Source organism: Daphnia magna, linkage group LG6, assembly GCF_020631705.1.
Source record: "Daphnia magna isolate NIES linkage group LG6, ASM2063170v1.1, whole genome shotgun sequence".
Classification (NCBI taxonomy): Eukaryota; Metazoa; Arthropoda; class Branchiopoda; order Diplostraca; family Daphniidae; genus Daphnia; species Daphnia magna.
The window spans coordinates 5,022,926-5,163,496 of record NC_059187.1 but is presented as its reverse complement, the minus strand read 5'-3'; the positions used below and the strand labels follow the sequence as shown (position 1 = coordinate 5,163,496).

At 39.8% G+C, this 140,571-nt stretch overlaps 10 protein-coding genes, 3 long non-coding RNA genes and 2 pseudogenes across 26 annotated transcripts; 5 read left to right on the top strand and 10 right to left on the bottom strand.

The window, feature by feature from the left end:
• The first annotated feature begins 4,045 nt into the window (after positions 1 to 4,045).
• On the top strand, positions 4,046 to 4,819 carry LOC116924622. The gene is made up of 3 exons (XM_032931143.2): positions 4,046 to 4,167; positions 4,233 to 4,330; positions 4,398 to 4,819. The coding sequence occupies exons 1-3, from the start codon at positions 4,059 to 4,061 to the stop codon at positions 4,719 to 4,721; spliced, it is 531 nt and encodes a 176-aa protein (XP_032787034.2). The 5' UTR covers positions 4,046 to 4,058; the 3' UTR covers positions 4,722 to 4,819.
• A 5,009-nt stretch (positions 4,820 to 9,828) lies between these two features.
• LOC116924451 lies at positions 9,829 to 12,459 on the bottom strand. The gene is made up of 2 exons (XM_032930981.2): positions 11,083 to 12,459; positions 9,829 to 11,001 (listed from the first exon to the last, which is right to left on the bottom strand). Exons 1-2 carry the CDS (start codon positions 11,726 to 11,728, stop codon positions 10,820 to 10,822), a joined length of 828 nt encoding a protein of 275 aa, XP_032786872.2. The 5' UTR covers positions 11,729 to 12,459; the 3' UTR covers positions 9,829 to 10,819.
• Positions 10,012 to 10,611, bottom strand: LOC123473772. The gene has a single exon (XM_045175090.1). It carries the CDS (start codon positions 10,609 to 10,611, stop codon positions 10,012 to 10,014), a length of 600 nt encoding a protein of 199 aa, XP_045031025.1.
• Positions 12,460 to 26,506: 14,047 nt separating the features above from the next.
• Positions 26,507 to 28,777, bottom strand: LOC116924957. 3 transcript variants are annotated; one of them, XR_006647933.1, is made up of 7 exons: positions 27,901 to 28,777; positions 27,720 to 27,836; positions 27,549 to 27,658; positions 27,154 to 27,483; positions 26,886 to 27,086; positions 26,707 to 26,826; positions 26,507 to 26,634 (listed from the first exon to the last, which is right to left on the bottom strand). It is a non-coding gene; the product is annotated as an uncharacterized LOC116924957 (long non-coding RNA). The 3 variants fall into 3 exon arrangements; XR_006647931.1 differs by having other exon boundaries at positions 27,549 to 27,642; positions 27,901 to 28,772; XR_006647932.1 differs by having other exon boundaries at positions 26,707 to 26,817; positions 27,549 to 27,642; positions 27,901 to 28,772.
• An 11,620-nt stretch (positions 28,778 to 40,397) lies between these two features.
• Positions 40,398 to 45,742, top strand: LOC116924449. Its single transcript, XM_045175088.1, has 5 exons — positions 40,398 to 40,716; positions 43,448 to 43,657; positions 43,723 to 44,527; positions 45,371 to 45,383; positions 45,456 to 45,742. The coding sequence occupies exons 1-5, from the start codon at positions 40,640 to 40,642 to the stop codon at positions 45,740 to 45,742; spliced, it is 1,392 nt and encodes a 463-aa protein (XP_045031023.1). The 5' UTR covers positions 40,398 to 40,639.
• A 626-nt stretch (positions 45,743 to 46,368) lies between these two features.
• On the top strand, positions 46,369 to 47,623 carry LOC123473848. The gene is made up of 4 exons (XR_006648169.1): positions 46,369 to 46,453; positions 46,520 to 46,647; positions 46,708 to 46,815; positions 46,902 to 47,623. It is a non-coding gene; the product is annotated as an uncharacterized LOC123473848 (long non-coding RNA).
• A 293-nt stretch (positions 47,624 to 47,916) lies between these two features.
• LOC116924993 lies at positions 47,917 to 49,919 on the bottom strand. The gene is made up of 4 exons (XM_045175387.1): positions 49,463 to 49,919; positions 48,928 to 49,388; positions 48,506 to 48,848; positions 47,917 to 48,434 (listed from the first exon to the last, which is right to left on the bottom strand). The coding sequence occupies exons 2-4, from the start codon at positions 48,980 to 48,982 to the stop codon at positions 47,987 to 47,989; spliced, it is 846 nt and encodes a 281-aa protein (XP_045031322.1). The 5' UTR covers positions 48,983 to 49,388; positions 49,463 to 49,919; the 3' UTR covers positions 47,917 to 47,986.
• Positions 49,920 to 54,432: 4,513 nt separating this feature from the next.
• Positions 54,433 to 59,444, bottom strand: LOC116925948 (anillin). The gene is made up of 16 exons (XM_032932714.2): positions 59,263 to 59,444; positions 59,119 to 59,179; positions 58,828 to 58,993; positions 58,304 to 58,731; positions 57,569 to 58,199; positions 57,056 to 57,476; positions 56,820 to 56,988; positions 56,501 to 56,674; positions 56,260 to 56,397; positions 56,080 to 56,200; positions 55,853 to 56,014; positions 55,704 to 55,792; positions 55,464 to 55,646; positions 55,060 to 55,392; positions 54,874 to 55,002; positions 54,433 to 54,797 (listed from the first exon to the last, which is right to left on the bottom strand). Exons 1-16 carry the CDS (start codon positions 59,427 to 59,429, stop codon positions 54,657 to 54,659), a joined length of 3,513 nt encoding a protein of 1,170 aa, XP_032788605.2. The 5' UTR covers positions 59,430 to 59,444; the 3' UTR covers positions 54,433 to 54,656.
• Positions 59,445 to 60,385: 941 nt separating this feature from the next.
• On the bottom strand, positions 60,386 to 80,494 carry LOC116925088 (cAMP-dependent protein kinase catalytic subunit 1). 4 transcript variants are annotated; one of them, XM_045175384.1, is made up of 14 exons: positions 80,348 to 80,494; positions 80,193 to 80,271; positions 70,420 to 70,787; positions 69,795 to 69,930; positions 65,541 to 65,602; positions 64,900 to 65,028; positions 63,677 to 63,775; positions 63,419 to 63,501; positions 63,189 to 63,315; positions 63,028 to 63,123; positions 62,823 to 62,945; positions 62,509 to 62,673; positions 62,055 to 62,187; positions 60,386 to 61,682 (listed from the first exon to the last, which is right to left on the bottom strand). In XM_045175384.1, exons 2-13 carry the CDS (start codon positions 80,236 to 80,238, stop codon positions 62,056 to 62,058), a joined length of 1,566 nt encoding a protein of 521 aa, XP_045031319.1. In that variant the 5' UTR covers positions 80,239 to 80,271; positions 80,348 to 80,494; the 3' UTR covers positions 60,386 to 61,682; position 62,055. The 4 variants fall into 4 exon arrangements, with proteins under 4 accessions (XP_045031319.1, XP_045031320.1, XP_032787603.1 ...); XM_045175385.1 differs by lacking the exon at positions 62,055 to 62,187 and having other exon boundaries at positions 80,348 to 80,491; XM_045175386.1 differs by lacking the exon at positions 60,386 to 61,682 and having other exon boundaries at positions 62,099 to 62,346; positions 80,348 to 80,493.
• Positions 70,868 to 77,959, bottom strand: LOC123473847. The gene is made up of 2 exons (XR_006648168.1): positions 74,566 to 77,959; positions 70,868 to 74,129 (listed from the first exon to the last, which is right to left on the bottom strand). It is a non-coding gene; the product is annotated as an uncharacterized LOC123473847 (long non-coding RNA).
• Positions 80,495 to 80,953: 459 nt separating the features above from the next.
• On the bottom strand, positions 80,954 to 93,942 carry LOC116925087 (myosin-VIIa). 3 transcript variants are annotated; one of them, XM_032931708.2, is made up of 37 exons: positions 93,842 to 93,942; positions 92,903 to 93,009; positions 92,779 to 92,841; positions 92,460 to 92,715; positions 92,252 to 92,390; positions 91,973 to 92,024; positions 91,698 to 91,916; positions 91,465 to 91,638; positions 91,025 to 91,397; positions 90,901 to 90,963; positions 90,660 to 90,838; positions 90,442 to 90,581; positions 90,236 to 90,321; positions 89,998 to 90,170; positions 89,429 to 89,824; positions 88,752 to 89,080; positions 88,458 to 88,674; positions 88,056 to 88,199; positions 87,862 to 87,956; positions 87,614 to 87,760; positions 87,356 to 87,462; positions 87,201 to 87,247; positions 86,949 to 87,122; positions 86,600 to 86,696; positions 86,397 to 86,482; positions 86,230 to 86,332; positions 85,852 to 86,124; positions 85,631 to 85,777; positions 85,056 to 85,150; positions 84,089 to 84,988; positions 83,911 to 84,022; positions 83,658 to 83,847; positions 83,278 to 83,449; positions 82,995 to 83,177; positions 82,850 to 82,909; positions 82,477 to 82,680; positions 80,954 to 82,422 (listed from the first exon to the last, which is right to left on the bottom strand). In XM_032931708.2, exons 1-37 carry the CDS (start codon positions 93,864 to 93,866, stop codon positions 82,333 to 82,335), a joined length of 6,417 nt encoding a protein of 2,138 aa, XP_032787599.2. In that variant the 5' UTR covers positions 93,867 to 93,942; the 3' UTR covers positions 80,954 to 82,332. The 3 variants fall into 3 exon arrangements, with proteins under 3 accessions (XP_032787599.2, XP_032787598.2, XP_032787600.2); XM_032931707.2 differs by lacking the exon at positions 93,842 to 93,942 and adding an exon at positions 93,429 to 93,763; XM_032931709.2 differs by lacking the exon at positions 93,842 to 93,942 and adding an exon at positions 93,219 to 93,360.
• An 889-nt stretch (positions 93,943 to 94,831) lies between these two features.
• Positions 94,832 to 98,535, top strand: LOC116925086 (nucleolar protein dao-5). 4 transcript variants are annotated; one of them, XM_032931704.2, is made up of 11 exons: positions 94,832 to 95,043; positions 95,238 to 95,293; positions 95,371 to 95,456; positions 95,560 to 95,810; positions 95,865 to 96,113; positions 96,168 to 97,025; positions 97,084 to 97,122; positions 97,206 to 97,280; positions 97,338 to 97,418; positions 97,619 to 98,206; positions 98,275 to 98,462. In XM_032931704.2, the coding sequence occupies exons 1-10, from the start codon at positions 94,939 to 94,941 to the stop codon at positions 98,189 to 98,191; spliced, it is 2,373 nt and encodes a 790-aa protein (XP_032787595.2). In that variant the 5' UTR covers positions 94,832 to 94,938; the 3' UTR covers positions 98,192 to 98,206; positions 98,275 to 98,462. The 4 variants fall into 4 exon arrangements, with proteins under 4 accessions (XP_032787595.2, XP_032787597.2, XP_045031317.1 ...); XM_032931706.2 differs by lacking the exon at positions 97,619 to 98,206 and having other exon boundaries at positions 94,833 to 95,043; positions 98,275 to 98,535; XM_045175382.1 differs by lacking the exon at positions 97,338 to 97,418 and having other exon boundaries at positions 94,833 to 95,043.
• Positions 98,536 to 100,147: 1,612 nt separating this feature from the next.
• LOC116925907 (protein PRRC2C) lies at positions 100,148 to 103,768 on the bottom strand. Of its 4 annotated transcripts, none has more exons than XM_045175379.1 (8): positions 103,609 to 103,768; positions 103,365 to 103,537; positions 103,064 to 103,306; positions 102,833 to 102,971; positions 101,053 to 102,768; positions 100,606 to 100,987; positions 100,428 to 100,528; positions 100,148 to 100,337 (listed from the first exon to the last, which is right to left on the bottom strand). In XM_045175379.1, exons 2-8 carry the CDS (start codon positions 103,525 to 103,527, stop codon positions 100,214 to 100,216), a joined length of 2,868 nt encoding a protein of 955 aa, XP_045031314.1. In that variant the 5' UTR covers positions 103,528 to 103,537; positions 103,609 to 103,768; the 3' UTR covers positions 100,148 to 100,213. The 4 variants fall into 4 exon arrangements, with proteins under 4 accessions (XP_045031314.1, XP_032788555.2, XP_045031316.1 ...); XM_032932664.2 differs by having other exon boundaries at positions 103,365 to 103,546; positions 103,609 to 103,763; XM_045175381.1 differs by having other exon boundaries at positions 103,606 to 103,741.
• Positions 103,769 to 109,896: 6,128 nt separating this feature from the next.
• Positions 109,897 to 111,966, bottom strand: LOC116924423 (annotated as a pseudogene).
• Positions 111,967 to 134,386: 22,420 nt separating this feature from the next.
• LOC123473771 lies at positions 134,387 to 137,690 on the top strand (annotated as a pseudogene).
• Positions 137,691 to 140,571: the final 2,881 nt, after the last annotated feature.

The following is a 140,571-nucleotide window of genomic DNA, read 5'->3' as shown; positions in this document are numbered from 1 at the left end:
TTGCCCAAAGGGGTATCTATAATGTTGTTAGCTCCTTGGCGGATCAGCGTGATGTCTTCTAGTGCACAGTTGATCACACTGGGTGAAGCGGTAGAGAACCAGGCGCCGCCAGTAGGTGGATCTGTGTTGAGGGTCCATTTCCCATCGACAAAGTGCATTTGTCTGTCGTCGCATTTTTTAAATTTTCATGCAATCTTCGAAAGAGGTATAGGGCTATAGTTTCGGTTACGATAATTTTTTTGTCGAAAAAATCGGTCGTGATTTGGTTGATTTTAGTCCATCTTCCACAGATGGTTCCTTGGAACTTGATGTCGATCCGTCTGTTGGTCCAAATTGTATACTCCACATTTGTCTGTGCCGGTTCCAAGATGGCGGGGCAGTCGTCGTCTTGAAGTCACAAACGCTCGGTTTTGATCGGGTTTTTGCAATTACACACGAAGGTTTGGAATGCTGACGTGCATGAAAACAGCAGTGATAGGGTGACGTATAGAATCATTTCTAAGGGTAAAATTAGTATACGAATGAAATAATTTCTTCAGTTTTTGTTGATAATGCATAACTTGAAACTACTGCCCCTAGTGAAAGCAAGGGAAAATTTTGTGAGAGCCATGGGGAGAAAAAAAAAACGTGGGATAAAAAGGTAGGGTATTTCTCTTTTTATTTTTGAAATCCCGTTACGTCGTCATCCGTCTTTTGCGTAACCAGTTGAAGCGTTAAATCTGTCAAGTTGATGCCTTCGCAGGTGCTGAAACGTGGAAGAGAGTACGAGTTGGGGCAAGATGGTTGGTCGCCGCAGGGCAAGGACCCACCAAATGGTTCGAACTTTTTCTTTTTCTTTCCAAATCTTCGTCGAATTCGGCTTTTCGTTTGCGGAAAGTGCGAATGGAGAGGCTTGGATGCTTCCGGTAATATTCTTCTTCAACGTAGGGGTTTTCTGGTGTTATTTCGGCCTTGATTTCTTCGTCCGTTGGCGTCTTTGGTTTCGGTTCTTACGCAGCCGGGGCACCCTTGGATGTGTAGAACTCCTCCCATCCCCGGTCGAGGTCGTCTTTAGGCGGCGTGATGTATAGTTTGGAGAATTCTTCCGAGATTTCATCCTCAGAGAAATCACAAAATCCTTTTCCCCACACCTGTTCGAAACTCAGTAGCTCTTCTTTCGAAAAGAGATTAAGGTTGAATGGGTTTCCGTCGTGTCCTTCTGCCATTTTTTGTTGGTGGTTTGGAGATGACTGTCGATTTTCTTCATTTTCTTCGTGTTTAAAAACTGCATAGGCTTGTCTTAGATTTTTTCTATTAATCTTCTTCTTTGTTTGTTTTATTGCTCTTTTTGTGGCTGATGGGGGTTGGTCAATCGGCTGGTTGTCCAATGGTTTACTTGGTTCATGCTGGCAGTGATTTGTTTCCTTTGTTGACTTATATGCTTGGTCGATGGTAGATATTTCTGTTTGCTGATGGGTCACGACATTTTCTTCGGTTAGATTGACTGCTTGGCTTGAGTTACAGTTTCCGCTGTGGCTGCCGTCGATGTCGTAAGGTTCTTCTTCTTTGTTTTCGGGCCGGTGGTTACTTTTTGGACTGGGGGATCTGGTAGCTGGCTGAAAGGTTGGGCAGGTTTCATCTTTCCATATCATTGCTTCGAAAAGTGGGCGAAGCCGGTTGAAATGGACTCGTTTTGAGACGAGAGAGTTGTCAGCGATGTCCACGATTTTATTTTCGTAGACTTTTGTTATCCGATATAGTCCTTGAAATTTGGAAACGAATTTTTTGCTTTCGGCGTGAGGAAAAAGTTTGATGCGTAGCAGCACTTTATCACCCACTTTGTAGTCTTGGATGACGGCTCTCTTGTTGTATTGCTCTCGTTGGCGTTCTCTTGCTTTTTTATTTTCTTTTCGAGCTCGTTGCAAGCTCATTTGTAGACGTTCAAAAAGGGAGCCTACATTGTAGGATGGTGAAGCCATAGGTGCTGTCATTGCTTCCAGAAAATTATTAATGGGTAGATTTGCGTCCCTTCCATACAGCATAAAAAATGGGCTCTGAGGTGTCGACGAATGTATGGAGGTCCGATATGCGAAGCATACTTCTCCTAATATATTTTCCCAGTTATCGTGGCATCCATCTTCTAGTTCTTTTCTTAGCATGGTGGTTATTGTTCGGTTAAATGTCTCCGTGTGACCGTTGCCGGCTGGTTGGCATGCTGTGGTGAGTCGCTGGTCAATATTCAGGAACTTGCATAAGTTACGAAAAATGGTGGAGGTGAAATTTGATCCTCTGTCTGAGACTATTGCTTTTGGCAGACCATGTCTTTGAACGATGAGGTTTAGAAAAGCGTCTGCTGTGGTTAATGCCGTTAGGTCAGGGAGTGCGATGACCTCTGGCCACTTTGTAAGATAATTCGTTATTACCATGATGTGTTTATTGTTTCTTGTAGACGGGGGGTTAAAAGGGACCATAAAATCCATTCCCACGACGTCGAAGGGGACCTTTGCGAGCTCGTGGGGGTGCAAAAAAGTCCTATATGCTGTTTTTGTGTTGGCAAGGCAAGTCTTGCAGACCCTGCAATATTCTTTGATGTCTTCCCTCATTGAAGGCCAATAACAGTGGTTTTTTTATCTTAAGGTAGGTCTTTTGGTAGGTTTAATGTTCGGCAGTCGGGTCATCGTGCAGGTGCCTGAGTACCGTATGTCGTAGGTACAGGGGCAGGACTACTTGGTAGTTGACATCCTGTCGTTTATGGTTTTTGATAGGGTGCTCTATTCTGTACAAGACACCGTTGAGAATTTGACAAAAGTCAATTTCTTTGACCCAGATTGGAAATTTTTCTTTATGTTCGGCTGTTAATTCACCATTGTATAAATAATTCCTTATATAGATGCACAGAGGATCACTGGCTTGTTTGATGCATATTTCTCTTTCGTTTTCTCCGTCTTGTATGCTTGCAACTTTTATCCTTGAAAGGCAGTCGGCATTTTGATGTACCCTGCCTGGTTTGTATTTTATCTGGTATTTGGTGACTGCTAGTTCAATAGCCGATCGCTTCAATCGTCCGGTATTTTCTTTCAAATTTTCGAGCCATTGCAGAGGTTTGTGGTCACTAATAACCAAGAAAGGCTCATCTTGTAGGTAGTGTCGGAAGGTCCTGATGGCAAAAATCACTGCCAAAGCTTCTTTCTCTATATTTGAATGGCAAGTATTCGTGCTGCAGCTACAATGAATCGTAAAATAGATAAAAAAAGTTTCATTCTGCCAAACTTCTTTGGAATGGCAGTTGATGGAAACATGAAAATGAGTAGGCGCCTGAACCATCTTGACTTCCAGGCCATTACGCGGGTTCTTGCTCTAGCAATTTCCGAACACACGATTGCACCAACTAAGGATTGTTTAAATTGGGTAGTTTCAAAACTATTTGATACATATGGAAAAGCTATTATGGCCGATCCGAACAATGAAGACGTCTCCGTGGTAACAAGGAGTAGGTTTACTTTTGTAATTCTTTGTAATTTGTATTTCTTTTTTTTTTTATGTTCCACTAGAGAATTCAACTAACCTCTCTCCAGCTCCGTTTCAGACGGGAGCGACAAAAGGCTGGAGTGAAACTTTCAGGAAAGGGAGGTCGTCCTAGAAAACAATTGACACACATTTATAATCCTGGGGTCTTTGGCCAAGAAGAAGAGGGTATGTTAAGGCCAAAAGTTTTTGTCTTTGCACTGTTTTATTTTTTTATTACTATTAATTTTTTAGTTGACATGGTTTCGTACTTGGCAAATGTACAAGTTTTGATAGAACAACACAAAACTAGCGGAAATGCCATAGCATTGAAAACTTTGACCGATCTAACTTTCTCAGGTAGATGCCGTGAGATCATTACCGGCATGTTTACAAACGTTATGGATATTGTTAAGATGCGTTGTCCAGTCCTCAATCAAGCGTCCCACGAGTGTATATTAAAAAATTTCAATGTGTTTACGAGAACACCGACTAAAAATTTCGAATTTTAGCTGTGCGATGAAATCGACCGCATTTTAGGTGTAAACTATTGTATGCGGATTCGCGAAAGTTGGATGGCTATTGTTCCTAAGATTATCACATTGGCTAAGAGTAGTTCTTCTGCTTCAGTAATAAAAGTTTTACGATACTACGCGTCACTCAAGAATTTTGAGACATGTTTCGGTAAGTTAATATTAAATATCAATCTTATTTTTGTATACCAATGTTTACTGCTGTTTTTTGTTTAGATAAAAAATGTTGTGCAGCGCTCGAATTGTTGTGTTTGTTAACTACCGTAAGCAAAAGATCGGCAGAAAGTAGAAGATGTATTATAGACATACAGGAGGTATATTTTATTTCCAAAACTTGTGTTATGAAAAAGTAAGTTGCTATTCATCTTGAACTAATTCCAGGATTGTGCCGATATGAGGTCGTATATTAGAAAACTACCCGCTTCAAGATTGACTCCATTTTTACTTAAGATCAGTGAATGTTACACCATAGTTGTTGATAAAGAAGCCTTGACACAATCGTCTAACTCGTGCATGGAAGCAATTGTTCTCCTTCTTTCTGTGTATTATGTGTTCCATATAGGTTGGTGCAAAGCCACCATATTGACTCTTTTATTCATGCAAACCGAAATGTTAAAACTGTCGTTAGATGATGAAGACATTCATTATGGTTCCGTTTCTATTTTTACGAATGCTCTGGATGCCATTCACGAAGAGCAAGAATAATTTGTTTCAAATTATCCTTTACATTTTAGTAATATCCCTGTTTTAAACCAAGACGATTTACGCATTGTCCTACCATTTAATTTTTTTTTGTTTTCGCAAAAAAATTTTTTTCTTATGTTTCATCGTTTGTTCTATTATTACATAAATACAATGGTTTTTTTTGTAAAAATCTGTGTGTTCAATAAATTCAGCGTATGGTTGTATGCTAGATTCTACAGGTACCTAATGAATTTTCCATTATTTAAAATTTTCAAATTTCGTTTAATACAACGGTTTTTGGGCGAAAAAACTAACGATTATCGAAAGATACAATCAGACGAGTTTTCGTTTTCGCAAACGAATAGTCGGTTTTCGTACGTAAAACCGTACGTCCCTTGTCCACCGATTTCAGACCATTTTTGCGTACGATAACCGCAAACAAAATCTATCAGTGCTGTCGTTGCATAATTCCTTTCGGCTTTCTTTAATTGTCGGCTAGCGTAGGCAATCACGATTTCACGTCTTTTTTGAATTTGTGATAAAATTGCTCTTTTGCCATAGTTGCAAGCGTCTGTGAATAATAAAAATTGTTGAGAAAAATCGGGGTAGGCTAATATAGATTCACTAGTGAGGCACGTGCGTAGGGTTGTAAATGCCACTTCCACGGCCCATTGAAAATATTCTTTTATGGCGTTTTTATGAGTTTTCTTAGTGAGTGTTTGTCCTATGGCCCCGAATTCTTTCATAAATCGTCTGTAGTATCCTGCTAGTCTAAGGAACGATCTCACATCATCCACAGATTCTGACACTGGATAATTCACCATCTTGCCGATTTTTCGATTTTAAGAATTGCTTTCCTTATTAAACTAAATACTTCGCGAATGTCCTACAAGTGTTTATCGAATGAGTCGGAAAAAATAATGACATCGTCTAAGTAGACAAGGGTTTTTTCCTAGTACATCTCTTAGTATATAGTTCACTGTCCTCTGAAACGTTGCTGGTGCGTTGCACAGTCCGAATGGCATCCGTCTGAACTGGTATAAATTGTCTTCGACGATGAATGCTGTCTTTTCTTTGGATGTTTTATCGAGTTCGATTTGCCAGTACCCTGAGGCTGAATCGAGAGGGGTAAAGAAACTTTCACCATGCAGTTTGTCAAGAGTGCTATCGATCCTTGGTAAAGGAAAGGAGTCCTTAGCTGTGATGCTATTTAATTTTGTTGAGTCCCGTCTTTTTTTTCGACAAGGACGACTGGTGCTGCCCATGCTGAGGTAGATAGTTCCACTATGTCTTCATCCAACATTTTGAAATTGATGATCCATTTCTTCTTTTTGACGCCTTGCCGTTCGATAGGGTCGCAGTCTGATAGGGCCTTTTCCTTGGGTGTCGATAGTATGCTTGATTATACCTGTACTTCCCAGCGGATGAGGCATATCGGATGATAGTCGAGGGTAGTTACGAAAAAAAACCCAAAACCTCGGACAAAATGTAACATGAATTTTTTTTAATGAGCTTTATTATTTTAGTGTTCAAGATGTTACATAAAAAACCCTCCGTGAAAATATTAAATATTTCTGAAAAAAAAAACGAAGTTTAAATTCAAATTCTTTTATTTTCGTCTAAATATGGTACTTCTAATTAGAAATAAATTGTTTTAAATATCCCCACGTGTTCTACGTCTTTTACTGTATAACTTACCAAATTTTTATAAAAATCAAGTGTAAAATAGGTTATTTATGAAATAAATAGTGACAGACGGTCAATTAATTTTCAGCCGCGCGGCAGCCGCGGTTTACATCGTGCATTATGGCAAAGCGGCCTTGACAAAAGTAAGTTTTTCTAATAAACTACAAAACTTAAAAATTAGAGGCTTTCGCCATAAAATAAACAAGATTATGCCCGATTGATTGTAAAAAGGCCAATTAAAAGCAATGTATAGCTTTCTAATTATTGGTTGGCAAAAAAAGTCCTTTTTGGACTTTCCGATTTCTGGCGGCGTCGAGTTCCTGTACTAATGCTATTTTTGAGAAATCAGAAAGTGCCATCTTCGGTGTGGGATTCCTTAGAAGGGTAATCGGTTGTTGTATCTGCAGTGGTGATTTTTCCAATGATCTGGCAAGACATTCCTATTGTGCCACGTGATTTGTCTCTTGGTAGCTTTATTGCCTTAGTAGATGTATTTTTCACGATTAGTAGATATTCCCCAGTACTACTTGTCTCTTCTAAATAGTGATCGATTGTAATAATTTTTAACATTTCTTTGTCCGTTGTAAAAATGAATGGAAATCCTGGAAGTAAATTGTAGTGAGATCCACATATTTTTGCCTTGATAACCGTACAAGTTAAAGGAAGCGTCATCACCCGTTTGACAGAGGTAATCAAGTTGTTGCTATTGTAGGTGTGCACTCTTTCAGGTTGATCTCATGATAAAAAATATTGTTTTGGTTCGTCCGCACAGTACGAATTCTTGGTTGAATGCGGCGTCGACTCCTAAGATACATGCCTCTGAGATTCCGCTTGTAATGATTTGTAATTGTAATGATGAATTTTTGCTGTAGGCTGTAAGTTCCATATTACATTTGTATTGAAAATTTACCTAGTGTTTCATATTTGTTGGTTTCCGCCACTAGGGTTGCGAATGTAGTGTATGGCTTGTACGTAATCTATTCTAGTGGTGTCATCTGAAGTTTAATTTTCACTTTTGGTTCATCCTTTCTCAAAGAAGGTTTAGAGGCGGAAAGCGGTAGAATGGATTCACCAGGTTGTCTTTCACTCCCTTAAAATTTTGTTTGGAAGAAATCCGTTGTTTCGTTTCTTTGGAAACGTTGCAGGATTACTGCTTTTATCTCTTCGTAGTCTTGTGTATTGCTATCCAATATGTTTTGCATGATTTCATTTGCTGTATCACTGATTTTGGGGATGAGCATGTTGATTTTTTCATCTTCGTTCCAGTTTGACATTTCTACGACATTTTCGAAAAGTTTAATCCATCGATCGAATCTTGTTGCCAATTAGGTAATTGAAGTAGCATTGGGAGAGCGCATTGCCCTTCTTGAAAATCTTGTAGATCTCCTATCGGTGTACAGTTGTTGATGTTCGCTTGATGAATATTGCTCATGTTGGCTGGTGTGACTGTTGGTTTGCTGATTGGCTTGGGTTTTGTAGATGACTTGTTGCAACACCAACCTGGAGACGATGTAATGCCTAAGCGAGTGCACTAGTTCCTCTCTTGTGAGTACGGTTGGCGATTGTTTTGGCTGTCCACCGATAGATGGCGCTGCTGGTCCGATTGGCTTCTTTCTGCTTCGGCTGCTGTTTGTTGTTGTCCTTGCTATCGGGATATGACTTGGAGCTTCTGTCGGTTGATACTGGCTTTTTGGTATCGATGTTGACGTTGGAGAGTATGGATTCCTCTTCTCCACTATATTCTTCAGTCGTTGAATTGACGGTTGAGTTTTCGCTAAAACTGTCCTCGGTAAATTGTTCGCTTCCTCCAATGGAGCTAGCAGATAAATAGATAATTACTTTATCTCTTCTAGTAGGCCAGTTACAGTTTCCAGATGATACAGAAAGGTCACCTGTTGAGAGAAAATGTCTGTTAAGTTGTTTCCCTGATATATACATTTTGTTAGTTCCACATACAGCCCCAAGAGAGTGCTGTGAAGGGTCTCCTCCAGTGACGGTTTGTGGCACGTGTTTATGAAGTGGCTTTCCGGTGTACGGGTTGTGATTAACGCATTGCAATGATTGACTGCTGCCAGAAAAGAGAGGGTCACTATTAAGTCTTTCAAAATTATCTCTGTGTGAGCAAATAAAGGACTGATCAGGTCTTGGTTCCGTTGGCGGGAAAGCGACGTCAAATAGCGTGGATTGTATAATAGCAGCTGAAGTAGGAAGTTCTACTTTTTTAACAGGTAGAATCGGAGAAAAGCCTAGGGTAGGGACGTCACTTGTTTCAGTAACGGGGAAACAATAATTAACTCCGCTTGGCACTTCAAAGATTCTTGTTTGAGGGGTAGAGCTGCGTGCCGTTCCTGACTTATAAGCAAACTGATCCGTAGTTCTTGGAGGGCTTGATGTAATATCTCGGCCGGTGGTGGCTTACGTTTCCATTGTTGGGTAAATTGTGGCTCCACACGTTGAATGTTCGATAGAAACAGCACTTCGATTGCCGCCTGTAGCACCTCCGAAGACGGAGGTGCTACTTTATACTGTTTCCTTAAAATTTTGCCAGCAGGATGATTTCCGCTTGCTTTTTAAAGCAAGGTTTGTCTCCACAAGGTCAAAAAGTTTGAGTAATTTATAGCTAACGGTGAAACAGGTAGGTCTCTTGTTGCGAACTTTAGAAAGGCCCAGGGAAAACGCAAAGGAATTAGCAGTAAGTAAAGATGTTTGTAAAAGAGGGATATCACTTTCACTATGGGCAGTATTCTTTGGCACATTACTGTAAGACTTATTTTTAGCACCCGTATACGTCGACATAATGGTTGTGTTCAATAACCACTGCCACCATATGTATTTAACTGGCGCAAGAAATAAGACAAATACAGGAAACTGGGAATTAAACTAAAAGGACATCCCGAATATAGTTGTAGACTGCCGGCGCGGCGAGACGGTCGAAGGCTGTAAGAGAGGTCAGGGTTCCAGTCAGGAACTTAACTGAACTTTTCTTTTTCGGATACGCCTGTCCTTATTATTATATATCCTTATATATTATAGTCGAGGCTGTGAACTACTTTTATCATCAACACGGTGAAATGTCGGGCCGTGTAAAAGCCACACCGAGTTGAGTTGACAGGAACTGTCAACTCGTTTAAATCGTATGGAAAGTGGGTAAAATCGGGGTCAACGTTCGGCTGATTTATGGGTCACAAGGGAAATATACGAGGGGCAGGTGGCTGGGTAGCCTTGTGTAGAGGCTACTAGCGTTGCAAATTTAGTTTTTTTTTTAACTCAATAAAACAAAATTAAGTAATTGGGTTTTTAAAAAAACGGAATAAAACTAAATCAATATTGAATTTTTTTCTGAAAAATAGATAATTAACTAGATAATATTTGGTTATTTATTGGGTTTTATTTGGTATTTAAACTAAATAATAATTAAATAATAAACTCGATAAATTTTTTTCACTTCTTTGTCTTTTATTTATGGAAAAAAACCTTTTAGCAACAGTTCTTAGTTATTAATTCTCAATATTTTGAGTATTTTAAGTTAATCTAATAGTACAATTGAAAAAAAAAACCAAAAAAAATAATTCAAACTTAAAAACAGTAAAATGATTGGTATTGATAACTGAAAAGTTGATTCGACTTACAAGTCCTTAAATAGTTCCCTGTAGTTATATTTGGCGCAAGCCTCAGATTCGAGTAATTTTGGACCTATGTTTCCTCGATTTCCATCGGTACTCAGCTCAGCCCCAGAAAAAAGCCGTTCAGTTGAGGCCGATGTGGCCGGAATGGCTAAAAAGTCGAATGCAGTTTTGCTTAAGTATGGAAATCGCAATGAATTTTGAACCCAGAAGTGTGATGGATCTTCCTGGCTCAGAGTCAGATCAGTTGCATTCAAATTTTTATCCAAATACGAAAAGTATTCTTCCAGTTCTTTTTCGATTTCTTCTTTGAGTAACTGCTGTTGAGATTTGGAAGAAGAATCAGTCATAACAATGCGTCTTTTTTTACAAAGGTCCTGTTGAGCAGCGATTTTCTGTTCTTCCTTTTTATTTGAAGTATGCAATCCATCAGAAACAGAAGTTTTGCCTTCTGTGGATGTAACTGTAGATGTAGACGAACTGAGGGTCTCTCTGATTGAAGTTATAGATGCAGATGGCGACAACAAATGCATCTTCAAACGTTGTTTACCAGTACTAAACAGCTCGTCGTCCAATTTTGTTGTTTTGAGTGGGCTAAGCATAGTGCATATCAAGAAGGTGGAGTCGAAATTTCTTGAATAAGGATCCATAATCAGACTGAAGCGACTTTTCAATTCTCCAAGAAGATTTTCACGAGTCTTGTAGATGTTCAGATATTGTTAAAAGAAATGGTACAACAGATGGACTTGTAGAGTATTTGTGCCCCTTAAGAAAGGTTGTAGCAATTGCCATTGGACGCAAGAAATCGCGTTACAGTTCCACGTCGTTCCACAAAAAATCTATCTCCCATCCCCTCTCAAGGCAAACTTTGATGACAGCTTCTTTTAGTTTTGACAAGCGATTGCATACATAGAAAAAAGAGTTCCACCTTGTTGGCACCACCTTCAATAATTTCTTCACAGCTAGGTATTTCAGCTTTTCTACAGCAACACCTAACAGTGAAAAGAGAAGTTTGAATTTTCATTAAGATACAACGAACATTAAGATACACAGAAATACATTTTGTAACCCACCTGATTTTGAAAAGCGATTGATTAATGGAAGGACTCTGCATTTTAATTTAGAAATAGGTGATGTTGTTTTGTCCAGTACTCGATGGCACATTGTGTTGAGTTCATGATCAATGCAAGTGAGTCGTTTAGGAAATTCCTCTTCCACCCAATCCATATTATCCTCATTGTCGTCTTCAATTTGTGATTCCTCTTCTTCCGAGGCTTCCGAATCCAGATCTAAAATTTCGGTTATTTGTTCAGATTCGTCGCCGTCTAGCTCCTCGCTTTCTTCCATGAAAAAGTCAACAGGAAACTCGTCGTCAAAATCTGAGAGGTATTGTGAGGGAACAGCCATGAGAATTTTGTATGGTTTGAGTGCGCAAATGACGTTAGCACCCTTGTCGGTAACGTAACGAAACACGTTTGAGGAATCTCTAAAACCATTTTTCTCCAAACAATCGTCCAAAGCATATTTAATGGCTTTTCTATTATGTGGCTGCTCCAGAGAATGGCAAGCCAGTGCTACGGAATCGTATTTGTTTGATTGCTTGTTAAAATAATGAACGGTTAACCCAAGGTAAGAATGACTGAGTCCTCGTTGGGACCAAATGTCGATGCAAACGTTAAATTTCTCTACAGCTCTTAAGTTTTCCGATACAAGTTGCATTAATTTACTTGAAAAATCAATGACCCATGAGGTGAGGGTAGGCCGAGATGGAATGCAAGCTGCTGCGTTGGGGTCGCATTCTTCAATGTACCGCTTAAATTCCAGAGACTGGAAGGCGTTTTGAGAAATTGTAGTACACGCTGCAATAATCGTTAATTTGTGTTTAAGATTACGGTATTTTTCAGAAGATTTGCTGTATGCTCTTCCCAGCGATTTCTTTCCTGACAGAAATTTGTCTATTGATCCTTTCTCATCTGTTTTTCTTTTGAGGGACTTACATTTTGAATTATCTGATTCCTTTCTTATTTCTTCTGCAGATACCAATTCTTGGGCTTCTTTCTTGTGCTTTTATGTCAGGTGGTTTTTAACATTAGTAACGATAACTCCTTTAGTCTTGTAATTGCAATTAGAAATGCAAAAGAAAACTCCATACTTTCCCTTCAACCATTTCTTGTTTAAAATGGGCCAATACAGGGTGAGATTTCTGCGGGCCACGAGAACCACTGACTGACTTTGATGAGCCTGTTGACATAGATGATGTTGGTCGTGATGAATTAAGGTCTGCATTTTCATCAATGTCCTCTTCAATGTCTTCATCATTATCTTGAATAGTTCTATTAAAATCATCATCCATTTCGGACATAGTTAGTCACTATGTCCGAGATGAGAAATACCTGTCAGGCTGCCACCTTTAACAATTTAAAAATATACATTTTCAAAATGTTATCTAAAATTAGTTTACAATTTCCTAAAAAAATTACCTTCGACAACACAAAATGTCAATCTTAAAGCTCCTAGTGAGTGATTTGATTTAAAGACTCTTAGTTCTTAACTTCCAATTCTGACTTTTGAGTTTTAATCGTTAAATTATAGTCTGCAATTGCAATCCCGATCGTTGGGCATTGCATGTTGCCAAATTGTGAAAAATGTGACAAAGTTTCGTCTAAAAATTTCCCTTTTATTATCGAGTTTTCAATCGAGTTTCTCATAAAAAAGTGAATACTCGATAAAAATAATCGGGTAAAAAAAACAAAATTAAATAAAACTAAATAAAACTAAATAAACCAAATAAAACCAAATAACAAGATAAAACCAGATATCGGCAAAACTAGATTTGCAACGCTAGAGGCTACCCCTAAACTAGTTAATTAATTTTAAAAACAGAAGTTAAAAAAAGTTAAACGAGAATCCAGTTGTCCTTCGGGCGGAACGCCATGTCATTTATGGGGCTTGAACCATGGGTGGGGGTGTACCGCTGGGTACCGCGACTGAGATTACCCCCGCTCTTTGGCCTGTTGCTAAGCCCATGATTTTTGAGTTACACTAACTGTACTAACTAAAGAACCGATAACTTATAACGTGATACTAAAAACATGATTTATGGAAAAAAGTTGTGTTGTTATTCCAATTGATTCGAGTTGAAATAGGCGGCGACCACCACGATAGAACTAAACTAACTGCTTGACACGGCTGTACGTGTTTAAAACAAGCTCAAAACCACTCGAATATAACAATCAAATAGATTGATGCGTGAAAATTGACACGACCGTATTAAACGACATGAAGAGACTATATTAACTACATGAATAGACTATTTTTAGACAATGCGCAAGTTAAAACGAATTAAGGGAGAGAGGAAAAAAGACTCAAAATGAACGAGAATGAATCAATGAAAGATGATAGCCAAATAAAATGTAAATCGAATGAGCCATAAGAAATATGTTTTACGGAAACTGTGTGATTATTAATATGAAAAAATATGAATTGAATTACGACGAAACCAAAAAAAAAATAATCGAATAGCTGCTTGTAAGATTTTAACCTATTAGAGTGATAAATTAAAAACGGCTGAAGTTCTAATTCTAAATATTCTCTATTTGGATCCTTGCTTAGTGTAAAAAAGAGATTAAACTGAATCTGAAACTGCTACACTGTAGTAAAGGTAAAAGAGACAAAAGAAATAGTTCTATGCTACTGAGAGTTTCGTAAATAGATACGAGAGAACAAGAGAGACAAAAAAAAGGAAGAAGAAAAAATATTTAAAAAAAAAACTGAAATTTGTTTAACATTGTACAAATTTGGGGTGGCTAAAAAATGCATGAAATGGAAAACGGCTTATAACATGAATCAGAAGGGGAAAAAATTAGAATAGGGAGACAAATAAAAGTTTGGGGAACGACCTGCATTTTCACCACTTGTGACGAAGGAACAACACTGAATTCGAAGGAAACTACGTTTTGTAATGAACACCGTCACGATATAAGTTCCAGAATGAACTGTAAGAGAAAGGGCACCGAACCGATCGGGTACTTCCTTATTTAAGGGAAAGAACTTCTAGGGTGATGCGGGAGATGAGGTACCCAAATGGTAAAGTAGATAACATCTACATGTACTTTAGAGGGTAAACGGTTAAAAGAGAAACTAGTCACGCTTGCACATGTGTCTACGGATGGTAAAGTAAATAATTCTACTTGACCTTATCAGGGTGAAAGGGGAAGGTTTGGCGGGAGAAGATTCACGATGATGCTGTTTACACGTGGATGTCCTTCCAATCCTCATGACAATATCTTCCTTGTTAGAATACTCTTCATTTTTCAACTCTTTTTGTAACATCGAAATCAATGTACGATTAAATATCTCTGTTTCTCAATTGTTAGCTGGGTTCTATGCTATTGTCAAACTTTCGTCAATATTTAATTTCTTACAAAAGTAACGGAACAATTTCGACGTGAAATTGTTTCCTTGATCAGACAAAATAGCTTTAGGCATTCCATGCCTTACAATAATTGTTTTGTAAACACATTCCGGTGTCGTGTGGACAGTTAGTTTTTTAAAGCAACTGCTTCCACCCAGAGTCTAATATAATCAGTAATTACTAAAATATAGCTGCTTCCGTTTGGGGAAACCGGAGTAATCGGACCTAAAAAATCCATGCCAATTACTTGAAAAGGGGCTTTGGCAATGTCATGAGGGTGAAAAAGTGCTCGATATATTGATGAATAGTGGCAGGTGCCCAATTTGATTTTCTAAATCCATAGGAGTTCTTTTATGGTAAACTGGCTTGAGATTTAGGCAAATATAAAAATTGAGGCATCTACGCGCGATGTAGCAGACCCTTCTAGTGCCCAAAAATGGAATCTAAGCTAACTTACATGAATAATTTCTATGGATTTAGAAAATCAAAATTGGGCTCCTACAACGCATTTTTTAAGAGGGCAAATACGAATTTAAAATTTTCAAAATTATACTAATAAAAAGCTTAAAATAGAAGGATTCTATTTATCAACTACGCCGAACGTACCGTGCTTCTTGTCCATAGCGTCACTTCCACTTTCCGTTACTCCTATGTCCTTAGCGTTACTCCCTTTCCCATGATTAATAATAAAAAGTGCAACAACAGGTAACTTTGCATAATCATGAAACATAATAATAGAAAATTCTTTCACAACAACAACAATGACGACACCACCGCGCTGAAATTTTCAACATGCCCGCCAACATTCAATACATTCGTGATTAGCTCACTGATTATGAGAACGAATTGGCTAAACTAATTCAAAATTTACAATGTGATTCCCGAAAAGCAAAACACAAAAGAACAATATTGTCCGCTTAATATAATACATGGTTGCAAACTCCAAGCCTTTGGTAAAACTGCTGTTGTTATACAATGCAAAGCCTTAAATGCCACATTTGAGACTGTGGTAACCTCTTGCGGACCATAACCAACATTCAATAACTTTACGATTAACCTTGATGGATGTGAACTTGTAAAATATTCGCTTTGTTATTGGACTAATGGATTTGTCAATGTTAATGACAAGCCACATGCATTCCGTAATAAAACCTGGGACCCAATTGAAGCTAATATTGTATTACCTGAGCAGTCCCTCACCGATTCCTTTGGTTACGAATATGTCAAATTATATATGAATTATACATAATACCATGCTTAACCAAATGAATATCATGGCCAATATTACGGCAGTGATGAACGAACACTCTCAAGGTGCATCTTTAACACACGAAACACCCAGTGCGACTAAAAAAAAATCTTGCGGAAAAATGGCATGGGAAAAAAGTCGGTGTTCCGATATTTGTGTCTAGTTTGCCGACTAATTTCCCTTATTAGGAAAAAATAGAAATAATTACAAAAAATATTTCATTCATCCCTTAATGAGTTTAAATATTTTGGTAGGCCTATAAGAAATATTACCTTTCAATTTATCTATTCACGCCAGACACCCTAACGCCATAAGATCCCGTGTTTACTAGCCCTAAAAACTAGACGTATTCCGATATTTTCGGCACCTACTGTATATCGAAGAAGTCAGCAAAGTCATCAATTTTTCTTACAGTGACCTTAAAACAAATATAATGTTGGCTAAGTAAAAATCCCTGGTGTCACAATATTGTCACGGGTAGAATTCAAATATGGCAATAAACCCTTGTTGATGCTTACAGCCCAAAGCCAAAGTTACATAAATGTTGGCCTCACGACACAAGGCGCTAACATATAGGTCCCTTTCACCATTGGACTACTGTAAAACTCGCTAAACTACTTCCAATGGTGCCCTAATGGACTAAAACACAGATAGTTTAACCGAAACGCTAATAAACACAAACCGAGAAGCATGAGTTGTTTACCAGACAACGTACAGACGCGAACTAACTAGCTCTAGATTAATAAGACCACGCTAGAAAAAGCCATCTAGCGGTCATTTATAAAAACAACTAGACAATACTACATAAAAAGACATACGTCAAAATATTAATGTTTACCTTTCAACCGGAAAATTGCTGTGATTTACGTAATCAGTGAAACAAAACTCACAATGTTCATTACTTGTTATTTGTTACCTTTACACGACAGGAGATTCATCCTTGCTAATACTTAACGATGCCCTCTTTTTGTTGATTGATATTGTCGCGGTTATTGAGACTATGGACTCGGTTTTCATGTCCTGCGATCTTTTATCGAAGATTTCCCACAATCCTATCTGAGATGTCCGGCAATTTTGTCGGTAGAGATTTCCCACGGTAGCTGCTGTTCCCCTAAAGTATAAATACTCGTACGTCTCCCTTGCTGTACTCCAGGCTAGTTATACCTGTTGTAGTGCTGTATGTGCGTTTACAGTGAATAAACGTGTCTTAGTCACTACCCGGGTCTTCAGGTTAACTCCCTGCGTTACAATATTCATGTTTAACCTTCATTCCGAAAATGGCTATTCTTTTAGTTATCAATAAAATGAAATGCAAAACGTTCAAAACCTGATATTTATTTTCAATTGAATAGTACGCCCTTAGTTTAAGGTCTCGACATTCAATCAAATGAGCCTTCAAAAGATACCATTACCCCAAACAGCACACTGACGTCTTTTAAAGGATATTTATTCATCCTAACGGCACTACTAGGATTTCTTTATTCTGTCCTAAAATCCTACAATGACGACTTAAAGACGATTTTAGCAGGTGTGATGACCGGCAAAAACTGCTCTAACACACGTATTTTTATGGTCACCAAAGCTCTCATTTTGGCGTTCACTGGGACGACTTTTTGCTCCATAAAAAAAAAACTAAAAAAGTAGTTTTCAACTAATGGATTCGAACACGAATCTCCCGCATGACAGTCGAGTAGTCTACTATATACGCAACTTTCATTCATATTTAGTTATTAATAGACTAAGCCATGATACATTGAAATAGTTTTGGCTTCCATCATTAAGAAATGAATTTTTGAATAAAATTTAGTATTTAATAAATCTACACCTTGCGCTCTTTGACCAAAATACGACTTTGACTTTGACCAAAATACCAGAAGAGAAACATAACTGTTTTCGCATCGTAGACTGAGATTCTTCTTGGTAACCAATCACTACATATTGAAAAAGAAATTCTGGATTATTATTTGATGTGGTGTACGTAATTCTTACAAAATTGAACCCCAACGCTGCACTGTTATTGTTGTATTGATCAAAATAAGACGTCTTCACAGGGACCTGATTTATTTTTTAAAAAGACCGTGGCTTTAGCGTGTCCTTATAACGTCCTTAAGCGGTCCAGTGCTGCACGTCCAGATTTAGGATGAGTTCCTGCATTAAATTGTTATGTAGGACACGACAGGTGCCATCCTTTCTAATACTGCAAACGGCAACCTGTTTTTTGTAGATTTATATTTATATTTACTTTTCAAATGGAAAATGGCTGTTATTTAAGTAATGAGTGGAAAAAACACAATGTTCAATACTTGTTATTTGTTCAGAATTTATAATCCCATATTGAATTTTTGGAGCAATAATCAAGCGATAAAATCAACCGATTATCTATGGTGATTTGAGAAGGATTACTTGCCGATATATCTACTAATTTTTTCATAAGTCATCTATGATTCATTGCCTTTATATCTAATTTAAAACTTAATAAGTAACTAGCAATAGTTTATTCGACTACTTATTTATTATCGATTTTGAATAAAATTCCCAGATTCTATGGTTTATTTTATGCATGGTAATATAAGTGATTATTGAATCACGTTATAAAAGGAAAGGTACCCGATCGTCCTATCTCCAGAGCGGCGGGGGTTTAATAAGGGGTTAAGAGATTCCCCACCAGATTTGCTAGTGAGTTAGGCTGATCGCCTCTCAGGGAGATAGCAAAAAACCCGGATTTCTGTTTTTAGTATTTTTAATTTTTAGTAAATGTGTTATGAAAGTGAATGAATTGAAGTGTCAATTCATTCCCAATTTTTAGGGACCAAAAGATTCAAGATAAGGCCAACTGGAAATTTTTAATTAATTTTAGAAAATCAGACATTTTTTTATTGGGTCTTTTTCAAAAAACCATATTTTTTCAAAAAACTATATATTTTTTTTTAATAAAAAAAATCACAGTTTAACCTAACTCAATTGTTTTGAAATTAAATTTATGGGAAACAATGGGAGAAAAATAGGGGAAAATGGAAATGGAACACGGTTTTGAAAACAGTATTTTTTTTCGACAGAGTTCTAGACTCGGAAGCCGATGTAAATGAGCAGTAAAAAATGCATCCCGAAAAATGAAAGAACCGCACCCAAATTCGAAACGACCGAAAAAATCGGCCAAAAAGCTACCCGATTGACGCGTGTACGAGCCCTACCCTCAGTATACAGTACCCTCCGTTTAGTGGGTACTGTAATTTTAATGAACAGAATAATGATTAGGTACATCCCCGTTTTTTAAGTGCATTCTTATGGCACTGTGGGTCTTAGAAAAATTTAAATATCTTTTTACTGGTACGGAAATTTTTTTTTTCTTTTTTCCTCTATCAGAAGAGAAAGTGCTCTAAAAGTTATCTTTACGTAAAAAATTGTAGGAGTTACACCCAGGGCGCTAAAGTATCGTTCATATGATTAGGTACACCATCTTTCACCTAATAAACGCCATGTTAATACCGGCGTTTCCAAAAATATAAATAAAATATTTCAAAACATCCTTAAATTAATATTTTTATGCCTAACGATGCGTTTTTCTTTACTCTATTAGAATAAAGTGCATGTTTTTGAATTTTTTAAACTGAAAAATGCTTCCCTTTACCCCAAAGCTGGTACACTCAAATGTATTACAGAGTAATGGAAGTAATTTTAATTTAAGGTTTTGTAGTGTTATAAAAAAGCTAGCACTTTAAACAACAGCATACAAACTCTACAAAACCTTAAATTAAAATTACTTCCATTACACTTACGGTAAAAAATTTGAATTAGAAGTTTTTCCTGACGATATCTACAAAACGTTAAATTAAAATTACTTCAAAAACACTTACGGTAAAACATTTGTATTCTAAATTTAACCTGAATAATCTAGTTTATTATCTTGGGTCTAGTTATTTTCTATCACTAACCACTTTAGAAATAATTCCACTATAAATAATAATCCCATAAGAGGCTTTGTTAAAAAAGGGTGTGGTTTTCCTAAGAGTCCGGATACAAACGTTGCCGGACTACAGCAATCCTGCTATCCGCATTCTGCAAGAGGTCTATAGATCCATTCGTAGACATGATGAAATGAATACTAATATTACGTAAAAAACACAACCCAATTTATAATAGATAAGTATATTAATGTATTACTTAACTAAGCGTTTCTCAAACAATATATTAAAATAGAATACTTAACTAAACTTTACTTTTTAAAATAAAATATTATGTTGAACAGTAAGGTAAAAAGTAACATTACTTTATAAATACGTAACTTAAATACATAACCTAAAAATATCTAACCGTCACTAGATTTGAACCATAAAACTCATGAAAAGCATCCCAGTGCTGTACCACTGAGCTATCCCATGCTACACTTCAATAAAATTTTACTTTAGTCAAATCAAATAGACTATATCCTTGAGAGATTTAGTTTACTAAATTACCGAAGGTTTAGGGGCTCTTAACGCAGCACAAGTTACAGTAGTCTGCTGAGAGAGGCACCCCGAAAGTCTTTATTGGTAATTTTCTCGACCAATCAGAATCGAGGAAATCCGAAAAACATGATTTAGGGCATTTTTAAGGTAAAGTTTTTAACTATAAGGCATGACAAAGTTAGGTATAGAGCTTATTAGACACTGCATAACCTAAAAAAAGAAATTATGTGATTCTTTTAACCTTTTCGATGCATTTAAACAGTGAAGTAGCGGCTATTGACTTTTTGATAGCTGTTGTTTTCTGAGATAGTTCATAATTTGACAGCAGATGGCGTTACATTAGGTTAATGGGTAAATGTAAACAAACGAAAATAGAATGACAGTTGCACACTTGTGTGAAAAGCAATCTATGGTGAGACATGGTGAGAAAACTAAGTCATAGTCTAAAGTGGAGAATTAGAAAATGTTATATGTTTCTTTTTTATTTGGAATCCCTGTCTTTTACAAATTTCAACATCTTATTTTTCATCAAATAAACTTATATGACATTGGGAAAAAACCACTACCAGCATAGTCAAATTCACAACGTAGAAAAATCATGAAGACACACATGGGGACAATGAAAGTACTTCAAACACAATACGTTGAATACTGAAGAAGAAAGATAAAGTGGATGGTAAGGGCCTACATTTGATTTCAGAGAGTGAGGGGGCGGAGTAGTGTGAGTCACGAATACTCCCCTCCCTACTCCGTCAACCAACCTTCTGCGTCTTTTTAAAAAAGTAAGCTAGTCATAACAATTTCCATACAAAAACGGATGTGTAATCTTCAGTTTCGCTTAACAGATATGGAAGAAGCAGTGACACATGATGGAGGCAATACATCCCAGGATACTTTTCTCGAAATTGCAATAGAGAAAGAACCGTTCAACGAATTCGAAAACAACGGAACACTTTTTTACGCATCTTTCCCACACTTATTTCTCCTCGGAAAAGGATTGTTATAGCAAAGCAGCATCCCAAAGCAAGCAATGCGACACATGCTACTGCAGTACGACTGCAGAGCAAGTAAATGTCTTCGTCTGATCTTCTTGCTTTTCGACCAAATGAAAAGACACGCGGCCGCAAGAACGGTAGCAGCTAGAGTCAAAACAAACCCGGATTCTTTCGCAAAGTTTGCTAGCTGGATCGCCGATAAAACATTCTTCGCAAAATTGAAATTAGCTCGTCAGAATCCTGAAACCGATAGCTCCAAAGAACTTTTAGCATTGATTACGAAGCACATTGCTTTTTTCGAAAGCCAAATTCCATTCACCGCTGCGCAACGTCATGCGTCCATGAGCCACCTGCTAGGAATGATTTACTACTTAGGTTTCCCCAGTGACTTCTTTACGTTTGCCGTTGACGACATCTACGGATTACTGAATATCAGAATGAGCTTACTGCAATTCAACAACACATCGTTTCCGTCAACATACAGCGGTTTGACCGAAGCTCTTAAACAAGGCGCACAGACCTTCAGGCACATTCCGACTACAACACCGGCTTTACGCAAACTACTAGCCGAAAACCCAGTGGCAGCCGCTGAAATATTCCGAATCCTCGTCAACTCCGTGTACACCAACGCCATCGGCATGCCACCATCACAGCACGCCAAGAAAAGTGTGCCACTCCCCGATCGTGCAAAAGGATTCGCAGGTGTATGTACCCGAGCATATGGAGCAATGGAAGATCAGAAAAGAGAGTCACTTCACATGCACAGCGTGTTATTCGGCTCCTTACCTTCTACACTTCTGCAGTATGCAGCTGGAATACCATTCATGCAACCGTGTATCTCAAAAGCGCTTGAAAACAAAATTGGAACCTCTTTAGATCCAGCTACACACTTGCGCCATTTGCTAAACGAAATTAAGGGCGCCCCAATCGAACGACCTTCCCTATTCCCGAGAACAGAACCGGAAGATTTCCTAAAAGACGTCGAACGAACAGTAGACTGTTGCAATGTACACCGTCACACGAAATCATGTTTCAACAAAAATCATTTTCAATGCCGATACGCACGCCCCCAAAGTACTACTTGGTTCACCTACTGGATTCAGCTTCAGGGAACAAAAAAAAACAGCACTGCATCCCAGCTTATACGACATCCTTCCAGACATTTCTGCTCCTGAATCAGCCACGACCAACCAACGAGACTTCTTTCTTTACCCTATTGCTAAATCTGACGACCGCATCATCATTTACGAGCTCAAACGACCAATCATTTCACCTCCTTATTGCTCATGCTGCCTACTAGCACAGCAACACTATACGAACGCAGTCTCTATAGCCCAAACCAAAAACATCATGATTTCCTGCCAAAAGGATTCCGAATTCAAGTACTTACAACTACCCCCCGACTTGCAAACTGAATTCGAGCAATTAAGTCCCGATATGCACAAACGCATCCACAGCCATTTGTCGAGCCGCAACGGACTGGTAGTAGAGTACAATCCGGGCATATCAGCCATACTTGGATGCAACACGAATTTCAGTTTTCTAGGCAGCGAATCAGCAGCTAGATGCGCGTCTTGTTACGTTTTGAAATACATTACGAAGAACCCAGCCGAACTCGCCAGCACCATTGCTCTAGTTTACAAAGCCCGTGTTGCCGTTCAAGATTACCCATCCAAGGCGGAGGACAGCGGCACCCAAGTTCGCACAGCCACTCACTTTCTCAACACCATTCTCAATCGAATAAATGGATTGGAAGAGGTTTCAGCACAAATGGCTTCAGCAGCTTCCAGTTAACGTTTGTCACAGCGGCGATGGCCTACTCTAAACGAGTTTACGATGACAATCCCCCGAAATCAAAAATCTTCCCTTGAAAGAAAAATTCGGAATTCCGAACGACGACGCCGACATTTTACAAGAAACGAATGACTCAGACAATGAGGATCCGAACAACAGCAGCAGTACCTTTTGTAATCCGGATGCCGTTTTTGAACCTTTTGAAAACAAACACCAAAAAGAAGGGGAAACATGGGGACAACACGAAGGCTACTGTTCCTCACCCATTTACACAGGATTGACAGGCAAAATCGCATGTCCTCAACATATCCACTACGCAAATAGAGGTGAAAGCTTTTTCGAGAACAGTCTATTCGAATACGCAGGTCTCGTCAAAGTAGTGGCAAAGTCACATTCTCAATTAGCGAAACCAACACTGCAGTGCGACGCCGAAACACTACAATCTCCACATTCGGTAGACTATGACCTTACGATGCATGAAGAAAAAATTAGACATCAAGGCCGCAAATCTAACGGAACATTCCCCTTCGACGCTCGCCACCCTCTATTTGACTCCCATGACCAACAGATTCGTTCGAAACATGTAATTCCTATTGCGATTGGTGTTCCTCCATGCCCACCTGGAAAACGAAATAACACTATGACCGACGCTTGGATTCATCAAGCCCGTAAATTTGCAGAATACATTCTCACTCTATTTCGTCCGTGGAAAGACGACAATGGACGTTTGCCTGGACAACTCACCTGGAAAGCACTCTACGAATTCCTCGACCAACTCCGCAACAATCTCCACGGCAAAGAACAATCAATGTTAAGTCGCATCCGTATGGCATGGATTGGAAACGTATCCCGCGGTTTACGAATGAACTCCATCAAAAGAGTAGCTGCAACCCACTACAGAATGAGAAACGCAACAGTGCTGGGCAAACCAGACGGAACATCTGCTATCGTTCAAACCACCACTCAAGACGCACAAGGATGCAATTTCGAAGTCGACACCGCCGTAATGGACGGAGACTACAGTAAAGACCGACGATTCCAACAAAACTATGCACGCACAGCAATAGATATTCTACGCATGGAAGCAGCAGGAGACGATTTAATTCAACGGAAAAATCAAAAAGAGCTTGATTTCCACCAAGCGACGCTGAACCAATTACGTTTGATTATGGGACGTGACGCAGCAGTAACCATTCAATCCCCATTATCAGAAACCACAGTGCGACGTCTGCTCTACACAACAGCACCGGAAAACACTTCTTTCGAAAAAATCATCACCCAACTGTCTTCACCGATGCCATCTGTACAGCAAATCGATAATGCACACACCAGTTCCCAGCAGAACGGTGCAACAACCGACAGCCAGCACAAACCAAAAGACGATCCAAAAGACGCAACTATCGATTCCATGAACGACGGGCAAAAAAAAGTTTATCGAACAATCGATGACTACTTGCACGCAGAAGCTGCTAGCCGAAAAGCCAATAGTTGCAAACCAGAACCTCCTCGTCTGTTCATCGACGGCGGACCGGGAACAGGGAAAACATATCTAATCAATTGTATCAAACAGAACGCTGAAAAATTGGGTCTGTCTGTCATGACATGTGCCTACACTGGCAGTGCGGTGGATAATCTTCCCAAAGGCGCACGATCAATTCACAGCATGTTCGGTTTCAGAGTTGCAGATCCGCACGCGGCCACAGATTACAAAATGGGACCAACGCAAAAAAAAACTTATCGATCTTCGCAAAAACGTAAACCTTGAAACAGTTTGCATGTACCTACGTCAGTTCAAAATATTTAGGACGAATAGAAAAAAGACTTCGAGAAATCATGGCCGAAAAAAACCTCCCGTTTGGAGGATTAGCGGTGCTCATTGTGGGAGACATGTTCCAATTTCCACCAGTGGACGGAACAGCACTCTACACCTCGACGGCAGATTTGTACCTTCGCAACAGAAAGCTTGATCCCGCAACAACTGCTGGCGTCCAATATTTCGTTACTTTCCGCAGAATAATACTTCAGCAGCAAATGAGATTCACCAACGACGCCAAACACATGACTTTAATAAATAAGCTGCGTCAAGAAAATCCACCCATGTCAGAGATTTTAGTTGAGATAGAAAATGACTACCAGGTCCTGTCAAGAGAGCTGGCTCAATCAGATCCGTTGTTCGCTTTAAGCCCCATCGTCGTTACCAGCAACAACGAAGGCACGAGCATCAACAAATCTCAATCGAGTACTTTCGCTCTCAAAAACAACACGCGTCGTTTCTCTTGGCAAGAAACTGTATTCGGATAAAACATCTCGGAAACAGAAGTAAAGCAAAGTGAAATCAATTCGCTCTACCTGCACGACGACAGCCTGACTAGGTATTTCGTTGAAAACGCTCCTAGGTTCATCACGGAAAACATCAAACCGGAAAGAGGTCTCGTCAACAGCACAGCAGTTACCTACCACTTACTCGTTCTAAACGACGACGAAGATCGTGAACGCATCGCAGAACAGCTCATGTGCTCAGCTTCCAAGGAGGACATTGCATTACAGTACCCTCCAAAATACATCAACGTTTGCGTAGACAACGCAAACAAAGATGATTTCGTTGACATGACCGTCGTCCCCGATCAAGTGATTATCCCCATCACTGTTTTAGACAAAGGAACGCCTCATAAAGGCTACGTTTCCTCAAAACCACAAATGATAACCTTTTCTTCCCGCAGTCACAACGTAGATTTACAATTCTGTAAAACTTTTCATTAAGTGCAAGGGAAAACTTGTCAAAGAGTAACGGTGGACCTGAACGAGCGGCGATTCCGGCCAAACGTCTCCTACAGCGGACTACTAGTATCGCTGTCAAGAGTGAAACATCACCTCCACTGGTGCAGAATGCCAAATCAACCAGGCACAACAGGACTGAGCTACCTTAAAAACATCAAACCGCATACAGATTTAATTAAATGGCTTCATTCATATGATTGTTACGGTAACTGGACTAAAGAATTGTGCCTCTTCCCTTCTGTTCAGCAGCTACCTCAATCAATTATCGAAACCAAAAGAAAACGAAAGTCACAAAAGTATTCGCTAAATGAACCTTCTTCCCTCATCAAAAAAAGATGTTTATAACAAAAGCACACCATCGGTAATAAGAACTAACTTGATTTAAAACTTCACACGTTAATCAAATCTTTTTTATTTTACACCAGGGAAAAGAGAACGTACGAAAGCGACTGCAAAACGAGAAAACCACCTACTTAGAAAAAATAGAAAGCGATTAGCTAATTTTCATAACGTACAATATTCCCTGTAATTGAACTTGATTGAAGATTTTAAACCGATTACACCCTACTATAACTAACTTACACAACATCATCACATTACTTTTAACCCACACAACTTAATACTTACTACGATACTCTAAACTGTAATCCACCAACTTCAAAACCGATCACAGCTATTCAATCAACCACTACATTTCTTTCGGAATTAGACCATGGGATTAAAATTACCTTCAACAACTCCAAATGGAAAGAAACAAAACAGGGAATCCCATTCATCTGAAATAAGCAAGCAACCATTGGAAATGAACACAATCAATCTTTATTCAGTTGAAATAGCACAGTCCAACAAACACAAACATTTCTATATTCCTTAACACATGTTGAACATGCGTTACACCGTCTTTTTCATTGAAACATTAATTTTCAAATTCCGTACATGAGCTCACACAACTGTAATGAAAATAATCATTACTAAACCATGTCAGCTTTGCTTTAAAAGAAGTATATCTGCGCAATCATTACCTCATTTTGGAACATCCATTTTCTTTCCAGAAACTGGACATAAAACGCGATCCTCTGAACTACTTTCGTTTCTGTCGACAACAGAAAGAGACACCACTCCACAACTACCACCTAAAATAACTTGAAAGGAAAATTTTAATATATACAGCCGCTGAAAACGCTGCCAACATTTAACACACCTTGTTTATCCTTATCGCCATCCTTCACACAGACTTCATCGGCTCCTTCAACAACCTACAAAACTAATGGCAACTCTTTCTCACCACTACCTTCCTCCACTTTAGACGTTACTTACCAGCATTACACTCACCAACTTGCTCACTACTATCACCTTCCTTCATCATCCAAATAGCATGAGCTTCCGGTAACAACTCTTTCACCTACAACACCCCCAGCCCAAAAAGGTAATAAATACAACAATTCCATGTGATATCAATGAAAACAAACCACAAATGAGGAATCATCAAAAAGAGGACCAATCCAATCTTGGGTTCCTTCCACTCGCCTTTCAATCTTCACCCCTTTGATAGCCACAATTGAATCTTCCTGAATTCCAGATCGCCCAAAACAATGTCCACGACGGAAACCCATGCCTGAAATAAGCAACTAATCAAACATATCATAAAGATAAACAATCACAAATGAAACATTATAAGACGAATATTCGGGTTTCATTGGTACAGCCAATAGTCATTTTCACCAACATGTTATCACAAAACGATTCATGAACAACGCTGGTAGTCATGCCACCAATATCACAAACATATCCAAATGTATCTGAAAATCAAAATCTTTCTATAACAACCATACAATTTTGAAAACATTCTCTATTTATACAATACCTATTACTTGACCATCATTGATTGATGCAATGCTTTCCAACGGCACAAACTTATACACCATGTCAGGTACACCTCCTTTGGAATTCAAAGTGATCTAGAAAAAATTCAAACTAATAATACAAATTAAACGTAAAATCAAACACCATCAGAAATGAAAAATTAATAAATTACACTTGAATGAGCATCAGTTTTCAAATAAAATTGATTTTCAATCATCCACGAATAACTTGACTCACGACCACCTTTCCTAACAACCACACCATTTTTCAACATGTAGCTTTTCCCAATCTAAATAGAAATAACGGTCATTACAACAACAGAAAAATAATACTATGTCTTAAATAAACTGTACCTCTAACAAACCGAAATACTCTTCCCCTTTGCTCCCCATGGCCGTCAACTTGAAAAAAGAACATGATACGTCCATACAACAAACAATAAGAATTCTGTACCTCCCGTCAGGAGAATCTTTCAACAGAGTGTCACAACACAAAAACAAAATGTCCCACTCTTTCATCGACTCTGTTATCTGACTAAAATTTACTTCTTTAAATTCCGAAACAGGCGTATCTCTACTGTGCTTTTTCTTCTGGGCCCACGAAGATGAGCAAGCAGCAGGACGTTTACTTGATCGGTCCATGACTAACAACAGATCAGAGCACACTTAGTCATTTACAAAAACAGACCACCCAAGATACAAAACTTTTCTTTAAAAACGTAACACCAACGAAAACAAACGTAGTCCGATCGAACGTTAAATTTAGTGGTCTACGAGATTTTGCAATTTTTATATTATTATTTAATTCTAAATTACAAAATAATTTATTTAACTGATATTTATTCTTCAATTAACAATCACGATTTTGTTTTTGATCGTCTAGGCGGTCTAGCGTCTACGCCCTCTAAATTAAGCTAAATTAAAAATGCGTTTTGAAATTTCTCGGCCTTGTATGAAAAAGAAACCACCTACCGGGAATAATACTACTCTAAAAGGCAATTCACACTTATATCAATTGCCACAACGACAGCCAAAATAAATAACATCAGCATTATATTATGAAAATAATTTATTTTAATTCTTCATACAACCAACAAAAATTAAACCGCTTCAATCCCTTTACTTTACTTCACACCAATCAGATCGACCAGATACGTTTTAAACTGTCAGTTTCCCAAGTTCCACATTTAAAAGCCAGAGGGCACACAACAAAACAAGAACAAAAAATTTTGAACAAACTTCAACCTAGTAGCAACTAACTAAACAAAACCTAAATCCCGAAGGCGCCCAAGGGGCTTTATCAAAAAAAGTAAAGTATAGTATAAAATAGTTCAACGAAGTATAGTTTAGCATTGTTGCAATGTGTTCGGCCGGCGAGCGGATTCGGCCAAGCACTTGAACTTAATAAATAAATAAATAATAAAAAGAGGAAACACAATAGATAGGGTACTCACATATATTAAACACTACACGGAAGTGGCCAGGCAAACGCCGCAACCCTTTCTTAAACGACTCAAACGAACGTAAGAGTCTTACAGTGTGTTACACACACACACATACGTACGCCTCCGACAGGAGACAGGACAAGTGACGACAAGAGAGACAAGTGACGACTAACGCCCCTTTTCGTTCGCTGGCCAGCTTACGAGACCGTCACGACCTCACTCGGCAACACAACACAGGCCCTCAGGGCCATTAATTACACACATACAGATACACAGATGGGGTGAGGAGACGGAAATCACAAAGGGTACTGAGACGGGCGGACCGTCTGCAACATTCGGCCCTTCCTGACTCGATTTGCCACACACCAACAACCCAAAAAAAGTAAACAACAACAAAAACTATATACACATGACAAGCGGAACTCTGAAACTTGTCAAATCGAAATAACATTGACCAAAAAATAAATAAATAAATAAATAAATAAATAAAAAAAAAAAAAAAAACGAGAATGAACTTAAACTTATCCTTTCTTTTCCCTGACTCCACCCCACCCCAAAAAAATTAAGGCGGGACGAGATGAAAAGTGAATAGAGAAAACTGGACAAAACACACACACACACACACAAAAACAAAAAAAAAAGAAAAAAAAAAGAAAAGGAAAAAAAAAAAACGAAAAATAGTCGTTGGTAAGGGGGATATACAGAAATCATGCAACGAAATTCTTCATCCAGCTCGGACGAACTACTTTTCTTCCGGCTCTCGTTGTTGTCGGCTGGGGTGGGGTTTCGATTACTTCCGGCGGGTTGATTTGGATAGGAGTGGGTTGAAAGGACACTGGATGTGCAACTGGTGCTTCTTTTCCAGCCGGTTGGCCTGATGACGGCTGGATTGTACTCGATTCTTCTGGTTCATCTGGCCAATCGTCCCACTCAGCGTCATCTCTCGGGTGAAATTTACGGATTTGCACAACATGCGCGTTGAAACGGCGAAATCTCTTTTTCTTTCGCTGGGCCGGCAAATCTTCCACCAGATAAGTTGTTGGGCACACTTTCTTGACAACTTGAAACGGACCAACGTATTTTGGAAGAAGTTTTTTCGTTTTTCCTTTCTTCTTTAGTTTACGTCGGACGAGCACTAATTCACCAGGGTCTTTCACGACACGACGCCTGAGATCCACTATGCGTTTCACTTTTTCTTGTTTCCCAATGATGTTCAACCGGGCAGCTTTTCTCAGTTCTTCAACTCGAGACAGGAACACGTTGACAGGTTCTGGTCGTTCTTTCGGCCACGGGAATTCATTTTCAAGCGTGGTGAACGGTAGACGGCCATAAACCAACTGGAACGGTGAGATCTCGGTCGTACTCTGCCTTGCAGTGTTGATAGCAAAGACGGCTGCTGGTAGATGACGATCCCAGTCGTCATGCTCAACGTTCACGTAGGCTGCCAACGCCAGAGTCATCGTCCTATTAACACGCTCAACAAGTCCAGACGTCTGGGGATGCTCTGCCGTCGCGAATACATGGTCGGTTCGCCACTCGTGGACTTTTTCTTCCATTAGATGAGATGAGAACGCCGTACCTTGATCACTGATGATTCTAGTCGTACCACCATGACGAAAGTTGATGTGATCTTTGACGAATTCAGCTACTAATGCGGTTGAAGTGTCTGTCACCGCCACTGCTTCGACATACTTTGTCAAGTAATCAATCGCCATCAGAATGTGCTTTTTCCCATCGGACGTTGCTTTGAATGGGCCAAGATGATCCATACCAATGGTGTGAAACGGACGATCAGGGGGTGGAATTGGTTGGAGTTGCCCAGCGGGGAAACCAGGGATACATTTGTGAAATTGACAATAATTACAAGAAGATACATATTTTCGAACACTGGCCCGAAATTTTGGCCACCAATAACGTTCAGAGACCCGTGCAACCGTTTTATCTATTCCCATATGACTGGAGGAGGGATCATCGTGACAAAACTCAATTATTTTTCTTCTTAAAATTGATGGGACACATAAAAAAAATTTACGACCCTGGGAGGGATTCCTTCTATACAAAACTTTCCCATGAATTTTAAATTGCTCAGAAAATTTTTCTGGTATTTTTGAATTCAAGGAGGTAATAATAGGTCGCAATTGGCTATCCAACTGTTGTTGAAATGCCAATTCAGCGTTACTCATGCCTACTGGCCTTCTACTGTCAAAAAACAAACTACATGACCGATCGCGGAGCCACTGGTTCCAATACAGGATTCATCAGGGTTACGCGATAGGGCATCAGCCACACAATTATCTACACCTTTAACGTGGCGAATTTCAAAATCAAACTCTTGAAGAGACAAAATCCACCTGGCGAATTTGCCAGTTACTTCTTTCTTTGACCATAGCCACCGAACAGCAGAACTGTCGGTACAAATTGAAAAACGTCGACCATACACATAATGTCGTAACTTTTTTACGGCCCACACGATCACTAAACACTCTAACTCATTTGCATGGTACTTACTCTCCGCTTCAGTTAATCTTCGGCTGATGTATGCAACTGGACGACGTCCCTCACCGGAATCTTGAGTTAAAACGGCCCCAAGGCCTACTAGGCTAGCATCTGTTTGTAGACATACATCAATATTTTCATCAAAATGTGCCAGCACCGGAGCCGACACCAAGCGGTTGACAAGTTCGGTTTTGGCTAACTCTTGATTTTCCTTCCAACTCCATACGGAATTCTTTTTCAATAACACGTGCAATGGATGAGCTATTGCGGCAAAATCTGGGACGAAACGACGATAGAAAGAAGCAAGGCCAAGGAAGCCTCTCAGAGACTTTACATTTTTAATCCTAAAGTTCAAAAGGGCGCTGATCTTTTCTGGGTCTGGCCGGATTCCATTCTCATCAATGATGTGAACTAGGTGAAAGATTCTACTGGTCGCAAAAATACATTTAGATACATTAAGCGTTAGACTGGCTTTTTCCAAGGCAATCAACACACATTCAAGTCTCTTCTGATGCTCTTCGAATGTCTTTCCAAAAACTAGCACGTCATCCAGATAAACTAGACACATTTGCCATTTGAGACGGGCAAGAACTCTATCCATAAGTCTTTGAAACGTAGACGGGGCGTTATTTAAACCGAATGGCAATCTAAGAAACTCATACAAACCGTCGGGCGTGATAAAAGCTGTTTTGTTTCTATCAGCTTCAGCAACGGATACTTGCCAGTATCCACTCATTAAATCCAGGCTGGAAAAGAATTTTGCGCCAGCAAGCCGATCGAATACATCATCCATACGGGGCAACGGATAAACATCTCGTTTCGTTACGGCGTTAAGGCGCCTGTAATCAATGCAAAAATGATAATCACCAGATTTTTTCTTAACTAATACTACCGGCGAAGCCCAAGGGCTAAATGACGGACGTATGATGCCTTACCGCAACATTTCAGTGACTTTCTCCATGATAATTCTTCTTTCGGGAGCAGATACTCGATATGGGACACAGCTGATTGGATGTGCGTTTTCAGTATCGAGGACATGTTCTGCTATATTAGTGTATCCCAAATTGCCGTCTGCTGACGGAAAACATCGTAGACGTCTTGTTAACAGGGCCAGTACTGCGCTCCTTTCTTCTGTCGATAACTTTTCACCAATACGAGCGTCTTTTAACGCGTTCCAGCTCGGTTGTTCAATGTCACTGATGAGCGGACAGGCTGGATTAACTGGCTGGTCTTCTTGACCAACGACGACCACGCTGGGATCAAAATCAGGTTCTACAAGAGCTAATAAATCTTTACGTCGTAAATTAAGCACGGATTTCTTCATATTCAAAACCGGAATTTTTAGTCTTCCTGTCGTCACCTTAACTATACATGATGGAATAATCCACTCTAAACCCGGATGGGAACACATATTTTATCTCACCACCACATTACCAAAGAAATTCTTAGACATTTGAGCTTTAACAAAACACAGAGATTCGGCAGGAATAATGGCTAACTCTATTACCTTTACTTCAATACCATGAGTATGATTGCGTCTCTTTGTTCCATCTTTCTCGAGTGCCTCAATCAATTCGTCTTTCACCATAAGAGGGCACTCCTCACACAACTTACTAACAATTTCATCATCAATACCGGCAAAACGGACTTTTTTCACTTTTTTTTTGCTCGGTTCTTTTGATTTTGCAACAATTTTATCGTCCTCAACAATCAAATTTGTTTTACTTTTTACAATCCAATCCGCTCCCAGAATCAACGCAAATGGACACGATTTCACTACGGCTACTTTTTCCAAATCTACAATTTGATTTTCCCACTTAACGTTTAATAGACAAAAAGAATCTACTATCACTTTTTTACCATCTACACCAGTTAGTTTTAACAAAGATTTTACACGATTAGGATTGAGAATATTTCTTACGACACTAAGTCTTATGGCGGACATACTTGCACCTGTATCAACAAGTCCGACCACTTCACCTACATTTTCTATAAATACCTTAACAAAGGGCATCGGGGGACGGCAACGGAGGTAGGCATAACCGGTGAGCATAGGCCTTGCTCCTAACTTCCGGTTGAACCTTTTCCCGTTCTTGATGGACAATGACGAGAGATGTGTCCAACTACTCCACAGCTGTAACATTTTCTTGCACTTGGTTCAACCCATCCACCTCCGCCTCTTCCATTGCGTCCCATACCACGTTCATGTCCAGCTCCACCACTGGCGTCGCTGCTACTCCCGCCACGTCCAGCACCACGACTTCCGATCGATAATTTGTTGAATTGTGCTGTGATTTGGTTTACGAGCTTGTCACTGAAGGTGGACAGGGCAGCAGCAAAATCTTGTGTTGGTGGAGTGGCAGGTATAACCGGTGGGCCCGCTGGACCAGTGGGTGGTGGAAAAGTGTCTGCTCTTGAAGCCACACCCAATGTTTCTAATGTTCGAATACGCTGGATGAACTCCGTGACGTCTCCTGGAATGTCAGCTGTCATGGCTGCTACATGTTGCCACTTCGCCAGGCCGTCAATTAAAAAAGAAACCCTCTGCTCATTATTAAGGGGGATAGGGGAAACACGTAATAACTTATGCTTATCTAAGGCGTACTCAATACCAGATTCTCCAATTTTCTGTCGTCTCTCTTCGACTAGACGGTGCCATTCACTAAAATTTAAACGTGGTGAAAAATTTGCGATGAAAGCATTAGACCAATCACCCCAATTAGCAAACGCATGTCCTGCGTGAATATGCCAATCCAATGCAGTCTTTAGGAGTCTTCTAGCTGCTACTTGAATTCGCTGCGCATCTGTCCAATTCTCTGCAACGGCCACTCTCTCTACCATTTCCACAAAATCTTGCGGAAAATCTTTCAATCCCCCTTCAAAACGTGGGATCGACTCGACTGCGGTGGCTGAAATACGAGGCATTACGCCTGCAGCTAGACCTCCTGCACCAGCCGCTGGTGCTGCTGCTGGAAATGCGTTCAATGCCGTGACGAGTGCTGCTGTCTGCTGCGTTTGTTGGTCCATAGCTGTCACGAGTTGGGCTGCTTGATTCTGTGCCGCTTGTCTGTCATTTGCCATCGCATTTGCTAGACGCACTAGAGCGTCAACTAGATCGACCGCCATCTCCGTTTCTTCGTCTCTTACTCTTGCGAAAGCTGTTGCACCCTCGGGAAAGTGAAAGGTGATTCTACTGGAACCACGTGTCGATAAAAGTGGAGAAGGTGTTGCTATTCGAGCTTCTGGATCAGTCAGTCCGTTATGTCTTTCTCCTGTTACAGGCGTGACTAAGCTTTTCGCAGCAGAACGCGTTGTTATCTGAAACGGGACGGTAGTTTCTCCTCTACGCCGCATATAACACCGCTGAATACTGAAAAAAACTCGAAAAACACCTACGTACTAATAATTAACCGCAAAGCCCCCAAAAAAAAACAACCACAAAAAAGTAACAGTAAGTGTTACATAAGCCACCACGTTGCTGAGAAGAAAAAAAAAATTCCAACTCTCCGCCGTTAGCAACAACCCCCCCCCCCAAAAAAAAAAAGAAAGAAAGAAGTGGGCGTTTTCAGCGCGTTTTTGAGAATAAAGGTAGGTGGGGAGGGGGATGGAGGAGAAAAAAAAATTAAAAAATAAATTCACGTGGGAATAAATAAAGAGGGGAGCAGAAAAGGGGGGGAAAAAATGGCGACGTGACGAGAAAAGAACAAATACAAAACGTCACCACAAAAAAAAATGTCGTCTCGAGAAAAATAACTTACAAATTACGACTTACTAACAAGTTCCTCGGACAATTCTAAAAAAAAAAGAATGATACACAAACGAGAATTATTCAATGGCCCGATCCTACTCCTGACACCAAATGTTGCAATGTGTTCGGCCGGCGAGCGGATTCGGCCAAGCACTTGAACTTAATAAATAAATAAATAATAAAAAGAGGAAACACAATAGATAGGGTACTCACATATATTAAACACTACGTGGAAGTGGCCAGGCAAACGCCGCAACCCTTCCTTAGACGACACAAACGAACGTAAGAGTCTTACAGTGTGTTACACACACACACATACGTACGCCTCCGACAGGAGACAGGACAAGTGACGACAAGAGAGACAAGTGACGACTGACGCCCCTTTTCGTTCGCTGGCAAGCTTACGAGACCGTCACGACCTCACTCGGCAACACAACACAGGCCCTCAGGGTACACACATACAGATACACAGATGGGGTGAGGAGACGGAAATCACAAAGGGTACTGGGACGGGCGGACCGTCTGCAACAGCATATTACAGTATAGTATAGTATAGTGCAGAACAGTACAGTGAAGTATAGCATAGTAAAGTATATCATAGTACAACAAAGCATAACATCTAGAAGTAAACAATAATAAATTAAAGTCAAATATAGTAAAGTATACAAAATATTAACATATCTAAATGCTCAAATTTTAACTTAAGAAGTTTAGTATAGTATTACTAAATTAAGGCAACTGGGTGTCCGCCTTCGAGATTTTGTTGGGCATACGTCAATGGCTGAACTGGGCTGAATGGTGAAGTGGCACGCTATTGCGCAATTATTCAATAAAAAAAACAGCAATGGGAAAGCCTAGTTTAAAACCAAGTACCGGTTAGGTTGATCAATAATAAAATAATAATATAAAAATAATAAAAGGCCCGCGATGGCTAAAATAAGTAAAATAGTTGTAGTGCCAAAACGCTACGGCGGGTTAGGTTAGGTTAGGATCGCACATTTCCGTCGTTGCCTTTGCCAGTAGATGGCACCACACGAAAGACTGATTGTACAAGCAGTTTTCACGGCTGACTTCCTTGTTCTTAAAATGCTAATTTAAAAAATGACAAATGACAGCCGCCCTCGCCATTTCTAAACAAACACAAATTTAAAATGAACAAACCCACCTTTCATCATGAAAAATACCTTAAACAATACAATTTTACATGGAGAATCGAACTGTAGGAAAATTTCACTCAAAAAACGAAAACTCGCGACACAGGAGGGTCCCTAAATTCCCCAACCAATGACAGCCCGACTTATAAGACCGAAAATTTGAATTTCGATCAAACAAAAAAATATATAAAATTGACAAAGAAACCTACAGTTTTGGAAACAAACCTAGGGCACGAAGTTTTAGACGGCGAATAACGTAAAAAAAAATAAAAACCCCTGGGGAAACAATAAACAGTTTGGGGCCCATAATAACCACGGCATAGCTTTCGAGCTTTACCAAGGTAAATCTCTCAGGGATTAACTATTCCTCGGAAAACAATAGAAATACAATACTTAACTAAACTTTACTTTTTACAATATTTATTGCTAAATAGTAAGTTGAATAGTAAATTTACTTTATTCAACTTAATTATTAACTTAACAAACAAAATTCGACTACATAAACATATACAGTTAAACCAGAGCTAGATTTGAACCATAAGCGTTATTCTTAGCAATTCAGTGCTATACCACTGAGCTAACCAATAATACAATCATATAATTCTTTACACATTGTAAAAGCTGGTCTGAAGATGTCATTTAATAACGACTAATAATAAAAGTGTCACAAGGATTGGAAGGGCATTCACATGTTAACGACAACCTCGTGAAACGTCCTCCGCCGAACCTTCTCTCCCGCTTTCACCCTGTTAAGGTCAAGTAGAATTATCTACTTGACCATCTGTAGATTCACGTGGCTAGTTTCATGAGCGTGGCTAGTTTCTCTGTCACCCCTTTACCCTCTAAAGTACACGTGGAAGTTTTCTACGTGACCATCTTGGTACCTCACTTCCCGCGTCACCCAAGACGTTCTTTCTCTTAAATAGGGAAGTACTTGATCGATTCGGGGCCATTTTTCCTACACTTGACTCTGGAACGTGTGTCGTGATGGTTTTGACGGACAAATTCAGTGTTGTTCCTTCGTCACAATAGATCCATTCGTAGAAATAATCAAATCAACTAGTATTACGTTAAATACACAAACCCATAAAACCAAAATAATTTTTGTGAAGTTTTACTTAACTACATGTTTGTCAGACTAGAAATCGAAATACTACAGTTTACTAAACTTTAGTTTTTAAAGTATAATAATTGTTGAACAGTAAGGTAAAAAGTAACTTAACTTTACATAAACGTAATTTATTAACTAAAAAAGTCTCACTTTCGCTAGATTCGAACCATACCATTGCAGTGCTATACCACTAATCTATCCAACACTGTATTCGTGTAAAATATTGCAGATTATATAAGCCATTTAATACATAATACCATTTAATGACGGCAACATGCCCTACTACGTTTGGCAACATTGTGATTCTAAAATAACTATTATTCTGTCAATCAGTAGAGTACAGAACAGTTTAGTATATTTGTGTTGTTAAGTAGTTGAGTTAAGTAATAACAAAGTTACTTTGGTCGGGTAAAATAGATTTTATCCAATTTTTTATATGCGTCAGTATAAAAACGAAGGGTTTCAATTAAAATTATCTTGAATTCTTGAATCTCCTTTTTAGAAATATTGTTGTTTTTTTCCTTGTTAACAGTTTTACCTTTGAAACCATTTTATATCACTGCTCTTATCAATTTTGTAATTCTTACTTTCAAAAATTTGACAAGACTGAATGAATTACAACTGGAATTTCTTCATTTCTAGATCTGAGCAGGCTTTTCAATTGATTTGTTTGATACTTGTAGTACCAGAGTTCTTCATCCTTATTTTTGGAAAAATAGTTTGTCAGCTGACGAACTATATTCTATCTAAAATATTCTTTTATTTAGAATTTAGAATAGAATAAATTTTGTTTTACAACGATAACTGTTGTGATTCTAATACGTGACCGAATACCGGCAGTTGTTCTGTAAACAGAAAATATGCTTTGAATCAGGATTTTAAAAACTAATGAATATAAAAAATTTACTTCACTTTCATCCATGTTCACTACTAAGCTAGAAGCGGAAATCTTAGTGGGCTTCTTGTTACTCTTATTGGGCTTTGATTTCTTAGTAATAGAAGAGCTGACCTGCAATAAATATAAACTATTTTTACTTTGCTTATAGAAATATAATTATATACAAACATATACGTCACAATCACTTTGGTTATTTTCACCAGTGAGTAAGGTCTTACCACTCTTAGAGAGCTTTGATTTCTTAGTAATAGACGAGGTCTCCTGCAACAAATTGAAGCTATTATCACATTGCTAATAGTAATAAAAGAATATTAAAACACTAACATCAGTATTAAACTAGTGGTTTAGTACATAGCTTTTTGAAAGGATTTAGTGGTCGATGCTACTACTTTGTCAGGGCTGAATGTCAAATATTCAGGGTACTTCTTCCTGTAAGTTTCAATTAACATTTCTGCATGTATATCTACCTTTTCGGGGGCTTAATGTAATAAAAACCGTGTGAACATAGGAAAAAATTTAAAATATATGGATTTTACGAAATAATTTATGAACAACCCCTGGAAAGCTTTTCCAAAAGTCTGGATCAATTTTGAAAACATGAAATTTAACGTCTTTAAATATCTGGTCGTTGTACAACATATTGATGTTTGAAATGTGGTTTATACTAACTTTACTTCATCTTATGGGACGTTACTTCCAGAATACCAACGCATACTTCGGATTGCTTTTGGCCATAATGAGACATCACACTCCATGTCAATGAATATGCAGAGTAATCTGGTGCATATTGTAGGACATATTTTCTAGATCATTTAGACATTTAAAGTTTCTTACAAATTTGTCAATTTTTTGTCTAGCTATGTAAACATCAGAATGAGTTATTTCAGTTCCAGAAAAATATAAATTAATTCGCTCAGCAGCATGAAATGTCAATAATATTTAGTGGGAAGTAAACGTTTCAAAAACGTTCGTTAAAAACGTTCAAATAAAAGGACCATAAAACAGCAACATATTTCTCCATTTTGAGGACTTCATATTGAGACCTTGATGAAATTCAACAGCTTTTCGTCAACAGTTAACTTCGATGGTGAAACCATGATATTAAATTTAGCATTCAATCTTTGGACATCAAGATCAACGCTCGAGTCACATTCGAATTTTTAGAATCCAACCACAAATCAGCGAGTGTTTTTTTTTAATTTTCCAAATCTACAACGATCATATATGAATCCCATCGCAATATCAGAATTTGGTAGCTCGCTTAAGATTGAAAACCCTTTGAGACCCATTACAGGATAATGGTTCTTTACTGCTGGAGAAGCATTACTTGATACAGTTTCTGAAGTTCTTAGAGGGAAAGAACCGTACTCATAGACATGAGTATTGTTCTAATGAGTTCCACGATTTTCGCACCAAACACATCCAAAATAACCATTAAATTGAAAAAATTTTGAATTGGAGCTCTTGTGACTAGGGCTCAACCCCGCGACGATCGGGCACGATTTTGGCCAAACCGCGCGGTTTCTTTAAACAAAAGGCCAAACCGGTGCGGTTCAGTTTATTAATTTTTGGGAACGGATTGCACCATGGTTTGATGGTTTGTACCCTTGGTTTAAACCGCGGTTTTTTACGGGTCACACCGCGGATTTTAAACAGTTTACACAACAGTATAAGTCGGAAATTATGTAAAAAACCAGTTGTAATTTTTGCCCACATCATTACAACAATTTTCTAAATCATCATTCGTCAATGTTTTCAATATCTACACTGTTTAAAAAACGTACTTTTTCCGGTGGTTAACCCCCACTAAAATCGGCAGTTTTACCTAAAAACGGTGGTTTTACAACAACAGATGTGGGTTTACAATAAACAATGTGGGTTTTACACACCAGATAACGGGGTTGTCGCATCAGACAATGGGGTTCGCGAACTAATAAATGGTGCTGCTACCCCGAAAAGTGGCGCTGTTAATTGTTTATATTTAAATGAGCTAAGCGTTAGACATTGTAAAAATCGTTCGTGTGTTTTGTGTTCTGACTTTAAACTCGTGAGTTCCAGATTTGCTGCATCATGGATTTTCAAGTTGAGAATATTGGTATACCATATTAATACGCGAATTCAAATGTGTAGTACTGTTTGCCTCTGATTAGTATTGCAGTATGTATATTTGTTTCTCTTCGCATATTAGGAATCCAATGTGAAGTCGTGAATTGCAATGCACGTACACGGACAAGAATAGAAATGCTGTCCCATTATAGGACAGTTCATCGAGGCCATCGTACATTTGATGTACCTTGTTTGGCTGGTTGTGACAGAAGATATTGTAAGGACGGGGAATGGTTTTCTTCCTTTTCCTTACTTTTAATATTGAATGTGGGGAATAGTTTTGTGATGATGATTAGTTTATTGTTGCACAACGTTTTTGCCAAAGACCGAGATAACAGTTAACAAGACTATTCCGATTTTAAAGAGACTTACTGGTGAAGACTGCAAAGAGACTCAAAGATGAATGAAAAGCGACTGGAACATGACTGACACAAGACTGACTGCTGATGAAGACTGCAGAAGACTGCAAAAGAGACTGACTGACAATCTGGAAAGGAGCAACATTTATACGAAGGAGCAAGGTCACTTAGGGTTAGGTGTTGCAAAGGGAATTAATATTTTGTGTGTAAATGTAACACCTATGTGGAGAATTCACACATTTGAAGGCCAGGTGGAAGGGAGATTGAAGGCCGGAGCCATCGGTAGATGACCTATCGGCGGAAGAGGGGTAAAGGGTTGTAAGCGTGGGAAAGGAGAAAGGGATGTAAGGAACGCGGCTGACCGTTCCTTACATAACATCCCGTGCCGAAAGATTGCGTCCCGCAATCTATAAAAGAAATAAGGTCAAATCTGAATCGGGAAAACAAAGGTGCGACATTTTTATTTTTTATTTTTGAAGAGGGGACGTGTTTTTTGCAGCGGCGAGAATACAGAGGTCCAAGAATGCGGAGATCCACCCGGTATCTGTAATGCCAGAAACGTCTGTAACATAGGCAGGTCCAGGGCTGAAATGTCCGTAGATGCATGAGCGTTGAACTTGACGTGGTCTCTTCGGATTCAGACGTCTTCTTCAGTTCGTTAGCTCTTGTGGCTGAGAGGGGGTGTCTAAACCTAGTACACCTTGACTGTCAGAAAGGGGAGAATGGCGACTGGGACAATGTCTATTTCTTAGCACATCATCGCGGCAGTCGAAGGATAATGAGGGATGCGCTCCGTCTGGCGGAGGATAATTGTATATAATTTTTGTTGATTTTTTTGTGTGCACCGATGAAAACCAATTTGATATTCGACCTTTGAAGTTAGTTTTGAGGCTAAGGTTGTTGTGAAAAATAAAATAGTCAAAGGAATTAGAAAAAGAATGGTGTTTTCAGCGAAGTCATTTGAAACAGTAAATGCATTGATCGATAGTCCGTGGGTGAATCTCCTTTCCGTGATGGGTCAAATATCCGTGGATAAATCTTCTTTCCTTGATGGCTGTTGAATCACTTGTGCTGATGAACATGTTGGTGATAGTAAATTGTGTTTGGAAGTACGATGAGAACAGCGAAAACTTGGTCAAGAATCGGCTGTTGGAGATGGTTGGTGACGTCGTCTTAATTTTCAATTTGGAATAAGCATAGAGGTATGGTGGAGATAAGTGGTATTTTTCATCTTTACATTGGGCCTTGGGTGGTTTAATGGATCGCTGAATCGCTGAATACAGTAGTGACCTTTTAAAGCTGTAAGGTTCTTTTCAAATTTCTTGAATTGCTCCCAATATTTTGGTAGAATTGACTTAATAGGGGTGTTGGAAAGGAGGTTGTTGAACTTCTTTTTGATGCATGATGGTCTGAAGTTAACAGCAGATGAAGCGGTTGTTCTAGTAATACAAAGAGCCGAACACTTTAAAGTAGTATTTGTTGGTGAATAGGTAGTATCTTTGATATTGCTCGGTTCTCGATGGCAATGTGTATGAATTTCTTCAGTTGACGAAAAAAGGCTATTTATCTTGATATTCTTCTGGAAGACTTAATCCTCGTTTTCCTAGTAAGAGATGGCTGTTAAATCTTCTTGAACAACCGTTAAGGTAGCGCATTTTGTTAAAGATTCGTTTTCCTACAATTTTGTCGAAGCTTCCTTTGGGGATTGATATCCTATCGTTGTTGGAAGTTCAATGGGGATGGAAAAAGCTTCGCTGGTGCCTATGCTTGTGTTTTCTGGCGTTTGTTTGGCACTGATGATTATAGCTGGTTCTTGTGTAGAAACTTGAGTTTCAAACTTACGTGTAGAAATGTCTCTAAAATTTTTTCCAGATTTCTTCAATTGACGTGTAATTTTTTCGCTCCATACTGTCTTAATCATCGTCGTATTTATCTTGATAGTTTTTTGCATTTTGAATTAATTTTTCAGTAACGGATAGATGGCGCTAAAATGTTGCTTTAGGTTAACGGTGGCACTGGTTAAAATCTTTTCGGGGGTTCGGGGTACGAAGTTCACTGTCACCAAATGTAAGGACGGGGAATGTTTTTCTTCCTTTTCCTTACTTTTAATATTGAATATGGGGAATAGTTGTGTGTGATGATGATGAGTTTATTGTTGCACAACGTTTTTGCCAAAGACCGAGATAACAGTTAACAAGACGATTCCGATTTTAAAGAGACTTACTGGTGAAGACTGCAAAGAGACTCAAAGATGAATGAAAAGCGACTGGAACATGACTGACACAAGACTGACTGCTGATGAAGACTGCAGAAGACTGCAAAAGAGACTGACTGACAATCTGGAAAACGGCAACATTTATACGAAGGAGCAAGGTCACTTAGGGTTATGTGTTGCAAAGGGAATTAATATTTTGTGTGTAAATGTAACACCTATGTGGAGAATTCACACGTTTGAAGGCCAGGTGGAAGGGAGATTGAAGGCCGGAGCCATCGGTAGATGACCTATCGGAGGAAGAGGGGAAAAGGGTTTTAAGCGTGGGAAAGGAGAAAGGGATGTAGGGAACGCGGCTGACCGTTCCTTACAATATCGAACAGAAGATGGACTAAGAAAACATTTGCAGTCTCACCACCCAAGATTCTTTGAACAAAATATTGAAGCAGAAGGTGTAGCACCTAGTGATTCAGAAGAACTAGATGTAATGTTACAAGAAGAAATACAGCGTATAAATTCACACCTGGATGCAGCATCTATATCTTCAACAGACGAACAAGTGCTTCAGAAGCCACACAACTAGTACGTATCATTAATTTAATCTTTCATATGCATGAACTTTAAAAAATATTTAATTTTCTTTACAGTGACTCAGCATTATATCTCGTTTGTCTGTCTGATAAAAGAAAATTTAATCAAGTAGATCTACAGACTGTGATTGATGCAACAACAGCTTTTGTGAACAAGGAAATCATTTCTGTGCTGTCAAAAACAATCTCGTCACTGAGGGAGGAAAACTGCACACACTTCAAGAGTATCCAACAAATGGAACAACTATATAGATCCCCCTTTGCACCTGATCCATTTGAAGGTCTACGCACCCAGTACAGGCAACGACAATTTTATTCCAAATATTTTGGAATGATCAATTCATCCAAAATAAGACTGCCAGCACTACTAAGCGATTATGGGAGGCATCGAACAAGGCAGCCACAAACGTTCAAGAAACAGGAATATGTGGTGGTGTCGTTGATTTCTCAAATTCAATGTCTGTTGCAGAAAGATGATGTATACCATCAAGTATTCTCTGATAAAATTCCCTTACCGGGATTTCTTTCTCGTTTTGAAGACGGCACGTCATTTTTAGAAAATCCTCTGTTCAAACAGCATCCACATGCTCTTCAAATCCACCTTTACTTGGACGAAGTTCAGCTCTGCGACGCTCTTGGGAGCAAAGTTTTTAATAACAAGTTAGTATTTGTTTATTTTACCATTGGCAATCTTGAAATGCGATACAGATCAGCATTCAGTCAAATTCAATTACTGTCAATTTTCTATAACTGCCAAGTAGAAAGATATGGCATGAATGTACTTTTAAAGCCAATTGTAGACGAATTGAAGAAACTGGAACAAGGGGTAGAACTTTTTATTAAAGGGGTAACCCACAATATTGTCACACTTGACTTGAAAACGTTTGTATTTTCTTAACACAGAAAAAGGGAATACAATGATTACACGAATAATGAATTGAATCCTTACTTTTACTAAGCGTCTAGTTAGGGGAAAAGAGAGCGACTAATAATAGAAAAACAGTGGGTTTTATACTAGCTTTGAAATTACGCCCTCTCCCTAAGGTTAATAGATTTTGCTGCACATCCTAAAGCTATTCTGTAACTTCTACTTATTTAGGGAGTAATGTCTGATAACATAACAGAAAGTAGAACATTCTTAACTATAGCGTTTGAGTTTGGCGCTTCTAGGAACAGATAGGGACCTCTGCTGTTGTTCCCCCGCGACAGGTCCCCCTTCTTTAAGACAGGTGACCCGACTGTACTACAAAATAGCATTGAATGCGAAACAATGTGGAAAAAAGTGGAAAAAACAGAAGAATCGGAAGAGTTTTCTAAAGTGAATCATCTTCATAGCCAAAGAGAGGTAATAGTGCGTGATGAAACAAGGTCATGACGAAGGTCGTAACCAAACATTGATAAGACATTATCAAAAAATAAGAAGTGGATAACAGTATAACATAAGATGACAATTCCAGAATACTTGTATAGTGTTTTTTCAGCCTCCGTAGAAAAATGTTTAGCTACTCTGACGTTGTGGAAAGTCTTCGCGTTTTCGAGTGCGCTCTTGTGCGTTTTGTCGACTCAACGTTCGACAATCATCGTAGTTGTTACAGCCGCTTACTTCTAAGTGATCGTGTGTTTTTCTTCACCATTCTTGCGGAAGTTCAACGGACTGGTGCTCGATTGAGCTTTTCGCCATCCGTAAGCACTGTCTGGTTTGCAGATTATTATTTCAGGTAACAAGTAATTTTTTAATTTCCTTGCTTTCTTTTTAACAAATGCATCTCTTTCTTCTATTACTTATGCAGGCTACGCCAAGTATCGCGAGTTGTTTTGTATGACTCATGCACGCCTTCTCTGGTGGATTGAATCTGATGAGGACATTTTCCATCCAACTCCGCACCGTTCTGATTTCTACACTGAAGTAACACAGGCTGAAATGGACAATCGTCTGGCCGCGCGTCAGACGTGGAACGATGTTTTGGAATCGTTAAACATGGAGACTCCCAGTCCAAACGATTTCCATTTGCTACGGGAGTTTTCCCGTAGCTTAACTTCTCTACTGGATTACACTGAAGATCAATTAAATGAATAGCGATGTAAATTTTTCTATGGATTTTCAATACTTTTTTTTTCTACTGGAAATGTCTTTTTTCTTTCTTCAGTATGACAAAATGGTTACGCTTCTTGCATCTCTAGCTCCTCCCTCCCGCGGTCTCCAGGGGGAGGGTTTTCGTATCGCTCATGTACGGCCAAGCGTACACTGATTGTATACAATTTGTATGCTAGGGCAATTAACCCTAAGGCAATAAGTGAGATTGCAGACACCAATTCGTAAGGGTAGCGTATAGAAGATGTTTCTTTCTGTTTTTTCGTTTCAGTGATGAGATTGTGAATTTGCTCTCCGGTCATTTCCGTTGAAAGGCTGGCTTGAGCATTACGATGAAGCAGTTGACTAATGATGTCTATTGAAGAGGTGTTTTCTCGCGGAAGTTCCACGAAGGTATGTTTCTTGTTTGTAGTAATGTTGACATCTTGAGAAAAAATTTCAACTGTTGGTAGGACAACTGCTTGCAATTTTGGTGCCATTATGTTACCTTCCATACTAGCCGGGAATACCCACTCTTCTGTACGAGCAGTGCATCCCAAAGATATTTCAAACATTCCTACAGGCGGTAATGTTGTTGTTCTTAGTGTTGGCTGCTCACCACCAGATGGACACGAAAATACAATTTCGTGTTGCTTTGTTGCTGAATAAAACCATTGGTTGGATCCCATGTAAACGACTTCAGGACCGCACCATTCCGTAAATTTCTTTCTGCATTGTGTGTTAATTCTTGGTGTATCATTCATGAACACAGCTATTGCACAGGATTTTCGAGCAGTTCTTTTGCTGACACCGGTATGGAATTTGCATAGCGGGCGTCCTATCTTGCTACAGTCTTTAATGTCGTCTTTGGAAAGTTCCAAAAATGTTTCGAGATCTCCTGACACAGCAAGGTAATCTGGTTAATTTCCAAACAAGACGCCATGTGTTCCATTATCTGTTGATCCTGGTAGGTTGATAATCTGTAAAAGCTTGTACTGCTGAGCGTGGTCAAAAATAGGAACATGTATGAAGAGGCGAAAGGAATTTTCCATGGCTGCAACCGAGACAGTAGACTCTCGGTAAGCGACACAAAGTTCGTCATTTGGAATAGACCATCCTCTTGGTAATTGACCAATGATTGTTTTAACAACTTTATTGAATTTAGCTGGAGAGATTATTTGAGGGGCCAAATGCCCGTTGGCTAGAAGACTAAAGCCGACGTCGAGACTATCAGCAAATTGTTGTAGCCACAGCAAGATTTGATTCATTGCTTCAAACGTTTCATCCAGTTGGAAAAAGTATTCGAAGTGACTCAGTTCTAAGTCTTCCATGTCAGCTATTTTTTCCATTATGTTTGTGGTCACATTTTTCAGCATGGAGTATTGGCCTCGTAGTTCTCTAATTAATTTTGCGTTAGTTCTTGTTTCCCATAGTGATTTATTCAAGACTGTGGCTTGTTTGTCTATAATGTGGATCACTTCTCGTTGATTTCGGGAGAGAAGTGAAATTTGATTATTCAGCTCTTCCAAATCTTTCTGTGTCGACACTCCAAAAATCCATTTAAGGAGCTATTCTGGAACTTCTACTTATTTAGGGAGTAATGTCTGATAACATAACAGAAAGTAGAACATTCGTAACTATAGCGTTTGAGTTTGGCGCTTCTAGGAACAGATAGGCAGTGTACTGTCGAATAAGGAAAATCTTGATTCGTTTAGTAAACGAATACGAATAAGACATGAAAACGAATACGAATAACGAATAACGAATAAATAGGACGTTTTATTCGCGAATGCGAATAATTTTCGAATAACGAATAACTTTTCGTATGAAATATATAAAAAAAATGCAAATTAGTCTTTACTTTTAGAAAAAAACAAATCTTTTAAACTAGTAATGCAAATTTTTATTGATATGGCATGACTATTTGTTGTCGGGTTGCACAATCAAACATTTGCTGACTTGGTTAATGACTTAAGGGTAACAACATGAAATCATGTTTGAATTAAATCAAAATTACTTCAGAGTTGGAAAATTAAACATTCAACCACATTAATGAATGACGACTTGACGAGACAAGTTTGAGTGACAAGATTTAGACAGTTTTTAAAAGGGGAAAACACAATTGGTTGTGTCTCCTTTTGACTTGGTTAAGTGAGATCCATAAGTATATGAAATACTTAAGAAGGCAAAATTGCCCTTGAAAAGAATCTAATCCAGAAATGACAGTATTAGAAAGGGTCGCCATACCACTTACAGCCTTTTGTGCACTTTCAAAATAAGCAGAGTTTCAAACAACTCGTCGGATAACCGATTTCTTCTAATAGTCAAGACCAACGGGCCAGCGCTGAACAACCGTTCGACTGGTGCGCTTGAGGGGAGGCCAGTATTATACCGGAGGAAAAGGTCTTTAATACGGGGATATTTATTTAGGGAACTTAAGCTTCGATCATTATCAACCAAGAAAAGATCAAGCTCGTTCATTATTGATGTTGCTCTTGAAGGCATTTGTAAAGGGTCTTCCATGTTCTCACAGTGTGCAGTATCTCCGTGAAGATCCAGATTTTCAAGTCCAGCTTCAATTAGTATCCTTACTTTTCTTGCTAGCATTTCGTTTTCTTTGGCTATCCAGTTCAACTTGAACCTTGGGTGGACCGTGGTTGCAATCATAAGAGAATCTCTTTCCACAAGTGGTTTGAATCTAACAATGATAATGGATTCAAACACTAAATTAGAAAGTTTGGTTATTAATTATTTAAGGAACTGTCTAACCGTCTTTCAATATGACCGAGAAGCCCACGGGAGATTGCAACTCCATATCCATTTGGAGCAAGATCCTTGCATTCGGTCATGCCCGACTTTATCTTTTGGAGACAAGGTATAACACAACCGAGATAATTGTTGTTCTCGGATTGCAACACATCTAAGTATTTCGCCAGTGGCCCCATAATAGCCAGGTATTCCTTCAAAAGGGTGAGATCGGATTCGTCGAGGACCTCGATCTTCAGTTTCTTCATGACTGTTTTGAGTAGGGCTTGGTCTTGCTGCAATATGCATTCGACAGCGTCGAATTCAGAATTCCATCTAGTCGCACATGGTGTTTTTAATTGGCAGTCTAGAAAATGTAAAATGAAGTGTCGAATCTCTTGAAAGAGGGAATAAAAATATATTTTCCAGTGATTTAGGCAGCCTACCAAGATATCCATAGATAACTTCAGCGATCCACGACCGATGTGGTGTTGACCACATATCGGCATTGAAACACACAAATTTGACAACAGCCAGGGAATTTCGAAGTTGTTCTTCAAATTTTTTTTTTTTCTTCGTTGATCAGTGTTCTTAATTTTGTAGTACCCATGACATTGGCTCTTGGCTGTAGACCATTGACAAGGGCAATAAAAGAAGGATCGTCAACAGTGTTGAGTGGAAGAGCTTTACTTATTATAAAATTTGTAATTAGGGCATCAACTTTGCTTTGTTCCAACTTAGTTAGTTTGGATGGTGCCTTAGATGATAAGAAATTCAGCTTAGATTGTCGAACAACAATTCTTTTCTTCCTCGCAGCGATTTTCTTTAATGAAACAGCTTCATTATCTCTGGCAAGTTTCTGTTCTTTCTTCTGCTTTTTATAATCAATAAACAAGTCTGAGTGTTTCTGAAATAGTCAAAAGTATGTTATTAGGAATATTATACAAGACTAGAAAATCGAACTTAGTATTTAATAATTACCTTGATGTGCCTTATCCAGTTGGTTGTTGATCGAATTTGGCCACTGCATGCCTTCGCACACTTCTTACATGTGCCTGTGATGTTGTCATTACCCTTAGGCTTCGATTGAATCAGCTCAGCTGTAAAATTAAAGTATGAAAAGTAGGGACGAGTATACCAATAGTTGCCTTCAGCCACAGCAACATCTTCATCGCAAGTCTTTCTAGAATCAAAGCCAGCAGCATCACTTTTCTTGTTATGTAGAACATCATCTTCTTCACTTGAATCTGATGTACTAGAAGAATTTGAACTTTCTTGTGGGCTTCGTTCTGGGCTGATATTACGAGCAACATCCAAATCATATTGATACTCTTCAGACATGATTCAATATGAATTTACTCATTAGTCATTACAGTCATTAGCTAAGAGTATAGAGTAAGACTCAACGCACGTTGAATGAAAAGCAGTTAGCAGACGAGACGATAGTGATACCCTTGGGAACGTATAAAGAAACGAGAGAAATAGAAAATATTTATACTAAACAGCAATCAAAATAAAAATTTCTACATTAAAAAAATATTCGAAGTGTATTCGATTTGATACATTTGAGAATTACAACGAATAAGAATAACGAATACGAATAAGGAAAATTTTTATTCGACGAATAACGAATAAATATCCGAATTTTTGCGTTATTCTATTCGAAATTTTATTCGAAAGTTTTATTCGACAGAACACTGTAGATAACGCTACTGCCGTGGCCTACGTGAACAAAAAAGGGAGTTCTAGATCACATAGCCTTAATGGGATCGCCGTCGAAATGATGAATTGGTGCAAGTCACGATCACTACTTTTGCAAGCTATTTATTTGCCGGGTTACCTCAATATCATTGCAGATCAGGAATCCAGGGGGAAAGTGGATGCCAGCGACTGGAAATTGTCCCCACATCTATTTCTAGCAATAGCGAAAAGGTGGCCAATGAGAACAGACTTATTCACATCAGCATGGAATGCCCAGTTGGACAAGTTCATCAGCTGGAAACCCCAACCGAACGCTTGGCGGGTGAACGCTCTAGCGTCGAACTGGTCGAATCTTCAGGGCTATGCATTCCCCCCTTCTCACTCATAATGGATTGCTTATACAAGATCCGCAAGGAACGGGTATCAATATTCCTTGTGTGCCCAATTTGGCCGAGCCAACCGTGGTACCCTCTCCTACTAGAAATGACATGCGACGTGCCACTGGTTCTGCCGCAATCACCGGATCTCCTCAGTTCAGCCCAGAGACAAGCGTACCCTCTAGTAGCGTCCAAATCAATCTGGTTAGCCGCCTGGAGGTTGTACGGGACAGCTACCAACGCCAAGGCTTTTCCAACCAAGTGGTCCAACTTTTGTTGGGAGGACTCCGTTCCTCTTCACAGGCTTCATACCAATCCTCCTGAGTCGGTTGGAACAATTGGTGTATTCGACTCAATTTTAATCCCATGTCAAGTGATTTAAACAATGTTCTTGAATTTTTGGCCCTTTTGGCATCAAGCGGAAAAACTTTCAGCACTATTAACGTGGCGAGATCGATGTTATCCTCGAATCTGACTGTTATAGACGGTTTCCCAATAGGAAAACACCCCCTTGTTTTAGGCTTTAAAGACACAGTTAAATGTCGAACAATTTGTAGACAATTGAAAATTGTTCTAGCGAGCGAAGCTCGCGACGGACAATTGGGATTGTTGACAAATTAACAGTGAAGACATTTAACTGTGTTGACCTTCATTCATTCAGCGTTTCAAAGCAGGGGGGGGGTAACCAAAAAACTGACAAGGTGAACCGCCCTCTCGCCTTACTTCAGACCTTCTTCGAGCATTAAGCATTTCTTTTAACTCTTTTAATATCCTCTGCCTCTTTCACCGTGATAAGCACCTCTTGGAAAAAGCTGTCCATTAAGAGAGGCAGCTGGAGCTCTAAGAACAGAACGACATTCATTAGATTCAGACGGGCTGGGTAGGTGAGAATTGAAGACAGTTAAATGTCTTCACTGTTAGTTTGTCAACAATCCCAATTGTCCGTCGCGAGCTTCGCTCACTAGAACAATTTTCAATTGTCTACAAATTATTCGACATTTAACTGTGTCTTTAAAGCCTAAAAAATAAAGGTACAGAAAGAAATCCTTGCTATTCCGACATAGAGTCGTCCTCTCCGAGAATCGCCGATCCAAAAGAATCTGGTTGTCTCGTCTCCCGCCGGTAAAATTTGGCAAAAGTTACTCGGCCGCCCTTGTTTAAGATAGTGGAGATGCTAATCCCAGACACTACAGCTTTAGATGCGGCGGCCGATTTTGTCGAATGGGCAGAAAAAATAGCGGTATCCACGTCCGCCTCTCTAAGTTGTTCTTTGATCCAACGACCCAATGTAGAGCTTGAAGCCGGATTGTGAGGTCGCGTTGAACCAATAAACAGAAACGCGAAGTTCACCGCTGTGCGAAGGTCCGCCGATTTAGCAATGTAGGCCTTAATACAAGCAACAGGGCATATTATCTCGTTTTGCTGCCAGGACGCAACTGAAATTCTCTTTAAGGGACCCGAGTGTTGAGTCTTTCTAGGCTTCCCCAAAATGAATGATACCTCCAATTGAGAAACTCGAATTGAATCGGCTCTAATGGAAGCGAGCTCCCCACAGCGGAGCAACGTTGTAAGGGCCAGCAGAGTGGCGAGTTTGCGCGCTAGAGATAGAGTTTACATCTCCTTGGCCGCAGTGGTCTCAAAAAAATTTAAAACTTCTGCTGGATCCCAGGTGTGGGTGTACTTTGGAAGCGGAGGGCGTGCGTTATACATTCCCTTTAGCAATTTTACTACTAAAGGATGTTTTCCAACCTCGGACAGACCGGATGGAGCCAGTCCCCCATTTTTACGATGTGACGAAGCGTTTGAATACCCTCCATCTTGAAATGTCGGTAAAGTAGGAACTGATTTAACCCCTTCAAATTTATAATTGGACGGAATCCCCCCGCTTTCTTCGGAATCAAAAATATGCCACTAACAAAGCCGGGTTCGCCCGTCTCCACAATCGCGCCCTTCTCTAACAGAGAAATAATCTCCTTGTTACAAGCCTCCCATTGAGTAGGATTTGACACTGAATTCTTAGGGATAACGGACTGGAAGGGTTGAGACACAAGTTCAAGACTGAGGCCTTCCGCCACTGTTTGCAAGATCCAAGGGTCATTCGTTATTTGCGACCAAACGTGCCAAAATCGGGAGATCTGACCACCAAAAGAAAAGGGGAATGCAAGAGAACAATTTCCATACCGTCCGACAAAGGGTGGTTGAGTACTGGTAGATGGGCCATCGTTCACTCGCGATAATGGACGAGAAGGTGGGGCTACTTGGCGAATCTCGCTAAGGGTAGACTGAGCTCTGGCCTCTGCTACTAGTTGCTCCATAAATTTGCCGCCAAACAAATTTATTCCATTACTCTGAAGTTTCTTGTTGTCCAGCAAACTTACATATTCGGGATAAATCTGGTTGAGGATGTTCAAACGGCGAGAGTAGAGGACGTCTCCATACAATGAGCCCCACAACTTGAGGGCCGAACGGATTGCTTTAGTGTCGGCACGACTGCACGAGACTTTCTTTTTACACTGGCTCTCTTGAACAAAAACAGGAGCGGTTTGGCTAAATCTAGGATCTTAAAAGATAATCTTCGGCTGCTCTTCTCTGCTTGATCTATGTTTGCTTTGGAGGCGTTTGAGCGTTTCACCGATTTCAGCCGTAAATACAACGATTCGTCTAAGACCGGATTTTCTAGAAAATCTGGTCTCTTCTTCAATTTGGGTTTAAAGGCCTCTCTTGCTGCCTTAACCTCTTGCGAAAATGAACTTGAAACAACCCATTTAGCTACCTGTGTAGATTTTGCTGTCGAAAGGGTAAATTTCTTGACGTCCTGATCTCTATCAGCGCCTGAAGATGAAGAACTAGTGTCCGAACTCGAACTCGAACTTGAACTGGAAGATGAACTACTGGAGGAGCTACTACTCGACGACATTGTACGACTAGAGCTCGAAAAGGTCTGAAGTAAGGCGAGAGGGCGGTTCACCTTGTCAGTTTTTTGGTTACCCCCCCCCCTTGCTTTGAAACGCTGAATAAATGAAGGTCAACACAGTTAAATGTCGAACAATTTGTAGACAATTGAAATTCTTATGCAATCACAATTGCTCATCGGGTCGCTCCGCGACCCTCGAGCAATTTAAAATTTTTGCCCTGCCTTGCCCTGGCTGACGAAGTGGCACCCAGATTCAGCCCCGATTGTCTTTGCCCGGGGCGGGGCGGTTAACCCGATTATGGCTAATCGGGGCCGATCGCTATTCATAATTTAAAAATTGTTTGAAATGCAGGACAGAGCCGAAAAAGATGCCGAAAAATGCCCCAGATCTTGCACATTAATATATATTTTTTCCTGACTGTGAACGTAACCAGTTCTTGCTAAAAAAGCTGAAAACTCGGGTTCTTCCATAGAGCCCACGTTAAAATCGTCATTTTGTTTGAAGCCCCTCCTTTGGGAGGGGCGAGTTACGCCGAGCTCTGTTTCAGGGGTCCCATGGCGCGATATAAGACGACCTACCTCCTTCCATAGAGCTGCGGCAGGCAGCTGATCATACTTCGTGATGGTACGTTGTTCCCGCAAATAATAAATTTTAATTTTTGATTCAGTTATTAGTGCCACAAGAAGCTAATTACCATCTATCCATCGTAAAGATCTATAATGCCTTTTAAAAAATATAAGTGAAAAATGCTATCAACTCAGAAAAAGGGAGTGGAATAAAGGTCCTGTAAACCCTCTTGGTAAACCAATTCCCTCTTGGTAAACCAAGAGGGAATGTAACACTCCTTCGTCCCTTGTTTCGTAACTTATAAACACCAAAATGACTAAAATGAAAACAACGGTAAAAACAAGAAAAACTTACAAAAACAAAACATAAAATGACACAAAATACATCCCAATCAAGACCAGTAATGTATTTCACTAACACTTAAGAATTTTCAAATTACTCTCATCAATCACAAAAAAATTAGAATGTAGGTGAAATAAGAACGTTAAGTTGAAGTAAAATGCGAAATCTAAGATTAAAATCTAAGCTACGAAAAATATAGACAAATCCTCTAAGATTCCCCTAGAGTTCCGATGGACGTTTGAAAATTTGTCGCAATGAGCGACAAGTGCTGACTCATTCTAAGTTCCAAACTCTTAGGTTGGCTAAAACTCTGTTTATCTGTGTGCACCAGAGCTGTCGTTCTTCTTTCACGTCAGCGCAAACAAGATGACGTAGAGCAGTTTCATTAGGATAGCACGTCATTACTAAAGAATCCTATTATTTTGAAAAGTATTAAATACCAAACTAAGAAACGGCTCTTTATTCATAACTTAAACAAAAAAACGCTTACTCTGTCGCCATCTTCCCTTGGTCGCACGGTGATGAGCAAAAACGTATTTGGTCGTGCACAAACATCATGCGAAACAACGCCAACATTTTCTGTAATGCATCTCCGTAGATTGATAGAGTATTGTGGTTCCTAAATGATATTAATGAATGAATTTCAGATGCCAATAACTAAACTAAGTCAAGCTACTTTAAGTTTCTCGTCATCGGGATACTTCCAAAAAAGTAACTGGTCATTTGATAATAGGCACCATCTTCTATGCCAAGCTCCAAATCCCCCTACATCTTCGAAAACTGTTAGGAATCCCCGTTCCTCAATCAAACTTTCGCTGTGGCTTTGAATTCTTAGCTGAAATGTTCCATCAATCGGAGAGGCAAATGGTACTCTCTCCAAAGACCATTCTAGTCTTCTTAGAGTCGCCGATGTTATGTTGGCTACTCCTACTAATCCAAAACTAGAACTGCGTAAATTAACACCAGAAGAACCAGCTGACGTCGGTGTTTTTGCCAATCCACGATTGTCCTAAATGCGCACAAAATGAAAAGATTATGCGTTGGCGTGGAAAACAATTCCTTAACGCTCCGTACACTTACTGTTTTGCTAGAGAACTTTTTGGGAGTCAATCGCATTTTGCTATTCTCCTTTCGAATATGATACTTGGTTTCGTGATTCATTTTTTCTTTCCGCGTTTGCAGAGCATAGACTTCTATTGCTACATCAAAGTCTGCGGATAGGTTGCTCAGTTGCACCAAATTTGGGAAACGTAACGCACCGTCCTAATAAAAAAGTCAGTTGGTTGCAGATGTCAAAAAAATATTTAAAACTTAACCTACCTGGATACCATCTACCGTTGATAGCATTTGCAACGGAATAACTTGACCCCGACTACGAATCAGCACAATGAAATAATGAACAATGTCGCCTATTGAAACAAATAATCATGAGTGTCTTGCGACATTAAACACTGCAAAAGTGTGCGTACCTCCGCCTTTCGGAAGCATGGTCAGAAACTCCTTTTTAAGTGGAAGCCCAATATTGCTCAATGACAGGGTGCCGCGGGAGGCTAAGTTGTTCGAAACCACCTTCATGGCTGCTTCACTTTTCAGTCTCTGAATCTCGTTTATGGCTGCTTGTCTTTTCTGACCTAGTGGAAGACATTAGCAGGTTCAAATCCTGAAAGTGTACATTGAGCGCATTGGATTAACCCACTGGAGATCAGAAGAAGTTTTTCGCCTTCGACTTGCTCAGTGGAGCCAGAAAACTCCGCGGTCGCACGGCACAAGTTGAGTGCTTGGCAAGCTTGAGCCATAACATTTTGCTGTGTAGAAATCTAGATGGGCAAAGAAGTGTTAATACAAGGTATCATCAGGTAATTTGTATAACATTTACCTCGTCCTGAAGGCTGCGTATTTGCTGTTGAATCGACATTTCATTAGATTCGCTTGAATGATAGGACTCTTGATGCGAGGCTATCTGGCGAACTTCAGGGTTTCGCACTATTTGTTTAATTGGCGTAAACGTCTTTTCCTTTAAGAAAGTGTTTTATAAAGGTATCTACCATTATTATACGGCTATGGTTGATGAGTACGACCGGTACAAGAGAAAGATTTGACATTTTTTACTAACATACCTTCTGCTGGCGATAAGAAATGACAGAATGAAACAACGAAATGGCCAAACCATCGTCTTCTAATGTCACGTCATCGCTGCCGGCTCTCTTTTGTTGCTTTGGAGATGCGGATTGACCTGGACTATCCAATGCTTCATCTAACAAATCACTGATATCGGTCGAGTCGTCACTTTCCTATTCGAGAAAAATTATAATTAAACATTTTTTTTTCTAATTTTTTAATTTATTTTTTTTTTATTATTATTATTATTTTAATTATTTTATATCATTATTTTTTTTAAATTAAATAAATTTTTTTTATGTCTTTTGTTTTCAATACCGAAATATTTTCCTTTATGCCCAACGCAGAGCGCATTTGTTGATGATCCGGCTGCATTTCTTGGAGTTTCCGTTTGGGTGTATTGATAAAATTACTCAAACCCGCTCGTCCAAGAATGTCAATAGTAAAGCTACTATCAAAATCTTGGTTAGCCCTGGTATCGCGATCACTGAAAGACGATCAAAATTAACTTTCTAAGAGAAGCAACGAATGTAACTTATTTACTGTATGCATACTCGGTACTTTTAGGGGTATCTTCTTCATTCTCCTCTGATTCCGATTCGTTTTCTGTCACACTGTCAATATCTGATAAAGAAGGATACAGTTTACCCGGTTTCGGTGGGGACACGCGAATAGGGCGAACTTGATGAATGCCTGCATATAAATCAGCCGGATTACTCTGCTGCTCTTCTGCTATCTTGCTAATAGATTGTTCGACGCTGGAATAAGGAATGGCCCTTGGTGCTGGATCCAAATTTGGCAAATTGGTAGGTGTGGTGAAAGCAGAACTCAAAATTCTGGATTTCTGAGGTTGGCAATTAGTAACGAAATTTGAACCTGATGACCCTGAAACAGGTTCATCTGACATTTTTTTGATCTTTCGATTTTCTAGAACATCAAATTTCTTAAAATCGTTTGGCTTAGTAATGCCTAAACCTAAAATACAGAAAAACCATTTTCCATTAAATTTTTTTAAAACCTAGTTATGCAACTTTGGTAAATATGGAAGATCATTATAGCATTTTTACCAGAAGACGATCCCGATGGAAGGACATGCGATTGCTCTTTCATCCCACTTTCCATGTTTCTGTATTTCTTATTATCCATGTTCAAGTTCCGTGATGGAGTGACACCACGATTTGCTTGCGGTGTCCCAAATCTTCCATTTGAAACTTGGTCTTTCTTCCGTTCAAATAAAGCCTTCCTTTCTGACATTGTCATTTCGGCTGGATCTTTTAATGCCGGGGGAGGAGAGTCAAATTGCGCTGCAAGCTCCTGCACGGAACGGAGCCTGGGCTCCCCTTTCTTTGAATTTTCTGTTCCAATTACGTGCGACATTGATGAGGACCGAATAGATGTCCGATCGTCTCGCACGTCGTTAACAACTTTCGCGGGTTTAACAATGGGTGAAACGATGCCACCTGTTTTTGTAAACAATTTCCCTTGAGAGTGAGATGGGTCTTTCAGCTTCGAAGGCGTATTGTTCAGCTGCGAAACATCAGGTGACCTTATTTTCTTGGGGGGAGATGATTTGTATGGTGATCCAGCAGCAAATGTCCAGGAATTCGCCGATTCTTCTTCTATCTCATTTTCCTGTTCTTTTTCAAACTCGTAAATCAGACGAGAACGTGACTCGGTTGGTGTGAACCCCTGTGATTCCTATTGAAAAAAAGAATTAACAATTAACTAGCCATAGAAAATAAATTTTCCAATAAGAGCTAAGGTGCTTGCAACAAATGGACTTTTGATTTGCTTGTTCATACCAAACTTTGCAGAACTGATTTGTCTAACACAAATGATTTGTATGGGGTGGATGACTCTTCACTAGCAGGTAACTTTACAGGGGTGTTTTCCTCTGGTTGCATACTGGATGGTGGGCAGACAGTACCCTTGGATGAAAAGCCACCATCCAGCTTATCACTAGGATAAAGCATGCTAGCATTTGCAGTTGAGTTTGCACTTCTGGATTTTGAAGTTGTGTGATCTCTGAATTTCAGAGGGGTGCCAGCTCCTTTTAAATTTTTTTCAGGAGTGGAAGAAATTGGTTTCGAAACCATCCCAGATTGGTCTTCCCAATCCTTTACTCGATGGGCAAGTACTTCTAATCTTGTTTTTCGTGACATCTGTAATGGTGGAGTTTGTTCTGTTGATGCTTGAATTTTTGAAGGGCTATTTTGGGTGGATTTTGAATCTTAAAAAAAATACAAATAAGAAAAAATTGCATCATTTTCAAAATTTTTCACTAATGATCAAAGGGATTTCTTGGTAACTTGGTGTAACCACCTACCTGTTTTGTTTTCCTTTCCTGCTAAATTTTCTTTTTTCTCAAGAGCCAGCAATTGTACATTTTTAGGATCACCTAATGATTCCTTAGTTGGGCTTGCATCAAAACCAAAGTTTGGTTTGGCTTTATGCAGTTGCTCTTGCCGTTGCTTTGTCCTTTTTATCATGTTCTACAAATTTAAGTTATTAATTAAACTGAAAAAAAAACTTTGCTTAAAAACTAAAACTGCTACTAAGTAGGACAAAAATTCAAATAACATGAGAATAACTCAAGCAAAAATGAGCTGTCAAGTACCTCAGTAAATAAATCCATTTTGTTTGGAGTGTAAACATAAAGAAATAAGTTCAATTCTATCCTGCAAGGTAATTAAAATAATTTCATTACAAACAGATTCGTTTAGAACATATCAAGAGATTGTATCGAAAAAAATTGTCATACACGAAACTCGGAGATCGGAGACTCAATTTAGAACTATCAACTGCCGCACCAAGACTATGTTTGTTCCATTCTAACTTCGAAATTCGAACCGTTGCAGGGGAAATATTCAAAAAGTGACAGTAGGAGGCTACATAAGTGGATAATCGATTATTTAGTCTACTAGTCATAATATAGACTATTGAATAATATCGAAGTACAACCAATCATTGAACGAGTATTATCTCTTACATCTGTCATATATGAGAACGGAGAAGAAGAAAAATGAAAATTAGTATATTCGTTCTCACTTCATTCATTTTAATATAATAGACTGTCTGCTGTCTGAACACCAGAAGAAGCTTTATTGACACCGGTGGCCGTTGTCAACAAATTCAAATTCAAACATATCTCCAAACCCTCCCAACCTGCTCCACCCCAACGGTATTGTACATCGGGAATTTGCAACATTTTCAACGTTATCTTATAATGCGTGGTTCGGCGTAGTGATGCCTGACACTTGTCAACCACAGATTATAATGCATTTATAAGACTATGCAAAAAGGAAAAAGCTTTACCTTTTATTTCAATATGAAAATTAATAAAGCTATTTCAGTATTCTGAGCATTTGCACTCGGCTGGTAGAAGTGTCCTGAAACAACATCCTATTAGCAGTAATAAGATCTTTTTCATGCTTTCCAGTGGTCCACTTTATGTTTCCTAATATACCTTATACAATTTTAATTAATGCATGCCTTTTTAATGCCACGCCCTAACCGTTGAGCACGGGAGGCTCGCGTGAGTTCTGAAAAAAAGCTTGTATTTGTTTGATTAGTTTTCCTGTAGATTTTTATTGCTTTTTAAGCGGAACGTTTTATTGGACCTCAAATAACGGATAAGAGAACAGTTTGAGCTTCGTAACGAGTAGTGGGCCTTGCATGGGGTCACGACGTGTTCAACACACCTGATTGTTGTCTAACTCAAGTCGGCTAGCTTTATATTGCGTGTTTTGTTGAGTCTGATGGCCTCTGTAGGTTGGCTTGCCAATCCCAGGGATCGCTTACTTCTGTACGTTGGTGCAGTAAGCAAAGGTCTTATTAGTGGCAACACGTGACCATTTGTTATAAATGCCGATAAATGCATGAAATTACAACTGTCCTCTTTTTATTTTATTCTTATTTTTCGGTAACAATACACGATAAACTGAAAGAGACGTTTTGATGTATAACTTGTATCACCATGGCAAACAGCAACATTAGAGACACATCAGTCAGGCGCACAGTAGTCACCGGTGAATCAGACAAAAATCCGGCACATGAAGTACTGATCCAGCAATCGACTTAATTCTTGGCTCATCTATTTTTCCTTGAATGAAACATTAGTAAATCACAAATACCCAAGTTATGTATTGTGGGAACATATGGATGAATGTTTCTGAGAAAACTAAGTTTAATAAGCGGTCTTCCTTTCCGGATTCCATATACTTCATCTAACTGTGATATGCACTTATTCGAAATTTAAATGCTCTATGTTGCGCACAGACGAAGAAGTGAAGATAGGAAGCTGAGCATGCAAAACTATAATTCAAGTTATGATTTTTTTTTTCCTAGTTCTCTCTCGTATGCACACATTTTGTTAAAGAAGATAAAGAAAAACAGTTGAAGTGGGATCTTAATCCTTACCACAAGGAATACAATGACAGCTTGGGAGGCCAATCAATCATTGGCTCCGATTCAAACAGATGTAGAGGAATAATTGAAACAACGACGGTCACCAACATTGACAGGGCGTAGACGGAGGTGGCATGAAGAAAACGAAGGAAACAGCTACAACAATGACTAGTACCAAAATATGAATCATCAAGACAGAACTAATGGCTAAAGGTTACCAACAGTTTTTTTTTTCTTTTTTTCTTTTTTGTTGTTTTTTTTTTTTTCTTTTTTTCTTTTTTAAATATTCAAACCAAATGTAATGATGATGAAGTTGAAGTTCTACCTCTGCGATGAACTGTAGCAGTTGCTCGTGCTGTTGTTTTAGTTGCACTGGAAATACACTTGTGGAGGCTGAGTTATAGAGAAAAGGGCACACACAGAACGCGATTAATTAATTAATTTTTTTTTTTTTTGTTTGTTTTGTTTTGTTTTTGACGACAAATAATTGAACATCATCAGGTAGAAAGACAACAGAAACGCCACAAAGGATTGAGGTTGGGATGCTCAGTGGGTTGGGCAGACAATGCCGTTCTGTTTGGACTCAAATACAAGTTAATGGCATTCAATACAAGGGCGCCATATGTTTCAGCCAATTCTTCTCTGATCCTAAAACTCGGCAAATTCTTTAGCACACTTTTCTGTCGATGAAATCCTTAGTGCTTCTTCTTCGTAATCGTCGAAATTACTAGTGTCACCTGGTCCTTTACACTTGGGTATGAAAGGCGCTTCAACCTATGACGCAACATAAGGTGGTCAGAAACTAACCAGCACAAAAGACGATCAAACAAATACAACAGAATTGCTCGTTACGCGTTACAAAGGACTCGACTCGCTTGCTTCAAATGTTTTACACAAAGGAAATCAAACATTTGCGCCACGTAGAGCCTGTCTTTTTACTTACTGATGTCGGCCAATTGCAATACGGTGCAGCAACACATTTCCATCAAAATGCATTAGCTGGATAGAGACGAAAAGGATACTAAAAGCTACTATCGACAAGCACGACAGCCAGGCGTGATCAAATAATAAAGAATCGAACCAGCACCGAAAGCTACAACTTGCACAAGACAAAACAAAAAAGTGTCTACGTTATTTTTGAAAGACCTCAGAAATCTTCAAATTCCTTGGGATGCACATTCTCCGTTTTGATCTTGAAAACACTTCCATTCTCTTCGTACTCCTGGAAATGACGCGTATCTCCCGCCCCCTTAATTTTTGGTATTAGAGGTGCTGTAACCTGATTAATAACCGTTCAAAAACGTAGATGGTCGACGAGAGAAATGCAATCCATGTGCCATGCAGGAGAAGTAGTGACGAAGCAAAACCGAAGGGGAAATCAAAGAATGAGTTTCTTAAAAGTCCCCATGCACCAACAAAGCTAATGATTAGTATAGTGCTACATCAGAAAATGTTCGAAACGGATAGAGCATGCAATCGTTAAAAAAAAGAAAATAGGAAATAGAAAAAAATGAAATTGAATAAAACAACGAGCCCATTGAGAGATGTGGCGCAAAGAAAGCCTTTTCTCTGTAGGGATTTTTTATATTTTCGTAATTACCTTCTTTTGATAGATGGCAATCCAATCAGTTGACTGAAACCAGCGATGATTTTTTATGTCGTTTACTCCATTCTTTAGATTGCCAAAACGTTTTGTCAGATCAACTTGCAGCAAGTAACGCAGCAAGTCTTTCAAATCCGAGCTGAAGTGTGAAGGAAATCGAACCTGAAAAAAAAAATAAAAATAAAAATGAAATTATTATTATTTCCATGGCTGAACAACAGCAACTTATCCGGGGGAAAAAAATGTGTCGATGTATTATTAACGTTATTAAAACTGTATTAAACAGACGATGGATCTTTTATTTGTTTTACCTTTCCTGATACAATTTTTTCATATATTTGAATAGGTTGATCCGCAAAAAATGGAGGATAGCCAGCAGCCATCTCATAAACCAACACTCCAAGTGCCCACCAGTCGACAGCTTTGTTGTAACCCTGCCATATAAAATTGTCAAGAATAAATGAAATTTAGTCTACAGTAACCAGAAAAAAAGAAAAAAAAAAATTAAACCCATACTTTGCTGAGAATGATTTCAGGGGCAAGATATTCGGGAGTTCCACATAGAGTCCATGTTCTTCCTTTGACTCTTTTAGCAAATCCAAAGTCTGTGACCTGTATACGAATAACACTTGATTGAAGCTTAGTTGATGAAAACACCATAAAAGCAAAAGAGAAACCTTGAGATATCCATGACTGTCGATAAGAAGATTTTCTGGTTTCAGATCCCTGTATATGAGGTCCAAATAGTGGAGATATTCGAAGGCCAAAACGATTTGGGCTGCGTAAAATCGTGAATGAGGTTCGCTGAAAGTGCACAGAATAATTAGTATGGCTGACGGTTGGCGAATTCTTACCAAGAGGACGGTAAAAATTCTACCATTTCGTAAGGCGGCACAACAATACAAACCTAAACCGCCCAATTTTCCTTAGGTGAGAAAACATTTCGCCGCCAGGGACGTATTCAAGAACCATGTACAAATTAGAATTGTCCTGCAATAAAGATAAAATTGTCAAAAAATTAGTTTTTTTTCCCTCGCCTGATAGATAAAGGCTATGTAAAACAAAACAATTGAAATTCGTTCAATGTAACAGCGAATAAATCCAATAGCTATTTCTAATGAAATTTTTCTAATTTTCTGGAAAAAACAAAAAATGTTTTGATTACCTTGAAGTGGTATTCTAAGCTGACAAGAAACGGAAAACTAATGGCTTGCAAGATTCTTTTTTCATTCAGCGTATGCTCCACTTGCTTGAGTTTCACCACCTGTGAGAGAAATTTGTTTTGGTTGATAAGATATCACTTAACAGACTAAATGGTACAATTGCAGACAAATATGTATCACGCATAGCCCCGTTCAAAAATCGCAGCAGCCAGTAGTTGAGTCTTACCAGAAGTTTCAAAGCCCTAAAAAGTCATAATAACAGAAACAGATGTCCAATTGCAAAAGAAACTTATTATCGTGTTCAAGGTTTCGTTGGTTTTTTGTATTAGGAACATTGTCAAAAGCGATTAAATGTAGATTTTGACTGTAAACGCAGACCAAATTCAAAGTACACCTTTTTTTTTGTGGTACCCCATGCAAACTAGCTTCAACAACTAAAAGAGAAAAAAACAACCTTAAAAAACACAAAAAACTGGATATGACCGATTCAACCGGCCAATTAAAACCAGCTATTTTCGAAAGCAGAAACCTGACAACATACAAAATATCAAATCCAAAGAAGGGTTTGACTGAGAATTTCTATCCTGGTCGAGCAATAAGCGACTCAAAGCACGTTCAGATTTAACATCTAAGAAATGACGTGAAGATCATTCTGATTACTTTAGAGAGGCTTCTACTCTATTCGCCGAAAGACTTTCCGAACTCTTAGAAGACGTACAGTACTTCCTTAACAACAGATCGCTTTCATAGTGCTGACTTGAAATCTCAAAGAGCCGTATTAGTTTTATCAATTAGTCTTAATTTGTGCGACGGCCGTTTGTTAGGCTCTTCAAATATCAATAGGGCAGTCGAAACAACACCCCCGAACGGCAGGTTGCAACAGCTCGTTTCATTACAGGTCCCTTATTTCGTCCACTATTATTAGATGGCCACGCAAGAATAAAAATGTTTAATTAAACTGTCGTGACACCGCTCGATTCGTAATTATAAAAAAAAAAAAAAAAAAAAAAAAAAAAAAACACCGAGATGCAGAATAAATCATTTAGCAAATTAGTTTTGATCGCAGCTTAATAAACAATTTCATTTTCGAGGAACTAGATTATCTCGTTAAGGCGAAACAACCGAAATCTTATTAACCCCCATAGGTTATTAACCTAGATTGGCTTTAGCAAGAAATAGAAGCACGAGAGTCGTACGAGGAAAACTATAGCTTCAAATAAGTTACCTTTTGTTTGTCGAGGATTTTCATGGCGTAGTACTTTTTGGTTGATTTGTGTTGAACCAGCATGACGCGACCAAATGAGCCCGTTCCCAATGTCTTGATTCTGTCGAAATCATCTAAACATGCTGTATTCTGTAACAGCATGAAACCAAAAAGAAAAGGTTAAGCTTCAGTCGTAAGATTGTTTTCGTTTAGAAAAATTATTCCCGCATCAAAGACAGTTCCCTAAATCTAAAGATTTGTTTGATAAGTACTATGTTCACTTAAAATATGTGAATTAAAAAAAAGAAAAACTCATTTTTTGAATATGGCCAAATGTACCTATGTGGCTGATAAGTACGATAGCAAAGTGCGTGTAGAACAATTTGTAAAAAATGTGAATAAAAAATAAATGTATCTTAGAAGGAAAAAAAAAATTATGACTCAAAGGCAAAACTAGTTCCAAAATGTCTTTTAAGGGAACGGGAATCACCCAAAAAATCTAACGGCAAAAGATATCGAATTCCAGTTCGATTGAGCATAAAATCAGGTTAGTGCTTGAATGTTGGAGGATGTAGGCATGTGTTTGTAGGACGATGGTACATGAGTTTGACACATTTAGATAGGACAGGAATGACTGCTTTCGATTCTGGTGCTGCGCTTACCTGAGATTGGTTTTTCCATTGTTCTTCAAACTTCTCCTTGGCTTCACGTAAGAATTCTTCGACTGCAAAAACGGAAAAGAAAATTGCACATTAGTAACATGAACAAGGCGACAAAAACAAATACACAAAACGAGCTTTTATTCGCTGATTTAATTTCTTAAAATTTCTCTCGTTTTATTAGCGATTTCCAAAGATGGTTGTTATCTAGGCAAAACAATGTATGGACATTATATCCATGCATGAACGCACAATTCGGAAAACCGGTTTAAAAACAAATAAGAATCAGTTTTTTTAATTATAAAAAAATAAAAAATAAAAAAATACAAAAATAAAAAAATAAATAAAACACACATTTTTGTTAAAACAAAAAAAAGTTCAAACAAAGAACGACAAAAATCTAACACTGGAAATAGACCTTGGCCCAAAAATTAGCCCATATAGATTTGCCAATTCAAGCTGCTCTGGTGTCTTGGACACCAAGGCTATATCAGCGAGTTGTGGTTTTATTTTAAGTAATTTCTTTCTGGCTGTTCAGGTTCAATATCGGACAATTTAAAAAATGATAGGAAGCATTCCATGTGAATAATTGAATAAAAACAGGGCCAATGATTGAACTAGTTAAACATAAGAGAAAGAGAGAGAAAAAGCATCACAAGTGGGCATTCAGCCATTCACTTTGTTTCTTTGTCATTGACTTTCTTAACATTTAATAAATAAATTAGGCAGTAGGCCAACTGGGCAATCACCTGAATGAGATTTGCCTGAAAAAAAAAAAAAACTCGACTGGGAGTAACCTTAAAAAACAAAACAAAAAGAAAAAAAAACTTTCCTTCTAAGGGCAAAGCACGTTGCCTTCCAGTTAAAAACGCTTCGAGGAGAGATATACGAACTGGTTTTTTGGGAGTAACCTTTTAAGGGCTCTCCAACGGAAAAAAAAGTATCCTTTATAGATATACAGGTTTCAAACTAAAATATTTATCAACGGTAACACGAATTGTCCGACTCTCTTTTTGCTTGCAATACGGTGCTCCACAACGAACAGAAATAATGAACGGCAATGTTATGGCCACGATTCAAGTCCCTACAAGGAAATGAATTTCACGCCTATTCAACACAGTATACTGCGACTTCATAATAGCTATGAAGAATAATGAGGCTTTTGTACAAGCGAACGGCTGAAACGAGTAAAAACAACTCAACAGTACACTATTGTAGGAAGTGAAAATGATTTGGATGGGGTGGGGGGGGACTGATCTAGGAAGTCAATCGAGTTACAGGGCGGCTGAAAGATGCAACGGTCGGCACCAGCATTGAAAAATTCGAGTTCCAAAAAGCGACGGCTTGATGAATGGTTGCATAATAACTTTCTGAATATGGCACGCCTCGTGTGTCATGTTCTTACCATTTTCAGTGGGATCGCCTTTTTTTGTTGTGGCCGCATTTCCCATGGCTCGGCTTTTTTCACTCTCTTCGACTCAGCTTCTTAACACACGCATATACGGAGAACTTGCAAGCATTCAGAACGAACAAAAAAGAAAAATGGTTGAATTTCTTGCAGCTGGCAGTTTACGATGTCGACATTTGGAACGGGTAAAGGGTTAATCGGCAGTGCAATAATAAGATCGAGTGTTGTCTACAGGGATATCTCTGCCAAACTGGAAAACGAACGACGAATCATGGACAACATAAACTCGTCGTCATTGGCATGTACCACCACTTCTCTCAAAGTCCATCAAGATATCGTATACTAAACACGTTGATCACAGCATCGAGTCATTCACTTTTCGAATAGCACAATGCAACACAACAGAACGCTGCACTAGTTGAGTTCCTCAAATGGTGAACCAATTTCAGGAGCTTTTTCAAACCACAACTGCAAGGTGAAACCTTCAATTCTTGCTTGTTTTGGGGGGCTGTGTTTTTTTTTTCCTCCCTTTTTTTTTTTTTTGATTTTGTTCTTTAGATTTTTGTTGTTGTTTTTTTTTTTTTATTGCACTTGACGTTTTCGAAGCACTTCAAGACAGAAGTGGCGAATGGCAAATCGGCAAACCACAACTGGTTGGTAGCTTACACTCTCCACAGGACGTAGCCCTGTTCTGATTTCGTCGTAGTTGGCAACTCATTTAGCTCCCACCATGTCAGAACTAACACCGGAGGCAGGGACTTGTGAATCAGACTGACCAGGGTAGAAAAATCTGCAGGTTTTCTCGACTATAAGCGTCCTATTCAACTTCGAATGAGAACAACAACCAAAACCTGCTAGTAACTCACACTGCCAGTCTCCATGGCTTCTTTCGTTGCCTCTTTCCCGGCAATGGACGTAGCCTATTGCTTCCGACCTTTCTCCGTGTTGAAGAGGTGGATGCCCCGCCCACTCGTAACACCATCTGTCGAGCTGTCTTTACACTATTCAGCCAAGAGACATTTTCTTTTTATACAAAAATAATGCAGCATCCTTGTTTTTTTATTGTGTTTTGATAAAAAATGAATGCTGCTGATAGAAAACAGATAAATAGACTATTAGGATTTTCTTCTAAAAGAAAATTGATTGTAATAAGCCATCGCGTAAATACGCCCTATGTGTAGCAAACGCCATCTATGTGAAAAGATATGCCATAGCATAAATTCGCGATACATGCGATTTAAGAGCGATTTAAACATATAGATTTAATACGTAACAATTGAGTTTTACGTTTTATTAAATTAGATGTTATACTTCACTCATTAAAATTATTGCTCATAATTTTTGACGCACACTATCACAATTATAACATTATAACTTTAGGTAAAGCGTTTTCCTTTCCAGACAAACGGAATCGATAAACAAAGAAACTATAATAATGTATAGGAGCAGACTGGCTTTCAGTGTTTAATTTACTGTTATATTGAATAAAGATGAAGGAATTACTGTAAAACAACTAAGACCTCAGTAGAGTTTGGATGAACGTAAACTTAGACTGAGAATTCTTTATGATTGTTCCATTTTGTTTTAGCATTTGAGAATCTCATCCAAAATAAAAAATTTGTAAAATTATTTTAGGTTGATATTCCGCAAAATCTTTCCGAAAAATAATGGTTGCTTATTGCTACTTTATAACCTTTTATTTTATTTGGATTTATTTATCTACTTTATTTTTTTATTTTATTTTTTTCTGAGAAGAAAGCATGAAGAGAAGTTGGGGTAACTGAGTCTCCCGCGGCCACACAATCTGCTAACGGATCGATACTACCAGTACCCAAAAGTAAGTGTTGCCAGATCTGCTGGTTTGGACCCTTTTCCCGCACCTCATCAGTATTAATATCGATCGTCATCTTACCCTCCACTATGCCCCAGTTGTTCCACACGCCACCTGTTACTAGCTCAAAGGTAAACCCATCTTTTTTTTACAAATAGCCGGAAAAGCAATGCCACATCTCGTGGATATTGACTTGAGTGATAAAATGTGAAATATTCGGACCACGAAGCACTGAATTATCCATAAATATAATCCACGTTTGGTACATATGTAATGCATGGGAATTCTACCTCAAGGTCTCTTATTTCTAATATTCTAACTCCCACAACCCTTTCCTTCCAATTGCAGTATTCCTCCGTTTGAAATGTCTAACCTTCTACCGTCGGATGATGCTAAAAACAAATTGTTCTACTATGTGATTTCCCGAACCGTGATCGTTACTGACATTGGGCAGATCATTAATTCACTTTTCTGTTTGCCAAGGAACTAATTCAAATCTACTGATAGCCTCTACTAAGGTGTTACAGCGTGGACTTTGCTTAGTGAACATTAGCTTGTCAACATTAATTTTGATAACTATACGCATTTGGCTTGTATAATTTTTTTTTTTTGTTAGAAACTTAAATACTTTAGATTACCTCATGAAAGTGTTACCAATGTTTGAATACATCTTAACGTTGCCAGCTCTTTAGCAACTGACGTATGCTAGCCTACCACGGTGGTATTCACGTACAATAATTTGAAAACCATTTTTAACGTTAGCAACCGAATAGACGAGATCCCACATATTGTCACAGAGTCTACAAAATGCAGAGTGCAAAGGTCATGGCTCCCATCAATATTTGACGATGCCAATAAATCATTATATTATATAATAAACAGTTGACAAAAGCGTCAGAAGGGTGTTCGAGACGTAAAGAATGTGGCTGAACAAATTCCGATAAATTTTCGTACAATATAAAATATACGTAGGCTATAGCATAGCACGTGTTACATAAGTTAGCGGAATTGGACTTACGATTGAAATGGCCATCAGAATGCGTGGGCAGAACCGCGCTGCCTTTGGATCCACTGGAACCTAATGGCATGTTAGAATTGTTTGCTAACGGATTGGAGTTCACTTTATGGCCGACAGATGGACCCCAGTCTTGAGTCTGTCAAAAAGTAAACAACAAAGAAGAAAAACAAATCATGGATAACGTGCGGTAGCGTATGGGAAAACACGGGAAAAAGAAATGTATTGTAGGATTTCAGTAGGTGCAGCATCCATGTTTTATTTAGGCTTGTGAAGATGGATTAGTTCTCATCTTACAGGGAACTTAGGTAAAATAACGGGACATGCATGTCTTTAGCTAACACGCCTAAGCTGTTCAGTTGCACTTCTAGTCACCATGCGACGCCATGGGACCTGTTCGAGTGTATGACTCAGTCATTCCTGCTTCTCATGATTTTCAGAGTAAATACCCCCCCACAAAAAAAAAAATAATAATAAATACTAATAATGCTAGCTTGTCGTTCCCATCCAAGCCCATTGTCTATGTGCATTTCTACTTTCCAGTCATCAGGATAATTTAGATTTCTTTTTTCTTTTTTTTTTTTTCTCTCTCTATTCTTTGCTGTTGTTGTCAGTATGTGTAATTTACCTTATAAAACGTTTCTTTCTCTTCCTCAGCAATGGTTTGATTCAAGGTTGACGTCTTGTGTGGTGATGGGAATCGCGGCAGGGCCGTGGTCGATTTTTCTGCGTCTACGTAGTGGCTTGTTTTTTTCTTGGCAAGAGGATTGGTAGGCTCGCTTTGCGTTTGTGTTGTTAATTGGCCAGTGCTACCCAACACGGTTGGTGGTCCACAAAAGGCTGGCACGGCTGAATGATCGACGGCAGCGGTTGTGCTACTGCTATTCTCTTTTTTATTGCTGGACTTGAATGGTGACGGCGTGAAAATCGCCTCTCCCGGGCTGGTCACCGTTGGGTCGACATGAGTAGCCGGTTTGAAACCAATCGCCTCCACTCCTTGAGAAACAAGCAAAAGCTATTTTTAGACATGATACGAATTCTCCCAATATTGATTGTGTCTACTTTTGAACTTTTTCTTTTTCTATCCTTGCCCTAAATAACGGCGGTATGGCATCTATTACTATTGTTGCACGCGTTCGTCTGCCATGGCGAAAACACAAGAATATGTTTTGGTTTTCCAGACGCACGTAAGACGTTTCCTTTTTCCTTTTTTTTTTTGTAAGAAAGAGTCCAATAGGAATGTCTCGAAGACGAAACCCTAACCGCATACGTACTGTACGTTAATTCCTTTTTTCTTTCTTTTTTTGTCGTTGGTAACTCCTAGAAAATAATATTGATGCCGTCGATGATGACTCTCCATTTCTTTTTCTTTTTTCGCCGCAGGAAACAAGAGAATGCGAGATGGCGAATAAAAAAAAAAACCTTGCTATCCATATGCGTAAAAAAAAAAAAAAGGCCACAACTGTAGAAGGGGATAGACATACTTTGTCCATGAGACTATACCGGGCCAAAGAAGGAATAAAAATGTCCATCTGATGAAATAAGGCCAGTCAGGGTCGTGATCAAACGGCCTAACGCTCTGCTCTTTGATTCTCCCCCTCCCCCAATTATTATATACCCAGCAATGCACGTTAATAATACATAACGGCATTGCTTTCCAAAACATGGTTGTAAAGGCTTCTATAGCTACAAACTTTGATGAACTATGAAAATTATGCTTGACAAAAGGTGTAAACCCTTGATAATTGACTAGATGCAGTCGGGGGAAAATGGAGGGTCCATCAGCGTCGTCGTCGTCGTCGTCGTCCTCCGTACGTACGATATACATTATCCGCTGCGCGTCATCCAGGTGGTTCTAGGGATGGGTAGCAAATCAATACGTAGAGGAAGGAAAAAGAGGCGCAGGTCGAGTGTTGCCTTGTTGCAAGGAAAGACTAGAGCGCCGCTGACGAAGAAGTAGCAAAGCGAGCCAGCCAGCCAGCAAAGCAGCAGCAGAAAAGGCTTTTGACTATAGCCGTTGCGTGCGCAAACCCGAGTCGAATATATACGGAAGCGAAGCCTATACCCCATTGATTTTTTGTTCGGTAAGGCAAGCACCGACAACTCGTGCTCACCCAGACATGACGGTCGGATAGATCGATAGACGATGATGAACGCCAACTATACAGATGAAACGATTCATTTTTTGAAACGAAATAAATAATACTAATAATAATAATAATAATAAACGAGACAAAAATAGGTGGGCGGATGCAAGACATGGGTACCTAGTAATCGCTAAGGGAAAAATGAGACCTAATGTCATTTTCCTGTGTCTCTTGTCACAATCAAAAGCTATTTTGATTTAAAAAAAGAGCAAGGCCAAAACGTTTCACTTGGGTTCGTTTTACTCCTCCACCCCTTCACCGTAACACGGTGATTGATTTTGTTATTCGTATGACTTGTTGCCGGCCATATACTGAGTAACCATTTTACCAGTTGATCGGACTGCTCAGGTTCTACGATGCTAAACGCACAACATACAACTACCAGCTGTTTAGTATCTTCGTTCTTGTTTAACGCAGGAAAGTGCCATAGCTTTCGTTGTATGGCAACCTTGTGTAGAAAGTATTAACGACATTCGTCTTTTCATCCTTGTATAAATGGATGAGCACATGACGAAGAACAATGAAAATGGAAGAGCATAAGACGGGAGAAGGTCATGGCATGTGTGTCCTCTTTTTACCGTAAAGACAACCATACCTTTGTCGTTTTGCCGAACGACCTATTATATGAAGCTACTTTCTCTCACGTCAGTGTGTCATCTTGCTGTCATTATATTTCCTAAATAGATGACGCACACGTGTCGCTGCTAAAAGTGTCTGTTTCGTGAATTACGAAGAAATCGAACAAGACTCTCGCAAACAACGTCGTTGATTGACTTTTGAGGCCAAACGTTACGTTAAGTGTGTACCGCACATTTGTAGAATGTCTCGGTTGTCGTCAACAATGTTGCGTGGGTGAACAATGCTTGGAACTGTCGCCCTTTGGGAGATGTGCAAATATGCAATAAAAACGGAGTAGACTCAAGCGGACTCAAGCGGACTCAAGCCAGCTTTTTTGAAAACACTTTGACAATTTGAAACCACCGTCACGTACAATTGCGGCCAAAGAAAATAAAAAAAGGGGGGGAAAGAAAGAAAAAAAAATGTGAAATGTAAAAGCTTTCTCGAGCTATACACTTTCAAATTGGATGATCGCATAATGTTGCGGCAACTGGGAAAGAAAATCCAAGAAATGTTTTGAACTGAATGACCCGATTAGGTCAAGGAAAAAGCGTCTCTTGTCGTCCAAAAATGAAAAGTCTGAAAAAAAAAAATAATAATAACCTTTTAACACGGCACACAAAACAGCTATTCGCACCGTATGCGACAGCAAGTTTTAGTGAGATGAAAAATAAACATAAATTTGCACGCGGCCAATTATTTCAAATGGGATGGCGGGATTTTATTTATTTTTTGTTCAAATATGCTGATGCGGTATGCGCCAACCAATAACCGTGGCAAAGAGTTAGTTAACACCAGCCTCCAATGGCTGCATTAGTGTCAATGAATTTTTAGCCGCATGCAGCATAAAGAAAATTCATTCACTCAGGTGGGGAGAGATAAAAATCTGAGCACTACGTCACGCTTGCTGTATATGGTGGTATTACGTCGGCCACTTCCATGTCTTTTTTTTTTCTTTTTCTTTTCTCTTTCTGTTTTGTACGATAAACTTGCATGGGTTAAAGATTTTCTCGAGTCGTCTATCGAAGTAGCCTTATATGGCCTCGCTTGCTTCTCTGCCAAGCTCATTCTTCTAGCTCGCAAGTGTGCTGGAACACCGATCTTGCCCTGCAGGCTTTGCTATATATTTTTTTTAAGGCCTTGACCAGCGGGATGAAAGTCATTTCACCGGTGGATGAACAAACAAGAAAGGTATCTGCATCCCCTTTACTTTTAGATAGTCATTTCAATAGCGGATTGCCGCAGTCACTATGTACATTCGTATAGTGGCTATTAAATAAACACACGTTGCATGGATTTCTGTGTGCAGCTCGATGTATAATGTTGATTGTTTGCAATCAGCCAAAACAGTCGTACTCTATCTTTATTTCGCAAGATAATGTCTGTCTACAACCATGTTGTGTATTCCAGGAGTTCAAATCTAAGGAAGGCGTAGCCTTTCATTTTTCTGTTTTCTCATTGGATTTTTTACTGCTAATCGTTGGGTGTTTGATTTGGCTACACGGATCAAGGGGTTGGTACAACCACTTGTGAAGAGAGGCGCTTCTTATTCATTCATGTGCTCAGCAATCGACTGAAGAAAGCGAGAAAAAACAATATTAGCATTCAGGTGTTTAATTGTAAAGCAAGTTTCTGTTGTCAGACTGTAAACAATTGAGAGTGGAAAGTGGTGGATTGAGGTGGAAAAGAGCGATAGTTGCTGTGGAACATCCACCTAACAAATTAGAAAACAAAAACCTAATCTTCGAAAGAAAAGAAACAAAAAAATCAATCGAGACGTTTGCATGCGCAACATTTTCAAAAGATATTTTCCACATGGAAAACAAGTGGTAGGAGCCACCCAAACTATTAATGCAGGTTGCTGCTAATCGAATGTTGCAACTTGCAAGGAAAACAAAAATTGAAAAACTTGACAATTTTAGCCACTTTTTCTGAAACTCGTATCGCGATATCGCAATTTTACTTCTGAAATGGTAATACAATAATGAAGTAATTTAGCTTCTACATACCGTGTGAGATAGGAGCAAGGTGACACGAAACTGTCAATATAGATTTTCCATAGAAACAGATATGAAATTACAGCCCATTAGACGTAATTCTAGCTCTATTTAAAGATATGGTGCATTCCGTTTCTCCATCCCTTCCCTCCTCTCTTTAACTGTGGGGAACATCCCTTTATTTACAGTATATAGTACTGTACGTACGTACATATGCCGGCCAAACAGTTGTTTTCACTACACTGTAGACATCCAGAAATGTACCAACTGGTCGCAGCGTTGCCAGGGCGGAATACTGTCCCGTTTTTAATCAAATTAGAGAAGACTCTCCCAGCTCATCTGCCGAATTATTTTATTACGGAGCTAGACGATACGAAAGTGCCCCGACCCTATCCTTTCTATTTACATTTTTTGTACATTTTATCAGCGCGCACATTTCAATGGATTACCGAGGAAACCTTATTTGCATGGGGCAGCGTAGACAAATGAGCTTACTTATTCGTAACACTATTGCGCAAGGAGGTTTCGCAAAGATAGAAGCCCGAAACATTATAAATAAAGATTCCCAGTTCTTGTTTCAGGGTTTTTTTTTCTCCATAAATCAACAAAACCAAAAAAGTTTGGATTTTCTTTTTAAAATATCCGCCATTACACCAGCAAAAAAAAAGAGAAATTAATCAAAACTGCACATAACAGGTATAGTGTCTATAGAATCCAAGTTTAAAACTGACATTTGAATTTTAACCGAAATTGAAAAACTTTTGTACATCCTGGGCGCAGAAAATCTCGTTGTTTAAATGTATTCAGAAAATAAGCTAGGACACATTTCTTACCGACAGTTTTATAATTGATTTTGATTTTGTGTTCCCCTTATCTAACAGCCAATAGTGTTGAATTATTCCTAGAAAATGGTGTTCTCTATCTACTTCAATTCCATCAGATTGGGTTGACCATCAACAAGTTATTATATACATCATCAAACAACCGAGAATGACATCATCAATCAACGGCCAATAGCTTTAACAACCAATAACCACAAACTTTTGTTTGTTTTTTTTCTTCTAAAGTTTGTTGTGTCACATTTTTGATGATGGAATATTATGCTATGCCTTCATCACTTAAAATGGCTGTGTGCGAGAGAGCAGCACAGCGAGGGTGACTTAAGGCAGATCAATATACATATAATACAACGGCAAGTTAACGTAAAAGTTAGCAGGGCGATAATTGCGAGTAATGCGAATGCATTTCACTCAAAGTTGCATTTCATCATTTAGACAGTCCAATCGATGGGATACATTTGAAAAGGCGATGACACCGTCTTGTACGATTCGAAATGAAGTGAGTCACGTGCTGACTTTATTTAGACGGATAGCATTAAATTTCCTCTGTTAAATTCAATTATATAGGCATCTACCGATCACCTAGCTATAACAAAGAAATGGAATAGAAGAAAAACAACATCCACAACGCGCCACCAACCGAGAGCGAGTATGACATCCGATCGTGAAGGGCTTTTTAATTCAAACGAAAATTGCGTGATGGAAACGTGTGACTTTTAATGTGATGCAGTTTTTTCCCCCTCCAGCTACGGTTGGGATTTCTTCAGTTTAAATCAATTCTATTCTGCCGCTGCAATAAACGAATAAAAGGCGAATAGGCTTAAAGTCTGCTGCATGCGAAAAAGGGGGGAAAAAATGAAGAAAGATTTAACGTCGTTGGTTTTTTTCGTACGGTGGTTTCATTGTCGCACTTATGCGTGATTGATGGTCTAAAAACTGTGTGAAAAGGATAGGCAATACGTTCATGAAATGACTCCTATATTCGTAGAGCCAATAAAATGACACAAAACAAAAAAAAAAAAAAAAAAAAAGATTTTTCATAAATCCTATATTTAAAAAGAAAATGTTATTATGGCATTATTCTAATAATTACTAAAAGTTAATGGCAGAATGGCACTCTGGTCATCGATCGGTTTGCGATGGATTCCACGCTGCAACCAGCAGACGAAGGCTAATCGATTCTATGATGACGGATTGACGGAGTTTGCGCAGCACGTTTGATACGCAGGTATATGTATCAATTGTTTAACGTTATTATATAAATTGTAACGATTTCCTTTAATTTTTTTTTCAATTCGAGTTTCAAGAATGTTGGCCTTCTTTTGGAAAACTATATCATGAAGCCTTTTGAATGCTCTATTTTGAAATCTCAAGTTGTCTTCTTCAGTTCTGCGATCCTTGTCATCATAAACACACGTCAAGTCCGAACATACGAAATCGATACCACTAAATTGACGTAAATCCAGGGCAGCATCTTATGTATCTACACAGACGTGGGTGTAAGCATCTTTCAATGTATGTTTTTCACTGTTCGTTTATCTTGCTTTGTCTCCTACTATGCCCAAAGTAGTCAGCTCAAGCAACAACAACAAAAAATAATTCTCACTTCCATTTTCTAAAACTTTAACACGGTAGTAGGATAGTAGTAGACAACACACGCCAAAAAAAAAAAAAAAAAGAAAACTAAAATGAAAAACAACAGTGAAATATATTCACACACCCGTGACTGTATGTCTGGCTTGCTGTCACGTAAAATGACAGCGTCATTTTATTCGAGTAAATAGAAAGTTTTCGTCTGGGAAGAAAATGTTAATTTCACTCTAAGGTTAGAGTGGTTTATGAAACCAATGGCCGGTTGAGAGAGAGGAAGCGGCAATTTGTCGTCATTTCCATATATCACCGGCCATGCTATTTCTGTAATTCATTTGAAAGGGTAGTTGGCAAAAAGAAATAAAAAAAAAGAAAAAATAGAGACAAACAGGAGAGAGGGAGAGAGCGAGAGGCAAATATTGCGCAGTATTTTGACAGTGACCGGGAAACTACGATATCAATAGAAGATTGACGCTTTTTACGGCAGTGACGGGAATAGGGTGCAACTCGGCTTCTATTGTTAGAAACTGTGACTGACAGTGGCATCGAAGGAGGCATACGGGATAATGCAGTATTCTACTTGCTTGTCTGAAAACACGAACCAGTTACGAATGTCTCCGAGATGAGATCAACACCGTCGAAAAATCCTGGGTTGCAGCCTCTTTTTTTTTCTTTTCTTTTTTTTTTCATCATTGACAATACAACCGCTGCAACGTAATCTCTTGAAATGTCCAGTTTCTTAACATTCGTGCTGATTTAAAAATAGAATGGGAAGGCAGCTTATTCTCGCAATTGCGGCTCGAAATGAGCAGAAACTTGGTCGCATCAAGTGATCGATTGTTTCCTATAACGTCAAATCGTTTGATTTTGTGCTCGACACAACGGATGTAATAGCAACTGTTAGTATTCTGGTTAACTTTAGTTTCAAAGGTGAAATACGTGTTTTTGACCAAACGTTTGGCTCCGTTACGTCTTCTTCTTACCTCGGCTTTTGACACAGACAAGTTGCTTCTTATTTGACTTGACCGTATGGCATACGCTCGTTTTGGAAATAGACTCGGAATTTTCAAAGGTATCCCGTATCCAGTCAAACGGTTGTTGAATAGTGAGTATTCCTTCCTCAAAGCCGACTTAGAAGCGGTTTCCCCTAAAGACTGGCATACAAGACCGTACACACTCCACAATGTTCAATAATTGCATCACTGATGTTGTAGCCAAGGTTGTGCCCTAACCATATGTTTGTTTCTTTCTCCTCTCTCAGTCCTCAGGTAAAAAAGAAACAGAACCAACTCGAAGTTGCAATTCGAACACTTTCAAATCAAAGTGACTGGAAATAGTTCACGTATAGGAAAAAAAAACAACAACTGAGCTTTAGGCTTCCAGTGTCTCGCATGAGCTACTACGGCGTGAATAATGTGTTGACTGTCTGCTGCAACTACACAAGAATGATGGCGTTAGGTCGGCAAAGACAGCCTTTTGCTCAAGAAATAATTCAACCAGGCACCGAATAATAATCAACGCTTGAAATTGGCCACTTTCTTCGGCGATAACATTTGCGGATGTTTGAGAGTAGCGACACAGACACATCGACATCAGACCAAATACTGACGAAAACTGCCTCTTGGCAGCAGCACGTGTCCTTCACCCAGAGTCACAAGCTAAAGCCCTCCCTTCCAGACCTCTTGCAACGCACCCACTCACTTGCACTCCCATATACGCACACGCAACATCTTCCAAGGCGTCTGCGTACTAGCCGCTCACGCTCCCGACAGCACTGAAAGCTCCCCCTCGACATCTTTCCAGACGCTCTACCCGTGCGGTCGACATAAATAATGAAATTTGACTAATATTTTTTTTTTTTTTTATTTTTTTTTAATTATTTTTGGCGTCGAGGAATCAAGCGCTATAATGCGCTGGTGTTGATATTTTTCGTGTGGAAATTATGCCAACTATCAGCTTGCATTGAAACGTTAGAATGCTCCCTTTTTGCTGGCGACAATCCTCTAACAATTACTCCGTCAGGTTTTGTACAAATTCTACGCGACAAGGCTTGTGCGCAATCCCGATTTATTCACTGTGGAGTGTCACGAGAAAAGACACGTCCGAACGGATTAAACTTTTGTTGCACACCTTGTTAGCTGCATCACTGCTATATAAATTTCTCTCAATGGCAATGTCTTTCGTATGGCGTAATATAGCGGAGCCCAGTGAAATGCGATGCATGCAAATAAAAGTCACGGTTGAATTAAGCCGTTCAAGGCCTAAAAATGTTTTAAAACCAAATCTATTAAGGCGAAATATTAAGAACGGTTTGCGTAATTTTCCCTTTTCTTTTTTACTTCGACTTCCACAAACGGCGATAAAAAAAAAAAAATGAACTGCAGTGCGGTACATCAGCTATTGAATTTGGGCAAGTCGAAGATTGGATAATCGGAAAAATTCTCCAATTGAATAAAAGGAAAATTGGACCCGTTTTTGTTTTGCTTTCTTTTAAATTCACATGTAACCTCGAGACCGACTTAGGTTTTTAAGAAATGTGAAAATTGCAGCCTATCCATAAATGCAACACGTCGAGTTTGAACCAGTAAACATTTTTCATTTACAATTCATAGTTGATGATACACGAAATGCTGCGGCACGCGCATCTTGCCCGCACGAAAATGGGAATCCTACTTTTCCTTATCTTTCGCTTATCATCGACAAACAACAAGTTAGCCGCGGTACATACCTGCTAAACGTATCTTCCGACTGGGTAAAGAGCTACTGTTTAAAGATCTGTTTCAGATACAGAAGATGAAGAGATATTTTCTTAAATCCCTGTTTTATATCTCGTAAAAATGCTCTCCAAATGAAAACGAATCAAATCAATTACATCTCTTTTCGCGTTCCTATTCGCAAATAAATCCCGTATTTAATGATCCTTTTCATTGTGGTCAGATTTTCTGGCTTAAGTAGCTTTACGAATTTACAGATTGCTGTCTGGCCAGACAACCGGCATTCTTCGCCTTTTACATCCAAAGGTTATAGCGGTGGTGCCGTTTGATACATCAAGCGAATTCGAAAAATGATAAAAAAAAGGGGGATTTTTTAAAGCATTTTTCAATAATGTGACGCCTTACTTGGACACGGAAAAGAGATGTATCGAAACAGGGCACATAAAAAATGAGATGGACACAATCAACGAGAAGCAGAATTGGCAAGAAAACTCACCAAGAAGTTTTTCCTTTTTCCTGCGAAGTCCTTTAAAAAAGGACATGTTGGCTGATGGGCGGCTCGAAAATCCGATTCCCTTTACAGAAAATAGGACGGTAAGGTTTCCTTAAGCAAAATCAACGAGCAGCATTTTGCCTCTGTTCTGTACTTACACCTTGAAACAATTGCGATCACTGTTTCTTCTTTAGGGAGCCTTTAACTAGACTAACAAGTCGAACAGACCTTTCCAAGCTGACTGAGCACCACCACCTATCTAACCTATCGGCCTGAATAAAAACTAGTGGAATCTCGTGACGTTACAAAAGCTCCTTGTATCTTATCAGTTTCGAGCGTGTAGACTCTATTGTTTTCCTTAGTACACACGAAGCGCTACCAAACCAAGCTAGATAGAACGTAGATAGAACTACCATCTATGCAGCTGCCGGAATCGGCCAGCAATCCAGGATAGGCCAATGGAATGCAACACTTGTCATTGCTGTTCATACACACTTTAAACTAAGGAACGAAAAAATGCCTCCGCATTTTTAATGGCCAGTGTTGGCCGTCTGGATTTTTAACGATTGGTCTACTGATGACAGACAACGAAATAACTGAAAAGTAAATTAGTCGAACTTGATAGATCACGTACGTGGTCAGGCGAGATTAAAACACCTTGCGCAAGGCACGTAAGTCTCCCAAATATTAGCGGTACAATATATGCACTTCATTTTACACAGAGAGTCTAAGCAGCAGATACGCATGGATATTAGAAAAGCCTATTTTTTGTTTTTATATATATTTTATTTCGCTTGCAACTACAGGGAGGTAAAGGGCACACAATTATACGATGATGACCTATACATGCAAATCGGCGAAAAATTTAACGTCATAATCAAGGAACTCGGAGTAATACACCACTGTTTGTTCGTTTGTTTTTTTCTCCATGGTTTATCTGAGATCATGACAAGATGAAAAGAGGAGAGAAATGATGGATTTTCGTAAGCGATTTAAATACGTCACAAATACACGACAAGTCCGGTTTTGAAAAACTAGTACTCCTACCGAAACACAATGCACTGGGGAAAATGCAGCGCGTCGAATATAAGCCTTTCTGTAGGTAACTCAAAAGGTTATCCTCGATTTTAAAGAACTAATTATCGCTAAATTCTTAGGCAGAATCAGCCATCGCGTCGATGCAGAGGACGATTGATACTGGGAGGGAGGGGGGAGATTAGTAATATTTTTAAAAGATCGGTCACAGATCGAAGGAATTCTTTTGTACAAATCGAATTAGCAAAGACTGGAATTTGGCTCGAGGAAGAAGGATTCCGGTGAACATTTAAGTTTCTCTAATATCTGACTTCTGCACTTTGTATGTGTTCAACCGAGATCCGACCACAGCAAGTTGCGAAATTTAAGAAGAGGAAGAGTCATATCAGAAATGTCACGCAATTGTTAAATTTATGTCAATACAGAAATATACGGCCTCCCAAAGCACTAGGTAATATATATAAATACATTTTTTTTTTCCTCCAAATTTTACCTACGAGGAGTTGACTTCAGTTTTCATATTTGGTTAAGAAATAAAAAGGGCAAGGAAATGACACAAGCGGCTCGACAAGGTAGAACGCGATTACAACTACCGAGTACAATATTATAATAGTCTTTTGTTCCGGTTGGCAGAAAGATGAGCATTAATTTAGAGTAACCGCAAGATTGCTTAAAATATAATACCTAAAAAGCTGAGTGGAAATAAAAAGTAATTCTTACAAGTAAAAGCGGTTGTTCGTTGCTTTCTGATCGGCTAGCCTAACCAAAGGGAAAGATTAGGGGACTGGCAAAGCTCAGAAAGTCATGGAATTCTTCGTTTTCTTTTCCTAGATAAATATTTTAAAATGCGCAAAAATCGCGGAGATAAGCTATTAATGACCTAAATATATGGAGGATACAATATTTAACGTTATTTTCGAGTCCAAAATGACAAAATCCTGCAGTCGGTTTTGGCTGGTTGTACGAGACTTGCCTACGTACATTCAACCTCGGCAGGGAATTAATTTAATATGCATCGAAAGAGTAAGAGGAGGCTCGATTGGTAAAAACGGTTCAGTAGGTTATGGTAAAACAAGAAGCCTTGTCTTCTACAGACGCAGTTTCCATTTTATCCCATGAGAGGAGTTGGCGGCGACATACCGGTCGTCACTTGCAAAACGTCGCAATATTCGCGCACAAGATTCGCAATCTGAAAAGCCTGTCAAAATAAAATTCAGACACAGCAGTAGATCAGATTTCAAGCGAAATTTACCTGATGGGTATTCAATATGACTTTGCTGGGTTTGGCGTCGGTTCCAGTTATCACCATGAGGCAATTCAAAGTTGGACTGACGCTTATCAATGTAGAGTAATCATAATTGCAAAGAATGTGGCGAGTGCGATGTTCTAGAAGGTGTAAGCCTCGTTGGTCAATAGCAAGCCATAATGCTTTCGGCCAGTTTGATGTGAAAGATTGCTTCAAAAACAGAAAAAAAAAAAAATTAATTTAAAGGTTTATCAATCTGCAATCTTAATTAGAACAAATTTTCTTTTCTTATCTTGCATTTAAGTACAGTCCCTAAAAAAAAAACAGGCTCTAGATACCCGTGCATGGAGATTTACACTATGTTACACAATGAACTCACCATGACGTCATAAAAAGTGGCTTTATGAAGGGGCCAGCTTTGTATGATGTTAAAAAATGCCTGTTAAATAAAAAAAACCTATTACGTTACGTCAAAAGATAAAGTTAAAGATTAAAAAAAAAAAAAAAAAAGATAACAAACTGGCCTGTTTCGCTTCCTGGGGTGTCATTCCAAATAGCGACTGGTGATGAAGTGCTACAACTTCCGTTCCAATCAAAGACAAGATCCGAGGGGGAAGACAGTGTTGAATAACAGCTCCGTAATTTAATTGGGGACTTGGACAGTAGTCTCCGAGCTCAATTTGGGCTCGCAGTGAGCATATCATAATCTAGACATAATATTATATTAAAAAATACATAATAAATAAAATACAGACAGGAGGGTTAAGAGATTCTTTAAAAAACACAGTAAGTGAAAATGAAACTTACAGCTTCCATCTCGGTAACGGGGAAGCGATCAACTCGAATAGAATGCAACATTTGAAAATAGAGCAGTTCCTTTTCCACTGGATCTCCCAGATTGATATACTGATCCAAAAACAAATGCTTTTTGAAGAGAAAAGCATGATGTTGCTGAGGATGTTGCTGGGCTCCAGAGTTTCTAAATATAAAATGAAATAAATCATGCCAGGCATCAAACAAAAGCAAGATAGTACTAGCAACTAGAAAAAGACAATGAATAATGCATCCCTTCTAAATTCTACACCAAAGGTGATAAAAATTCTTAATTGTTTTAGCTCCAAAAACAATCATGGTTCCTGCTACCAATTCCTTAAAATCGAAAAAAGAAATATTTCTGAACACCTTACCTGTATCTTTCCCATTTGCCCATGACGTCAGTTAACTTTTCATCGGAAACCATGCTGCGCTCTACGTCACCGAGAACTTCATAGAGAGCGAAACCTTGAGACGTACTTCGCAAGCCAATGCGGTTTTTGATAATTTCGATAACATCGTTGGCAGTGGCCGTCGGTTCAAATTCAACCGCGTGAAAAGCACCTTTAAATCAAATGCAAAATATTAGTCAAAGGATATTTCATAAAAAGGCTAAACGAGCTATACCATCCATGAGGTAAATTCGAGCGTAGATTAATCTTCGGCTAACAGTACACAAAATTTCCTGGGAAGATGGGGACCATTGGCGCCTACGGCTATTCATGGTTTTATATAAACACTGAAAAAACGAATGAAAATCAAATATAATCAAATGAAAATCACGTAAATATTGCAGACGTCATACCTTTTCAGCAAAACGTGCAAATTTCCCTTCCTCTGACGTAACATCAGCAGAACATAGCTTCAGATGGGCTATAAGATATTTACGAATAATTTTGTCATGCGGCAATGCTATGGAACACATCAATGTCAATAACGCCCAATGACGAAGATTGACACGCGAATTGACTTCCGGATGGTCAGTGGTCTGTTTGATGAGCTGCAGGAATAGTTCGTTGAACAAACATTCTTTTTTCATGCTGCGTTCCAATAGGGTCTGAGCAAGGGGAATTAATTCTTCTTCGCTACCCGATTGACCATCTTCGGGTTGCAACAGTCCCGAATAGGATAACACTAAACGGAAGTTATCTACGGCGGCTTTATCATCCATTTCCGTAAATTTGATAAGCGACTGCGCAAGCGGATATCGGGTGAATGCCCATTCGGCGTGGGTGAAACCTTTGTAGTTTTCCCCACACGAGCTTGATGAAATAGCTCGTAGCTTATCAATTTTGGATTTATTCAAACGCCTTAGAGTGGAGCGCAAGAATCTGCCCATGTCATCGACCGGTTTGCGCAGAGTTCCGCTGTCGACCAAAAGTTTCCGGCAATTGATCACGTTTTGAAAGCGGCGCAGCCTATCTTCGCTCGTAATGGGTTTCAATCTCTTCTTGGGGCGATCCAAATCCGTCAACCAGTATGATAACGCCGGACAGTAACTGACAATAAGGGATGCAATTTCTTCCTTGTCTTTGGTTTCAAAAACTAGACACTTGTGGGCATCGGACAGAGATTGCAAAAGCGTCAGCGTAAGAAAATCATCGCTGGGATCAATCAAGATTGATTCGATGTCGCCATAGCGATATTCATACATAACGAATTTGTCATCTGGTTTTATCAGAGCGACACCATCGCAGTTGATACCCTAGTTTCCCCAAACAATAGCGAGTTATGAATAAAATTTCGTAACTTGTGTAAAACAGTTCACGTACCAAAATTAGTTTGTTTCCATACGCCCAATAGCCACGATATGTGACAGAAAACTGCGTCACACCATACAATGGAAAATGCATGACGCACGAAAGATCTAGATCCAATATTTTCAGTAAAAAGAGGGAAAATTAGTAACGAAAACGTATTATTTTTTTTTTTTAAATAAAAAAAGTGAGAATACGGCGTTTGCCTATGGCCATAGATTTTTGTAGATTTGCATAGGTTTTTGTCCGTGAAAAGCGAAGAAAAATTCTTAATTTGGCTTTGTTAAGGACATGAATGCTAATGCATGAATTCCTAAGTTTGGTCTCATCTCAAAGTGCTTTTTGGTTTCCTAGAGATTATTCTAACCTACAGCAATGATTTTTGAGGGGGAAAAAGGGACAGGTGCAGCTGATTGCTCTCTAACTCTTCCTTTCTCGTAAAGAAAATCCAATAGTACTACGCCAGAAATTATGCAACGCTATCTTTGATGGTTTTCGGTTCTCAAATCAAGCGAAAATTGATTGCAAACAAAGGAATATGTGATTTTGGACTATGACTAACACAGAAAGACAATTGAAAATGTACTTACACCAAACACGAGCTATGAGCTCAGATTTTCCTGTTCCATATTGAACGTGTGCGTGGCTTAACAACTGATACCATTCCTCTCGCTGTTTTTGGGCAATGATTCGCTGAGGGAGATAAACTTCCACTTTTTCATACGTGTTTTCTTTTCCTAAGCAACAAGATTCGGTAAATAACGCTTGCTTTTTTCAGAACAAATCAATCAGAAGGTTCCAAAATTCTTACTTGTTTCCGGGTCACCAAGAGTAACTTGAAGCTGAAGGCCAGCGAGCTGAAGCGAAACTTTATCGTTGATGGGAAATTCATCTAATTCAACGACAGAGTATACAGCTTGTCCATACAGCAAGGCGATTTCCATGGGATCTTCAGACAATTCACGAGATCCACGGAAAAGACGGCGGTAGAAAAAGAAACGATTCTCAGGAACCGAGATGGGCGAAACAGCCTTCTGACCGCGGGTACTACCGCTGCCGTTTGTGCTGACTGAGCTTCTCCCTGCTTCAAGAACATTTTAACAGCGTTATTGGAGCGAATGTCAAATAAAAGATATAAAAATACAATTAAATTTAAAACTAATAAAAAAATTTTTAATTTAATAGTTACAATTGTGTGTTGGTGAAGAATCTTGCTTGGTCTCCCACGAAGAAAGCACATCACAAACAAATTCATGCGCTTTAATATGGGCGTATCTACCACGATCTGGTCCCTATAAGTAATCACATCGTCAGAATTTTTTTTTAAAATTTGCAATACGACATGCAACACCAAACCTGATAAAGTGCCCATCCGTCATTGGGATTCAGTCCCAGGCTTTCAGATATGCGATGCACTACATCACCGGCAGTATCCAATGGAGCTGTACCAAAAAAACAAATACAAAAACGTTAAAACATTGAAAGGCAAAAATATTTATGGATCTGCCAACAATGCCAAATTCATGTTCAATTCTCTAGTGTCAGACAAAAGGTCTTACAGATGTCCAAGGCTCTGCTTTTTCCGTCTAAAAAGTATACGCGGCAGACGACTGAACCTAAACGACGAATCGCTTCAACTTCCCGTGAAGACGGAGGCTGAAATACATGAATAATCATAGGATTACCATTTCTCGTGCCACAAACAACAGAATTGCAAACGAGTGAAACTGTTATTCATATGCACAATTTTTTAATGAATAAATCTGTTCAACCATGTGCCAAGACGTTTATGGCTAGTTACTAATTCTTTGTGTGATGAAATTTGAAGTGAGGTCTCCCAATGTCAGTTGGAGTATTCCAACCGACTCTACGCTGCGAGTATTCCGAAGTAAATAAAAACTGAATTACCATTTTCCGATCTGCAATTCTAGAAGACCGTAGACGTTCTCCACACCAGTATATAAACGGATAATATCTCGAGGATGTCTGTATGCTATTTTTCCGGATAAAACTGTCAACATATTTGTGTAAAAGTTTGCTAGGAACAAAGGCGACAACGCAGAATGCCAATACTGTCCAAATCTAGAAAAAAATAAATAACAAACAAATAACAAATTAGGTATCACTTTCACAACAAATATCACAGAAAAAAGACTGTACTTTTTCACACATATCAGGCGATGGGTTGTTGGTAGCTTGGCGCATACCTAGGCAAGAAAAAGTTTTTTAAAAATATGTATACATATATAAATACATGGCAATAATAATTAAATGGTGCTCCACTAGCGAATTTTAAATGCATGCGATATTCTTACACATGACATATATTTCGTCTCGTAAATCATCTCGTTCTATGCCGTAGCCAACTACTGTGTGCAGAAATGTTTCTTCCTCTTCATACTTCATTTCGCTTTTCATGTACCTTTAACATGAAAAATTCATTATTAATCATAAGTCTCAAAACGCATGTTTTTGTTTGCTCGTTTGTTAGAAAGAACTTAGAAACTTTAATGGAAACATAAAAGAACCATAGACAAGACAGGGGAACGAAAGGAAATGAAACTATTTGGCACCTGCATAATTCCTTGAATATGTCGCAAGCGATAGTTATACTATCGTGGTCGTAAAGCGTAAGATGAGACGTGGGTATGTAGTTATATTTTGTGAAGACAACCATGTCTTCTTTTGGAATCGTAATTATCTCTCCAGGTTTCTTGTTTCTGGAAAGTTAAAATGATTGCCATCAGTTAGACACATCAACAACTAAATATTTATTTAGTGAAAAAACTAAATTAATTCGCTTTTGTCTTAAATACATTACCTTTTAAGTGTGGATCCCAAATTAACATCAGAAACATATTCATGAATGTTGAAATTTTTTTCAGCGAATTCAATCAATTCATGAAGTTCACTGGCCTGAAACAGAGACAAATGTATTGTCAATAAAAGTACTTGTAACGAAACGATAAATCTAAAAGGCTGCTCTACTAAACCAATTTAGTATCATATGCTAACCTGGTTGGCAGCTGATTGAATGTCTTCCTCCAGTTCATGGAGCTTGCGCGCAATTCTCAGCTTCCGTCGCACTTCCCGATTTTCCTTATTTGGTTTCCATGGATCCGAAGCTTCGACGGCATCATTTTCTTGTAATTTCTCAGGCTTAAAGTGTTGATTAGAAACATGGAAGTAAATTTTGTAAAATATTAGCTTCTTTAATTGGTTTTTGCTGGACTGCTTCACCCGGTATTGTCAAGACAGCATGGCATAATGTGGAGATATTAGAAGCGAGAAGGTTTGAAGACGAAATAGAAGGAGGGAAAGGGAAAGGTGATCAAAGAAAAATGGAGGAAGAGTAGACACCGTGCGATGCTGGACGACAATACCTGGTAAATAGCAATGTATGAAAGCACATAATACTTCGATAATGCTGGGTGAGTGATAACGAGGTTGAATGGCCTCATAGATGGGCTCATCTTGATGAATAGTAGGTGGAGGAGGAGGTTTCTCAGTTGGTTCCGGTAAAGATGGAAAACCAAAAGCTAACATGGAATCCGATATAGGCGATTCAAAAGATTCTAGAACGGGTGGTGGCGATGGCAGAGGAAATTCTTCATAATCTTTAGAAACTTCGTTCCTAAAATACAAACAAACAGTGTAGTCAACTATATGATGAATATGCCAAGTTTTTTTGTTTTTTTTTACTGTACATACTCTCTTTCTCGAGAAACCAGTTCGATTTCTTCATCAAAACCAGAGGCCAATTCAGTCATCTGGTTTTCTATTTCTTCCAGCATAGCATTTTTGCCTCCGTCTGCGTGGACTTCCGACAAAAATGCAAAAAGGTTGTCTAGGTCAACATTTTCGGCAACTACATTCGCCAATGTGTCCTCGAATGGATTGTGGGAACACGCTGAAGAAAATTTTGAGTTCAATTGCACCGAAAAATGCGACAAGGTGTGGAGGTCATTCTGCGTCGGGCGTTGAGGCGCGTGGCTATTACTCTCATCGGCAGAACTCTGAGATTGCAGACCAGTGTTATCCTTTCAATAAGAAAGCAGGATAAATTTTTGCTCAATTTTGTCTCTAGAGAAAATTAAACTTAAGTGCCAACTGTTATGCTCGACAAGGCGCTACGAGCAGACAGGTTTTGAGATTTTTTTTAACGCTCTCATTCAACTTAAAACAAACTAAAAACTATAAATAGAATTTTCAATTGTAAAATAAAGAACACTAAACTAAAAGATAAACAAATAAATACCTTTCCTTTGCATCTTAAATTTTCTTTAGCACAACAAACCTTATTCTATTTATTAAGAGAAGATGTGCTTTTTCGTAGTAAGTGTAAACCTAAAATGTTTGTCTTTCGAAAAATGCCTTGTTCTACTAACCTGGTCGCTAATTGATGAAACCTCTTCCAACGTCTCGGCAGCCTCGGTTTCTTGGGCAACCATCTTTTCCCTTTCTCGCTGTTTGGCTTCGATTTCTTCTACTCGGCGCATTTCTCGCAGTGCCATTGCTACCTCGCGTGCGAACATTCCACGCAGATGACTCTGAATGACAATCGCTGCCCGGCGTCTAAGTATAAATTTCAGCCGAAGTTGCCAACCTTTAAAGGCATGTTGAAGAACTAAGACAGCATTCCTCTTGTTTAAAAAAGAACGACGATCAACGAATCTTCTCCAACACGATTGCAACAAAACAGCAGATTGATTTAGGATGGAAATACGGGATGACTCCAAGGGCTCGTACACTTGTAACCGAAGGAAAACTTTCCTCTTTCCAACCTGAAAAATAAAAAAGGAAAGAAAATCTGAAAGTTGATCAGGATGTCAAACTATGAAACACGCAATTCCTTTTACTGGAAGTTTGACATTTGATTCAATATTTTTACGTTATTGTTAGTTTTTCAAATACGTCCTACCCTCAAACAATAGTTAATATTGACAAAGTTTCTTACCTGCCACTGATTAATCGGGTAGTTTAAAGTTTTTAAAATCATATGGACGCTTTCCTTGGCACCCAAGGGGAAGCGAATTCCTTTACACAGGCACTTGTACGAGGAAATAAAAGAATCAAAATCGATATGGACAGGATACCCCTCTCTTCGTATACGGATCAAATCGAGCATGCCTGAATAATAATAAAAAAAGGAAAGTGATTCAAGTTTTTAATGTAATATTATAAATATGAAATACCCAAGTAACGAAGCTGATCCAAGACCATAGGTTCATGAAATGTGTTTGCTAATTTCCCAGTATTCGGCTTTATGCATCTTACGTACCTTTACAGGTGGAAACCAAACGAAAACGTTACAAAACCGTGGCACGAAAAAAAAAAATCGGCTTAAATCTTAAATGTCCCTCAGTTGCATGTTTGATTCTATAAAAAAAAAAATATTCACCATGGGTTGGTTGATTGGAGTGACTGTACAAGCTGAGTAAGCTGAACGCGGAATGTATCACTTTTGGTAGGTTTCGCTTTGTTTGTTCCACGCGCGACAGTATTGGTCCCACAAATAGTTTTGGACTGAGTTGGCATTTCCTACAATCCACCCCAATAAAGAAACAAATTAAAAGCCATACTGAAAACAAAATTGTTTTTACTTGAGTAAAATTAAACCTGATTGGGAAGGCTAGTTAATTCGCGAACAACCGATTTCGTTGAGCTAGTAAGGAGATCTAGAAAAACTTCTTGTTGAACATCACGGTTCTTGTCCACGAATCCCGAAACATTGTACATTACAGCTCCTGCATAATGGCGTATTCCGAATTCTTGTTCCCATCGACGCCTATCATCGCCTTATGAAAACAGTACGATTATTGTACATTAAGAATGGTAGAAAATAATTATCAAAAAATACCTTTTATATAGTACGCATGATTTTCGAATTCAGTATGGAGGTTGGTGATATATGAAAGATCACCTACAAACAATGAGAAATATAAGAGTTTCTCCGTTCTATCTACGTATGGATGAATACTTACATCCTTTAGGCATATGACACTGTTCAGAAAGCAACTTGAGGATGCAAAGCGGAGGCTTTTCAATAAGCTCAACACAAAGTGAATTGTCGGTAAATTGAATGTGAGAAAATTGGATTTCTTCTGTTGAATATAGTTCTTGCTCAAGAGCAAAAACATAATGGTTGAAAAAACGATGGAGTTTTTCGTTTGTGTAATTAATGCAGAGTTGCTCGAAAGAATTTTGTTCGAAGTTTTCGAAGCCAAAAATGTCTAAGATGCCTAGGAAGCGATTAGTGTTCTCTCCTGGACTGGTACACCGATTTATATGATGCAATAACCATGAAAAGGTGCGGGAATATAAAATCCTGGCCATGGCATGCCTATTTTCGCGAGCCTATAGAATTAAATTACTGAAAATTAAACCGAAACGGCCCTAAAAGTTGTTTTGTAAATTTAAAGACCTCATGAAGTCGCAAAGGTATTTCCGTGACATTTCCACGAACGTTTATTTGCCGAAGGATAAGTACTTCTTTCAATTTTAAGTCTTCGTCCAGATTTAGCCCCAGCAACTTAGCGATAATGATAACAATTTCTTCATCTTCAGGTAGCAATTCACATTTTTCTCCATCTATATCCTAAAGGTTGAGTGATAATTTTATTTCGGAAAAAGTAGGAACTAGTACAATTGAATTACCTTAAAACGGAGATTTCCAAGCCACAGAATGCCCGCGATAACGGAGAATATGCTTTCTGTATCTTGAGTTGAAACCTGAAGAACGTTGAGGGCTAAACGAAGTCCATCGAATTTTTTCGAGTCGTCGACTCCATTTATACTAGCACATCCACTTTGATTGACATAATCATAATGCTTCCAAGATTTAAGCATCCAAAGATTGGACAATTCTTCGTCATGCTATTGAAAGATAATAAATAATATTACTCGAAATAAAACGTAAGCCGTTCCTTTACCTGAGCGGCTGCAAGTAGCTGATAAAAAACGTGGTAATTGCGTTCCCCTTTGCTTTATTGAAGTAAAAATAATTGAAGTAAACAAAATTTAAAATTTAATTGGAATTGGAAGTTGTTCACAACACTAGTTTCGTATGGTGGAACATGATAGTATGACTAATTTAGTCATACTATTATGGTTGGACGATTAGGTCACTCGACATCAAAACCCAATTTGAGAAGAATAGGATATATAGGCGGGAAATTTTTTGTTTCACAAACTCTTCTTTTTGAACTAACCTTTGAACCGTAATACGTGATAATTCGAGGAGGTAGTCTTGAATAACACATCCACTGATTTTGACATGGGAGTCAAAACACACTTGCATGAACTTCCCGAAGCGAGACGAATTGTCATTTCGAACGGTTTTAGCATTGCCTGAAAAAATTGAAAAATTATCTCCAAATTAATCTCCAAATAACACATAAAAAACTACCGTGTTCTTACCGAATGCTTCGAGTATGGTATTTGCTTCAATTATCTGATGTTGAACCCATGTGCTAATATTAGATGTAACAGAACATAAGTAATTCAGTACAAATTTTGCAGTTTCAGTTTTCCCAGCTCCACTTTCACCACTGATAACTACTGACTGATTAACAGCTTTATGTTGAAATGAAGTAAATGCTGATTCAGTAAGCAAATACACATGAGGCTCTCTCTTAGTTGTTTCCTGTTTTCTCTGGTAGCGTTCAACATAGTCCTTTAATACAGGACATTATCAGAGAATAGTTTTGAAAAAAGAAAAAAATTTTCAGTTAATTACTAATCCATAAATTGGTAGATCCTTGTAAGGATTGACAGCAATCAGAATGGTTCCAGCACATGTCTAGAAAAAAAAAAATTCAGTGTCACAAAGTATAGTTAACTTTGTGTGGTTCATTAGTTACATAAATTTCATCTCTTTTGTATCGAGTCCTGAGATTTAGGTTAATGCCCCTTTCGTCAATATTGGATATCAAAGTCAAATCAGAAACACCATCCTCTGGGTGGGCTCCTATTGATATTACCCAAAAATCACATGTTAAATGAGTTTTTAATTAGTTAGTAGTTAAAAACCAAATTCTGTGAAAATAGCATTATACAAACAAATACAACAAACATAAATATAATACAAATATCACCAGCAAAGTTTATCACCAAATAATAAAACAGAAATCATCTTAATAAATAATCACACATAATAAGAATGGAAATGCAAAGCACCTTTATCACAAACTTTGGCCATGAATAGCAAATATCAATACTGCTGGAAATGACTAGGAAGAAAAATTGAAATGATTCTACAGTAGCAACAGCTTACAGACTATCTACATGGTTTTATCTAGACAGACATTAAGCCCTTTATAAAACCAGGAAACCAATGTGCCATTTCCTGTTGGGAAAACAAAATTATCAGTAATATGACTGTCTTACCATTCATTTTGCACCTCATTAACGAAGTTTCCATAGCTTAGTTTACAGCACTGGCATTATACGCTTAAAATGGTGACTAATCGCTAAAGTCACGAAATTTCGGTCACTATTTTCAAAATTGAATCAGAATTGAAGAACATAGCATTGCTGTCGCAAAGAGAAACGACAAAAAGCAGCAGACGAATACGGAAAGTAGTTGACACTTGACAGCCGAGAAAAGCATAAAGAAAAGCGACGTAAAATGAAATAATAACAATTACAATTCAAGAGCCAAAACTGGGCTATTCATAAGGCCAAAGAACCTTTGCCAAAATTTTATTTTTGCTCTCAGTTTCTGATTTGACTGTGAAAGTTGGGTAAAAGGGAGTCACGGGATTCTTTCTGTTCTACCGTAAAATCTACTTTAATCTTACCAAATCTATCAACAAAATCTTGCATTACTTTGATTTATTTTAATTCATTGCTAGAAAACCAATGAGTCTCGCAGTAATAACGAGCTTCTAACAGACCCCCGCCTAGTGGCTCTGCGTATTAGGAATATTTATATGTTGTTATTCCAATCATTGAACAGGATCCATTATTCCGTTTATGTCATGATTTTACAAAAATTGGAAACAAACAAACCAGTCATACATATTGGTAATGCGGTAAATCAGTTATTAAGAGTGGTTACACTGGGAATATCATTTTTGTGATTCATTCATGTTAGAATTTTCAATGCTTCTTTTTTTGGTACGACCAATAAATATACCGTTTCCTAGTTTTTATTTTGTTACTAAATGGATCGCGGTACATTTCTATAATTATAAAGCGATTAATAAAAAGCGATTTAAACCGCAAGAAAAGTATTCGAAAAAAAGTTTCAGGCCTTATGAGTTTATAAGTAAAACAATTGCCACAGGTTTAAAAATACGCCCGCTAGGTTGCATGTTTAACAATCAGCCGATTAGGATTGAAATGCATGATGCACTTAATAAGTCAGTAAAAAGTCAGGTGCTTCACAAAACCATTATTTTATTCTTGACTTTAAGTTAATATATCAGTTTATTCTCTTATTTATGATTCTTATTTCCATGATTTTAGCATTCACATGGTACATTCTAAATTGTTGGGTAGGCTAACGCGATGCGTTTTTCAAATCAAATTAGACAGACCGCAACAACAAATCAAGACCAGTTTTATTATGTTATTCTACAGAAGGACCTTAACATAATATTATTTTAAATATTCTAAAGCATAATTTTTTATACAGCAATAACGTTCTCTTCTCGTTCAATTGTAGTATAAAATATGACCGTTAGATAGCTTAAGTAGCCGCTAGAAGTCCGAGTTTGGCAATGGGTTGCCGCTACCGGCCTTGTGTTGTCTAGTGGGCTACTGGATTAGGGTCTTCGTCGCGCATCGTACTTCTCTTGTCAATTCACACGTTTCAGACCTCCATCAGGCTTTGCATTATCTAGGAAGACGCGCTTCCCATTTCTTTCCAGTTTTAGTTTGACGGAGTTCTATTATGGCTGCAAATATTAGTGATACTGCGGCTGCCGCATTTGTTTATTCATATCTTCAAGAAAAAGATCCAAATTACGCTGAAGCTTTCAAGAAAAAAACGAATGCAGTAAGATATATCTCTTTTCTGTTTTACACGTGGTCTCAGTGTCTAGAACCACGTGGTCGCGTCCATGGGTTTCTAGGATTTCTAGCTGTAGACTGAAACCGTATTTTGTTTATGGATAGTATGATTATGCTTAATTGATTTAATTATGTATAAGTTTTTGAAGCTACAAGATAATAGTATATTTATGTTTATAGCCAGCACTTCTCAAAGGATCACCTTCACTAAAAGATGTCATCGATCATTTTCAAAAGTTAGTCTATTTGATTATATTTTACATTGAATATTGTTCATTGTTGCAATATTGTGTGATGTTTTTTTGCCTTACAGAACATCCCCTTTGAAGAGACGGATTTCACTGGAAAACATGCCATCGTCAAAAAAATTGAAAACTGAAAGTAGTGACAGTGAGTCTGGTAAGATGCCAAATATTTATCTCTCTCTGCACATTAGAATAGAATCATGGCTATGTTCTGTTCTGTTATTACTGTTCTATTACTATTCTATTACTATTATTAGATTCTGGAATGGATGAAACAAAACCTGCCCAAGTAACCAGTAATGGTGTGTCACCAAAGACAAATATCATGGCTAAACCAGTTGCAAGTGATTCTTCTAGTGAAAGTGATTCTTCTGATGAAGAAACTCCAGTTGCTAAAACCACTCCTGTTAAAATGTTGAACAAGCCTCAGGTGACCCCTGCAAAAGCTATTGTACAGAAAAAGTCAGATTCTAGTTCTTCAGACTCTGAGTCAGACTCCAGCGAAGAGGTTTGTTTCCTGACTTTCCATTGTTGAGTTTTAGCTAATGTTATTTGCTAACAGGAAGTCCCCAAACCAGCAAATGGGCCTAAAGCTGCAGTCAAAATCACTGCACCTGTTAAACAGATACCTAAAAAGGCTGAGTCATCTTCAGAAGAGTCAGACAGTGAAGATGAGACAGCACAGGTATCGTTAAAGAATACCCCAGTTAAAATAGTGAATAAGCCACAGACACCGGCTGCAAAAGCTGTAGCTGCTCAGAAAAAATCTGATTCAAGTTCTTCTGATTCAGACTCAGACTCTAGTGATGAGGTTGGTTTCCTGATTGTTTATGTTTGAAATGAAATTAATGTTGTCTGCTAATAGGAACCTCCAAAACAAGCAAATGGACTTAAAGCTGCTCCTAAGATTGCAGCTCCCACTAAACAGGTACCCAAGAAGGTGGAGTCTTCTTCAGAGGAATCAGATAGTGAAGATGAGATGCCACAAGCAAAACCAAACAAACCTACAGCTAACGTACAACCCAAGGTAATTCAGAAGACGGTAAAAGAATCCAGCTCAGATGAATCTGATAGCTCAGATGAAGAATCTAAACCAAATAAACAATCAAAGCAAGCTACTAAGCCTCCGGTTAAACGTGAAAGTTCAGATGAATCTGACAGCTCAGAGGAGGAAGTACCAGCCAAGCCAGTGGTTAAAATAGCAGTGGCTAAACCAATCCGTAAAGACGAAGAGAGTTCTGAAGAATCGGATAGCTCGGAAGATGAGAAAGTCAAGGCAGTACCCACTGTATCTACGCCTGCGAAGATTCCAACCAAACCAGCATCAAAACAGGATAGTTCAGAAGATTCTGATAGTTCTGAGGACGAAAAACCAATGCAAAAAGCAGTCGCTGTTAAGCCAACTGTCAAACTTCCACCCAAAAAAGCGGACAGTTCTGAAGATTCAGACAGCTCAGATGAAGATTCAACACCAACAACTGCCATTAAAAAGGGTAACGCTCCTGTAAAAAAGCAAGATTCAAGTTCGGAGGAGTCGAGCGATGAAGAACCTGCGTCAAAACCATTGCCGAAGATAGTGACTCCTAATCCTGTTTCTTCCAAAGTTGCCGAAAGTAGCGAAGATTCTGATGAGAGCTCCGATGAAGAGATGTCTACGCCATCGAAAAATACCTCAAAAGCGGCAGCAGACGTACGAAATGGTACTCCTCAACATGCTGATCAGGTAAACTTTATTTAAACTAATAAATCACAAGTGTAATTTCAGCTCAATTTATTTTTAGAAAACACCTACACATAATTCATCTGGTACATTTAGTAAGGTAAGCACATCAAACATCTTTTCTAATCGTTGCACATTTTTTTTTTTATTATTATTGCGTACTAATTTGATTGTGCTGCGTAGAGTCCTAGCGCTGTAGCTTCCACTACACCGAACGACCTAAACAGGTCTGCCAATGGTGGAAGTGCACGCAGAACGGTAAATATTTAGTCGTGTGTATTTCGGACTATGTTTGCTAATGAAAATTTTACACAGCCCAACACTCCATTTCGCCGTGTCCGAGAAGAAGAAATTGAAATAGACCAGAAATTTACAGATAATTCTTTTAATGCCAAGGTAACTTTCAGCTTTCGTGTGTGGTGTACCGTAACCCGAGGAGTAAGCGATCCCTTCTGCGCATCAAGCCGTTCGTCTTTTGGAAATTACTAATGATCAGTTCTTTTGTTGATTGGCATTCTTAGTAACTCCTGCCGTTCCTCAGTTGTCTTGTTTAATTGTCTTGTAGACACAATTTATTGACGGCTTGTTTTGCGCAGGAGGAAGAAGCTGGTGGTGAAGGCGTAGCTGCGAGACCCGGATTTGGATTTGGAAGGGGAAGCGGACAAAATGGGTTTGGTAACAGGGGAAGAGGTGAATCTGGCGATCGCGGTGGTTTCCACCGTGGTCGTGGGAATGGAGGATTCGGTGGTCGTGGGAGTGGAGGATTTGGCGGTCGTGGTGGGTTTTCAAAAGATGGAGGTGCAGAGCAGGATGGGACTTCGCCTAGTGGAAACAGAACATTCGGGGGTTTCAGAGGAGGATTTGGTGGATCAAACCGTGGCAGCGAAGGCGGTTTTAGAGGTGGCCGTGCTGGATTTTCCCGACCAGAACAAGACGCACAGGCCGGAGATGCTACGAATAACGACAGTGGCAATCGTCGAGGAGGATTTGGCGGGGGCTTTGGTGGTCCCAGTCGAGGTGGTTTTAGGGGTGGAAACAGTGGGTCAGATAGAGGGCGTGGTGGTGGTTTTCGTGGTGGGAGAGGTTTTGGCAACAGAGGCTCTTCCGGCCCTAGTATTCAAGCGAACTCCTCGGGTACGGGTGTAAACAAGAAAATGGTGTTTGAGTAGTAGATGAAGTTAATTGTGAGTCTTAAATAAATTACTTGTTTATGATATATTGAGAGTGACACTAATCTGTTTCGAATTTTCAGAGAGGCGCAATGGGCTCGTGGGGTGAGCGTGCCAATCATGATTTGATACATACCAAGGGCAAAAGCTTTCGACATGAGAAGACGAAGAAAAAGCGAGGAAGTTACAAGGGAGGAGCCATTTCGTTCGAAGTTAACTCCATCCGTTTTGACGATTAATTCTTATTACATTGTTTTCTGACCCGTTTTAATTTCATCGGTTCATGCTGTCCTGACAAATTTGTTACTTTGTCATGTCAAATATTACAAACTTGACATCGGAAATTTACTAAATTGAATTTTATTTTTAATTCGAAAGCAAGCAATCTAAGCCGAAGTTTATAGACACATTTTAGTAATAGGCTAAATTTAAAATCTCCGGATGGTATTAGTAGTCGTTTAAATTCTGGTATAGTACGAAAATTTTTTAGATTTAATTGACTTTGTGAACGTTTTCTTCTTCCATCGTAAAAATATGGGCTTAACGTGTAAATGAGTTGTCAACGCTTCGTGGGAGTGCAGCGAGATTTTCTCGCTTTTGAGATTTATTATTTCTGCTCGGCATTTTTAAGGTCCATATTTTTTGCACGTTAATGGCTCACTGACATAATTTAGACCTAATCCCCGCTTTTCCATGTGTAAACATCGTTTATAGTGAATCATGGTGGTATCAGAGGAATCTGTGTTATTAGTGGCTGGCTATGTACAAACTATTGTAGCAAGCAAATCGAGATCGAATAAAAAAGGAGATCTATAAGACCCGTTTCTAGTTCGATAATGAAACTACTTTCTCAATTAAATTTTCTCTTTTCCTACAATCCGCCATAAAAAAGTCCTACCAAGAACCACAAGTTTAAGTCAAAAGAAGTTATTGTATGTGAACCAGCCTTACTCAGTACTCATAAATGGGGTAAGGAATATGCCGTTCATATTCAACAGAAACAAATCATCAGGCATGAAGGTGACCATGTCGTTTTGGGATACAGCGACAGGCGTAACTGGAACCAGCAAAACGTCGGAAAAAAATATTGAGAATCTGGGTTAAATGCCAGGTACAGTATCTTCTATCGATTGTCGGAAACTGCCTCTAAACAGCCCCGGATCGGATCGGTTACAAACGATTTGTTATCTTCTTCTAGCCGCCGACTTAGCCGACCTGGCGAGCATTGCCGGTGATTTAGTGTGATTCACGCGCATACGTGACATGGGTTTTTTCTCCGGTGATCGAACTATTAGTTCAAAAACTGGCTGCTTGGAAATGGGCAAGGACCTGATTTCCTGATTAAGCTGGGTCTCAAATAATAGGGGCTTGCGATCGGCTCCGAGCCAATCGTGGTTCGCATTTCGGGGCGGGGCTTTTGAGGATCCATCCCTGCTTGTAACCAACCGATTTATGCGAAAATGTTATCGATTGAGCTTTTCACCCCTATTTCCCCGATTACTTCTTATTTCTTAATAATAATAAAAAAATAAATAAATAAAGGAAGGAAAAAGATGAAGTTATAGGGAAAAATAATTCTTCTTCTTTCTACAACTTTTTCTATTCTACAATTTTTGCTGTTTCCAGGTATCATTAATTGGATTTATTTGACATTCACTTGTGCCTGAATTTCACGCGGTAAGCTCTGTTATGGGGCCTGTGTTTGGTTTCCACTGGAGCCTTTTTCTTGAACCAACAAAATTTCAATACTGTAATGTTCTGACACCACACATATGGTGTTAAGAATTTTTCAGCACATCTAATACATTTTCTCCTACTTGTTAATAATCTTTGTTTTTCTATACACATGCCTGTGAATGTTAACTTTCCCAAAAAATGTTGTTTTTAGTACACAACCCGAAAAACAAAGCAATAAGTAATTGCCAGTATTTTGTCTTCTATAAAATTAAAATCAAAGAAAGAAAAATTTACGTGTAATGCCAAATCAAGCCAGAAAAATAATGCTATACATATATGTGTGGGTTAAACAGATTTCTTCTTCCGTCCTTTTTTCTTGTCCTTCAAAGACCCCTGTTTTTTTGCTATACATCGCTGACAAAACCAACTTTCCGTTTCGGCAGGTGGAACTCGGATTCCGACACACACCCTTAATGCATTTATATGTGATTTTAAAAACGATAGACAAAAAGTGAGGGCAAAATTAATTAGAATAAAAATAAGAGTTAAAATAAATTACCAATGATACCAGTCGTCGCATTCGTCGCAGCCTATCATTGGAGTGCCATCGTCTTGTCGACCGCAGGCTGGACAAATCCATATTTTGTTGCCAAATTCGTCCTTAAAAAATAGGAAATTTACGCTACCGATTGAGGAAATTCGTAAAAAGGAGCATTTAAATAAAAAACGTAACTTACATAATAAGATCCAACTGTTTCTGTAATAACTGCCACGTCTCCAACCCCGGGTTTGTCACATTTCTTTTTCTCTTTCTCTTTATCTTTTGTTACTCGTGGAGGTTTTTGTGGTTTTTCACGTCTGACTTTTGGAGAAGGACTAGGTGTGCGAGGGGCTAGCGCAGGTTGGGAAGTAGAAGGGGAATCGGTTGTTGTTTCAACACAAGGCTTGTTTGCTGGTATTTCCTTTACAGTTTTCACCAATTTCGGAGGACGCGTGACAAGCGCAGAAAATTTTGCAACTTCAACTGCTGGTTGAACGGGTGACTGAACAGTTACATCCCTGTTGCTGCTACCAGAGGCAGTGAAATTACCTTCTTTGTCAGCTATGGCTTTAAATATTCTGAAAAGAAAAAGAAAAATGACAACGACAAATTTCCAAATGGAAAACGAGAAGCACAAGATTACAGTTTTGGGGTCGAGTCTGGCGTTAGCGGGTGTGGTGAACTAGGGGCAGCTGCAAATTTAAAAGTGATTTTTGGAACGGTTAGATTTTCTTCTTTTTCTTTACACTTTTCCTTGTCTTTTTCTTTTTTCTCTTTTTTTTTATCCTTTTTGTTTTTTCGCTCTTGCTCATCGGACACCTTTTCTTTAATTTTTTTATCTTTTTTCTTCTTTTCTTTTTCTTTTTTCTCACGCTTTTCTTTCTTTTTAGTGACAATGGATTCAGCTTCACTGGTTTCCATGTTTAAAGAGGATTCAGGAAGGCTGTCAACGATATTCGGAGACTTGGTAGGCGAAGAGGACATGGGAACCATTCTGTTAATGGTATCCCCTTTAGGTGGAGTATAAAAATCCGTTGAGGGCATATTAGTCAGGGGTCCCACACTGCTAAACATATTCGTGGGAGGGATCCCTAAAGGGGATCTCAATCCTCCTAAAGGAGGAACTCCCAATAAGTTAAATGGGACATTTGGAATAAACGGCGGTGGTATCAATCCAGGAACTGAGAAATGGGGAGGGAAAGAAAAGAAAGATTTTGGAGCCGGTGGAATAGGCGATTCACCGTGGACTGGTGGTGCAGCCTCAGAAATTTGGGTTTCACCTAGATCAGGAGTCATAACACGGGGAGGTCGACCTTTTTTCTTTTTCGGTACTTCAACACCGGGAGAAGCCATCATTTTGGACCTGTTTTGCCCGGATTTTCCCAAAATCGACAGGTCACTTGGTCCGATCGATTCTTCTTTTGGACAAACAGGTTCTACCTTTCCAAGTTCTTTTCCAACTTTGACCTTATCTTGGCTGTCAACAAAAATGCCGCCTTCAGAGTTAAAAGGAAGACGGTCTTGTTTACTTTTTTGCTTCCGATCTTTTTTTGAAATTTTTAATTTTCCGCCAGCAAAGCTTTCGCTATTTGAGGACAATACTGCTGCTTCAGGAATGCTTTTCAATGGACTTTCCTCAACCACGGTGACGGATCCTTTTTCAGATTCAGCGTTTTCGGTGCGTGACGAGATGCGTGTTGCTTGATTATCAAGGTCTTTGCTTTTTGGGATTTTCTTAAAAATATTCAGTTTTTGCTTTGTCGAGTCACTGACGACAGTAGGCTCCGACGGTTTCAATGATATAGATTTTCCCTTTTCAAAGAAGGCAAATTCTTCTAGCAATTTTTCTTTGTTACGTTTCTTTTTTATTTTGTCTTTTTCTTGTTCTTTTCCAGAAACTTTATCTTTTTCGGATTTCTCCTTTTCTTTTTCCATCTCCTTTTCAGCATCTCGTTCTTTTTCTTTTTCTTGCTCTCCTACTCGCTCTTTCTCCTTATTTCGCTCTCTCTTTCCCTCTTTTTCAAAATCTTCTTCTTTAGATTGTTCGGGTATTGGCTTCTTTTCTTCCGGGGTTTCAATTTGCCGATCCTTTAAAATTTCATTAAATTTCTTAACTAAATCCGAGTCTTTCTCGTCACTTTTTTTAGGAATCTCATCTGTTTTTTTAATGCCTTCAAATACTTTCTTAATATTAATTTTTTTCTCTGGAAGGACGTGATCCGGTTCTGTTTCAAGAAACAGTTTTCGAACTTTACTTTCAGGCAATTTCCCTTCTCGCGATGACGAAAGGTAACCCGATGATGTCATCATCACACTTGATATTTCTCTAATTGGTTGGCCATCATCACCCAACCATCCTCTAAAAGTTTACATCAAAATAAGCAATTAAAATCAAATCATGCTTTGTTTGATTTATTCCATACCCCTTTCGTTTCTCTGCTCCATCAGGTCTTTTAAAAGAATAAGGATGTGGAGACAAATTCACAGTTGGCTCAAAATTATCTTGAGCAACTGAAAGGGTTTCTGTAATTTCTGGATAGTCTGCAGAAGCTTTATCATCATCTAAATAATACAACAAAAAGTGAAAATAAAAATTGCAGGTATGGAGAGCTACTTTCTGTAGGGTATGGAAAAGATCTTTTGACATTTCTTACCAAGAATTATGTGCTGCATAGGGGGTAAATGTTCATGAATGTAAACAGGTCTTGAAAGAACTTCATGGCTTCCTGGTTTAAGAAAATTCAGTGAGTGTTCTCTGGGTACTGGAATTGCAGAAACATCTTCGTTAAAAGTAGTGGGCTCCACATTGCAAACATAGTCTGAAAGGTCTTGAATTGAGATACCCATATCTCGAAAGGTAAGTCCTAAGTCATCTAAATTTGGACCTGTTCGTCCAACTTGAGAAATACAAATTTCATTTATATTTCTGTCTTAAAACACAATTAATGGTCTTACACTGTTCTGAATATCTGTGCACTGAACGCCCTATCTCAGTTAGGTATTTCTGAAGAACTTCGGTCAGCAAGTCTAGTGAAGAAGCATGAATTCCATTCCAACCTATATTATGGCTACAATGTCCAACGACTTGTCGCAAAACTTCTGTCTGAAATTCGTTCATCTTTCCAAAGCTATATAACCTTCAAGAGAATTAATACAAAAACAAAACAAAAACAAACATCAAATAAGTAAATACCACTACCTCAAAAAAAGAAACACAGGAAACACATCGATGTATTCGTTTTGTTACTTCTTCTGATTGTTCCGTAAAATAGGGTCAGCGTGAAGTGCGAATGCGGACTGCAGACCGGGTAATCTGCGGATTTTCAGATGCGGACTGGCTTCCAAAATTTCATAGCAAAAACAACAACTTGGTCTCCAGTCCACGAGACGGTCTCGAAGGGTCGAGACCGTCACTGCTACATCCCAGTGGGACTTTTCCGGCCCTCTGATTGGCTCTCTCCTTCTCCTCACCCTAAAGCCCCTCCATTCAAGGACTATTATTGTGTGTACAACGACACAGGGAAAATGTAGTATGACTTTTTCACACTGGGGGAAATCAGCCGCGCGGATATGTGTTCGCGACAAAGAAAAAGTTGCGCATTCCTTGCGCGCCATGCGCCCCCAGTGTGAAAAAGTCATACTACATTTTCCCTGTGTCGTTGTACACACAATAATAGTCCTTGAATGGAATGCGCGTTTTTCCCGGGCGAAAAAAATAGAGAAGGGGTTCATGGATCACGATCGAATCGCGGTCGTGGAATAAAGTGCCCAATGGGCAATTTGTAAAAAAATCCCCGGCTCCGTATCTTAATCGGAACAAAAGATATGGCTGCCGGAAAAATCCATCCCGCCATAAGAGATCCACACAAAAAAAAAATTTTCTAATACTTCTGGAAAGTGGTGTACAGTCTCAGCGGAGGCTTGTACAGTTCTGATTTTTTTTTCACGAATACATCTTCAACAAATGTATTTGTAAAAAAAAATTTAAAAATCTATCCCCAGTATTTACCTCGCAAATCAGCGAGGTATTTACACGGAGGCTTACGGGTATCCGCGCATTTTCTAACACTTGTGGTGGGTACTGTAGAGAGCCCGCTGCTTTATTACTAGTCTTGAGCTTCTTCAACTTCTGTTTTGTGTTGTTCAGAATAGTCGAAATACCCTTTCGGACTTCCGCTTCTTTTTTTTTACCTTCTCTTGAGCCTCGATAAAAAAAAAATCAGATGTCGCTTCTAGGAATGTTTGCAAAAACATTAGTGATTTGTAATGATATATCGCATTGATACTAATATATACTGTAGCGCCAATGTACTTTGTCGCTTAGCGCCAGATGCTAAGAGATGCAAATGTGCGATGTCAATGGACTTTGCCACTCTGGCCGGATAACAGAGGACTCTGAGAGGGGGTACGAAGATGCGCGTAGAGAGAACGAGAAGCCTGCAGTCGACGCAGTAGGCCATGACAAGATGCAAGCCCTACAGCGCTAGATTCAAGAACTGAGGGACGAGCTAGCCCGAGCAGGAGATCCTCCGAAGAGGAAGGAGAAGAAGGGGGGAAAAGCGAATGGAACAAGAAGCAGAAAAAGAAAAATCTGATTCGCTGTTTTAATTGCAATTAAGAAGGACACGTTGCGAGAAGCTGCCAGAAAGAAAAGAAGGAGAGGACGACAAGACCCAAGAAACCTGAGGGGGAGGAGGCTAAAGCAGCCTGCACGGTGATTGGTGGAAACCAGACTACGGGAATGACCAATGGTGATCGTCAGTCGACCGAAGAAATTTGGATTGGTGGACGACCGGTCGATGCCTTGGTGCACACGGGAGCAATAATTTCAGTTATTTTGCCATCATTGACGAGTAAATTGAAGTTGAAAATAATCCCGTGGGAAGGACCGATGGTCGTGACGGCTGATGGACAACCGATGAACCCGAGGGGAAAGGTTTCCTTAAAGGTCACGAATAAAAACGCATCCGTGGAGCGTGAAGGCTTGGTCCTAAAGAGGTTTGGACCAGAATTTATCATGGGGAGAAATTTACTGAAGCTGTTTCGAGAGCTTAAAATTGGTTTTAGCGATCCGACAATAGTGGAACTTGGCGCCATACATATGGAAGCGAGTATTGGGAACGAAATAGTGAGAGAAGTGACACCGATGGTACGGGTGTCGGTGTCGAAAAGAAGTGCGGTGCCAGTGAAAGTGTCAATCCCTAAGTCGAGAGGAAATGACACGATTATGTTACTCAGGCCGTCGAAGCAACTGCTGCAGAATAGTCGTTGACTGTCGGCGGGTCACGTGCTGATCGACTGCTTGAAGACGGATGCAGTGGTTTACGTGATGAACGTCGATAACGCGAATCATGTGATCGTAGAGGGAACATTCATCGGTCACCTAGTGCCCATCGACCAGACCAGTAATCTCTCTCTGGAAGTTAGTGAGGGGAGGGATGCAGCTGGGGAAGTGAGGGGCCGGTCGGGAAAATCGTGGGAGCCATCGGCATTCGATCAATGTGTGGCGTCAACCTTAGCGGCGCAAGATCGAAACGACCTAATTGAGCTGCTGATAGAGTTCCAGGATGTGTTTACTGACAGCGGTGATTGTTTGGGCCAGTGCACTGTGCTTGAACATGCTATCCCAACGGGAGGGGTGGCACCGATTACACAACTGCCAAGGAGGGAGCGGGAATTGATTAGGGATGAGGTCAACAAGATGCTTAAGCAGGGGTTTAGAGCCTGCTCAAAGCCCGTGGTCATCGCCCATCGTCCTGGTGAAAGGAAAAAGGACGGGAAGTGGCGATTCTGCATTGGCTACAGGCGGCTGAATGAAGTGACAACAAAAGATGTTTACCCACTCCCGCGCATAGATGATGCACTGTCCAAATGGGAAAGAGCGGCTCTGTTTAGTGTTGTAGACCTTCAGAGCGGGTACTGGCAGGTGCTAGTCGCGGAAGCTGATAAGCTGAAGTCTTCGTTACACCGGATGGCCTGTACCGGTTCCGGGTAATGCCGTTTGGGCTATGCTCGGCTCCGAGCACATTCCAATGGCTAATGGATATGGTGTTGGCAGGATTGAAGTGGATTGATTGCCTGGTCTGCATAGATGACGCGATAATCTTTGGAAAAGATGCCAAAGAGCATTTGTAAAGACTAGGAAAAGTCTTGTCGTGCTTCCGAAAGGCTAATTTAAAGCTGACGATGGAAAAAATGTGCCTTCGGGAACGAGCGTGTGTGGATACTGGGTCACGTGGTAAGCAAGGCCGGAATTGAACCTGATCCGGAGCACTGTAAGGCTATAGAAATGTTCCCGGGGCCGAAAGGTAATGCCAAAGAAAAGGCAAAGAGGAAGTGAGTGAAGAGCTTTGTAGGCCTTTGCTCATTTTACAGCAAGTTTATTCCGAACTTTGCCCATGTGGCGTACCCTGACTGATGAAGTTTCGGCAATACATTTGGGGTACGAAAATTGTGGTAAAAACTGATCATCGTACCTTATGTTGGCTGATGACCAAGCAGGAGCTAAGCGGCCGGCATGAGAGATGGAGTTTTTCGTTGCAAGAGTACGACACTTCCATCCACTACAAGAAAGGAAGCTTGCACGAGGACGCAGATGCCCTATCGCGTTACCCTATACAAGAAAGGGGTGAGGAAGAGCAGGTTGTGGTCATCCCAGTCACCGCCATAGGCTTGGATACGCTGTCTTGGGCAGATGGTCAAAACCGGGTGAAGCAGTGGCGATGGATCAAGCAAGTAATGATCAAGAATGGCTCCACCCAGTACGAAAACTTCATGCTGAAGGAGGGCTTGCTGTACCTGAGAACAATCAGGTTCGGGCAAGAGTTTGATCGGCTTTGTGTGCCATCGGAACGGCGGAAGGAGGCATTGTCGTGGGTTCATGATGAACCCACGGCTGGGCACCTGGGGCAAACAAAGACTCTGAAGAGAGCTAGGGAGAGATTTTATTGGCCTAAAATGGACAGGGCGGTTACCCGTTATGTCCAAAGCTGCAAGAGTTGCCAGACCCGGAAGCCGGATCAAGGGAAGAAGAAGGGGCTTATGGAGATAACGCAGGTGGGGGACCCTTCGAGCGTATCGGCATTGATGTCCTTGGACCGTTCCCGCGATCACGAAAAGGGAACACAAACATCGTTGTGGCGGTGGACGGTTTACGAAATGGGTAGAAGCCAGCGCCTTGCCGGATGCTACGGCCCGACAAATCGCAAAATTCTTCGTCGAGGACGTAGTGGTACGACATGCATTTCTACGGGAGTTCACCTCGGACCAGGGGAAGTGTTTTACGGCTGAAGTCACTAGTAAAGTGTTGGCCCTGTTGCGACTGTCACATCGCATGACAGTGCCTTACCATCAACAAGCGAACGGCCTGGTTGAAAGACAGCACAAAATGCTAGCAACTATGTTAGCGATGTACGTAGATAAGAGCCACGAGGACTGGGATGAAGTCCTCGGGTTTGTGATATTTGCCTACAACACCGCGCGGAAAGAGAGTACCAACCACACACCTTTCATGGTGGTGTATGGAAGGGAAGCGGTGATTCCAGCGGATCTGCTGGCGACGACAGGGCTGAGCCAGCCGAAGCTCGTCGGTGCAGAAGACCTAATGAAGGTGATGATGAAGCTTAGAGAAGACGTAAAGGACTGGCTGGCAATGGTACAGCAACGTCAGAAGACGCAGTACGATGCCAGAGTCAGTGCAGCACCAGTGTACGAACCCGGAGACCTAGTGTAAATCTTTCGCCCGCAGCGGAAGAAGGGGCTCGCGGAAAAGTTACTGCATCAATACGTGGGGCCCTACGAAGTGATCAGGCAGGTGACTGAGTTGAACTACGAACTTCGGAAACCAAGTGGGAAAAAAACTCTTGTGGTGAATGTGTCGCAAATGAAGAAGTTTGTTGTAGAAGCAGACGAAGATTCCGATAGTGACGAAGAAGTTGAGAAGTTAGAGAATCTCGACATCGACTTGGATGTCGAGCGTACCGACACCGATTTGAATGTCGATTGTGCCGACGCCGACTCGGGTGTCGCGCGTGCCGCCACTGGCTCGGATGAAGCACGCGCCGAAACTGAAGAGGGTATGGCGTGTGCCGAAACCGACACGGGTGAGACTCCTGAAGCAAACACTGGGGTACCACCCGACACCAGCACTGCTTCGGCAGCTGTAGAGCCGCCAGCCAGGAGAGAAAAGGGGAGAATTAGCGACTGGCCATTGGAGCTGGTTGCCGAAATGGACGAAGGACTACAAGACGGAAAGGTTTCTGCGGTCTTATCAGCAACGAAATCACCAGTGGGTCGTCCGACCAGGAAGAAACGGGCACCCGGTAGGATGAAGAATATGCTGTTCTTCACATTGGTCTGTGTCGTAGGCCAAATGGTTCAAGCAAATGAAATGAGAGGGAATAGTCCGGGAACCGAGGAGGTTACCTTGTTTATCGTTTCTACTATGATTTAAGAATATATTATTACTAAGTTCGATACGCTGAGTACGGAAAACCAAGTCTGGTCCGCCGCAAATGGTGCAATCACGCTGCCAGACGCTCCCGAAGTCGGCGTGAAATATCGTAAAACCCGAAATCGTTTCTACTGCCAAATTTTTTTGGGTATGTATTAGGATTGACATGACAAGTAACAATCAATATCAAAGACCAGACTATTTTTTTTTGCAAAATTCAAACCAGACCAGGGTGTGTAAAAACTTTTTTTACGTGAAATCTGAAATCATTTCTACTGAAAACAGATTTCACGATAAAATAGAGCCAAAAAAGTTCTATTTAACTGCAAACGACCAGACTAAATGAAATGGTGCAAAATAGCAACCAGACTCAAATGTGTGGGGTACGCAGGTATTACCCCGCCAGACGCGTGGGGAAGCTACGGTAAATGAAAATTTTCTAAGTGCATGTACTACCTAAAGACATCATTTGCACCCCCATAAACTAGGAATGATTAAATTCGTCTAATTAGGACGAATTTTTCTATGCTAATTATAAGTTTCTAACTAAAAGTTAGGGATATTAGTATACAGTCATGCGTGCAAGTTTCTTTAACAGGCAAATGGGTCTATATCCTTTCATTTTGTTTGGACGGAAGGGATACTATGGTGCCTACCATTCCCTCGTTTTCTTTACATTCTTCTCCTTCTCTACGTTTCAGTTAATTTTCCTCCTTTTAATGTTGCACCTTTTTCGCGTTGCAAAGAAAAAGAAATAGGAATAGCATAAAGGGGTACGGTAGGCACCAAACTATCCCCTCCATAAAAAAGAAATAGAAGGATATAGACCCATTTGCCTGCTAAAGAAACTTCCACGCATGACTGTACTGCCCACTTCCGTTATACCAGGATGAGTATCTTCATTTAGATTGTTCATATATTCATTGTAGTATATTCATTAGATTGTCGTGATATCTTGTGAGCCATCTCGCATAATTTTGATGGTTGAAAACAAAAAAACAATTAGTGATCTCCGGAAGAAGGAATATGTATAACTTATAATCGCCAGTTCTGATTGATCTTGAAAATTTATGGTGAAGGTCCAAAAGGTTTATGTAATTCACCCAGAACTGAGCAGTAGGCCCAACCTCTCCAAGAATGGTTTTGTGACGAAAGGCTTCGTACTTTTCGACGAGATCACGTATTTCAATTGGAATATTTACTGCCGTTACGTTCGCCAAGTCTTCTGGTTTCAAGTTCTTGAGTAAGTTCCGCAATTCTTCGTCAACAAATGTGTAATCTGCGCTCTTTATGAATTCTTCCAAATGTAGGCATTGAAGAGCCACTGCGAAAATGGGATGAATTCTTTTGCACCGGTTATAATGCTTTATAGTTAAAAACGCATTTAAAGAACCTTCTGCCAATGCCCCAGTTTCTGTTAAGATGTATGGTCCGCCTGAGTCAGCGATAAACTTTCCAATTGCTTTAAAAAAAGACAGTTCTATGTGGAAAGAACCAAGATGAATGAACAAACGATCGTATTCTGGCTTTTCCACTGCTTGTATTGCAAGAGCCATTTTTGAAATGGCAGGATGATATGTTACTTACACATATTGTTGGTTACATTCCTCGGCGATGCGTTTACTCATTTTCATAATTTCGACCATTGCTGAGTTAGAAGTAGGGGAGACGCCTAGTTGAGTAAGATAGCAAATCTGTTGCATGGGCATCAGATCTGTAACAAATTTCGAATTCCATCCTGTCCATGTTGGCGTGTTTTCAATTTGAAAAGACACAGATGCCATCCAAACCAAATCCAATAATTTTGCTGAATGAACGCTGGCTGGAACTTCTGCCCTTTTAGGGTATTCTAAAGAAATCATTGATTCTCGTGTCATTCTTGGCTTTTTGTAGTACGGTTGGATAGCCTCTGTGAATTCATTAAAACCCTTTCGACGACGAGATGACTGCCACCGTTCATTCAGTTGTAAGAGGTGGTTGTCTTCTTTACCGTCACCTATTTCATCAGCTTCAGGATTTTCTTGAAAACACTCAAATACATCTTGATACACGATTCCCACGGTATCGTGCATGGTGTCCTTTCCAGTTAAAGTTTTCACAAACAGATCATAATTGTCAAAGGCGACTCCTGGAGTTAAATTTAACGCAATATATTCATTTCGTTAATTTTGCATGCTTTATTCTTTCCGTTCCTATTTACCGGTATGTAGTTGATTTTGTCAATAGCCTTTCGGCTTCCCGTCACCGACTTCATTACTAAGGAGAGCAAAACATGCTTGGAAGGTTTACACCATCCAAACAATCCAGAGACCTAATTCTGATTTGTTTTCCTTCGCGAATTTTTGTTGGGTTGATGTGGCCAGCAACCAGACATTTAAAGAACTCGCTCAGTAGTGGCGCAACTTGAATTTCACCTTCAATAAAATCTTTTACAGTTACTTTAGAAGGAAAATATTTTTTGGGCTGCTTGAAAATAGCGTTCCGTAGTACAAAGGCGGCTTCTTTGATCTGGGAAACAAAAAGAATTTATAAAATCTGCATTAATAAAGCCATGACTTACGTACCTTAGTAGGACTATTCCTGTGTGTTCAAAATTTAGTGCTTAATGCTTCATCTATGGAAATTGTTGCTTTAAACACTATTTTTCCAACAGTAATAGTCGGATGAATGAACTTCGTGACTCGGTCACCAAAAGGGGAAGCAAAATTTTTTCTCCAATACTGAATTTTTTTGGAATTTTCTTTTCTTATATCACTTTCATCTAGCCCAAATTCTTGTAATATAAATAAGTTGGGGTTTAAGTTGTCTTGCTTTCGAAGAACATTGCTGAAAACGAATAGTTTTGTTTCCATGAACGCAGTAGATTCCAGAGCTTTCTGGCATATATATTTTTTTCTCTACCAGGAGGAAGCTTCTTTCTCAACTTTCTTTTGTTTTACAGCATTAGCTCTACGCGATATGCGATTAGGCAGGAGCGGTGGTACTTCACTTCTTTTGTGATGAAGTCTCCGATCGAAGAAATTTTCCTAAAAAAACTGTGTCATTCAGCAATTTGGCATTTGCTCCAATAATTCCTTTCATTTCGCTCGTTTGGCATTTAGCCATGGATTCCCTAACTTTGTCTTTGTTTAACTTTTTCGTTTTATCACAAAATAAACAGTTTTGATCAAAAACAGTCTTTGGTGTTGGTGGAGGTCCAGAACGCGAATTACGAAAGTCAGCATTTAAGTTATCTATATTAAACACAATTAATTGTTCTAATTTTACATTACCTCAATCGAGTGGTGTTGGTTGCATATGTTGTTGGACTGTAATTGGACTTGTGATTGTGGAAACTGATTGTAGCTCGTCCAACTTTGCTGATGCAACTTTAAAAAAGATTATGGAAATTCCTTTTTTGTGGCATCAACCAGAGTTGCCGAATTCTTAGAAACCCTTTGTTTTTTTCCCCTTCAGTTTTATTAGAGTAAAAGAATACTATATATATATTAGAATGCTATGTATATATACCAGAGTAATAGAATAATGTATAATATATATAGTATTCTATTACTCTGGTAAAACTGTAGGGAAAAAACAAAGGGTTTCTAAGAATTCAGCAACTCCGGTTGATGCCGCAAAAAAGGGATTTCCATAATTTAATTTTTTAACCACCTGTAAAATCGTTGGATAAAAAGAAAAAATTCCAAAATTAGGCTAAAAGTAGAGCAAACGTGGCTCGTTTTTTTAAAGCCCTTTTGCGTCTTTGCTGTTTGCTAAAAAAAAAGCCAAAGTGACGTCATTTGCATAAGGTCCTCTCGGCATTCTAAAGACTTTTTCGTCGAATTTTTACCCATCCTTCCCATTAAAATAAAATTCTGGAAAAATGAAGGACGTTCTCACTGTTTATGACAACATACACACGAAAAATAGTAGCATTTGGGTGAAAAATGTAACACTGAGAGAACTGCAAAAACGGCGTTTTTGCATAAGGTTCACTCAGGCTTCCAAAGACTTCTGGTAGGTACTGTAAAAAAAAAATTGGCAGTAGAAACGATTTCGGGTTTTACGATATTTCACGCCGACTTCGGGAGCGTCCGGCTGCGTGATTGCACCATTTTCGGCGGACGAGGCTTGGTTTTCCGTACTCAGCGTATCGAACTTAGTAATAATATATTCTTAAATAATAGTAGAAACGATATATAAGGAAAACCTTCTCGGCTCTCGGACCGAAGGAGTGGTGTTTCATTCCGATGGTACTTTGGCCCTGGGTGACTAGGAATGGGTAGTCATCTATGACGTGCCCACTAAGCGAGCTGAACAAGTAATGAAACTTGTCACTGCTTGGGTAGACGATATGGCGTGTGCGTTTGACAAAGCAATCATGGGGAATTTCCCTATGGAAGTCACCCAATTTTTGGAATGTCTGGCACGTGAATTGGCAGAAATCAAGGCAAGAGCGGAGCGCCGGAGGCAGAAATTTTGGGAGCTGGAACGAGCTCTGAAAGGAGACGGAACCAGGCGGAAGCGTGGGCTGTTCGACGGAGGTGGTCAGCTGCTTAACTGGCTCTTCGGAACCGCTACGACAAAGGACCTGGAATCAGTGTACTCGAGGCTCGAGTCATTTGACAAGAAAGGTCTGAAGGTGGTACACCTTCTCCAGTTAAATATGACCATGGGGCACCTGGCGGAGCATGAGTCCGAAATCAGTGCTCTTATGACGGTTGTGAGTCAGATGCGGCGAGAGCAGGCGCAGCCAAGGAAAGTCTTCAATGACAGCTGGACCCACCTTGCCAGAGAATTACTCTTCCTACAGAAGGTAACGAGGTCTGGGGAGAAGGCAAATAGGGCGCTGCATTCGATGGCTGACGTCTTACACGGCTGGCAAACCGGCTTAGCAGATGCAGCTATAGGGAGACTGTCACCACTCCTTTGTCCTCCAAATGTACTGGCTAAAGCGCTGAATTCGGTTCGACAAGCCTTGCCCCAAGGCTGGGGACTGACACTAGCATTGCAAGGAGGAAATTGCTGGAGAGCGTACCAGGAGGCCAGGGTAGAGGCGGCGCTGGCGAACGGCAACGTTCGTTTGTTCATTCATCTGCCGGTTTTTGAGTTTAATTATGCCTTGCAGATTTACAGTGTGTTTCCTATGCTGGTAGCCACCAGCAAAGAGGAGTCGGTATCCCATTCGTACGTAGGATTGGCTCCATACCTGGGTGTATCGCCAGATTGGCAGCTGTTCGTCGAGTTCAACGTGGACGAAGTCCGGAAATGCTTCCATACATAGGCAGTTTGTGCCCATTCTTGAAGCCCATTGACCAAAAAGGAAGGATGAAGAGCTGCACGGCGGTGGTCTTTCTGCAGGAGCAGGAAGGAATACAGTGGAACTGTCACCTAGACAGTAAGAAGTGGACCGGCATTGACCTGTTCTACATTGGAGGAAAGAAGTGGGGTTACGCTGGTAAAGACAACGTAACCATAGTGCTCCAGTGCCCTGGGAAAAGGATCGGCGGAATTGGCCGACTGCAAGTGCTGCCAGCAGCGGGGGTCATAAAAATCCCACGGTTTTCGGCAACCTCAGACGAATAGGTTCTGCAAGCGAGCTTCCGACAGATGATGCCACTGAATGTAACGAGCGTCATCGACGAGGAAGCTGCAGGGATGCTGAGCGGTCTATTGGCACCGGTGGTCGAGCAATTGCAACCGGTTACAAAGAGCCCCATCGTGGAGAAAGCACCAGCCGCCCTAAGAACGCCTACGTGTAAAGACCTAGCGGGGACGAGTTCACACCTGAAAGCGGTCGAACGCCTACAACGCAAATGGGAAGGAGAGGAAAATGCCAAGCGTTATCCTTTTGAATGGTTGATTGGAAGCCTGTTTCCGTTGCCACTGTTGGTGTACCTGTGGATCGAGTATCGGAGGCTGAGTAGTCACGTGGACATCCTACTGTTGGCTCGTCTTGTGGAGGTGCGAGAGCCAGGAGAAGAGGACCAGGACCAGCCCGGCCCGAATGCAGTTGCGTGAATATCGTCGTTTAACCCGGATTAGCTTTACCAAATGTTAAAGTAGAAAACATGGGGGGGCTCTGTTTGTTATGCCTTGTGGGGTTTGTAATCCAGTTTAGGGAACCTATGTCAGTAGGTAGATGTAGCGCCAATGTACTTTGTCGCTTAGCACCGGATGCTAAGAGATGCAAATGTGCGATGTCAATGGACTTTGCCACTCTGGCCGGATGTCAGAGGAGTCAAAAGCCCGTCTAAGACCGGCCAGAGGGGCAGTCCAATGTAGTGATTCAGACTAGTTGTTAGTGCTGTCACTGTGTAATGCTGTGTGTGTGTGTCGTGTAAGCTGTCTATGACTGAATACATCCCTTAAACCCAGTGAATCTGTTACAATACTTACTAATGATGCTGAACAATTCATTGTCGTCCATATTCTTCTTTTCAGACAAATTGGCAGCCATCGTATGCGTACCCAGATAATTTTCGGTATACATAAGGCGAAGTAAAGACGCCACGAAGCGACTTTCGGATTTCTTGGAAGAAGCAGGAGTCTGATCTATTATATCTTGTGTAATTGGAAACGGATTATTGTTCAAATCAAAAACATATTTTTGCGGTTTCTGAGTGTCATCGATCTGTGTGTCTGATTCAGTCAAACCAGGTGCTGGTGAGGAACTCCGACTTGCTTGAAACTGTGGTTGAGCCTCCGTATCACGAAAGTTTTGGTGTAAAGAATATATTCTTTACATTTGAAATAGCAGAAGCAGGTGGGGCAGGTGGGGAAGGTAAAGCCGGTGGAGCACATTCCGCCTTCTTCTGCAACTGTTGGATGGACGTTTTTTTAACGACCAATTGTTCAATCTAACTTCTGACACTGCTGAACTCTATAAAACATATAACATTGATATCAAAAAGGGAAATGCCACAGTTTTTATGACAAAGATTTACCTTGGAAAAACTGAACATCCTTCCTCAAGCGATCATTTTCTTCTTCTAGGGCGTGGATCTTCCTTTTTAAATGCTTACTGTCTTCAATTGAAACAGAGGCCTGGCACATCATTTTCGATTTTAAAGATGCTAACAATTCCACTGCTGATTTCGAAACCTTATCTCGGAACAAAGTGAGGGGATCTTGGTCCACACTCAAAGAGGATTCTGCCAATACGGGTCTTGTCGGTTCTTCCGTTAGTTTGTCCAGCGAGAAGCACCACAAACTGCTGTCAGAGGCAGAAGAAAAAAAAATTCTTTAGTTTAAGTTATAATACAATCATTAGAAAACCTGCAAATATTCACATCAAAATTTTCGTCCTCCTTGTTGGAATATGTCGAGTGACTACTTTTCCTTGATTGCTTCGTAGATGACACCGACTTAGGATCCTCAGCAACACTAGAAGTGGTTGGCTGGCTGTCAAGCTGATCATTTTGAGAGTTGCTTAACAAATCCTTAACAAAAATACCACATAAAAAAAAAATAATAAATTAGGATAAATGTTTTGGGTACCTTTTGTTTGGCAATTTTTCCCAACGTAGTTGTGTTATTAAAGGACTCACAAGCCTTTTTGGTTATTTGGGGTGGATTTTGCATCAATACAGTAGAATTTTAAATGTTTTTCTTGGCTTGGTGTTCATCATGTTCTTCTTCGGGTGCCCCACATTGCTTCTTTGCTTTCAATCGTCTTGACAGTCTTGCTCCACCACCAGGATATACTGGACAGTTGTTTTCTTCAACTGCTGTTGATTTTTACCACTGCTACATTCTGATTTTTGGAAACAATTCAACAGAAACAATGTCATCTGACAATTGATCGCGATACTGTTTCACAATTGATAGATCATCTGATAATACAAAATAGTGTTTTAGTTACGAAACTCAGGCTCGGAATTAAGAAATAAATACTTACTATTGAACAACAGTATTTTTGCACACTGTTTCAATTAGAGAACATCCTCTGCAGAACCACTTTTAGGTGGACGATTTGGCCAAAAAACAATGTGAGATTCCTTGTAATCAAAATTATGGTCTGATACTTAGACATGTGAAAACAGTGCCGTCGTCAAAACCATAAAGTGCATACTTCGGCAATTTTTTCTTGGAAGGCATCACGCATCAAATCAAAATCTTACCGTTAAAATCAAATAATTAATCGGATATTAAGTCAAAGCAATAAGTAGAGAAAGGGAGTAAGCAGAGCGTCACACGTGTTTCAATTCCTCACACTAAATCATGCCCTGGTTCTTCGTCTGCTAAAGGGATTTGATTAATCAGCAGTTTGTCCAACCACATTTCAACCAGTAATTTAATTAATTAAAAATGTTGCACGATAAAATGTGATATTTATAGGCTTTAATTTATATATTAATGAGTTTCATTTTCGCATATTAATGGGAAATTATATTTCTGTCGATTGTATGATGACAAGATGCTTAAATTTTCCGTTTGTGTAACAATGTCTTAACGGATTTTTTCGTGTTTCACATGCTAACCGTATGAATTGCATGTAGTTCAATAATATATATGTTTCTTTGAAATTTTAATTACGAATCTGTAGACGGGATTTGATTTTAATCAAATATAATATAAAACCAAAAATAAACCGAAGACTCGTTTACTACAGTGGGTGTGTACAGGAAACACCAGCAAATTCTTCTATATTTGGGTAGGGTAAAGTAATGGATTATTGTTAGTTTCGCGCTTACATAACCAGAGATGGGTCACCTAACACAAAGAAAAACAAAATTTATGATCAGTCAAGGTTTACTTCCTCCCTTTACAAAATTCTAGAATTTTCGTCTGATATATTTCCAGCAGTATTTGATTGAGTTTTTCCACACAACATTTTAACGTGCGCGTAAATATCGTCTACTCGTGCCCACTAGATAATTTATGAAAGCCGTGAGATGAAGCCTAACAGACCAATCAATTATTTGTGTTGAAAAGTGGTTGAAAAGACTAAACTGTGAACCAGCTGCCATGGCAAGAACCACATATTATCGTATGCGACTCAACATGCGACTTATTAATAGGCGTACGCTTGTTAGAAAGATGATGTCCTAAAAATGAGCCTATTCACCCTAACACGAACAATGGCAATCAATTATTTAATTATTCAACAGCCAAAAGCCAATAATTTATCGCATAGTTAACACCGTTACTTTTATCTTACAATTAATTGCGTGTTTTAATGTGAAAATACGTAATATCGTGCATATTCTTTTTTTCCATTTTTCTTGATTACTATTGTAAAAATCAGTCGACATGGAATACAATAATGGAGGAGACATAGCTAGTGATAACAGTTTTGACAACGAGGATCACCAGGAGCAACAACTGAGAATTGGTAGTGATTCGTCCAATACAGATGACCATTCCCTATCAGAGTACGAAAGTGGTTTCGATGGCGATTTCAACCTATATAGCAAAATATGCAGAAATCGGCCCAAGTTCAAAAGACGTAACTAAAGGGGTCGTTTTATCCCAAACATTTGCCTTATTAGTTAAACACCATCTTACCAAGGGTTGCTTAGGCGACCTTTTACAACTCCCTCGATATTATTGTCCCAAACGGTGTTCCTAAAACCAACTATTTTTTCGACAAAATGTTCTTTTCAGATACGATAGTTAAGATGCACTTTTATTGTCCTAATTGCAAATCATATGTTGGGGAACCAAGCACCGTTTTTTTGCGAACTCAAGCTCCATTTGTGATCAATTAAAACGATCCTTGAGAAAGACGCAAGAGTTTGGGAAAACATTTTTTCAATTAAACAAAAATCCCTATATCTCCCCCTATCAAGACGGGGCCTTAAAGGGGGAGATCTACACAGGTGACATGAACAAAACACCCGAAATTCGTAAATGTCTTATTTCTGGGGATAATTTCTCCATGGCAGTGGCCACAGATGGGATCCGTCCATTCAAATCCGCTAGATTAGAAATTTGACCCATATTCTGTACCATTAATGAATTTGATTTTAACGATAAATCTTGAGATGTTTTATTAAATAGCTCGTGGTGCGGTCAAAAGAAACCTAGGATTTAGACATATTTAGTTCCTTTTTTACGGGAAGTCGAAGATCTTTTCATTAATGGACTAAATTGGACACTTAATGGCACTAACCGTTTGTCAAAAGTAATTTTTCTCCTTATCATAGCTGATGCACCTGTTATAGCAATGGTGTCAAACACCATGCAATTTAATGCGTTTTACGAATGCGGATACTGTTTGCACAACGGAGAAACTGTTGAAAAGGGTTCTGGATTGGTAAGGGTCTTCCCCTTGTCATTTCCCATACGTAATAAAAGAACGCACGAAACAACCTTCCAGCATGCAGTTGGAGCAACAAGAATACGTAGACCAGTGAAAGGCATCAAGGGGCCAACCATCCTATTTTTAATGCCATTATTTAATGTCATCACTGGTTTGTTTCCCGACATAATGCACTGTGCGTATTTCGTTTTTTTTGCAATTCATTTAACTATGGTTAGGAAGCTCAGAAAAATCTTATTATATACCTAAATTCTCCCCAATCGATGACGAGTTAGCTAATGTAAAATTACCTAATGAAATTTTGCGTGATTTTCGATAAATTTCGTGATTTTGCGTAGATCATGTCAGTTACAACGTTCATATACTGCTGCATGTTACTGAGGGAGCTAAAAACTGGGGTGCTCCATGGGCGTCCTCTGCCTTCTTATACGAAGACGCTCCATCCATCCATCCGGCCTCATCAAGCGACTTTTTCATGGATCAAACTCCATAGCAAAGCAGATATTCAGAAATTACGTATGTGCTGGCAAATTACGTGATTATTCAAGACACTTCATTCCGCTGTGTGAACCATATGTCCGTAAATTTTACGAAAAACTGGATAGCCCTATTTCTTTTTCCGCATCTAGTAGCAGTATTTTTAACAGGGTACGAACTTCTGTCATTGGTTCCCAAAAAATGAATATTATCGTCCCTGAAATTATTATTGCGATTGAACGAATGTTTGATTTGTTATTGGGTTGTTACCATACTTTTTTAGTGAATGGTTTGCGATTAGCGGAAAATTGTACACTACTGAAAACCTATTGCCAAAAATGTAAGAAAGACAACTCAATTATTTGCACCAAGTCTTCTTTCAACAAAGTGAACGTAATAAAAAAAATGTATTTCTATTCATCCAAATTGTAATTGTCTTACATCTGGGAATTGTTTACTTCTGAATTCAAATGTTACCGAGTTAAATGCTATTTTGTTTTGCAGTCGATTCTCTCTTTTTTCAGTTTCCCCTGTGTTATGATGAATATTCTGGTAGAAATTTCCCTACTGAAAAACTATTAGAGTTAATTATAGCTACATATGATATACTACAGTTAAGGGTAATCAACTATGCGTACAACAGTTTACTATAGTTGGCGACTATAGTTGATTATGGTTAACAGTAGTAATCTATCGTTTCGATGAACTGTAGTTGATTATGGTAGTCAACTACTACAGTAAACTATACTTTATTAGAGTCAAATATGAAACCTACTATACTCACTAATAGTTCATTTTATATTGCAGCACATTGCATTATTGAAAAATAAATTTTAGTTTGGCTTAATAAACGATGAAATTTAACAAAATTTTTATTTTATAACATTTACATTATTATTTACAGTGGCATATTGCCAAAATTTTTTTACGGTTTATACACAAAGGATTAATCAAATTCTAAACAACCAGTTATAGGAATAGCAAGAGAAACATTTGAAGAAGAAATAGTTAAAAATTTGCCTATGATTTCCATAGGATCAAGTACAACAAATTCCTTTTCTACGTCATCAATTTTAGAAATAAAAGAAGTCAAATCAGTGTCGGTTAAAGAATCATGAACTGAGGGTAATTTAGAACGGCGATATTTGTAACCAAGAATGATAGTTCGACTGTTGTCAGATGGTTCACAAGTCAAGAAACAATTATTTTCGTTTGAAGGAAAGGTACAAGTGCAAATGGATGAAATTCTAAGAATCATGATAATTCTAGCGTAAAATTGCTCTGTAATAATACACGAATTGTCCCGCTGGAATGGCTCAGCGTAATCGGCAGTGCAAAAAAGCTTTCCATTTACTACAAGTCTTGGATATTTAATGGCGTTAACGCAAGTCATAGATCTGTTTAAAAACAATTCGATGATGTCAATACTATCTTTTGGTAACGTCAGTCTCTCACCACATCCAATCACCTGTGAAGACATATTGAGTGTACGTAATTCAATTGGTGCATCAAGATGTTCATATAAATCAATAATCCTTTCATCACTGGTGGAAATGTATCTACTTGCAAACTGTCTTAATCTAGCCCGAGCCATAATATTTGAAATAATTTGCAAGGTGATGGTTTTTGAACCGTGAAATTGTCTTTGCATGAGCCCACCCACATCTTCATAAATAAAGGCAGAATTAGCCCATGGAGCTCCCCAATGCCTGACACTTTTAACAACATGCTGTAAGATATGAATATTGTAAGTCATTTGTTCTTGGCCATACAAAGTACCGGTCAAGCGAGTAAACTTCATTATCATGAAATGTGCTTTCTCGAGATCATGATCAGATATTTTAATTTGTAATAAAATTGTCATAGCGTTCACAAGAAGCATCCAGTGCTCGAAATACTTTCCGGGTAACTAATCTTTTAAAATTCCAGCAGAGTAGAGCAATAAAAAGTTTCGATATTCACTGGCTTTCCAATATTTCCCAAAGACAGAAAACGACCTAATTAGTCGTATAATGTCTGACGAAGGTTTGATTGTGAGTAAAATAACATCAATTGCTTGAGCATCAATGTGATAGGCACACCCAGCTGGACTTTCCGTCCAAAGAGCTAGAAATTGTTTCACGACACCTAAGTAAACACAATGCATAGAGTCTGGAATCATTCCATCCATAATGTTAAGAAGTGGAATTAAATATAGATAACTAGGTCCTTTTACCCCATTAATCTCTGTAAGAACTCTTTCAACAACGTCAATTGCACTATTGAAACTTTCGTCGTGACCCCTTTTACGTGGACGTGGGTGTTTAATAGGATAAACCCTTGCATATCCCCTACCTTTTTGAATACTAACACCTTCATGCAGACAATACCCGCATCCGAAAGAACTATTGAACTGTTTAAAATTACTTAACATGGATCGGGCAGGAGCCATGTTAAGGGGCCTTTAACGCAGCACAATTTACAATAGGCTCCTCCGCCAGATAGGGACCCGAAAAGGTTTATTGGAATCTTTTCCATCAATAGGAATAAAGGAAAGGTAACAAATGATAATGCACGCCTTTCTTTGTCTTAATTATTAAACAATGTGACAATTAGAATCTTTTTTTCGTATATAACAAAGTCAACAATCGGCCATTTTGTACTGTTTGGGGTGCTTCAACATTTGGAAAACAGATGGCACCTTTGTACTTTTTTCTAATTCAATATTAAAAAACTAGATGTCACTATTTCTTAAGTAAACAAAATTGGAAAACAGTAACTATAACAACTAAAACTAACCTTAAATCCCGAAGGCGCCCAAGGGGCTTTATATTCGTTATTCCAGTTAGTTTCACAGATAAGAGCAATATGTGGGTTAAAAGTCTTTAAGTTTACTTTAAATTCTTCTAGCTTCGAGTGGTATAAGCTTCTGGAATTCCATTGTATTAAGCGTAAAGTTTCGGTCATCATGTTTTGGATTTTTACGGCCAGCTTGTCCGGTGTTAGAAAGTTTCTGTTTCCGGGAACTTTTAAGGAGTTTTGTTTTTCTGTTGGGGTGTTAGATGGGGTATGAGTTTATCGGGATGGGGATTCTGGAATTGAAACTGTCCGGTGACTTTCTGTATTTCCACCAGCCTGATTGAACTTCAAATTCAAGTTCATTCACAGTTATTGCCAAGGAGAAGAGTGGTTCAACTTGAGTTTGTGGATTATTCAAGTTTGTTTCTATTGTTTCTATTCTTCTCTGCTTATTTGTTATTTCTGGATTTAGGTCTGGTGTGTTAGCTAGCATGTTTAACTTGCTGTTAATTTTCTCGATTTCTGACCATTTTGCTGGAGTAGGGACCTCTTCTACATTTGTTTTGTTGGTGCTGATACTCGTTTGGGATATTCGTTTACTTGTATTATCATTTAGAATTCTGAGAGCTTCGTTTATAGAGACATCACGTTCGTAAGCAAATTTGATTGTTTTTTTGGTGACTGACAAAAAGCGGGCAGTCAATGGTTCCCGCTGTGTGGTTGTTTTTCCCGCAGGATGGGCAAAGTGGATGATTAAGGCAGTTTAGCGTCAAGGGTTGGTTCTGAGAGCATCTCTTGCATTTCAGTCCATTCTCACAAGTCGCTTGGGTGTTGCCAAATCCCCAGCATCCGAAGCACTATCTGGGTTTTTGGGATGAATTTTCTAACCACAATTCTTTCCTGTGCAATCATAAAATATTAGGGAAGTGGGGTTGGACTAGAGAAGGTCAAGGCAACTATTTGGGAAGGGTTATTGGTAACTCCATTGGTGAATATATGGACGTTTGTGGCTCCTTGGTTGGCCAATAGGTCTAGAAGTTCTTTCTCTGAGTTGTTGATCGGGATCTTGTGGTGGTGATCTTTCTTCTTTCTTTAAGTAGAAGGACTCTCAGTTACTTCATTTAACTGAGATACAGATGTTAACGTTGTATAAATATCAATAAGTATTTAAGTTGATTAACTTTGTTTTTTAGTTGAAAAATTTTCAGCCATTTGTTCCTTACTGTGGTCAAATTGAATGCTAGTGGTACTAGGTGCACTAATGTTGAAATCATTCGACACATCAGCAAAAGACATTTTTTTTACACTTCAATTCTTCTGTGACATTGCAATACTTTCCAAGGTTCCATAAAACGAAAATCACTGAAACACATAACGTTTAACCTATTAAACTGAATGTGTCAGGGAACAACTGGAAAATCAAACTTACCCAGCAAATAATGATGATGATCATGGTGATAATGATTGTTTAAGGTGTCTCGGACGTGAGGTTGTCACGTCGGTTGCATCTCCGAAGAGGATCCTTCATACAACACCGGTGAAGTAGGGGTAGTAGTAGTAAATCATCTAGGGTCCACTAGATGATTTGAACTGTGATTTCGGTGGTCGAGTTTCGAGTGTTATTCTATATTAACTTGTAAAGGTTGACATCTTTTATGAATTTAATGGGGAGGTTTCGAATGCGGTAGGAGTCACTTGGAGCTAAATTTGTCCCATTACATCGGGTTTATGGCATGCTAAGAGGAAGATTTTTCGAGGCTAGGTAGTTTTTCAAGTTTTTTCTTTCAGTCCCGTAGGATGGGCAGTACAGAAGGACGGGTTGGATTGTTTCTGGGACTGCTAATCCACGTTGGCATCATTGAGGTGTGTTCTTGTCGAATTTGGCTATGTGTGCGTTTAGTCGCAAATGGTTCGATCTGATTTTATGTAAGATGCTGTTTTTTATGCGATCTGTGTGCGTAAGCTACGTTTCTGGATATAATGCGGACTTGGGGCAGGTTTGGAAGGCGTGGTGCTTGCTTCAGAAATACGCTACCATGAGTCGTTCCCATTCCCTTTTCGAACTGGTTTTTGATCTCATTTAAGGACATTTCAATTTTCAGTGTCTCAGCTTCCGGATCAGTTCGTATTTTGTTTGCGAGCTGGTCTACTAAGTCGATCTCGGGGATTCCGATGTGGCTAGGGATCCAGTAGAGTATTCTTCACGGCGATAAGCAGCTGATATTCTGAGTTTATCTGGCTTGTGTCCTTAACGGAGCTCAGTGAGTCTGAGAAAATTCGAATTGTTTCATGGTCGTGATTATGATAAAGATTTATGGCTTTTAGGATAGTCGCTAGTTTGGTGGTGAAGATGCTGGTTCCTAGGGTAGGTTTCCAGGCCTTGTGTAGCTATAGCGTGGGGCTGAAGATGGCGTAGGTTTCCGTGTTGTCCTGAAGAGAGCCATCTGTGAAGACGCTTATGGCACTATGAACGTCATTCTGGTAGCATGCTGTTTTGAAATTGGAAATTTGAAGGTAAGAACTGAAGGATTCGGCAGTCAACAACTATCTCCTGACTTAAGTGGGCGAACCCATCCCCTGACGTAAAGAAAAGGCAGCCATCTTCTTAGACACCTTCCTTGACAGCCCACTCTACCCAAAATAAGTACATGGAGGAACAAATATACAAAGCCATTGCCTGCAAGCAGCCTAATCCCTTCAACTCTCCCATTACTCTAAACGAAATCGACGAAGGTCTCAAAAATCTAAACAGCAATGGCACAGGTCTAGACCTTTCGCCCAATAAATTGCAACCTCAACAAAGATAACTGGGAACATATGCGCCGCATGTTCAATGCCCTACTGATCCATGGAGAAGTACCACCCAATGGAAAGAGTCGGTTGTGATACCCATACCGAAACCTAACAAACCGCCAAAAACCCTTCCTCATATCGTCATATTTTCCTCATTTCTGGCCTAGGTAAGGTAATGGAAAGAATTATCAAGAATCGACTTAGCTGGTACCTTGAATCGAATCACCTGCTTCAACAAACCCAAGCAGGCTTCCGCCCCGGTAGGAGTACCATGGACCACATTGTGGACCTGGAAAACCATGGCAAAATTGGCTTCAGCATCGTCCTACAACTGCCATCTTTCTGGACATTACGTTAGAACCACACTCTGCACGACGGTGTCCTCTACAAATTAGCCTGTCTCGGCGTCAACGGCCGTATTCTAAATGGACAAAATCCTTCCTCGTCGGAAGGACAGCCCGAATAAGAATAGGGATCACCTATCAGAAGCACAACTAGTAATCAGAGGAGTGCCTCAAGGAGCCGTCCTTAGCCCCCTACTGTTCAATGTAATGATGAGCGACCTGCCTCTCCCTCCACCTAGCGCCTACACTCTTCAGTATGCCGAACTCGTAGTAGTCTACGTCCGTACCCAAAGCGCTGCCGACGCGGAAGACCTTCTACAGCCCTATCTTGAAAAGCTATGTAGATATGGCGGCAAATTGGGACTAGAATTTCAAGCTGATAAATCAGCTTTACTGACCTTTTCAACCGCCCACAAGTCTCCACCCTGCCCCTACTGTTAATTCATGGTAACCACATTCATAACGCTAAGATGACTATATTCCTTAGCGTCACTTTTGATCAAATATTAACTTGGTCTGCCCGTGTTGACATAGTCGTATCCAGTTGCCTCAAAAAAAAATGAATATTTTCAGCCTACTCACCAACCAAAAGTTTGGGCCTAGCATCTAAACATTGACGACACTTTTCAAAAGTATCGTTCGCAGTAAAGTGGACTACGGTGCTACCGCCTATGAAGGAACGTGCTCAACAAACATTTCGAAAATCGACAAAGTATGCCACGGGATCTTCAGGATGATCCTGAGGGCGTTCAAATCCACACCAGTGGACATCCTTTGCACTGATATAAGCCTTGAACCGTTTAAAAGATGATGCCAATGACTAACGGTGCGATACTTAAGGGTGCGTTTTATCGTCAACCTGTAGTTGAGCTGCTCAACTTTTTGGTTGACCATAAAACGGTTTTTTCGTTGGTTGAGTAGAATTTTTTGGTTGAACTACACAGTTAACCATGAAACGAAAATTGATCTCAACATGTGGAAAGCTCTTCCTCCTTTCCCATCCCTTACAGAAATGCTTAATTGTAAATTTGATTGAAATAAAAAAAAAAAATTTTGTTTTAGGAAATAACGGTGTCTGTAAATTTTTCAAAAAAATTGATAATAGTATTACGTAGTTTTTTAAATTTGCTAAAATTTTTTAATATATTGATTCGTGTGGAGTAGCAGACGTAAAACGTCAACATGAAAAACTTGTAACAAAAAAATGCAGATGACACAATTTCTTCAATGTCTATTCAAGAGTTATTTACTTATCTCTAATCCCAAATTTCTGGAATGGTAATAAATGTTAATTTAGGAATTATTACAAAGTTTAACATATTTTATTTTATATTTTTTTATTTTTATTTTTTTATTTTATATTTTACCTCTTGGCCTTAAAACACTTTCACACTTTGTATTCGTTGTGATAGAAAAAAAAATTTACAAACCTTTACCACGACCCACGTGCCACGTCCTTATCTAAAGAAAGCCGTCTGCTGTGATGGCTTGAACAAAAAAAAGTTACCAGATTAAAGAAAATAAGAATTATTATAAAGTGGGAGGTGTTGCAATCTGCTCAGCCGACGAGCGGATTCGACTAATCAGATTGGTTAAATTACACGAATAAATAAGTACACGACAAATAAATTAGGGTGCTTACACGAATATATTAAACACAAGAAACACAACGCACGCGAAGGAGCCAGGTATTGGCCAAAGCTCTCTCTTAAACTTGCTTACGACAGTAAGACTTACGGAGACACACTTGTCTCGATTGCTACGCCAGGTCTAACTGTCCTACTCGTGCGCCGGCCGGCTTACGTCACAGTCATGCCAACTGACGGTCACAAGGGACAATCACAAGGGCCCACAGGGCACCCAAACAATACAGAAAGGGACTCATAGGTGGAGTAAGGAGACAGACGGGACCGTCTGCAACATTCGGCCCTTCCTGACTCGATTTGACACAAATATTCAAATAGGACAACAAAACTATTTACAAAAGACACACACGCAATTTGTCAAATCGAAACAAACAAATAAATAGTCAACACGAGATTGGGGACCTTAAGTCTAACCTTTCCATTCCCCTACTTCTATCTCACCCCCAAAAAAAAAATAAATACAAAAAAAAAACTAAACTTATGGAGATGGATGGGGGTGGGAATAGACGGGCAAAAGCTATTAAGCTAACAAACAAAAAACAAAAAAAACAAAAAAACAAAAAAAAACAACAACAAAAAAAAATTATGGCAAAGCCAAGAAAACAAATACGAAATGCTTCAGGGTTATTTTACAAAATTTTTCAACCAACTAGGGGGTACTATTGTCCTTCCAGCTCTCGTTTTCGTTGGAGGGGGAGGAGCCACGACTTCATTCGGCGGATCGATTGGTGAAATGGCGAGTGATGGTGCCACCACATTATCTTCCTCATCCGCTTGCTGGACCAAGCTTTCATCTGGATCGTCCGGCTCGTCTGGCCAATCGTCCCACTCAGGATCCTCTCTTGGATGGAACTTGCGGATTTGGACGACGTGAGCGTTAAAACGACGAAACCTCTTCTTTTTTCGCCGTGCAGGCAGGTCTTCAACCAGATATGTAGTAGGGCACACCTTTTTAACGACTTGAAAAGGACCAACGTACTTTGGTAACAGCTTCTTAGTTTTGTTTTTCTTCTTCAACTTCCTACGAACAAGCACCAACTCTCCTGGGCAGAGATCCTTCACTACTCTGCGTCGAAGATCCACCAGGCGCTTCACTTTCTCCTGTTTTTTTACTATGTTCATTCGGGCCGCGTCTCTAAGCTCCTCAACTCGAGACAGGAAGACGTTGAAAGATTCTGGCCGTTCTTTTGGCCACGGAAACTCGTTCTCTAGGACAGTGAAGGGCAGGCGGCCATAAACCAGTTGGAACGGTGATATCTCGGTTGTACTTTGCCTTGCCGTATTGATGGCGAAGATTGCCGCTGGCAAATGGCGATCCCAGTCGTCATGGTCCGTGTTAACGTAGGCAGCTAATGCGAGCGTCATCGTTCTGTTGACTCGCTCAACAAGTCCAGATGTTTGTGGATGCTCTGCGGTTGCAAAAACGTGCTGGGTCTTCCATTCGTTGACTTTCTTTTCCATCAGATGAGAGGAAAAGGCAGTGCCTTGATCACTGATTATCCGAGTCGTTCCACCATGGCGAAAGTTGATTTGGTCTCTCACAAAGTCTGCAACCAATGCTGTCGACGTGTCGGCCACTGCCGCTGCTTCTACATATTTCGTTAAATAATCGATGGCCACTATAATATGCTTCTTGCCTTCCGACGTTGACTTAAATGGCCCGAGATGATCCATACCGACAGTGTGAAACGGACGATCTGGCGGTGGAATGGGTTGGAGTTGACCAGCGGGTAATCCGGGGATACATTTATGAAATTGACAATAATTACAAGACATAACATATTTACGGACGCTTGACCGAAACTTCGGCCACCAATAACGTTCAGACACTCTTGCAATTGTTTTGTCTATTCCCATATGGCTAGAGGAGGGGTCATCATGCGAAAACTCTATTATCTTTCTCCTTAAAATTGACGGAACACAAAGCAAAAATTTACGCCCCTGGGAGGGATTTCTCCTATACAAAATTTTCCCATGAATTTTAAACTGTTCTGCAATTTTACCCGTTACTTTTGAATTAAGACAGGTTATAATGGGACGCAATTGGCTATCCAGTTGTTGTTGGAATGCCAATTCTGTATTATTCATGCCCACAGGCCATCTACTGTCAAGTACACAAACTACATGACCGATCGCGGAGCCACTGGTTCCAATACAGGATTCATCAGGGTTACGCGATAGGGCATCAGCCACCAAATTATTTACTCCTTTAATGTGGCGAATTTCAAAATCGTACTCTTGAAGAGCCAAAATCCATCTGGCGAATTTGCCAGTAACCTCTTTCTTAGACCATAGCCAGCGAACAGCTGAGCTATCTGTACAGACAGAAAATCGTCTGCCATACACATACGAACGTAATTTTTTAAATGCCCAAACAATTGCTAAACATTCTAGCTCATTAGCATGATACTTTCCGCATCGGTAAGTTTCCGGCTGATAAACGCGACTGGACGTGGTCCATCTCCAGCATCTTGCATTAAAACGGCCCCAAGGCCCACCAGACTGGCGTCTGTTTGTATAACTACATCGATGTTTTGGTCGAAGTGTGCCAGTACAGGGGACGACACCAAACGGCCAACTAACTCAGCTTTTGCAAAATCTTGGGCTTCTGTCCAGCACCATACGGAATTCTTTTTCAAAAGGCTGTGCAGCGGATGTGCTACTGTAGCAAAATCTGGAACAAAACGACGATAGAAGGACGCGAGGCCTAGAAAGGCTCTCAACGTTTTAACGTTATTAATTTTAAAGTTAACTAGAGCTCTAATTTTTCCCGGGTCTGGCTGGATTCCGTACTCATCGATGGTGTGACCTAAATGAAAAATTCTGTTTGTCGCAAAAATACATTTAGAAACGTTTAAGGTTAATCCAGCTTCCTCCAAAGCCATTAGGACACACTCAAGTCTTTTCTGATGCTCGTCGAACGTTCTTCCAAAAACTAACACATCGTCTAAATAAACGAGACACATTTGCCACTTAAGGCGAGCTAACACTCGATCCATCAACCGTTGAAATGTGGACGGTGCATTATTCAGTCCAAACGGCAAACGAAGAAACTCATACAATCCATCTGGAGTGACAAACGCTGTTTTACACGTATCAGCGGAGGCAACAGGTACCTGCCAATAACCACTCATCAGGTCTAAACTGGAAAAATATTTAGCACCAGCAAGACGATCAAAAACGTCATCCAATCGGGGTAAAGGGTAAACATCTCTTTTTGTCACTGCGTTTAAACGTCTAAAGTCAATACAGAACCTAAAGTCACCTGATTTTTTTTTTACCAGTACTACCGGTGCTGCCCAGGGAGTAAATGATGGACGGATGATACCTTGTTTCAGCATATCGGCGACTTTTTCAATTATGATCCTTCGCTCCACAGCTGATACGCGATACGGGACGCAACTAATTGGTTGAGTGTCGCCAGTGTCAATGGAATGCTCCGCCATGTTTGTAAATCCCAGTTCGCCATCTGCTGAGGGAAAACACCGTATGTGTTTGCTCAAGAGCTCGAAAACGGCACTCCTCTCTTCTTCCGACAAGTTTTCGCCTACGCGAGCGTCCATCAAGATCTTCAGCTTCTCATCGGGTTGAACAGCATTGTTAACCAAGGAGCAAACAGGATTTTCTGGCTGTTCTTCTTGCCCGACGACTACCATGTTGTGATCGAAATCAGCATCTACATACGCTATAAAACCTTTACGACGTAACACAAGAGATGACATTTTCATATTTAATACGGGGATTTTAAATTTTCCCGCTGACACTTTTACCACACAGGATGGAATAACCCATTCCATACCAGGACGAGCACACATATTTGGCCTGACGATAACATTACCAGTGAATTCTTTAGAAATTTTAGCTTTTACAAAACAAAGAGACTCTGCTGGTATAACAGCTGATTCCACAACTTTAACTTCTGTGCCTATCACACGAGGGCACCTTTTTGTTTTATTATCTACCTCCAAAGAATCAATCAGCTCGTCAGACACAAAAAAAATGTTCTCATCGTCCTCTTTAATACAAATATTTTGTTCTTCAATGCCAGCAAAACGAACTTTCTTAACTTTTGGTCTGTTTGAATCATGAGATTTTAAAACAATTTTACCATCTTCTACAATCAAGTTTGATTTACTTTTCAAAATCCAATCTACCCCAAGAATCAATGTAAATGGACAATTTTTAACTACAGCTACTTCATTTAACTCAACCACCTTATTTTCACATTTTACTTTTAAAGAGCAAAATGAATCAACAATGACTTTTTTATCATCCATCCCAGTTAGATTTACAAAAGGTTTCTTACGATTAGGATCCAAAACATTCCCTACTACACTAAGTCTTATAGCAGACAAACTAGCGCCTGAATCAACCAGGCCAGTCACTTCACCAATATTTTCTATGAATACCTTAACCAGTGGAAGCTGGGGACGACAAGGAAGGTGTGCATAACCGGTTAGCATAGGCCTTGCTCCTAACTTCCGGTCGGTCCTTTTCCCGACTTTGCTGGGCAGTGACGGGAGATGTGGCCAACCACCCCACAGTTGTAGCATTTCCGTTTGCTAGGGTCGACCCATCCTCCTCCGCTACGATCACCTCCGCTTCTTCCACCACGATCACCTCCGCCTCCTCCACCACCGGTACCACGACTCCCTATTGTCATCTTGTTGAACTGTGCAGTCAGTTGATGAACCAGCTGGTTGCCAAATGCTGTTAGAGTGGCATTTAAATCAGGAGCGCTAGATGGCGCCAATGGTGGGTTGCTGTCGGAGCCGCTGGTGGAACCACTGGTGGAGCCCAAGGTGGCACCACTGGTCCATGTGCTGGTGGAGGTACCAAGCGAGACGCAACGCCAAGAGTCTCTAGTTCCCTTATCCTCTGAATAAACTCCGTGACGTTGGCTGGACGGTTCGCTGTCATGGCGGCCACATGTTGCCAACTGGCGAGGCCATCTATCAAAAATGCAACCATCTTCTCCTCGTTAAGTGGGATAGGGGCAACACGCAATACCTTATGCTTGTCCAAAGCGTACTCTATACCCGACTCGCCGGTTTTCTGCCGCCTATCTTCCACTAGATGGAGCCATTCACTCACGTGCAATCGAGGTGAAAAATTCGCCGTGAATGCCAGCGACCAATTATTCCAAGTTGCGTGGGTGTGGCCTATGTGGATGTGCCAATCCAACGCTGTTTTTAGCATACGCCTTGCTGCTACTTGAATGCGCTGCGCATCTGTCCAGCCCTCGGCTACGGCTACCCTATCAACGAAATCAATAAAATCTTGCGGAAAATCCATCAGCTTACCTTCAAAGCATGGAATGGAGTCGACAGCCGCATTTGCTATACGTGGAATGGGTAAAACTGGAGCTTGGGGAAGATTTTGCTGTTGCTGCTGGTTCTGTCCGGCTGCTGCATTGTTGGCCAGCTGTTGCACCAAGTTCGCCGACTGTTGACGCTGTTGGTCCAACGCGTTCAAAAGATCTGCCGCCTGATTTTGGGCAGCTAGTCGATCTTGGCCCATTGCCGTCGTGAGATTTCTCAGCGCATCAATTAGATCCTGGGGCAGCGCCATGTCTGGTACCCTTGAAACTGCAGTTGCTGAAACTGGTAAATTATAAGTGAGCCTACTCACGCCACCACGCAGGGACGGTGACGGTACTTGTGTGGTCGGCACTACTACTCGTGCAGGTTTCAACGGCGTGGCTACCGTCCTGGTGGTTGAACGCGTTACTATTTGAAATGGCACTGAAAAATCTGTACGCTTAGGCGGCATATGATTTCCCAAGACCTATCGATAGGACTCCACACACTTACTTACTACCAAATGTTAATTAAATATACAAAAAAAAAGAAAAAAAAATAAATAAACGAAATACAGATACGGGTGGTGGTTGTCGTTACGACACACGACAACTGGACAACGTGATCGGGGAAAGAGAAAAAAAACAAAACAAAACAAAACAAAACAAAACAAAAAAGGACAGAATCAATACTGATTCTGCTCAATACCAGAGCAAAAGAAACGAAATAATACCCACTCTGCTCAATACCGGAGCAAAAAGCGTATTAACGCGAAAGAGAAAAAAAAAAAAGAAATGGCGGCTATCACGCAGATTATATAAGCCACACATACACACACACAAAAAAAAAATGACACGAATTATTCCCAGGCCTCAACGGGCCACGTGGTTTTACGCGCGAAAAGTTGTGGGGTTGGGAGGGGGCGTTTTCAACCCAAAAAAAAAAAACTACGTGAATTTCGCACGGGCAGCTCTCACAAAGAAAATTTTACAAAGAGAGAGAGGAGAAGAAAAAAAAAAAACAACAAAAAATGAGAGCTATTCAATGGCCCGTGCCCGACTTCTGACACCAAATGTTGCAATCTGCTCAGCCGACGAGCGGATTCGACTAATCAGATTGGTTAAATTACACGAATAAATAAGTACACGACAAATAAATTAGGGTGCTTACACGAATATATTAAACACAAGAAACACAATGCACGCGAAGGAGCCAGGTATTGGCCAAAGCTCTCTCTTAAACTTGCTTACGACAGTAAGACTTACGGAGACACACTTGTCTCGACTGCTACGCCAGGTCTAACTGTCCTACTCGTGCGCCGGCCGGCTTACGTCACAGTCACGCCAACTGACGGTCACAAGGGACAATCACAAGGGCCCTCAGGGCACCCAAACAATACAGAAAGGGACTCATAGGTGGAGTAAGGAGACAGACGGGGCCGTCTGCAACAGAGGGTCAACCAACTTGAATTTAGTTCAACCACAGTCCAGACTGTGGATGAACTTTTGTGGTTGAGCTCGCAAAATTTGGTCGAGCACAACCTTGATTGAACTTTTTGTTAACCATAAAACGGAAATCGAGCTCAACTGTGACGAATTGGTTAAGGAAAAAATACTGATTGAGCTCAATTTAGGTTCGGCTTGAGCTAAAAAGTTGACGATACAACGCAACCTAATAAAGCTGAGCAAAAATCCCCAAAACTCGACATATCAGCCGGCCTATCACCACATCAACCACCCCATGGAATGGCCACCCAGAAGCATTCTGAACATCTCTCCAATGCTCAGCAAGTTAGCTGCTCTGGAAGATAACCTCCTCAAAGCACACCCTGACTACTTCACCCAAAGGAAAAGCCCTCCGCCGTGGTCCATTGCACCTGCTAAGACGTCATATTTCCCAATGCCAAAAAAGGTCACACTGGATAATCCCCGGGTACAGATGAATCACGCCTTAAAACACCTGCATCATACAACTATTAAATACTACACAGATGGCTCCGTCTCATCGCACTCCACATCCTGCGCCTACATTTTTCCAGAAATTAAAGCGGAAGGTGCCTGGAACCTCACGCCCGGGTCCAACATTCAAACTGCTGAACTACATGGCATCCTCAAAGACCTTGAAGCATGTTACCACCTGGAGCCTGCACCACTTCAAATACAAATCTTTACTGACTCACAGTCAGCCTTTGTGGCTATCAATGCAGCCACAAAACATTCATACAACCCTATTATACAAGACATATGGAATCTCTTACATTGTCAAAAAATGCAAGAACTCACACTCACCCAACGTGGATCCCTAGCCAAAATTGGCATCCCTGGCAACGAAGCAGCAGAAAGGTTGACCAGTGACCAAGCTGGCATTCCATGAATCAACAAAATCCACAACACGCTCACGGCACGTGAACTAATTGAAAAGTATAAGAAAGAATGATCCGCAGAAACACTCATCGAGCTGAAAAACTCTGGAAAACCTTGTGTCAGCTCAAGAGGCAGACTAGGTGTCTTCGAGTGGCATTACCATCCCATCAGATCTGTCTGCTTTGCCCTCCACCGACTCAGATCGGGTCACAATAGACTCAACTATTTCCTCAGCAAACTAGACATGGATGTCTCTTCACTATGCCGACACGGATGCCCTGCATTTGAAGATACCAAACATGTTCTCGCAATAAGTTCTTTTATAGTCTACATGCACCAATCAAACAATTCTTCATGGAAAAACAACTTACCTGGGATATCAACACTCTCATAGGTTTGAATATGTCACTAGACAAACAAAAACAACTCCAAATCCGAGACGTCCTAGTCTCATTCCTATGGAAATTCAAATTACATCTAATCATCTAAACAAACATTGACGCATGACGACGCACCAACCACCGTCTACACCACAACCAACTTTCTACCAACCCCTGGTGGTTATATTGGGCATCAGGCCCACATTTTCTGCGAAACCCGACATAAGGATTGTGGCGGGGATATCCCAGATAGCCCGCTGGCATTACGACAAGTCCCTTTTCCCCCTGCTAGATGTCACGACTGGTGACACCCCTTATCTTCTGCCCTCACCCTCTCTCGGGACAGACTGGTTCGAACTGTCAAGCTGGGAACATTTTCCCCCCTTCTCTTGCTGGGATATTGTGTAATACGGGTGCCGTGCTAGGCCCCGTCGTGTGAAAAAGGTACTAAGATTGATTAAGAAGTACATTTGATTGTCCTGTAGATTGTTTGTATTTCGATTGTGTGAAAGTCTTGCTTGTGTGTCTAGAAAGACAAACCCTCGTTAATTCACTAGCGTCTGAATAAAATAGGCTTGTGGGCCTTTATCCCGCAACAATTGGTGTCAGAAGAGGGATACTGGCCTCAGAAAAGATTCACACTCGTGAACTGCTTGCAGAACCATCGTCGTGGATTAATTATATTTTTGTTCTTTGCTCAAATCGTATTTTTAAAAAATTGTTTTTTTTGTATTGTTTTTTTCTTCTTATTCTTTTCTCTTCCTAATATTTGATTTTCGGGTTCGCTAATTTTGTCTAGTCGCCGGGGGCGATACCGTGGTCTTGCGTAAAATCATTTTGTTGCCGGTGGCTATAGCGTGGTCTTACGTCATTTCTCTTTTTGCCAAGGCGATAGCGTGGTCGCCCAGACACCCTTTTTTTTTTTCTCTTTTTTCTTTCTCCCGCATTTATTCGTCCCTGCTTTCGATTCATTCTATTTTATTTTATATATTTTTTATTTTATTTTTTTTTGTATTTATGCCGCCGAAACGGGTTGCTGTAGTTGCTCCAGTAGATTATCATATTAGGACGTGAAATGCCTCGAGAAATTTGATCCCAGTAGTTGTTACGCCTCGAGTAGTTGCATTGATCCCCGATAGCGATTCAGAAAGTGAAGAGAGGCCTTCGCGACGATTAAATTTTGATATCTCGCCTGTTAGAGAAGAGCCGGAGCAAGTAAACGTACCGGTAAACATGGATCCCGACCTAGCCCAGGCTCTCGCAAATTTTGCAAATGGCGCTGCTCAGGATCGGGCACAGTATCAGGGGCGTCACGATGCATAAATGAATCTTCTAGCGGCCCAGCAACAAGAAAGTGCAGCTTTGCGTGCACTGGTAACTGCTCAGCAGCAACAAGCAGGGGCGGCGCTTGCACATGTAAATAATGCAGTTGTTGAGTCAATCCCCATGTTTGAGGGTAAAGTGGGAGAGTCCGGTAGACACTGGGTCCGTATCCTCAATCAGGCCGGAGATGTAGAAGGGTGGAAAAACGCACAGAAGCGACAAGTCGCCGTCAGTCGTCTAGGAGGAATTGCCCTTCAGTGGCATTTGCAATCGGGCGCCAATAATCTGAATTGGCAAAACTGGTCCAATGCGCTGGGGACTAACTTTACACAACGTTTATCACCATCGGAGTGGTATAAACTGATCGAGGAAAGGGTCCAGAAAGCGGGGGAACCAGGGATCGCGTATGCAGTGGAAAAATCTCGTTTGCTTGATCTTTCCCCCCATGTTTTGACAAATGCGCAGAAGGTTTCATATCTGATAGGTGGGTTGGCGCATTGGCAGCACGTGGCGGCCATGATGAATGACACGCCGACAGACGTCGACGAGTTCATGACGAGGTTAAGAGACCTCGAGACGTTATTCTCTACATTGCGGCCAAATGTGTCCCCCTTCCCCCCAAATAATCCATTTTTTCAGCCGTCTACGTTGCCACCAGTGCCGATGCATCCACCACCGGTTCCGACACCCCTTCCTCCTGCAGCACCACACATTGATGTCGGATCGGCACTGCTGTCAATGGGAAAGCAGATCGCTAGATTGACGGAACGACTGAATGGATTGACGCTGGGAGGAGGCCAGCGCCAAATGCAGCGCCAGCCGGATAATCGCAGCTGCTTTCAGTGTGGAGCGATCGGTCACATCAAGAGAAATTGTCCTCGGGGGGCGGGAAACGGCCAGGCCCCGTCGGCTGGCCCAGGCCAGCGCTGACGGGAGAACACATTGATGAGTCGTCCCGACCAACTCAACTGCCTGTCATCCGCGTTTACATCCAAGGAGTTGGTGAGACAGACGCCTTGCTGGACACAGGATCCAGCATAACAACAGTAAGGTTACCAGTAGTAAGACGAATTGTTAAGAATAAAGGCATTCGTATTCTTCCAGGGATAAGGGGAATAGATAATAAGGTTGTAAGAGTAGTAGATGAAATTCCTTTACAAATTTGTTTTAAAGACACTAGAGTGTTTCTTGAAAAGGTCGCAGTTGTAGAAATGGCCCCCTTTCCCTTGATTTTGGGCGTAGATTGGCTGGTGAAAGCCAATATAAATTTAATCTATAAGGATAATCAAATTGTTCCAGTGTTCATAAAAGATGTAGAAGAGGAAGCTGATATTGACAAGACCAACACATCGATTCCGGAAGAAGTAAACAGATCACTGCCGTCAGGAGAATTTTTTCAGGATTTGGCTAAAGATTTGCCGGTGGTGCGACGGAAAGGATCCGTTAGATTTAGCGTGAAGAAAGCCGTTGAAGTTCCGGGCGAATCGCTCCGGATGTTAAAAGGATCAGTCCCAATTGATTTCACCGGAACGGGCATCGTGCGGTTCGGATTTTCAGCAGAGCCCTCAAAAACATGGGTGGTACCTTCCGCCTTAGTTTCGTTCAAGAATGGAAGGGCCAGGGTCCCATTGTTGATTTTGGAATCAAAGCCGGTAATAATAAAGCGGAGAAATTGTGTAATTTTCATTGATATTGATTTAGACGCTCAAATTGCCGTCGTTCCAACGGAACAGAAAGATGAAAAGGATTCAAATGACGGAGTAGCAAGGCCAGTGCGAATGAGTTGCGCTGCAATTAGAGGATATTTACGAGCGACAATTCGTGAGGACGTCAATACGGGACCTAATCTATCGGGAGCCGAGAAGGAAAAAGTCTTCGAATTGCTGGACCAGCATCGTCGCTGTCTCCCTTCTGAAGAGACCCAGCTAGGCAGAGCGATGGAGATCCAGCACAACATCGATACCGGTAACTCTCGTCCAATCACTAGCCGCCCGTATAGGATTTCACAGTTTGAAAGAAAGGTAATCTCAGAAAAGGTGAATGAGATGCTAAAGGGTGGAGTAATTCAGCCCTCCAATAGCCCGTGGTCATCACCTGTAGTTCTTGTAAAAAAGAAATCCGGCGAGTATAGATTTTGTATTGATTATAGAAGGTTAAATGCTGTTTCTAAAAGGGATGTTTATCCGCTACCACGGATAGACGATGTTTTTGATAGACTCGCCGGCGCAAAATATTTTTCCACGTTAGATCTTGCTAGTGGATACTGGCAGGTACCAGTTGCAGAGAAGGACCGTCAAAAAACTGCTTTTGTAACGCCCGATGGGCTATTTGAGTTTAAAAGAATGCCGTTTGGCTTGGCAAATGCGCCGGTCACATTCCAGAGATTAATGGATCAGGTGTTAAACAGGCTCAAATGGACGGTATGTCTCGTCTATCTAGATGACATTCTTGTTTTTGGTAAAACTTTTGAAGAGCATCAGAGTAGGTTAAACTTGGTTTTGACAGCCCTGGGCGAGGCCAACTTAATCCTTAATATGAAAAAGTGTCTTTTTGCAGCAGATGAAGTTAATCATTTAGGTCACATCGTCAAAGCGGATGGAATAAGGCCGGATCCGGAGAAAGTAAGTGCCTTGGAAAGGATGGAAGTAAATTCGGTGAAGTCACTAAGGGCCTTCCTGGGCCTTGCATCATACTATCGAAAATTTATCCCTGAATTTTCACATCTGACTGCTTCGCTCGTGACTCTGCTGAAAAAGAATGCCAAGTGGAATTGGGAGGAAAGGCAGAAGAAGGCCGTTCGTGCCCTTGTCCGTCTATTATCGGCAGAACCAGTGTTGGTGCATTTCGACGAAAACCTTCCAACTGAGATCCATACGGACGCAAGTCATTTCGGATTAGGAGCCGTCCTTGCTCAAAAAGTGGACGGAGAGGTAAAACCGGTTGCTTTTCTTAGTAGAGCGTTGTCTGATGCTGAATCCAGGTATCATTCAAATGAGCTGGAATGCTTGGCCTTAGTATGGTCATTGAAAAAATTTCGGTGTTATGTGTATGGACGACCTTTTACCGTCCGTACAGACAACTCTGCAGTAAAATGGTTGTGGGACAAGATAGAGTTGTCGGGGAAATTTTCAAGGTTGAGCATTCAAGAATATGATTTTAAAATTGAGCATGTTAAAGGTAAAAACAATGTGGTCGCTGATGCTCTCTCGAGGAATCTTGGCGGAAAAGAGGAATGCCGGACATCCTCGACAAAACATCGCGTTAGCTGTATATTAAAATCTGATGGATATACAGCCAAAGAACTTGCATTTTTGCAGCAAGTGGACAAAGAATTACGTCCAATTACTAACAGAATCCTAACTAACAGAAAAGATCCTGATTTTGCTTTAAGAAAGGGGGTAGTGTATAAAAAGAGTAAAAGTAACGTGGGTAGGAAATTGCTTTTGCTGGTCCCCTCAATTTTACGTAGAGATTTAATAAGTAAATGTCATAATGAGCCGCAAGCTAATCATTTTGGTATAGAGAAAACTTTGGCTCGAGTAGTAGAAAATTATTGGTGGCCACGGATGGAGTCGAGTGTGCGCGCATATGTATTATCATGTATCCATTGTCAATTTCACAATGTTCCTCCTGGAGCACCTGTTGGCTTTCTGAATCCCATCCCCCCACCTACTAGACCATTCGAGACCATCGGAATCGATCATCAAGGCCCGTTGCTGGAAACTCAATCTGGGAATCGTCATATCCTTTTCGCCATTGACTATCTCACCAAATGGGTGGAGGCGGTTGCTGTGCCAAGTACAGCCACGTGTCACGTGATAAAGCTACTTAAGGAGCAGATCATAAATCGACATGGGGTGCCGAGCAGAATGATTTCTGACCCCGGATCGGCATTTACTAGCGGTGAGCTAGCCACGGAGCTGGACAAATGGAAGATTCGCCACGTCATCGCCACTGCCGAGCATCCCCAAACGAACGGGTTGGTGGAGAGGCTTAACCGCACAGCCGCCAGAGCCATTGCTGGATTTATTTCCCCTACCCATCGAGATTGGGACGA

Excerpts from the sequence above, each read along its gene's own strand:
- LOC116925088 (XM_045175384.1), bottom strand. The coding sequence starts at position 80,238 with ATGTCCTTTTTTAAAGGACTTCGCAGGAAAAAGGAAAAACTTCTTG. Across the intron at positions 63,124-63,188 it reads ACAGTCATGGATATCTCAAG|GTCACAGACTTTGGATTTGC; the intron begins GTTTCTCTTTTG and ends ATTCGTATACAG. Across the intron at positions 62,946-63,027 it reads CTGAAATCATTCTCAGCAAA|GGTTACAACAAAGCTGTCGA; the intron begins GTATGGGTTTAA and ends TTTATATGGCAG.
- LOC116925948 (XM_032932714.2), bottom strand. The coding sequence starts at position 59,429 with ATGACTAGTAGACTAAATAATCGATTATCCACTTATGTAGCCTCCTAC. Across the intron at positions 57,477-57,568 it reads TCCATCGGGATCGTCTTCTG|GTTTAGGCATTACTAAGCCA; the intron begins GTAAAAATGCTA and ends TCTGTATTTTAG. Across the intron at positions 56,201-56,259 it reads TACGCAGCCTTCAGGACGAG|ATTTCTACACAGCAAAATGT; the intron begins GTAAATGTTATA and ends TTGCCCATCTAG.
- LOC116925086 (XM_032931704.2), top strand. The coding sequence starts at position 94,939 with ATGGCTGCAAATATTAGTGATACTGCGGCTGCCGCATTTGTTTATTCA. Across the intron at positions 95,457-95,559 it reads AAGTAGTGACAGTGAGTCTG|ATTCTGGAATGGATGAAACA; the intron begins GTAAGATGCCAA and ends TACTATTATTAG. Across the intron at positions 97,419-97,618 it reads ATAATTCTTTTAATGCCAAG|GAGGAAGAAGCTGGTGGTGA; the intron begins GTAACTTTCAGC and ends TGTTTTGCGCAG.
- LOC116924622 (XM_032931143.2), top strand. The coding sequence starts at position 4,059 with ATGGCTATTGTTCCTAAGATTATCACATTGGCTAAGAGTAGTTCTTCT. Across the intron at positions 4,168-4,232 it reads GAATTTTGAGACATGTTTCG|ATAAAAAATGTTGTGCAGCG; the intron begins GTAAGTTAATAT and ends TTTTTTGTTTAG. Across the intron at positions 4,331-4,397 it reads GTATTATAGACATACAGGAG|GATTGTGCCGATATGAGGTC; the intron begins GTATATTTTATT and ends AACTAATTCCAG.
- LOC116924993 (XM_045175387.1), bottom strand. The coding sequence starts at position 48,982 with ATGTGGTCAACACCACATCGGTCGTGGATCGCTGAAGTTATCTATGGA. Across the intron at positions 48,849-48,927 it reads AGTTATCTATGGATATCTTG|ACTGCCAATTAAAAACACCA; the intron begins GTAGGCTGCCTA and ends TACATTTTCTAG. Across the intron at positions 48,435-48,505 it reads CTCGGTCATATTGAAAGACG|ATTCAAACCACTTGTGGAAA; the intron begins GTTAGACAGTTC and ends TATCATTGTTAG.
- LOC116925087 (XM_032931707.2), bottom strand. The coding sequence starts at position 93,462 with ATGGAAACTTCGTTAATGAGGTGCAAAATGAATG. Across the intron at positions 91,398-91,464 it reads TACCTTTGCGACTTCATGAG|GCTCGCGAAAATAGGCATGC; the intron begins GTCTTTAAATTT and ends TTAATTCTATAG. Across the intron at positions 87,123-87,200 it reads CGCCTGATATGTGTGAAAAA|ATTTGGACAGTATTGGCATT; the intron begins GTACAGTCTTTT and ends ATTTTTTTCTAG.
- LOC116924451 (XM_032930981.2), bottom strand. The coding sequence starts at position 11,728 with ATGCAACTTGTATCGGAAAACTTAAGAGCTGTAGAGAAATTTAACGTT. Across the intron at positions 11,002-11,082 it reads CAATCGCTTTTCAAAATCAG|GTGTTGCTGTAGAAAAGCTG; the intron begins GTGGGTTACAAA and ends TTTCACTGTTAG.
- LOC116925907 (XM_045175379.1), bottom strand. The coding sequence starts at position 103,527 with ATGAACGAATTTCAGACAGAAGTTTTGCGACAAGTCGTTGGACATTGT. Across the intron at positions 103,307-103,364 it reads GCACAGATATTCAGAACAGT|TTGGACGAACAGGTCCAAAT; the intron begins GTAAGACCATTA and ends GTATTTCTCAAG. Across the intron at positions 100,529-100,605 it reads AAACAGTTGGATCTTATTAT|GACGAATTTGGCAACAAAAT; the intron begins GTAAGTTACGTT and ends CTATTTTTTAAG.
- LOC123473772 (XM_045175090.1), bottom strand. The coding sequence starts at position 10,611 with ATGCTTAGCCCACTCAAAACAACAAAATTGGACGACGAGCTGTTTAGT.
- LOC116924449 (XM_045175088.1), top strand. The coding sequence starts at position 40,640 with ATGCTGTCCCATTATAGGACAGTTCATCGAGGCCATCGTACATTTGAT. Across the intron at positions 40,717-43,447 it reads TTGGCTGGTTGTGACAGAAG|ATATCGAACAGAAGATGGAC; the intron begins ATATTGTAAGGA and ends CCGTTCCTTACA. Across the intron at positions 43,658-43,722 it reads CTTCAGAAGCCACACAACTA|TGACTCAGCATTATATCTCG; the intron begins GTACGTATCATT and ends TTTTCTTTACAG.